The 144,179-nt window shown below is 32.8% G+C and overlaps 6 protein-coding genes and 1 long non-coding RNA gene across 8 annotated transcripts; 4 read left to right on the top strand and 3 right to left on the bottom strand.

Moving 5' to 3' along the window:
* The first annotated feature begins 9,395 nt into the window (after nt 1–9,395).
* On the top strand, nt 9,396–14,533 carry LOC133186094 (uncharacterized). The gene is made up of 5 exons (XM_061321373.1): nt 9,396–9,529; nt 10,352–10,399; nt 10,571–10,627; nt 11,968–12,034; nt 13,680–14,533. The coding sequence occupies exons 4-5, from the start codon at nt 12,030–12,032 to the stop codon at nt 14,050–14,052; spliced, it is 378 nt and encodes a 125-aa protein (XP_061177357.1). The 5' UTR covers nt 9,396–9,529; nt 10,352–10,399; nt 10,571–10,627; nt 11,968–12,029; the 3' UTR covers nt 14,053–14,533.
* A 23,071-nt stretch (nt 14,534–37,604) lies between these two features.
* LOC133185625 (uncharacterized) lies at nt 37,605–39,263 on the bottom strand. Its single transcript, XM_061320936.1, has 3 exons — nt 39,176–39,263; nt 38,909–39,024; nt 37,605–38,720 (listed from the first exon to the last, which is right to left on the bottom strand). Exons 1-3 carry the CDS (start codon nt 39,261–39,263, stop codon nt 37,605–37,607), a joined length of 1,320 nt encoding a protein of 439 aa, XP_061176920.1.
* A 5,759-nt stretch (nt 39,264–45,022) lies between these two features.
* Nucleotides 45,023–69,219, top strand: LOC133185513 (thymidine phosphorylase-like). Its single transcript, XM_061320791.1, has 8 exons — nt 45,023–45,233; nt 60,269–60,474; nt 60,684–60,912; nt 63,248–63,366; nt 65,672–65,834; nt 67,594–67,821; nt 67,930–68,070; nt 68,548–69,219. The coding sequence occupies exons 1-8, from the start codon at nt 45,116–45,118 to the stop codon at nt 68,682–68,684; spliced, it is 1,341 nt and encodes a 446-aa protein (XP_061176775.1). The 5' UTR covers nt 45,023–45,115; the 3' UTR covers nt 68,685–69,219.
* Nucleotides 69,220–76,029: 6,810 nt separating this feature from the next.
* On the bottom strand, nt 76,030–78,491 carry LOC133186093 (uncharacterized). The gene is made up of 6 exons (XM_061321372.1): nt 77,943–78,491; nt 77,361–77,766; nt 77,001–77,244; nt 76,655–76,826; nt 76,421–76,553; nt 76,030–76,284 (listed from the first exon to the last, which is right to left on the bottom strand). The coding sequence occupies exons 2-6, from the start codon at nt 77,394–77,396 to the stop codon at nt 76,273–76,275; spliced, it is 597 nt and encodes a 198-aa protein (XP_061177356.1). The 5' UTR covers nt 77,397–77,766; nt 77,943–78,491; the 3' UTR covers nt 76,030–76,272.
* Nucleotides 78,492–79,651: 1,160 nt separating this feature from the next.
* On the bottom strand, nt 79,652–83,316 carry LOC133186092 (THAP domain-containing protein 5-like). Its single transcript, XM_061321371.1, is given in 5 exon segments — nt 79,652–79,847; nt 79,973–80,119; nt 80,431–80,489; nt 80,492–80,759; nt 83,272–83,316. Coding segments are annotated over 5 exon segments (690 nt in total). The 3' UTR covers nt 79,652–79,676.
* A 16,137-nt stretch (nt 83,317–99,453) lies between these two features.
* LOC133186090 (uncharacterized) lies at nt 99,454–115,377 on the top strand. Of its 2 annotated transcripts, XR_009720998.1 has the most exons (4): nt 99,454–99,601; nt 100,131–100,204; nt 108,860–109,255; nt 114,867–115,377. It is a non-coding gene; the product is annotated as an uncharacterized LOC133186090 (long non-coding RNA). The 2 variants fall into 2 exon arrangements; XR_009720999.1 differs by lacking the exons at nt 99,454–99,601; nt 100,131–100,204 and adding an exon at nt 102,373–102,480.
* LOC133186089 (uncharacterized) lies at nt 104,957–106,147 on the top strand. Its single transcript, XM_061321370.1, has 2 exons — nt 104,957–105,278; nt 105,525–106,147. The coding sequence occupies exons 1-2, from the start codon at nt 105,211–105,213 to the stop codon at nt 105,940–105,942; spliced, it is 486 nt and encodes a 161-aa protein (XP_061177354.1). The 5' UTR covers nt 104,957–105,210; the 3' UTR covers nt 105,943–106,147.
* Nucleotides 115,378–144,179: the final 28,802 nt, after the last annotated feature.

Here is a 144,179-nt window from a genome sequence, read left to right as displayed (position 1 = left end):
GACATTTGCAGTATCTAAAACATACATTAAATCATTTCAGTTACTTTATCGATAAGCAATATTTATGAGAAGTTAGATATCAAAATAACGTAGTTTATCTCCTAAACCGGAAGTTAACGTTTTTGTTTGGTGGAATCTAACATATTTCAAAACAGCGAAAGAGATGCAATATTGTGATGCAAGTTTTAATTTAAAAAAGAAAAATTAATTTTTGATTTCTTTGATCACTTCCTGTGACAAGCGGAAGTGACAACTGACGCGTTGAACCCAAATGGTTTTGCCTACTCCTCAAGGTCAATTACTCATACAAGTTTTGGTGTTTTAATCTTTTCCATGTTTTTGAGATCTCTCTCAGACAACTTCTCATTTTGAGGACAGGAAAACACGCGACCGGAAGTCGATTTTTGAAAGATATTTAAGGATACTCTAGACATTTGCAGTCTGAATAACATATTTAAAATTCATTTCAAATACTTTATCTACAAAATATATTATTGGGAAAGATGAATACTCAAATTACGTTGTTTTTCTCTTATAACCGGAAGTTGACGTTTTTGTTTCCGGTGGGACCAACATCTTTCGAATCTGCGAAAAAGATGCAATAAAGTGATGCAATTTTTAATTAAAAAAAAGAAAATTGAAATTTTCGATTTCTTTGATGACTTCCGGTGACGACCGGAAGTGACGGCTGACGCTCTGAACCCAAATGGTTTTGCCTACATCTTAAGATCTGTTGCTCATACTGTATAAGTTTGGTGTCTTAATCTCTTACCGTTTGCAAGATCTTGCTCAGGCAACTTTTCATTTTGAGGACAGAAAAACACGCAACCGGAAGTGAATTTTACAAAGATTTTTGACGTTACTCTAGACATTTGCAGTCTGAATAACATATTTAAAATTCATTTCAAATACTTTATCTACAAAAGATATTAATGGGAAAGAAAAATACTCAAATTTTGTCGTTTTTCTCTTATAACCGGAAGTTGACGTTTTTGTTTCCGGTGGGACCAACATATTTCGAAACTAAAAAAGAAATGCAATAATGTGACATAAGTATTTGTTTTAAAAAAGAAAGTTGAAATTTAACGATTTCTTTGATCTCTTCCGTAAGCGACCGGAAGTGCCGACGACGAATGAAAAGTAGCGACCCGGCTAGTATCTATCACGAACTATAATCTCTGAAAGTTTGACATTGATATCTTTTGTCGTTCTTGAGATTATGCGCGGACAAAATGTCATTTTGAAATCAGAAAATGGTCTGTAACTTGGCACCGGAAGCGAATTTCCAAATTTTCTCTCAGATAGATCAAGTTCATTTTACAACACACAATTCCTGACATTTTCTTGTAAATCCATTCAACAGTCTTCGAGAAATCGCGTGCACAAAATTAGAAGTCAAAAAAATAAGAATAAGAATAATAATAATAACTAGAAACTCATTGCGAGCAATGAGAGGTCTTCCGTCCAATTCTTAAAATAAAAAAGAAAATTCAAGCTGAAAAAGTCATAAAAGAAATACAGACACTCTGGAGATTTAACCTGCTCATCAGCGTGAAAATCCAACGTGCTAACCATTAACCATTCTCTTTTTTACATCACTTTCTTTCACGACCGGAAGTAACGGCGATGCAAGATTTTCTCACGATTCAAATAAACTGATGACTGAATATTAGTCCTGAAAGTTTTAGTCCTCAGTCGTTTACTGTTGCCGAACAATATTGTGGAACTGAATTCTAATTTTGAGAACAGGTAAACACACAACCGGAAGTGAATTTTATAAAAAAAAAAACTCTGACTTTTCTCTAGACATTTGCAGTATCTACAACATACAAAAAATCATTTCAGGTACTTCATTGATAAGCGATATTTATGAGAAAGTTAAATATCAAAATAACGTAGTTTATCTCCTAAAACCGGAAGTTGACGTTTTTGTTTCCGGTGGAATCTAACATATTTCAAAACAGCAAAAGAGATGCAATAAAGTCATGCAAGTTTTAATTTATAAAAAGAAAGTTAAAATTTTTGATTTCTTTGATCACTTCCTGTGACAAGCGGAAGTGAGGACTGACGCGTTTAACCCAAATGATTTCACATACCCCTCAACGTTCATTACTCTTAAAATTTTGGTGTTTTAATCTTTCACCTGTTTTTGAGATCTCGCTCAGACAACTTCTCATTTTGAGAACAGGAAAACACGCGACCGGAAGTGAATTTTTGAAAAAAATATTTAAGGTTACTCTAGACATTTGCACTCTGAATAGCACATTTAAAATTCATTTCAAATATTTTATCTAAAAAGAATATTTACGGGAAATTAAAAAACTCAAATTATTTAGTTTTTCTCTTCTAACCGGATGTTGTCGTATTTGTTTCCGGTGGGACGAACATCTTTCGAATCTGCAAAAAAGATGCAATAAAGTGATGCAACTTTTAATTAAAAAAAGAAAAGTTGAAATTTTCGATTTCTTTGATCACTTCCTGTGACGACCGGAAGTGACGACTGACGCTCTTAACCCAAATGGTTTTGCCTACATCTTAAGGTCTGTTGCTCATGAAAGTTTGGTGTCATAATCTCTTACCGTTTCCGAGATCTTGCTCACACAACTTCTCATTTTGAGGACAGGAAAACACGCGACCGGAAGTGAATTTTACAAAGATTTTTGACGTTACTCTAGACATTTGCAGTCTGAATAACATATTTAAAATTCATTTCAAATACTTTATCTACAAAAGATATTAATGGGAAAGAAAAATACTCAAATTTTGTAGGTTTTCTCTTAGAACCGGAAGTTGACGCTTTTGTTTCCGGTGGGACCAACATATTTCGAAACTACAAAAGAGATCCAATAATGTGATGTAAGTATTGATTTAAAAAAGGAAAGTTGAAATTTTACGATTTCTTTGATCACTTCCGTAAGCGACCGGAAGTGCCGACGACGAACGAAAAGTAGCGACCCGGCTAGTACCTATCACGAACTATAGTCCCTAAAAGTTTGACATTGATATCTCTTGTCGTTCTTGAGATTATCCGCGGACAAAATGTCATTTTGAAATCAGAAAATGGTCTGTAACTTGGTACCGGAAGGGAATTTCCAGATTTTCTCTCAATTAGATCAAGTTCATGTGACAACACGCTTTTCCTGAAAATTTCATGTAAATCCATCAAATAGTCCTCGAGAAATCGCGTGCACAAAATTAGAAAGTCAAAAAAATTAGAATAATAATAATAATAATAATAAGAAACAGTAGAATCACTATAGGTCTTCCGTTGAAAACGGAAGACCTAATAAGAAACAGTAGAATCACTATAGGTCTTCCGTTGAAAACGGAAGACCTAATAATAATAAGAAACAGTAGAATCACTATAGGTCTTCCGTTGAAAACGGAAGACCTAATAAGAAACAGTAGAATCACTATAGGTCTTCCGTTGAAAACGGAAGACCTAATTATTTCAATCACTACTGAAATCCTTATTTCAATCACTATTGGAATCTTTATTGCATTCCAAACCTCTATTGAAATCTTTGTTTCAATAGTGATCGTTATTTCAATAGTGGTTGCAACCTATGTTTGGGTTTGAAATGCAATCTCAACCACTATTGAACTAATTATTTCAATAGTGAACGTTATTTCAATATTGGTTACAACCTGTGTTTGGTTTTGAAATGCACTCTCAACCACTATTGAAATAATTATTTCAAAAGTGAACGTTATTTCAATAGTGGTTGCAACACAGCTGCTTTTTCAATAAAAATGGGTCGCCCGCGTGGCGCAGTGGTTAGAGCGTCTGCTCTAGAGTCGCGGAGTAAGGAGTTGATCCTTACGTCGCTGGTTCGAATCCCACTGTGGGACGTGGAGACCGGTCCTTCGGATGAGACCGTATAAACCGAGGTCCCGTGTCGCAGTAGGTGCTGGCACGAATAAGATCCCTCACTGCTCAATGGCCGTAAGTGCCGGGTATAGGACAAAATTTGCAGCTCTCCACTGGCAAGTGGTGGCGTCTCCATATGAGTGAAAAATTCTCGAGAGGGACGTTAAACAACATACAAACAAACAAACAATAAAAATGGAACTCCTAGATTTTCATACTTATCATTAGTCTTCAGCAACGTTATTTTGTTAAAAAACATTCTGATTTTACATAAAAGTACTACAAAGTGAAAATTAAAACGATGCATAAGTTTCTTATTAATAATATCTATGTAGTTTTGGGAGATCAAGTCTTCCATCAATATTTTAGAATTTTCATGGTATTAATTGCCCACCGCCATTATCAGACCTGTTTTTGCATTCATATGAATCAGAATTTATTTTAAAACTTCTACATGAAAAGAAATCTCCTGCTGTGGCTTTCAATTCGACATTAAGATATATCTACATCGTATTATTAATTAACAATATTCATTGTCATATCTACGCTGATTAGATATACCCTTTTTTAAAGCAAAATAAAGGAAACACCACAGAGTCTGACATATTTCCTTATTTAGATATTTTACTACAGAGAGACATAAATGGCATACTGACAACTAAACTCTATGATTAACGTGATGACTTCAACTTTTCTGATACACATGGCAATATACCATTACCAGATAGATATGGAGTTTATGACTCCCAGTTGATTCGATTCCCAAAAGCATGTTATACGTACGAAAGATTTCTAAAGCGAGACACACTTTTAACAAATAATTTTATGAAATAAGGATATCAACAGTCTTGTTTAAGTCAACATTTCGCAAAATCTATGGTCGAAACAATGACCCTGTTAGCAATCTATCGTTAAGTCGAATGTGGACTGAAGTTTTTCATATACATTGTAGGACCATTATTTTCACACTGAATTGTCTGCAAATATTTCCGTCTACCCAATTATGACAAGGAGCACATATCGGGTGAAACCGTTCGAAAGGGGATTTCTTACTCCTCTAGGGCAACTGATTCCACCTCTTATGTTTTAAAAGTGCGTGTTTCCTCTACTCCCAACATGTATTGTTTAATTTGAATGGGCCTTTGAGCTTGATATCTATTTGTTATCTTCATATTTCATATAATACGAATAAAGAAGTAGCTTCAAAACTCCTATAATTGAAAAATTATTTGAATGCATTTCCCACAAACGCAATGAGTATTTATCAAGAAAGTTAAGTCTTTCTAATTTGTTATTAGAAATTGTCATTTGATTTGACAAAATATACAAGAATATTTTAATGATTGAATTTAATTACTTTCCAATGTGTGTTTTCAATCATTTTTGTATAAGTTACTGTTTTAGCGACAAAATCATCAATTTCAAGTTGTAAACTGTTTTTGAAATTATTATTAATCTTCCGATTTACAGAAACTCATTCCAAAAAACCTTTCAAAATGTGAATTAACTTAATCAGAACTTTCAATTTTAGACCGGTTAAGAATTTATCAATTGAAATACCAACCTAAAAAAGGTCCAGGGGCTACATCACTCTTACAGTTTTCCAGTGCGTATTTTTTTTCGAATTGACATATGTATGTCGAATATTTTAATATGTAGATAATAATATAACTATCGTGTCCACTTGGCTACCCCTGTTCAAAGTATCACTATTTTATGTTTATTTTTTTTTTTAGGTAAGAGTTATAATTACATACATCGGCCAATATACATTGTATATAATTAATGTTTGTATTTGAATGGTAATCCAAAAATTGAAGTGAATATTTCGTTCATTTCTAAAATGTTAAATCTTTTTACACATTAAATGCAAAAAAAAAAAAAAAAAAAAAAAAAAAAAAAAAAAAAAAAAAAAATAGTGGAGTACCGTTATGGAAGTTTAATTCTTAAGAGAGACAAATCAAGTTTGTTATGTCGAGAGAGTAAATTTCTTACAGATGTAATTATTTGACTGACAAGTAGGTTACGCTGTCGCTTTCACACTGTAGGTATGTTCCAGTTTATTGTCAGATCTGCATGGTTTGTGTTCAAATTAAAATAAAAACGTAACAGAAGCAAATTATTCTCTGCAAAATGAAATAATTCCTTGTTATACAGGATCCATACAGAGGTTTGTTTTCTTTAAATATAGGAAAAATCATCAAAATTCCGTGGAATTTATTCGCATAGCATATGCAAGTGAAATGTTCGTCTTGAAAGTTGTGAATGAGTGAAGTGACATGAAAATGTTTTTACACGTAATGTTCATGATAAAACTCAAACTGCATTTATTGATGTTGAGTTTTAGAATTGGAATTGATTGTTTAAATTATAGCTAATATGATGAACCGTCGTTGGTTCAAATATCGGTGTAACGAAGAATTTGACCTAGGATGAAAATTGGCTGGGGGGGGGGGGGGGTTCATATTTGAACATTTAATAATGAGACAAGCGGTGTAAAATTCAGACCCTTGCTTATTGAAAATAAGGCCACATCCATAAATTTCGATCATTAAACCGGGTCAAAATTCAATAACAAAAATTTTTATAATTTAAATAAACATGTTCATTTAAAGATATTCAATTAAATGGACAATTTGCACCAAACATGTAGCACTATAAAAAGGAAGATCTCGAATTTTCTAAGGACTGATCGCAAAAATACGCATTATTTTATTTCTAATATATACATGTACATGTATATCATATGCCCTTGGAGGAGCAATTTAAAGAAACACTAAACAAAAAGGGCTTCTTTTATTATTACCATTATAAGCAGACCTATTTTTTGCATTTTTATGAAGAGGAATTTATTCACAAAAACGATAAGAAGGAGTTACTCGCTGTGACCTTCAATTCAACATTTAGACATCGATGACTTATTATCAATTAACATAATTAATACAACTGATTTTCATTCATTGGTTCAAAATAGCTAATTGAACTCGAAATAAAAAGGACACCATTGGGTCTCACACACCTGTTTCATATCTGGATATTTTACTAGACAACGACATTAATAGCAAACTAACAGCTAATCTTTCTGACAAACATGAATTGACTTCAACTTTTCTTTTCTCAGCATGTCATATTTTTGTAGCAATATTCTATTATCACCTGCATGTGATGTTTTTCTCCCCTAATTGATTTGATACGTACGTGCATGTTCTTTATACAAAAATTTTCTCAAAAACGAGGCAGACTACTGACGAAAAAAAATATGATACAAGAGTATCTGCAATTTCATTTAAAGTAAATATTTTGCAAATTCTTGGTGGATACAATGACCTTGTTTACAAATACAACTTGTCGTTAGGTCAAATATTGATCGATGTTTTTCATTGAAATTGTCATGCCATTATTTTCATATTGATTTGACCACAGATTTCCCCTATTAAACCGATCATGACCACGGTCAATCAGTGACTGGTCGACAGGGGATTTTACGCCTCCATTAATATTGCACTTGATCTTACCTGAGAGGTTTTCAAAGTCTGTATTTCCTTTGTTCACAATTTGTATTTTTTTTAACTTATCAGTATGATTCAAGTTCGTTTTCTTCACATCTTGTGGAAAAATTGGTCATCACGTTTGTTGAATTCTTAGCTCGCCATCATCCTCTTTAGTCAGTAAAACATCCAAATATGAAACAGATGTGACAGACCTAGTAGTGTCTTTTATTTCGAGTTCATTGACGTTACTACGTATTCTTAATTAATAAATGAAATATGGAGATAATGAACAGTAATCAAGTTTCAGAGGTCCATTGAAACAATACAAATAGGGAGCAAAGCAAACCCGGATCTCTAAAACCATTAGAGGTGGGATCAGGTGTCATGGAGGAGGGGGCATCCCCTTTCAACCGGCTACACCCTCCCTGTGCTCCTTGTCATGATACGGCAAAAAAAATCCGTGAAAAATCAGTGTGTGAACATTGGACTAGCAATGATAGATTGTATTTGTTGACAAGGTCATTGTATCGACCATAGAATTTGCGAAATATTGACATTAAACAAGACTTGATATCCTTGTTTCATCGACTTGTTTTTCAAAAGCTTGCCTTGTTTTAGAAATAGTTTATACGTAGAGCATGCTCTTGAGTATCGATTCAACTGGCAGATATTAACCTCATATAGGGTAAGGTGATAAGGGTTTTGTTTGTTTGTTTGTATGTTGTTTAACGTCCCTCTCGAGAATTTTTCACTCATATGGAGACGCCACCACTTGCCGGTGGAGAGCTGCAAATTTTGTCCTATACTCGGCACTTAGGGCCATTGAGCAGTGAGGGATCTTTTTCGTGCGAGCACCTACTGCGACACGGGACCTCGGTTTATACAGTCTCATCCGACGGACCGGTCTCCACGTCCCACAGTGGGATCGAACCCGCGACGTAAGGATCAACTCCTTACTCCGTAACTCTAGAGCAGACGCTCTAACCACTGCGAAATGCGGGCGACAGGTGATTAGGGTATATTGTTACATATTTAAAGGATGTTAACGATAAAAAAAAAGTTGAAGTCATTACGTTTCTCTCAGAGTTTTGTTAGGTTATCATTAATGTTTTTTTTTCTAATAAAATATCCAAATATGAAACAGATGTGTCAGATTCCGTGGTATCTTTTATTTCAAGTTCACTGGGAAGTGCCATAAGTGTCGTAAAAAAGCTGTTAAAAAAACCCGGGTATAAATTTCACGACTTTTGGTCTCAATTTTCAAAAGCCACCCCCGACTCAATATTCATCGTTGAAAAATGAACCCCGAGTCAATTTTCAATCATGGTCAAAATTCTTGGAACACCGGCAAAGACTTACCAAAGTCGATAAAGATTAGGTAGTTACTATTCTTTCACCAAGCGCTCGGCACTTTGAAGTAAAGGTTATGGGTCTTTCGGATGAGACCTAAAAAACCGAAGTCCCGTGTCACGACAGGTGTTGGCACTATAAAGATCTCTCACTGCTCAATGGCCCTTAATGCTTTGTAAAGGTCTTAATTTGAAGCTTTTCATCGGTATATTGTGACGGCTCTATGTGAGTGAAAATTTCTGGAACGGACGTAAAACAACACACAATCAATTTATCCATAAAATAAAATTGTATTTGTTTACTTTTTTTTATTATTAATATTGATTTCATTAATGGATAATAAGATGACGAACTTTTGATTCTCTCTCTCTCTCTCTCTCTCTCTCTCTCTCTCTCTCTCCAACAGTTTTACAACTCTAAAAATTATTGCACATGTTCTATTTATCTTGTTCTATTTTTCATTTGAATTCTGTCTATGTCAAGTAGAGTGTATAGTATTCTATTTTCCTTGCTTGATGTGATTGAGTGTAACTCATACTGCACGTTTTAAATCAAATGAGATTTGTTTTTCTAAATTACTTCATAAAAGTGGGAGCAAAAGTAATCTTACTTATTTACAATTAAACTTTTTCCATACAACCCAGTATGTCATGTGTCTTTTTTCCTGCTTATAGAACTGTAGTAGGAATAATAAATTGTGTGCTAGCAACGGTAACTAATGACACAGACTCCACCTGTTTGACCAAAGACAAAATAAACATCGCAAATAGTTTTATAAACCTGGTTCCCAAACAGTTTTCATCCAGAATCAACTTTTGTAAGTAATTTTCTTTTCTCATTTCTTTAGAAAAGAATATGACGAAATATATTAGGCCCTATAAGTCTTTGTTTTTTAATCTAAATCGTTGGACCAGCTATTCCTTTATCGTTTTATAATAAAAATGATAACCATTACATGTTTAAGACACATAATGAGTATCTTCACAAATTAAAATAATGATTCTTGTATTCGAATGAATCAATCTCTGGTTATATAACATATTTTCTTCAACACGAACTGAAAGATAACTGAAGTTATTAAGACAACTATCTAATATTGTACTTGTTCACTACAAAGGAGACCCGTAGAGTATAATGGAAAATCACATTTTTCTTCGCAATGCATCGAAATATTTACAAATCGGTGGCACTTAAAATTTTATGGAAATATGAAAAGGAAGAAGAATGTGTAACAATTCATTGATGTATACATATTTCATGTTTTATTATGTTTTAAATAAATAATCACGCAAAGTTTGAACAAGGTGCGGCGAATGACGAGAAAAGAGCTGCAAGCCTTCTCTCTTTTTATGTATCAGTCGAAAACGATATATTTAAAAAAAGTTAATAGAAACAAATGGAGTACATTATCGATAGAATGTAGTACATATTAGAATACTAACATAGGAAAAAGGTGTATCGATTCCAGATTGAAAAAAAAATTAAAAAGGGGGGAGGGGGGAGTCCAGTCCCTATGTGCCTGTAACTGTAATATCTGGGAAGTGTTTTAATTATTGTACATTAATATTATATAATTTGATTATATACGGTATATGTTTTTATATACAAAACATTGTTTTGTTATCTTTTAATTTTTTAGGCATAAAGAATAACTTCTCCGAGTTTGTTTCACCAGGTACTGTAGTCGGTAGGCAATATAAATCATGTTCTGCATTTTTACACAAAATGATAAAAAGTATCAGTTTCGGAAAATGTACATTTACCGAAGTATTACGTAATATCTATGGTAATAATTTGTTGGATTACAAGTCTACATAATTATATGTAGAATTATTATGCGTTATATTTTCTCATTTAGATGGAAAAAACACAGTTCAAGACACAACGACGAATATAAATCAGAGTCTGCTTCTCTGTAAGTTTGTGAAAGTTTGGTGAATCTTAGTCCTACGAATAACAAATTTTCATTAAGATACGTTGTTTAGATATTACTTCATAAAAATAAATAAATATGCACCTTGCAAGATGTTTACATATTTTTTTAAGGAAAATGTATCATCTGATTAAGGAATTAGTATCATGCTTAGAACAATTAAAATACAGTTGTTTAATTCAAACAAAATCTTGTGCTTCGCACTCGTGAAAATATCAAAAATCCTGTCCCACTCGTGAAATAAATTCCATGTCCAGCTACAAAACATTGAATATCCTCTCTCTCTCTCTCTCTCTCTCTCTCTCTATATATATATATATATATATATAATTATATATATATATATATATATATATATATATATATATATATATATATATATATATATATATATATATATATATATATATATATATATATATATATATATATATATATATATATATATATATATTGCAGTCCTCCGTTTATTTCATTAATAAATAAATCGATACTTATTTTTTTCAGATGCACATGTCAATAACAGTGCTATAAGATTTGTATTGATTGTCGGATGTGTTTTATATTTTAATTTATTATACTTCTGTTAAAATATTCCTATATAAAGTTAAGAAGGTAAAATAACTATCTTTGATAGTCTGAAAATTTCCACACATAGCAAAGCTATACCCCGGGGTATAGTTTTTGCTATCCACCACTCGGAAAAATTTTCATGCAATTTCTGCCGCCAATTTTGATTTCCTATAATCAATCTATAGACTGATAATGTCATCCTGACTTCAGTAGCATTGTGACGTCATCAAGATTTCAGCGCATTCTTGCAGTGTTATCTTATTCCAAATACTTGTTCAAAACTATTATAATTATTCTTTTCATGTTTTGCCTATGAGACTGTAGTATCAGGTAATTCAACCCTCAGAAATTATGATATACATCAGTATAATAAAACACTTATCCAATGGCTGTGAGTGGGATAGCTCTTTCATCAAACCCTTGACAGGAACTATTCCCCTCGGGCAAGCCCTCGGGGAATAGTTCCTGTCGCGGGTTTGATATACGAGCTATCCCACTCACAGCCATTGGATAAGTGTATATTATTGCCCTTGTTAATCTTTAACCCTTATTTCTGTAGCTGTAGGATTTAGTATCCTTATATCTGAAGGTGATTTGTTTTACTGTTCAAAAGATATGTTTTGCTTGTTATTTTTACCTTTTACATTTTATGTCTTTTATGCCTGTTTGTTTAATTTCTTTTTAACAATCATAAGAATGCTTAGTTGTTTTTATTTGTGACGGTAGGATTTATATAATTTATGTTTCAGTGCTCGTGGGATTTGGGTTTTTTCTCTTTTTTGTCACCATCTTTGCAATCAGCTTATTGAAAATGAGGTATGTTTTCTCGATTCATATCATAACAATAAGCGTTAAGCAAGAAGACTTAAAAAGAGTTTTCTTGTTATTAATTAGAACTGAATAATTCAAAATGGCAGGTTCATTTAGTTTGACATCGCTAATTCTTATTAGCTTACAGCATTCATTGAAGTTTTCACTTTTATTGATCTCATCCTTTTCATCTCATACATAGAGCAAGCTCGTTTAAAGTCATCATTTCGTAAGTTCTATGGTTGATACAATGACCTTGTCAGCAAATACAATTAATCATTGAGTTAAATGCTGACTGACGTTTTTACACTTATTGGTTAGGCCATTATTTACACACTGAATTGTCGACGTATTTTCCGTTATTTCCCAATAATGACAAGGAGCACACGGCGGTTGTGACCGGTCGGCAGGGGATGCTCACTCCTCCATGGCACCTGATCCCACCTCTGGTGTTTTAGAGGTCCGTGTTTGCTCTGCTCCAAAATTTGTAATGTTTAATGGACTTTTGAGCTGTTTCTGTATTGAACAAAGAGAAGCTTGCAATTTCTATCATTGATTTACAATATTTACTTATAGAGGATTTTTAATGTTTTGTAAATGGATATGGAATTTATTTCACGAGTGTGACAGGATTTTTCTTAAATTTAAAGTATCAAAGTATGAAAGAAATTCCTTAATCAACTACAAAACTTTGAATTTTCTATTATTTCATTTTTTTTTTTTTTTTTTTTTTTTTTTTTTTTTTTTTGATTTTCCATTTGCCTCTGTCTTTTTATTACACAGTGTCATAGGTTGTAACGTCATAGTTGAGCGGTTAAAACGTCAAAGCTAAGTGATTGTGAGATTGAAAACATTATAAACATGGATTCTAACAGCATATTTGGAGAAACTTTGGCGGTTGTATGTTCTTTTAAGATGGTTTATTTACTCTCTTTATCATATAACAGCCAAGGGAGTATTTTTTTTTACAACATTCTTCGTGAAGGGAGAGAGTAAGGGAGATTTACCGCGCTTCTGATTTTCTGGCACACTGTGACAGAATACCACTTTGATATCCTTTCACACTGAGACAGAATATCACTTTTATTAAATAGATAAATTACTGTATTTCACTATAGAAAATGTATTAAATTTATTTATTACATGTTTACTCCTTTATACAGTGAATGTCGATATGATATCATTTTCAGATGTTTTACAATGTTTTCAGATATGGATTCGCTATGTTTGATAACATCGCTTTTACACCAAAAGCATAAATTTACTAGTATATAAATATACTAGTCTATATATATCAGATGCATTAATTCATTGCAGTGCACGAAGAGAACAATGCCAACTCTTTCATTTACATGGGCACATACTTCTATCTTCTTTTTCATGAAAAGCAGAAGTCTCTGTGATAGGGAATTCTCACTTTCATCCAATTCCATCTTGACTTTATTGTATTCAAAATTGCACATAAATGCTTTGAATTTGCCCATCTTCACCATTTCTTTTAACAATTTTGTTTCTGGGTTTGTATATTTATTTTTAATTGATAAGATTAAGAAATTTTAAAGTTTCAATGTCCAACGAGTTGCTATTTGTAGCCTTCAAAACACTTGAACAGAAATTGAAATTGGTTTTTGTGTTTTTCATTTCATCACAGAACAATGCTATTGAGGAAAAGAAGAAAAGACTTGATGCGCCTTCCTAGCATTCCAAAGACAAGAAGTTCTCATTACGAAGACACTTTTGTCGCATCAGATGGTCCGTACCTTGATCCTGATTATGACGTGATAGAAGAGATGGACAAGGATTATGAACGCTTACCCGAACTAAGAATAGAGAGCACAACACAGGCATCTTCAGAACAGAGAAATGTCAATACTGAGGGACCATATAGTGTACCTAACAATGCAGATGAATCTTACCTAGATGCAGTGTTGGTTCAGGAAAATATCATTGATTACATAAATATCCATCCTCATATAGAATTAGTGGATGTTTCAGTGGATCATACGTCTACCGTAGATGACTAGTTTTTCCAAGGCAGGAATGAAGAAAAACTCTGGGAAATCTGAAAACTATAACAGCATTGTGTGATAAGAAAACAGTAGCAAGCGATTCAAAAAATCATTTTATGAATATAATAGAAGAGATATTTTCCACTAAATATGCTTACCTACTGTCAACTTAATAACCATTTTATTAATCAATCAATAAGTAATTCAATAAAATATTGGAATCAAACATATTTAGGTGAACTTACAGATAACAAACTTTTGAAGAATATATCTTTTCTTTGAACTAAAAACATTCTCTAAGAGAGGGAACTGTCTCTCTCATTCTTTATGCTGAGAAAGAAAATATTGTTGAGTTGTAGACAAGATAAGCGTTGACTGGAGTGGCTATGATAATTAAATTGCATATGTACAGGTACTATATACTTGTACCTGTTTTCATGTTATAAATTTGTTTATCATTCTCTTTCTATGTATGTATCACAATTTTACTTGCACTATAGGTTATTAAATAATATACAATCAAAGTCGTTAACATTGAAATTTAGAGGACCTTGAGATTGATTTCAAATTAACAGAATTTCATTATAACCGTGTGCCATGAGTTACATGTAAAATGCGGATACGGTAAAAACAATATACGGGCAATAATTCATTTTTTTACATAACATTACGTGCAGTGTTTTAGAAACATATGTATCTTTATTTTTCAAAGAAGTCCCCTTTTCAACTGTTTTTGTTGATTCGTGTTAGAAAACTATCATGACTCAAAAGTTCGTCTTTACATTGCCGTATAGATACAATAATTTCCCAAGTTCACATCTGTAGAACAACCCTGTCCCGTCGCATTGAAAACATATGCTTCATATACTTCGATTCAAGTTAAGAAGTTTATTTTCCTATCAATTACTGTGAATTTATTTACTCCAGCACTTTCTCCGTACTTCAATTTACACACGACACCCCTCCGTATTTTAGCCATGTCGGTCCTTATGCCGTAGTTAGAAAATAAAAATGACGACTAATATGTTCTGGCGAGAAATGCTCAATTAATTGTTTTATTTATACAAGACATAATTCATTTTTTACAAGTCCATCGAGAGTAAACCACATGTGTGAAAAATTTACACGTGCTAGACTTCGTATATAATCAGTCACCTTTGTCCACGCGTCGCAATCGGCGATTTTAATGTAACCGTTATCAAAACTACAAGCTTTGTGTTCGACAGACCCAAAAATTATTTCAAAATAACCGATTGTTTCAATTAAACCGATTTCAATCTAAACGAGTATGCAAAATTATTTTGTTAAAAACATTCTGATTGTACACACAAGTACTCTGAAGTTGACATTAAATAGATACTTGAGTTTCTGATTGACAATATCTATGTGGTTTTTGGAGACCAGGTCTTCCAACAATCTATCGGAATTTCCATGGGTACCAATTGCGCCCCGTTATTAGCAGACCTTTTTTTATATTCATATGAAGCAGAATTTGTCCAAAATCTTATATGTGAAAAGAAAACACTTGCCATGGCCTTCAACTCGACATTAAGATATATCGACGACGTATTGTCAATTAACAATGGTTATTTCCATTCTTATGTCGGAGCTTGAGATAAAAGATACCACAGAGTCTGACACTTCTGTTTCATATTTGGATATTTTACTTGAAAAAGACGTTAATGGTTATCTAACATCCAAGCTTTATTATAAACGTGATGTCTTTAACTTTTCAATCGTCAACTTCCCTTACTTATGCAGCAATATACCTTCATCATCTGCATACGGGGTTTATATCTCTCAGTTGATTCGATACGCAAGAACTATGTTCTACGTATGTACAATATCTAAAACGAGGTAAATTATTGACAAACAAGTTGATGAAACAAGAATATCAGCAGTGTCATTTAAAGTCATCATTTCGTAAGTTCTATGGTCGATGCAATGACCTTGTCAGCAAATACAATTAATCATTGAGTCAAATGCTGACTGACGTTTTTCATACAAATTGTTAGGCCATTATTTACACACTGAATTGTCGACGGATTTTTGCTTTATTTCCCGATCATGACAAGTAGCGCACGGCGGTTGTGACCCGTTGGCAGGGGATGCTCACTCCTCCATGGCACCTGATGCCACCTCTGATGTTTTGGAGGTCCGTGTTTGCTCTGCGCCTATTTTGTAATGTTTAATGGACTTTTGAGCTTGAATACTATTCGTTATATATTTCATTTAAAAGAAAGAAACTGTACCAGATTTTTTAGGTGAAACTAAATTCATTTCAAAGTAACTGATTTTTCAAATAAAGAGAGTTCAATGTAAGTGAGTTCGAGTGTACTGATTTTCCAATTTTGAACAAACACAATATTCATGAAGTTTATTTGACAACCCTCTTGAAGTTGCTTGAGATAGACCTTGATTTGAACAAAATTTATTGCAAAAAATATATAAAATGAGAATGTGTAACGTAAAACGTTAAGTAATACTTAATGCAGTGTTTTAAAGAGTAAATTACAGTTATACATATTCATGCACAAACATGCATAATAGCATTTTTTACTGGAGGAAGATTTTTTTATTATTATTATTTTAAGGTGCAATGATAAACTGGAAGTCTGAACCTACATGTATATACATTTTTTTTTATCATTTTAGACCTCTTAATGCAGTCTTCTTTAGAAAATGGTATCCAAAACCTTGATTATCACTGAGACTAGGATCTTTGACATATTTTTGCAAATGTAACACATGTAATCGTTTTTATCATTACTTTCTTGTGAGTCCATGTACCCATGTACCTTATCTCCTACGTAGCGAATTTTAATCTATCATGATAGCCCACACACTATATGAATTATCGAAAGAGGGATTTTTTTTTTCAATTTCTGATCAAATGTTGAGGTCAGTATGATGCCTTTAAATTAACAAAAAAATCAAATTATTTAAGGTACCGAATGAATGAGAATTTCCACTATCAAAGACAATTGTTTAAAATTATGCGACTATTTTGAATTTTATATTTGACAGGACAGTGTATTCTCAGTATAGTGTTGTATTAACATTATACATTCTTGAAGGAGTATTCTCTCAAAACCCTCCCTATACCATTAGACTTACGATGAACCCGATTCAAATGCTACAAATTTCTGAATGTCGAGGAAATTGTGGGGACAGATTTTACATATGCGCAACAACAGTGTGTAAAGATGCTGATGATGAGTGTCATATCCGGTGTATTCTGGACTTCCGATCCTGTTACAATATGTGCGCCAAAATTCCACCGCCTAACTCGAAACTGATTACCCCACCCAGCTCCTTCTTACTTCAACACAGACCTATGATGTGATGTTTGATTTGATAAAAGAAAATAATGCAATATAAAATGTAAATCTAGAAATTATGGTTTTAATATATGTTTGCAGAAAAAAAAATAAGTGATATTATTTCACAAGAAGGGTTTATTATATTAATGTAATTCTTATGATTGATTCAATTATTATGTTAAGGTTATCGGAAAAAAGAGTTTTTTACTTTCGCTTTTACATGATCTATTTCTTTCACATTTTCCCTTGAATTATCTGTGAATGTTGCATTGTGATTTAAGGTTGTTCCATTTTCTTTATTCAAACGAAGAAGTTATGACAGATAAACGTTCTGAAATGAGAATCTTATCTGCCAGACATACTTTGTAACCCAACGCTTGTGATAAAGGCTATATGTAATTTGTATATGGGAATATGAGGTATGTCTTTATAATCCTTTTTTGAATGAAAAATGCAGCGGTTTCTGATTTTTTATTGGAATGTAGTTTCACATTAACACATCTTTATTTACAGATTACAAGAAGGGGCAATAATCTTTTTCATCTGTCTCTATAATGCTGCATTAATTCTTGCTCAGGACGCGAATGCATTTCCGATGTTTATGGTCAAAACGACACTAAGTCCAATCTTATTGGAAAAAATGGAAGTCTGTCGTCAAAACTGTGGGGACACATATTACACGTGTGCTTTAACTAAGTGTGATAATGAAGGGTGTGAAAACATGTGTCTTCTCATGTTTCGGTCTTGTTACAATGATTGTGATCAACAAAGACTTCCCAGTTTTGGACAATTTCGTGCAAATCCATCACCTGTAGATTCTTATGTTATTCGATTATAGAATTCAATTAATTAATTAGCATTCTATGATAATATTGTGAATAATGATTAACATAATGTGACCTTCAGAGCTCAGAAAATTTAGAGTGTACTCGACAAACATGTATTTCGTATTTCTCCATTGCATCAAAAATTACAATAAAATTAGAGAAATATTCGTCAAAATGTCTTCGGTATACTGTGAAGAAAGAAATAGTCCTGTAGAAGTTATTTCCTGTGTTGTTACCTTAAAATTTTGTTTTCAACACCCTTGAAAATTATAATTTACAATATGAAAGGGGAATATTAATTTTGTGTTTTCTGTAACGAATTTAAGACAATGTACTAATTTTGTGTCAAGTCTTAAACTGCTCTATGATCCTGGTCCATACCAATGAGCTTCATTATCACAGCGTTCTTGACATACTTTTAAACTTTTTTCGCAGGCACTTGTCTCTATGATGAATATTTTAAACCATAGTAGAATAATAATAGTATAACATAAGGTTGTACCACATCATGGTGAGAGACGAATTTTTCAAATGGCGAGCAGAATATCGACACTGTTTACGGAGTTAAAAGAAAATAAAGACAAGCATGATAAATGTGGTTTTGTAGATAGATTATGATGCCAGAGCATTTTCTTTGAGAGTGTAAATAACAGCGATTCTGTAGAAGAGGTGGGGGCCCATATAATTCGGAGTTAGAAACTTTGTGTTAGTGTTGTACTCCGGTTTAAAAAGTATTGCAGAAACAAGTGTCTGTGCTTTAGTTATATGGTGTTTGTGATGTATGTATTTCCCCAGTAGGAAAACGCAAAGATTTTCTATTTTTACTTCGAACAAAGTCAAGCTGATTTTTTTCTTTACGTGTAGATGTGAAGAACACTCATCCACGGCGATTGTTTTAAAATCTAAACCTTGTTATGCACCAGGAGGAGTACCTTAATTCAATAGATTAAGAAAAAAACAGAGAAAAAGCATTGAGCAGGTATAGGAGTATATATATATATATATATATATATATATATATATATATATATATATATATATATATATATATATATATATATATATATATATATATATATATATATAGTTTATCAAATGAAATAGATGAGAAATCCAATTTTGTGTGAATTTGATATTTTTATACTGAATAGAGGAAAAACAAGATGTGTTTGTGAAACACTATGCCCCAGATGGTAACACAATTCTGGAGTGGGACGTAGACTACAGTCCAATAGTTATGGCCAAAGTTAAACTTTTTCAAATGTAGGTCAAAGGTCACAGTTAAGGTCACATGATCAAAAATTTCTGTACCAATGGAAAGGTCTTGTCATAATGAACACTCATGTCAAATATTAAAGCCTTACCCTTGACAGCGCAATAGTTATGGGCTAGGTTAAAGTTGAGAACAGACAGACAGACAGAACAAAAACAATATTCCCCCGGGATCTTTCAATCCGGGGGCATAAATATATTAAGAAATATTTTATGCATGGCGTAGTATGGCAAAATTTATTGAACTGCCTAGTTCAGACACTTGAAAATTGTATTTAAATTTTAGCTTTGGATATGAACATACTTTTGTTATGTCACCTGTTGATCGACGTGAAAAGCTCTTGTTACACATATGAAGTTTATAATTATACGTCAATAAAGATATACACCAGAATCTATCATTAATATTTATTACTTTATTACAATTTTTAGTAACAATTCTTTTCTACATATGATCACGCATGCAGTTTGCTAGAGAAAATGTATCCACATGTATCCTATTTTGTTTTGTATAAATGTATTTAAGGCATGAAGCTTATGCCAAAGAGACATGATTTTCACAAATTAAAAAAAATATATGTGTTTCCTTGAATTGTGTAAACACTGTCTGCATTAGGTATTGAGGCGTAAGAGATTTGATGCAGTTTTTCTAACTTATCCCAATTCCATATAAGCCCTATCTCCCAGTCTAATGAATGAATCAAAGTGTTGCAGATTCTGTGATCTTTTCTTTCAAGCTCACTGGGATATATCGAGTCAACATATGCATGGAAGTATTATTGTTAATAGACCAGTACATTGAGATATCAAAATGTCGAATTGAAGGCCACAGCAAGTGTGTTCTTTTTCTGATGTATAAGATTTTGAATAAATTCTGCTTCATATGAATACAAAAATACGTCTGCTTATAACGGGGGCGGGGGGGGGGGGGATGGTACCCATGGGACTTCCTTCCGCCAGATTGTTGGTAGACCTGATCTCCAAAAACTAAATAGACATGATCAATCAGAAACCTAAGCAACTTTTAATATCTACGTCAGAGTATTTGTGCATACATTCAGAAAATTATTTTGCAAATGACCAATGATGAGATAGTACATTTACTAAGAAGAAGGTATGATTTTAGCTTTATTGTGCCCTAAAAATTTAATGTTTTCAAAAAGTTTTGAAACTGGCTTAAATATTAGTTGAGTATATGACTGTAATAAATCAGGAAAGAATATAGCATGATGGAGTACCATTCTGGATATATGACGTCGGTAATTTGATGCATTTCTCTATTTTAAACAGAAAAAGCCTCAAAATGACCCATTTCAAGGGTTATTTTCCTTAAGAAAATAGTGTCCACAGCCGTCGCCCACGTTAATTTTTAGATATGTTGTGTAAAATTCTTCGAAAAATCACATATCTCAAAATCTTTGTGGGCGATGCCTGTGGACAATATTATCTGAAAGAAAATTCCATTGAAAATTGATGTCTTCTGCAACTTTTTAAGAAAATACGGGAAAATGCACAAGTTTATGACGTCACAATTAGCATTTGGAAGGTCATGTGAGAAAAAAGATTTGTATGATCTTTCTGCATGGAATTTCAATAATTCAAAAAGCATGCGTTTTAATTTTTTACATCACTTTTATTTTTAAGAAAAACACAGGGCAAGATTTGTATTGAAACCGTACCTTGTTCTTCCATTTCCATTGAAAAAGTAGCTGTTTATGATGTAAAGAAGCCTGGACTTTAATTTATCGTTGGGAATGGTTGTATAAAGTGTTGAAAGGTCGTACGTTTTGATGTTATTGATATTGGTAAAAAATTGTGATTTCAATTTTTCTAAAAGTTCCTTGGAGTTTTTGAGCATTCACATCTGATTTACACCACTTCTCAAATACATTGTTGTACAGTACTCTTGAAGTTTCTCCATCCCAGACCTTGATATTTTAGTGAGAAGTAAAGAAAGAGGCTTGGTAGAATATTTACTGAAACCCGCTATGTATCTTTCTTTGTATGGATTTTTATGAAATGTAGGAATCTGGAGTATAGGTATGGTAATTCAAATTCATTTTGATTGTTGGGAAAATTAAAAATATTTAATACTGACAAATGATTTTGAAGAATTTCCGACTTAGAAAAGAAGTTATGGGTGTAAGATGGATTACCACTTGCAGAATTAAATCCCATTTCCTCTAATTTACGATTGAAATGATGAGCCTTACAAAGTCTATGTTGTTGGCTGCTTTGTCAGCTGGGACAAGTACACGCTGTTCTTGTTATCTCCCTAATTCCTTTTTTCACTTCTGAATTATTGAAGACAGAAGGATAGATGGTTTTAATATTGCCCCTCAATGGCTGAATGCAAAATTTCAGCATCCATCTGAGACTTTTAATCCGTTCTGACGAAGTGTCAAGGTCTTCTTTTTCATATTTGGCCCATCGTCTGGCGTAATCAATCACAGAATTCATAACATATGAATTTATGATGCCAGTTGAAATATTAAACAATGCCCCCCCCCCTCGAAAAAAAAATGACCCAAGGCGCCTATCACTAACTTTGTTTACGTCAGCAGCAACGTCGCGTCAAAATCCCAAAATATAAATGATATAACTAACTAGTCTGCTCAATTTATAACAGCATAAATGAAAAATATATCGATTAAATAAATTTTCAACATAAGATAAACCTAGCCACATCCTGGTGCTTAATTTCATTCAAAGGAAATTGTTTACGTTTAACTGAATTAAGAGAACGACCAGGTTGATAATTGTATTTGAACTTCTCAATGCATTTTGTTGCCATGTTGTTTATAGCTTTGTATGTATAAAGAAGAATTTTGTATCGGATGTGTTTCTCGAATGGAAGCAAATGCAGAGACATAACCCTAACGAAAAATACTATAGTTAACTATAGTTTACTATAGTTAACTACAGTTAACTATAGTAAATCAAAGTGTCAAAGTTATCACTATATTAAATCAGAGTTTTCAAAGTGATCACTTTAGTGTCATAGTGATCACTATAGTCAATCAATGTTTTCAAAGTTATCACTAGTAAATCAAAGTTTTCACCACTGTAAATCAAAGTTTTCATAGTGATCACTATAGTAAATCAAAGTGTCAAAGTTATCACTATCGTAAATCAAAGTTTTCATAGTGTCAAAGTTATCACTGTAGTTTTAACTATAGTTAACTATATTAACTATAGTTAACTATAGTATTTTTTGTTAGGGAAGGATCGAAGTTTTGTGCTCCCTTCTCTTGATACGGGGTAATTATTCGTGCTGTTGTATTCTGTATTCGTTCCAATTTTGCTAGATCAGTTGTGTTCATACCACAGAGTAGAATATTGGCATAGCTGAGCCTGGATGTCACATGAGCACAGACATAAGTCTTGCAGGCATCCTCAGTAATCATTGGCCGTATTCTTCCAATATTCCGAAATTGTAGTAGCATGCACAGATGATATTTGCTTTTGCATGCTGAGAGTCTTATCAAACAATACTGCAAGATTCTTTACACTGGTCACCTCACTAGTGTTGGTATCAAGTTCAGATGGTAAAATGGTGAATAAGACTTGTTGAGGGGCAAAGACTACAAGTTCTGTTTTTTCTTTATTAAGTTTTAGCATGTTAGTGTACATCCACTGCTTGATTATTTTTTTATCCCCCGGTCTAAAAAATACCCCAATGTCAAAAAACATTGTTTTGCTTGACAGCTACCCACAAGAAAAAATATATATGAATTTAAAAGATGTAATGCATTTTTAAAAAGGATTATCTTGCATTAGCCACATCCTGGAGCTGAATGTTAGTCCCATGAAACATAAATGTTAGGGATTTTAATTATCTCGTCTTCTCACCATCAAGTATAGTTTGCCTGCTATATTGCTATATATTATGGTAGTCTTAAGCTTTAAAAGAACTTTGTAAAACCCGGAGTTTGAATTCTAAACCAGAAAGACACGATTTTTGGCAATATTCTCTCTTAATCTTCATATAAATACTTTAAACAACTTGCCTGCTAAATTTATAAGAGAATAAAAGAAATATATATCAATGAAAGACATTTACAGCATAAAATGAACCTAGCCATTAACTGGGGCCTTAATTCATTTTTAGAGAGTGTTAATTAAGTATGACTCTTGACGTGTTTGGCACTTTAACTCTTTTGGTTTATCTATCAATTTATAAGCTTTTGAACCTTGGAAATATTTGGACTAATTTGGAACTCTGAACATATTTATAAGTAATTGTTCTTTTCTGAAAACGGTACAGGATTGCTATTATAAATCTATTCGATCACGATGAATTAATAAAATTTGAAGATGTAAAACATCTCTTTGTTGGCTTACAGGATTTTAATTATAGATTTTTCAACTCCAGTCTGCCTGAAAGTTGACGGATATTTTACATTATTTCTTTGTTTCTAATTACAACATACGGACAGCTACAATCAAATTTGTCTATTGAAACCTTACTAGTAAAACAAAAGGGGAAAACAAATTTCCTGTAGACATAATCGCTGTGTGTAGATCGTAAACATCATGCGTAGTGTCCTTTTGAATCCAAAAGATTCTAGAGACATGTTTTCTTTTGTGTGTTTGATCTTTACTTTTCACCATCGTACATAATCTTCTTTAGAGTGCCTGAGTTCCTGTAGACACGATCGCCGTGTGTGTGAGCTACACTAGACAAATTGCTGACGCACAACTCAGTATTTTTATCCGCAAAAATGACATCTCCCTAATCGAAATTAGTATATCTAAATTGCAGTCATACCTACTGCAGTCTAATTAGTCAATGTCTTTATTTCATCACAAAAACCTAAAATGAAGCCTCTGAGCCCAATTGCGCGTCTTTTTGTGATATTATACGGTTGGCGTTAACAATGGCGGTCAGAGAGGTTGCAACAGCGATAGTGATCATGTCTCTCAAACGATATCAAGCAAAATGTCAAAGCAAAAATCACTTACTAGTAAATATACATGTCTCGTGGCAGTTACATAGTGCTTTGTAATGCCACTATTTTAAGGCATAATCTTACAATAGTCGCGTGGTGTCTATTTAATATCGATATCGTGTTTATCCACAGCAGACATTTTTACATTCCATAATCTAGTCAAAGTAACAATTAAAAACAACAATTTTTGAGTTGTAATGACCATACCAACTACACCATCCCGCTTTTCAGTGGTAAAACGCTTTGTACTCAGTCATGTCTTTATCAGTTTTTAATGAATGCAAACAAAGGAACATAAATAGAAATTAATCCCTCTAAAACATGTGAGCACGATGTTCTTGCATTTCTTTGAAATAGTTACGCATCTGTTATCATTTATTTATTTACCTAATAAGGCACTTAAACATCTTACTTTTAATTATGGTTACATATTTATATATCAAATACGTCTTAAACAACTTTTAAAAAGATAAAACTATTTTTATGATGTGCATTAACTATATCCATTATATTGCATGGTGTCCTCTTGAAGGCTAGATTTTTTAAAATTTTATTTGAAGAACTATCCTCTAAAAGTGGTTGGGTAGGGAATGTTATTAAAATTTATTAAACACTGCATCAAAAAAAAAAGGTTAAATGTGCTACAAACGAATGTTAAATATGCTACAAAAGAAGCATACATGTCGAGCTTCTTATTTCATAGACTGTGTGTGTGCCTAGGCTTTTATAAGTTTAACAACTGATAGATCTAAATTTCATCTTACGATACAGACCTTTCCTTGGGCCAAGCGCAGAGACTCAGAATCTCCATTTTTGGTCATTAGGTATTTTTTTTTATACTAGTACGTGTTGACGCAACTAAGAAGGAATTTATTTTAATTTTAAAAAATGGGAGGGTACCTATCTTTGAAGAATTTAAGGATCGTTTTTGAGACTAAGTAGTATTCAATCATTCATTATTTTTCCGGAAAATAGCTGTTGGGTAAATCCAGTGTATATAAATAATCACGTGAGGAAAGCGAAACTGAAACTGATTTAATTAAATAAAACCCCTTCCCGTACCTCAACAAGTATTCATATAAATAGAGACTTGTAGAGGACGTAATTGATTAGAAGGAGCTTATCTGCAACCTTAGGACTAGGCAGTTGCGCATGCGCCAACTTTTTATAAACATCTTCTTCCAAAGCAAAGTAAGACTAGGCAGTTGCGCATGTGCGTACTTTGAACATACATCCTGTAACAGAGCTAAGTACTTTAACACCCAAATAAACATCACCTGCATAGCAAACATCTGTAAACCTACTATTTTTAGACATTAAAGTAACCAATAAAAGCTAAAGTACATATTAATTTTTACACGTATCTGTATTGTAGCCATGTTTATAGTTCGGGGGGGGGGGGGGGGGTAGGCATGGTCTTACATCGTCAAATAACTTAAATATTTATCCATATATGTATGAATAATTAATATATATAAATATATAGATATGTATATATGTTTGTTTTTTTTAATAATAGATCAAGAATTATATTCGTTAAATTCCAACATATATATGATCTATCTCTATATATACGGCACTGTAAATATTATACCTCGTGTATACCTTGTGTCAGTGTGTTGTGTATTAGACTGTGTTTTCTGACTTGCTCATTCAGCCAAACTGCAGGGCCACGTATACTTTCAGCTTATTGTAATGTGTCAGAATTACTAATTTCACTTTTAATATATTCTATTTCAACGCCATTCTCAACCCAAACCCGAATTTATGGTCTGAAAACGATAAAAATGAGGTTACCTAAAGTAGGTCCTTTGTTTCTTTTTTTAAAAAAAAAAACGTATCATTTCCAATCAAAGCATATTCTAAGGTCAAATTTTGATCCTCATATTAGTTGAAAGTTTAATTCTTTTCTCCACCTTTATCAAATTTGTAAAAAGAGGATTAAAAATAAAGGTTTTTAACTCGCATAAAGCACAAATTTTCTACCAGCTGCGTGTAAATTTCAACAACATCCGGGTCACAGTTCTCTTTGACGTCCGCGCTTTTCAGCTAGTATATAAACACCATCAGAACTTGTAAGCGTCATTACACAGCCAACACCATGAAGATTAAGGTTCTGGTGTGTGGGCACAGCTTTGTACGTAGGCTTGGAGACTGGATGAGGGCACACAGCAAGGACATGTCACTGTGGAATGCTGATGTCCATCTGCATGGAGTGGGAGGTAGAACTGTTCCGCAGGTTTATCACCTCGACATGGAGTTGGTGAGGAGCATTGGTCCTGGCGTTATTTTCCTTCAGCTGGGGGGGGGGGGGGGGGGAGGGGGAATGACATCAACGACCAGACCGGACCCACTGATGTCTTGGTGAAGCTGAAAAGGCTGATTTCCGTGTTGAGAGAGAACCACTCGGATTCCAACATCATTGTTGGCTCCATTTTCTTTTAAGCAGGGTAAGAAGGTTTTCTTCTTTACCCACAAATTCTTTAACAGAAATTTGTTTGACAAGGATGGAGTGCATCTGAATGATCATGGGAACAGGTGCTTCTATCACAGCATTCTATCAGTCCTTCGGCAAGTCCTGTGATGAACAGCCCATCTTCTCTTCATACAGTTGTACACAGCTTCCTGGTCTTGTCTGCTGTCTCATTCAGTCACAAACGGCCTTTTTCAAGGCCACGGCCTTTATCAAGGCTACAAAACTTTTTCGAAAAGATGCCTTAGATATAGCGTTGAAAGAAACTAATAGGGTTGCTAAATATTATTTATTTTGGTATTCATAACACTTATTTCTTTTCCTTTTAAATCATGTTCATTCAATTATAACTCTGTCCTTTACATGGTCCAGTTTCTGTCTTTTTTTTAAAATAAATTGAAAAAATTGAACCACTTATTGTCCCTTATTAGGTGGGAATATTTTGTAATAAATTTTTAATCTTATGCTGAAACCTTGAATTATGTTCGACTTTGTTGCCTCACTCCTTCAAGAGTCTTAATGAAAATTACACACACATTTTCATATATTTCACTAAATTTGTAATCCGATTTAAATGAAGTCATGTGAGAGAATTCCTTATTCTCATAGACCTATTAAGGGGCAATGATGCTAGTATTGATGAAACACTGTACGTAACTTGGACTTTGGGCCATTCCAAGTTTTTTCTATGTTTAGAGTCCATGGTCGGATTGGTTTTGAGATTTTGAAATTAAAAACAAACACAAATTAAAATCAACAAAAACAAATTTTTGAAATGCAATTTACTCTTTTGGGATGGACATTTCTCTCTCTTTTTTAGGTGACCAAATTTTTTTTGTTTCAATAAACTATTGGTTTAACTTAGTTACAATGTGAAGAAAATTCTCAAATGATGATGAAAAATTTTAGAATTGTGCTTAAAATGTGTTTTTCCCCCTTTGGTTTCTGTGTTTTACTGGGTAGAAAGATAGGTTTTCGAATTCAGTGTGGATCCTAAACAAAGAAAAAATGGAATGGTCTAATTTTAAAAATAAGACATTTTTAAACTTTTATTGAGATGTAAATACTTGGTCACACCAATCTGTATTTACATCATGATGAAAGTTAAAATAAAAATGAAGGCTTATTTTTATATTTTTGCTGATGGATATCAAATATTTGATCATGAGTACTATAGTTTTACACCCATGAAATAATTTAATTTTTCAAACTTCATTGGTATAAATTAAATGTGTTCAACATGTCACCCACTGATGTTTCATAGTTACATTCCAACAGTCGTTTATGGCTTCATATTTCCATTCACTAAATATTTTCTCCTTTAATTCTTAAGAAAACCATTGTCTTTTATCAATCAGTAAACACTACTTAGCATATCACCTGTATAAATTTCTTGAGCAGTGGCTCCTCCAACAATGAAATATAAAAAAAAAACCATATATATCAAAAATACAATTTTTAATCTGCTGAATCCTATTTTAGATGATTATTTGTACAGATATAAATATATATTTTCTGCAACAATAATGCTCATACCAACAACCAAAGAAATAATTTATTGTTTAAATAATTAATTTATGTTAATATGATGAACCCATTTATATACAGGTTTAAACATGCCTTGTTCAGAGTGTTATAAGAGGATGAACATTTGCAAATGTAGATATTTTGTTTTAATGTTAATCTCAATCATAATTGTAATCTTCTAAATTTCTTCTCCTTACAGGAAGTAGAATTCTTATGAAACTCAGGAAATATAACAAGATGCCCAAAGTCATGGTTTCAAAATATGATGGTTTAATAGACTTCGATACAAGTTATAATCTTCTTGTTAATGTCTTATAAATGATGAAATGGCACCAAAGAGCTACTACTGCTAATGAATTTAATTTAATGGGGCCTGTAACAGAAATAAAAACATATACACAAACATGTATATATAACATTGATAAACAAGAAGTCTGTGAGCGAATGCTCACTAGTAATACCCCCTTCTGATGTGAATATAACTATCATATTGACACCAAATTCATACAAAAATGAATCCCATCATATGGCATGCCTAAACAAAGAGTGTGCTAAAATTTCAAGCATCTGCCTTGATTAGTTGCTGAGAAAATTGACGAAATTTTTTTACGGACAGACAAACGGATACACGGACAGACACACACAAGGGTAAAACAGTATACCCCCCTCTCCTTCGGAGCTGAGATATAATAAATAACATTAACATTGCTCATATTTGCACATTTTAAATAAGAATTTAATATATATTGAATGAGGGAAATATTAAGATTTCTTCACCAATGAAAATTCATACTCTCTCTGTGCAATGCTTTGAAAAATGATTTTTATGGGAGAAAAAATTCATACTACCATTTCACATTTACTCTGAATTAATACCTTTTCATCTGCCAGAAGATTTAAGAAGGTTATTGCTTGGAAAACTGCTCGAGCTCCCAGGCTGGCATGCACTGCAGGTTTGTTTTCGTTTTCCATCTGTTTTCAGCATACATTGTGAATTGTGAAACATTGAAACTGATGAAAGTCAGGAAAAACTACGCTAAGTATGTGTTTTAGATAAGTAACTTGATAAATTGGGAATAATGTTCCATTTTTTTCTGTAAATGATCATGGATTAAACAAGACCAAGAAACACAATTCTAGGTCACAGTTTCAGAATGTTTAGCTGTTTACATTAGTGCTAGAAAAAAAATGTAGAAGCCAGGATAGGGGCAATGCTTTTAATAGAGGACAAGTTAGGTTATATTTTATAGATATTAATTTGCTTTCTAAATCATGTCCATTTTTCAAAAACAGGTACAGTGAAATCAATTATGCAGCTTCTTGAAGAAAGTCATGGATGACAACAATGTATGATTTACCAGACCAAGGGATCCCAATGTTTTTTTGACGGTACTTGTACGTATTAGTTTTAAAAAAATCAATAAATAGTGTCATAAAAATGTTACTTAAACAATTATTTACATTATCAAATGTGTTATTACTTTTTCCAGGCTCCAGCTACTCAGCTTACTGTGAGAGAGTTAACACCTTATTGACATATATTTCATGAAGAAGAAACACTTGAGAAGAGTTCAAGAGTTTAATTTTATAGATGGCAAGTGTTGCTTAGACCTAAAGTAATTTTTTAATTGTGAAGAAAACAAACATAAGGGTGTTCGGCAATTCATAACTATTAACTGTGATTGCATTGTGTATTTTTAAAATCATTCTTTGGTATGCTTCAAACTCAAAAAGTATTTATGAAAACATTGACTATATTTATTCAGATGTATGAAATGTTTATCAAAGTATAAATTCCATTTTAGCATGGTATCTTCAAAATGATCGACCTGTCAACTTTTACAATTCCAAGATCAGGAAATAATTCATGAGCAGCAACATGCTACTGGGAGAAAGGTACATATATCCTAAACCATAACTTGAATATCATACTATAGCTCTATAAGCAGCAACCATTGGTCTTTTTGTTACCTGATGACTAAGAAGGAAAATGGAGTTAATTATATGTGTTCAGTAATTATCCAAAGATACTGATGACAGTACTTTTTCACAAATTATCTTGCAAGTAAGACAAACATTTTCCAATTCTGCAAAAGTATCTTAGCTACAGAAGGTCACGAGAAATCTTAAATTACTCCTACATTAGTACATTTTGTGAATAATCCTTTCAAAAGAAAAATTAGGTAATGATAAACAAAGAAATTACAGAGTTATTAAATTTTAATCTTAGGGGTAAGATAAGGGCTAGTGGCCCAGTCCATTTATATCATAAAATAAGTTAATAGCAACATGTTCATCTGTTTGTATCTGTCTTATTTAATAAGATTAACATTGTCTTTTTTGGTAAAAATAAAGGCTGACTTTAATGGTTCAAAATATTTTCTTTTTGAGGTTAAAGGTCATGTATGAAATTTTTATCTACATGTATTAATATGGTTGCATCTTGTTTCAATTTTCATTAGTCATGATACTGTGAATACTGATATCACAGTTTATTTGAATTTATAACACAGATGCCTATGAAAATATTCATATTCATGTCACTTAATATATATATATATATATATTTCTTTTAAGGAATATGTGACAAAATATATATTTGGACAGTTGTTGATTTCCACAGAAACGCATGTCGAGTAACAAAAAAGTGGAGCACAGCTTCATGTCCATTCAAATCTTTAAATTCAAGGATGAACAATTGGTTCTTTATAAAACAAAATGACACGTTTGAAAAGGATTTTGGTGAAATGTACTCTGTCCTGGATACTTATTTATGTGTATGGGATTTGCAGGATAGACTATGAACAACAGATACTGTCAAGAAATTTGATGTTTTTGATTATATGTTTGTATAAAAACAATAGTAAATAATAAAAGTTTAAGTCAATCTGTTGTTATTTTGTATATTAAGTATGATGTCCAGACTTCTTTTGCAGTTTCAATTTGGAAGGAAAAGCTTATCTATCATATGCACAAGCTTTATTCAAAAGAATGGAAAACAGTAATTAATTTTTGTGGCTATTAAAGATGTTATTTAATATAATTTAATATCTGTAATTATCAGATTTAATGTACCCCAATTACTGTGTTTAATGTTTGTAAATATTAACTTTACTTTTTTGTAAAGTCAAGACAATGTGGGACATTACATCATATTTAAGTGCATGTAAAGTTAATGTAAAGGTTATCTTTTCCAACTTTGATTTTTTTTTTCAGAAAAGCCATTTAAGGACATACGCAACGTACCTTACCTACTGATAATTTTTCAAGATATTCTTAATTTAAATTTATAGTGCCATCAGATGTTCATAGACAAAAAATCAGCGTGCATTACCAGGGGTTTTGAAAATATATCAATTGATGAAAATTCTAGTATAATTCAAAGAAAAATACACAAAAATTACTAAACATATATTCTAGATGTTTTGTTTATCCAAACGTGTTTTAGAAGAAGTGTATAACAGCATTTATAGACATAAAGAAGTAACACATAATTCCTTTAAGAATTGGAACTCTTCAACTCCAGGGAAAAAGACAATAAAGTTTAAACAACGTTGCGTATGTCCTTAAAGGCATTGTAAATAATAAATTTACATTATCTTTACTTGTTTTGTAAAGCCAAATTTTCATGCAGTGATCGTGTTTATCCACAACAGACATTTTCACATTCCATAATCTAGTCAAAGTAACAATTAAAGTAACAATTAAAAACAACAATTCTTGAGTTGTAATGACCATACCAACTGGACTATCCCGCTTTTCAGTGGTAAAATGCTTTGTATTCAGTCATGTCTTTATCACTCTTTAATGAATGCAAACAAAGGAACATAAATAGAAATTAATCCCTCTAAAACATGTGAGCACAATGACCTTGTATTTCTATTCACCACTTGTACTAGGCGCGCGCGTCAAAAGGTCAATCTGAGGTCAGGGGTAAAACAATCATGGCGCTGCAATGTAAACAGTGTAAGATGGAAGGTACGTTTTCCCCGTAAATAAGCCTCATGAGACATAAGAAATGTTAATATATAATTTAGCCACATTGATTATTACAGAATTCACTTATTTTAGGAAGGAGAGATTCAATAATTAAGGTTTAAGGCAGGAAATACAGAATTATGTCCCGTTTCGAATTTGCTCAATGTTCTTTTTTTTTCTTTTAAACAAGGGGGTAAAAGCCAATTATATGATATGAAATTTCAATTCAGGATGAATATTCTGCAAGGAGATGAATGTTATTTACAAGTTCTTTTGATAGGGACATGTATTAGTTATATACTGTGAAGATTTATGATACTATACCATATGTTCTGATACTGTACACGTATAAAAATTTGGAACACCGAATAGAGGTGGGGAGGGGTGTAACTAAAATGATTAAACATAATTATGAAACATAGGCCTAAGCACTGCTCTAGTGTCCCCACCCCTCACACAAATTTAGAAATACACATTGTTTTAAGTCTGGTGATTATTTCATTTATTCTATATTTGTTCGACTCCTCAATGTTATGTAAAGTAACATGCATGATGTTTAAACATGTATTTTTACACATTCCACAAGTATTTTGCTTCTTAAGTATTTGGAAAGTTTCGGCATGCAATACACCATAGCATGGACAGCGAAGTCAAAAGATTGTAATGCTTCTTATTAATATTGAAGCCATGCAAGTGTAATGTCAAAAGTAAAAATCAAAACTTACACTCACATTGAACAGTTCAACCGAAGTAGGAAGTAGCTGTTGCACTGGCTCTTCCTTTCTTGGTAACTTACCCAAAGGATAATAAAGGGATTTTGAAATATAAATCACATTTGTAGACAAGGCAGAGAGTTTTAAAAAAGGTAAATATATAAGCATTAATCATAATTTTGTTGAAAGATGCAACTGCAAACAAATTTTCATAACTACTTCTTCTTCATATACTGTGCAAGGCCTTCTGGGCATCATCGCACTTGCTTCTGAGAGTTAGGAAATTTTTTTCCATGCACCATTTCAGTTATGAGACTACATCTTTCAAAAATTTTAATTCCGTGTGTAAATATATTTTTTCCAGATTTCTGCAATCAACTTAACTTGCTGTGATAGATTTCATCAATATGTCATCAACAAATACATGTACTGTAACAACAGTAAAATTGGAATCATTGAAAATATACAATGATGTGAAGGAACTAAAAATTAAAGAACTCAATAGGATTTTAAGGGAGAATGGTGTTAATATTAAATCCCTCTCAGTTGAATCAAAAAGATTAAAATTATGCAGTATTTTAAAAATTCCCATACAAGGAAATGATGCAAGTTCTGATATTGTTAGCATAATAAATAATGCCAAGTCTGGATGGACTAAAGATATTAGACAAATACCCTCTGTTACAATAGAAAACGTTAAAAAGTATTTAATACTCAGTGAACAGGGTGACATTGAACAAACAGAGGATGCATGCCTTCATGAAAAGTTCACAGACACCTTGATGTTGAGATATAAAACTTCCAGAAGCTATGACTTGTGGGCCTCCGGAAATATCCATTCCTTTGAGTACAATTCTTTGAAAGAACAAAGCAGTGTGTGTTTGTTAAGGTGCAAGTCTAATGCCTCGTGGACAACTGGTAAGGTTTATGAAACAAGTGTTGTGCTAGACAAAATGAGTGGAGATCCAGTCGGTGCATACTGTATCTGTGTTGGAGGGTAAGATGCATGGTCTAGAGAATTGAAAGTTAATTATATATATATATATATATATATATATATATATATATATATATATATATATATATATATATATATATATATATATTTATATATATATATAAACTTATATAATATACAAATTGAAAAAGGTTTAAATCATTGAAACACCTTTTTAGATATCCTTGTTAAATATCTAGATATATTGTATTATATCTTAAAATTTCAAGAATATTAAAAGAACTGTCTATTTATCCCTCTCTCTCTCTCTCTCTCTATATATATATATGTATATATATATATATATATATATATATATATATATATATATATATATATATATATATATATATATATATATATATATTTGTGTGTGTATCCAGTTGCCAGATAGCTCAGTTGGTAGAGCACCTGACTGGAGATTCAGGGGGTCGAGATTTTAATGCTGGTCAGGTAAAAAAAAAAAGTCACATTTTTCTCCTTTCCTGTTACATAACTTATATTAATGAATGCATTTTCAGTGCTGCGGCAGCTTGCAGTCACACAGCTGGAATGCTGTTTGGAGTATCTGAGTTCATATCCCATGGGTTTCAAGAACTACCTGATGGTCCAGCAACAACAGAAAAATTGGCATACTGGATTAATCCAAGGGGTAAATAAATAACATAGATTACCTGGACCATTATTGTTAATTTTTGTTGATATGTTTTAATTCATTATTTTCTTTTTCATTTTAAATGTTAACCAACAGTTAGTTTTTTTCAGCTGTGCTGAAATAACCAGACAACTTGTTTGAAAACATCATGGCTGTGCCATTTGAAGCAATCAGCAGGTCTGATAGCATGCAATATAATGGTATCAGTGTTTTGTCAATTCTTTGATTTATTTGTTTTGACATCATACTGCTGCTGTTAATTTGCTCAATTTCAATATTGTGAAAGGTATCAAATCCACTGTATGATTTGAATATTTATGTGAAAAAGCAAAGGTAAGTACACTTTAAATATGGACCTGATTAAATATGTATGTTGTGAAAAAATTATCAACATATAGATATTTGTCTCAACAACACATGAAAAGCATGCTGGTTCATGTTTTTCAATGAGTTCATATCTATTTTATCATAAACTTAAAATATGTGTAATAGAAACGCATGCATTTATAAGTAGTAATCATTTATTTGAGATTTACAGTATATAAGCACTCCTGGATAAAGTATGTGAGTTTTTAACTTGATTATTCTGCCTTTTCAGGATCATCATCCAAACCAAAACCATTTCATGACTTTGTGATTCACAAGAAGAAATTCAACAAGGCACCTAGAAAGAAGAAAATAAGAGCTTTTGAGCATGATCCTCGACATCCCAATGACACGAAAGTACAAGTTCAAGATTACCTACAATTGTTTTCTTCTTTAAGAGAGTGTAAACCAAATGCTCCAATTAACAAGTTATACCAACCCTCTAAATTTAGACCCCCAGAAGACAGTTTTTTTTACAAAGAACACTCAGTTCAGTCTCTTCCAGATATGTACATTGTGACAGAATTCAGTGATCCCATGGTTCCATCAAGAGAGGAAATAGCCACTGAAATGGATAATTTACCGGAACAACCATCACTACCTGGTACAGCCCTACACTTTAGTAAAAATACAGATAGCTTGAAAAATTTAACTGAACTTGTAAAGCGAACGCCAGAGGAAATCCGTGCCATTGAAGAAAGCACTAAAGGTCAGGCAAAAAATATTTTGTGGCATGACTACAGAAAAGGTATCATTACAGCCTCAAATGCTCACAATGTGAAAACTGCCATGGTAAGTCTAAAAGCTGGAAAAAGTCCAAATGTCAGCAGCCTACTCAAAACATTGTTGGGAAAATCATTCAAAGGAAACAAAGCTACTGAGTATGGCAACAAATTTGAACCAGTAGCACTGCGAAAATTTGAGGAAGACATGAAAAAGTGTCATGTAAACACAAAAGTGAGAGAATCAGGATTATATCTTCATTGTGTTGGCTATATTGGAGCCTCTCCGGATGGTGTACTTTGTTGTGATTGTTGCGGAAAATCTCTTATAGAAATTAAATGTCCATTTACATTGGCAGCAAGTAATCCCAAACATGACTTTGACAAAACTCTCTTTCTGAAAAGAGTGGGTGAGAAGATTACTCTTAACAGAAACCATAAGTATTACACTCAAGTTCAGGTACAGATGGGTGTGACTAATATCCAGAAAACTCACTTCATTGTATGGTCACCTGTTGATTATATACATGAAGTCATTGAATTTGACCAAATGCACTGGAATAGTGTATTTGAAAATATTTCTCTCTTTTTTGAGAAATTTCTAGGCCCATACCTTATCAAAATGAATGCTTGTCCGAATGAGTCAGAGTCAGCTGCTGTCTCAGACTTGTATGTCAAATGTGGGCAATGTTTAAGATCTTTAGGGGAGGAAAAGGATACAAGCATTTTATGTGAGTGTAATTGTGGATGTAGAAAATGGTATCATTGGTCATGTGTGTACTATGATCCAACTGAGTATGAAGATCTAGATTGTCTCTGGTATTGTCCCACTTGTGTAAGAAATTGTGACATAATATTTTAAAGGTCAGACGTTAATTCACAGGCTCCTTGAAAATCAATCATAATTAAGGGGTCCAAGCTGAAATTTTCTTGGTTCCTGAAGTTCTGAATTATGAAAATCTCATCAAACCTCATTAATTCCAAAAAATAGGTGTTATGGTTCTACTATTATTTATATATAAGTGAAGAAGTCCAAATTTCTTCATATTTCTTAATTATAGTGAATCCAACTTCAAGCATATATTAGTTCATGGAATGAGGCAATCTCATTGTCAATGATTTAAAACAAGTTTTTAATAATATGTATTTGATAATTTGAATAAATACAAAACAAAAATGTACATGTAATTCATTCATTTTCATAAAATTAATATATAATTGAAATTGAAACAATATGCCAGACAATTAGAACTTGATGGTGTGTATATTTAGTAGAATTTTTCAATTCCATCTTTTTGTATGTGACAATGACAGTTGTTATTTTATCATTAATAAAACAAGTTGTGACAAAATGATGTTAATTAACAAAAAATGTTTTACTCAACTTGGAAATTACAGAGAGGATATTCAATGTTTTGTAGTTGGATATGGAATTTATTTCCTGAGTGGGACAGGATAGTTTGATATTTCCAAGAGGTGCGAAGCACGAGTGAATACCATATATATATATAGGATAGGACTTTTCTGTAAATTACACAGTATAAATCAATTGTGTTTCAAAGATATAAAAAATTTAAAACAATAACCGATTTATTTACTAACTCCACAAAAATAATAGAGATCTTAAGTCAACTTAATTATAGAAACATGAGGGTATCTGAGTTTAAAATCATAGAAATTTTAATGCATTACATATATCATGTGTATCTACACTCAATTTCATATCAGTATTATTTTTAGTTCAGATACACCATATATACCCTTATTCATCTGACTTCAAATAGGGATTCTGAAAATTCACAAGGTAGGCACAGGTTTTGAATATTTGCTCGTAAACATCTACTTGCGATAGTTTATGTTCTTGTCTTAGGATGTTGAAAGACTTTATCCTACGCATACATCGTTCTACATGAACCCGTGCTCTGGAGATGACCTTCGACTTTGATAGTTCATTTGCAGTAAATTGTTGTCTGCTTGCACCCTTGAAAGAAGGAATTACTAATTTAACACCACAAGGTAGATCCTCTTCAATCGTAAAGCCCCTGTCCACCATGACTTTTTGTCCTGGTATAAGAGAGCCCAGAAGGTCCTGGCTTTCTTGTGTGATCTGTTTGTCTGATGACTTTCCAGGATAAGCTTTTGAGATATATGTAACAGCCCCTGAGGGATGGATTCCAACTAGAAATTTTATTGTTAAGTGATGTTTATAATTGCTGCGAGTCTGTTTATGGTACTCCACACTGGAAGGTGTTTCACTGAACAGTTCTGTACAGTCCAGAATTACTCTTAAGTTTGAAAATGGTTTGAAGCAACTTGCAAGTCCAACATCTTCTTCTGGCTCTGCATTTTTACATAAAAGTTCCAGTTCCACAGATAAGAGGTTGATCCAGGTTGTGAAATTTCTGGAGAACTGACTGGAGCTCACACCAAAACGAAGACTGCATTCTTCAAGTAAGTGTCCTGTTTGTAAACGATACAATACACTGAAGAATTCCTCTCGCAGACTGAGTTGTCTAGTGACACCAGGCTTTCTCTTCACACCGTAGCCGTCCAGATTAAATGGTTGGACATATGTTGTTCTTTCACCATGGAAGTACTGCATAGATGAAGCTTTTGGTTGTAGATATGTAAATAATGAGTTGAAAACATCAAGGTCCAAGCCCGTGTAAAAGTTAAATAACTGCTTATTTTGCTGTATGACTTCCATATTGAAGATCTGATTTTTTGAACACATTTCTTGGTAAATTTTTGAGTCTCTTTGAACAGACTGGAAAAAATCCCAGAAATCTGGGTCATTTGAAGTTAAATCACCAAAATGCTGGAAACTCTGCTTGTCAGAAAGTGTTCCTAAATAATCATGGCCATTTATCTCTGGTGCCTGTTAAATTAATAGAGTCAGTTATTAATCCTACATGCTACCCAGAAAATAACTCAAAAATATTTATGGTTACAGTAGAAAACAAAATGATACAAATTAATATATTCTGTCATATCTGTGCATATTCTATTTAAATGTAGTCTGTTATTTCAAAAATATAAATTTTAAGATTAGAAAAAAGTATATACTTTAACAGTTGTAGATGACTCTTGGACAGATTCATGCTGATCAGTTGCTGTTGTAGATGACTCTTGGATAGATTCATGCTGATTAATAGCTGTCTCTGATGCAGTGTTGACTGAAACTGAAAATATGCAAAGCATTTAATTTCTAATTCCCTGGAGTATATGTAGTATCTTTTATCATTGGCTCCTTAAATAATAAGTGATCTGAAAATGTGATAATAAGTATCTTTTAACTCACTCTTATTGCTGAATATACAAAACTGATTATACCTGTACTTTCAGAAAAGGAAGACGCAGTTGCTGATACTAGCTTATCGTGTGATCTAATATGTCTATTTGGGGGCCTTCTCTTGGGCATTTCCTAATATAGAAAAAAAAAAAGAATTAATAAAATAAAACAAACTTAGATTTAAATATTTAATTATTTTAAAGGTTTTAAGAATAATTGCATCACGGTGAGCTGCACTGATCATTAAACCATGCAGTGTATCAGTTCAGAAAAACTAATGATTTATTCAGTTTTTAATTAATATGAGAACTGTAGCACCACCTATGCCATTGGCTATGGCTTTATAAAAAATACATATGATACAGTTTTCATGGGTTATCCTTTAAAATGCATGTGACTAAAATTTTGTATACAGTGTATAGAGGTGCTAGATAAAGTTTATAAATCATGCATAGTTCTATATAATGTTTATGTTCCTTGATTTTACATGTATCGTGGAGGGTCCTAAATCAGTTGGGTACCTAAATTGGTGGCATCTCCTTTTAAGCTGGTGATTTTTATTATTCGAAAATAATAAATATTATTCTAAATCATTTGTTTGTTTGGTGCTGAACTTGTGAAGGTAGATACCTTTGAAAAGCATCATGCCACTGATTTAGGTACCTCATCTGTTTGAACATGCCCAAAACAGAATGTCATACATTTGGAGAAAAAATATCTATTCGTTAGTATTTTATTAAAATTTTGGATAAATTATAGGAACCTTTATAGCAAAACTGCATTAATTCCCTATTCAATTGTACTCGTTTGGGAAATTTTGTAAATTGAATACTTATTACTACCGAAATAGGTTCCTCGGGGATATATAAAACAATACACATACATTTAACATCTTGGTTCTATACGTAAATATATACATGTACATTACACGTTCTTGCCTTGTGTGAAAATATTGTAGGAATCTTGTTCTTGTTTCCCGGTTTTCTAGATTTGGGATCTGGACATTGGCCAGTCTCAAAATGACAGCTACAAAGTTTTTGATATTCAGACGGCGTCCATTTCATTCTCTTTCCACTTTGGAACACCACCTCACGTTTGCAAGCGTTTGTCCACCTCTGAAAATAATCTGGGTCTTCTGGAAATGTAAAAAATATACAAGTTGCCCCATAGGCCCGATGATGGTTGCAACCGTAGGCGACACAAAAGTCGTTTTTACCCATTTTGATATTCACGTGTAAACAGTCTCTAATGACGCTTTACCCCTGACCTCGCTTGACCCCAATATCCGCCGCAATGCATTATCGGAATGTACAAGTCGAGAATGAAATACCCAGGTAGCACAAAACGTTTTCATAACATTTTATTCCCGTTGTAATGATGTTATCTGAAAACGTTTTTAATAAAACGTTTATAAAATGTTTTTAAAACGTTTTGTTTTGGTTGTAAAGACGTTATTAGGAAATGTTCTTAACAATCATTTTAAAAATGTTTTTCATAACATTTTGTTCCTGTTGCAAGGAGGTTTTCAGAAAACATTTAGCATTTAACATTTCTATAATGATAAAGTATATATCGTGTAGCTATAAATTGAATAGCATGATTAAAAAAATTCATACCTTGTGTAATAATTATTATAATTTTCATGAAATACAAATGTTACCAGACAACATGAATACAACATTGTCTTAAAATGTTTGCAAAGCATTGTAAAAACGTTACAGACATACCAACTCCAAGCATCAGAAGTTTTTAATTATTTAGTGTAAGACGTTACATGTATATATATAAAACTTCTGTTTTCTTATAAATAGCTCCAAAGTTTGAGTTATGATTGATTTTGAGTTGTGATAATAAAATTTAGACCCCCAAAAATTAAAAAAAAAAGAAGAAAAAACAACAACACGGAAATGTGTTCATGTTTATCTTTTATACCATTGTAAAAAATATTTATATATAACAAGTAGAGTAAAAAAAAAAATTCTAAAAAATTATTTGTTCAACAAAGTTCCTGAATTAAATAATTCAGTGGAGTCATTTATTTGTGCTATGGGAATTAAGTTCCCCCTTCGATAATGTGTTTATCGAGAGTTAATTGAGTGACACAGCGGGAGGTGCCATGGCCAGGGCTGATGCAGCCGATCCTTGTTGCAAACTATTTCCATGTGATCTATATAGGTCAACAGAATCACAGTTTTGAAAAACCCGGCGGCATTCTTGTATAAGACAAAGAAAAAGAATAGGAGAATATCTTACAAATGTCAACGTATGGTATGTTAAATTTTAAATAGTATTCATTCTGTATTTGTTAGATTTTTCCGAATTTGTGTTATGTATAACAGAATACAATGCCACGTTAAACCTATTTTCTTTTGGAAGGGAAAGGAGAGGAATTAATTAATCAATCTCAGGCTTGATTATATATTTGCTAGCTATAGCAGTCAAAGATTTTGAAATCCTCATTCTTCATGATAAAATATAACACTCATTTTAGATGAATGCAATGGTTTCAATGCAGGGTGGAGATATATGAGGACAATGATACAAACAAATTGCATGGGTCAGTTCACTGAGACTGGACAGAAGGTTGAAAAGTGCACCCTTTTAAAGAATCATTAAGAGTAAGTTTTATCACCATTAATGCTAAGAAAATGCATTAAGATTCAGTTAACATATCAACTTATAAATCATTGGAAAATGTATACAGCAAAAGCAAAATGATCTAAATACTACATGTAGTAATGCTGTGCTGTTTTCATTTAACTATTAAACATAGGCGTCGGAACCGGGGGTCTAGGGGGTGCTTACCCCCCCCCCCCCCCCCCACACACACACACATTTTTTTTTTTGTAAAGATTGACATAACAGAGTTAGTGAAAATTCGGGCTTACTCCCCCCCCCCCCCCAATGTTTTTGTTGGTTACCCCCCCCCCCCTTTTAATTTGCTTCCGACGCCTTTGTTAAATATGTTTATACATTTACTTATTTACATTTCTTATAATGAATTTCACATTCCATTTTAATAGCTGCTGCTTACAAGGCTTACAAAGCATCAAAGACAACCTCTTACGATTTAATGGGAGGTGGGATGAAGAGGTTTGATCCATACCTTCCTGGAAATATGATAAGGTATGTTTAAAGTTGGTTGTCAAAATTATATAGATATATTTACACCTGTAATTTTTTGTTTATTAATACAACTGTATACCAAAACATACTTTCTTTGTGTTTATCAGATTTGTATATACTAGTATGTATACTTAGTTGTCAGATGCCCTAATACATGGATATGTTTAACTAAAAAGAAATGTACGAGTATGAATGGGTAATCATTTAGTCAAAGTTTTATGTCCAATTCTTTGTTTTTCAGAAGAAAATAGAGAAGTCCAAGTGTACAACAGATTAATTTCTAATGGAATAAGGATGCTGTGATCTTTTCGTATTTCAAACAGTACAAATTTCATTTGAAGGAAGACTGTAATTTTATTGTGCAAGTGATAAAAAAAGGGTTTAGACAAAATTAATGAATGGATTTAAATTTATTAAATTATAAGAAATATATTGTTTATTATGTTGTAAAATTGATTTTTTAAATGTTTTAAAAACGTTTTAAAAAATGTTCTCAAAACGTTTTTAAAAATGTTTTTAAAACATTAGAGTACAATGTTTATGCAAAACATTATAATAACGTTTAAAAAACCACACAATATAACGTTGTAATAACGTTTTAGAAAATGTTTTCATAACATTTTCATAACGTTTTTATAACGTTTTAATAACATTGTTGTGCTAACTGGGTAGTTACCAGTGTATATAAATAACAAGTTTGGCTTTCCAGAAAGCCATAAATGTCATCTCTTTGGCTTCATGAATGTCACAGAATAAACAGTGGAATGTTACATTATTTTTTCAGCTATTACATGCAGTAGTATCGCTTTTGAAAAAAAAGGGGGGGGGGAGAAAAAAATCGACGACTTATCTGAACAATCTTTGACAAGGGGAAAAAGGGACTGTCCAAACTCCACATTTTCATTTCTTGAAAGGGAGGATTAAAACTTTTCCAACAAACATATTTTATATTATAGTACATTCCCATGGGATGATTTGACGTACCATACTGCAACAAAAGATGGAAGATGGGACAAGGACGCGCCTTTGAATGAATATTTTTAATGTTTGGGGAAAACATGGAAGGGGGACGACCCTCCTGTTGCTACATGCCTATATTATTTTACTTGTTGTAAATATGCTTTATTCATTTTGAATATTTTTTGTACAATGTCTGTAAAAAAAAATCTAACCACTGAGAAATATTCGTAAAAATTAGATATAAAACAATTGTTCCGTATGAAGATGGATAAAACCTTAGCGTTTCTTTTGACTTTAGTTTGTAGTCGCCTACTACAACAGCAAAGCAGTTTTAAAGCGCTAACTTAAATTAATCCGAACCTCAATTATAATTTCCAAAGATTTTCCTTATTTTAAACGTATCCTCTGAAGTGACTTGGCTATCGAGCCACTGGGAATATCAAGGAAAACATTGAGACACTCCTGCATCATATCCTTCTGCTGCCAATATGCAGATTCATGTGTTAACGCTATATTATGTATATATAATATATGTACACGTATACGCTTGTGGGAAAATAGCATGCATAGAAAGGTTATAAAATTGAAAAGTTACCATTTAAAATTAAGTATTGGCACACTGAAAAGAACCTCAATCTACCAACATCGATTTTATACGCTGTTTCGCGAGACACACATTTTATAATTTTGGCTTTATTTCAAGAATACGAGGAGATATTTTTTTTTTTTTTTTTTTTTTTTTTTTTTTTTTTTTTACTTTTTTCCATTAACAAAAAAATGCAAATTAGAATTGCATAAAGAATTAAATTGATAAGTTGCTTTATTTATTAATCCTTAAAAACCTGAGCCAGGTCAAGAAAATTGTGTTTTTCCTAAAACTTTTCCGCAGGAGTAATTTTAAAGAAAAAAAGAATAGTGAAGACATCCGAGAAAATACTCATAATGATTCTTTACTATTTTTATTCCAATGCCTGCAGCACTGAGCTACTTAAATCAGAGACATTAATTTATGTTTCTGCTTAAATTGTGCTTTTAGGTAAAATTTCTTTTCTTCGAAATTTATTTTTTTGAATAAGTTCTGTTTTATTTTTCATATACGGCAGTAAGTACATATAAAAGTTAAGTTTTTGCCATTATATATACGCATTTAACGTGAATGTTTTCACTGTTTTCTTTCGTCAGTAAATCTTGGATCCACGCCTTGGCTGATACATTCAATATGCCATGTTTTGTGTATTTTGATCCCCGCGCGCTGACCATCGTTTCTGCTTCTGCCAAGTATTGCCCACAATCAACAAGCTGATTATTATGGCAAATTTGGTGCGCATGATATGACCAAAAATTAAAACTTTAAAAGGTTAATATTAATAATATTTCTTACTTATGGTTAGAAGATGATCACCTGAGACCTAAAGGTGTCAGGTGTATTCGCCGAGACTATCATTCCACTCTTTGATGGTCCAAGGGAAATAGGAAAACTTTTTACGCAATAACCTAGATACAATGTTTATGTGTATTTTGAAGACCACCACCCCAGCAATCCAACCTCTATTATCCGAATGAACCCTGTGTAGTTTTACTTTAAGATGGACCATTTTGTAATAATAAGGCAGAACGCTCAATTTTGTTTACATCTCTATATTTAGAAATCTTGTCATCGTCAGGTCATTTGCCAGACCACCAGCTTATCGATGGCAGCTTACACTAGGACTTCACTTCCGGAAAACGAACTTAATGTGTCATCTCCCGAGGGAGATGACAATCACGTGAGGAAAGCGAAACTGAAACTGATTTAATTAAATAAAACCCCTTCCCGTACCTCAACAAGTATTCATATAAAAATAGACGTGTAGAGGACGTGATTAATTTTTTAACTCGAGACGTGGCGACTAACGATGTTCCAAATCCCAGCTTTGATTGCTAAAAAGAGGGATGGGGGTCAACTTACCCCTGAAGAAATGAAATATTTTGTTAGGGAGGTGGTCAATGGAGGGGTGCAGGACTGTCAACTTGGTAAGAAAATAAATTTGTAATATGAGAGAAAGAGAGATCTGATAAAACTTTAAATTAACTGTGTTTAAGTCCATAAAAAATATCAAATAGCCGGTCATTTAACGTATTGTGGTACTTTAAGGTTCATTGATACTCTGATAAGAGAGATAACTCTTAATGACATAAATGTGTATTAATCCTATATAAAATTGACTAGTTGAAGTGTCTTTTTTGTCCAATTTTGCCCATGAGCACTGGAAGTTAATGTAATTATTGAGTATGTGCATGTATAAAAAAAGGAAGGGTAGGACACTCTTTTTGAGGCAAATTCGGGTTTGGAGTATTTGGATAGTTTTTTAAACGGCCTGACGCGATAAATAATCTATATATACTTTACTTACAATACATATCTTGCTTCGTTCCGCTCCAATGCATTTTACTTGAAGAAATAGACGTTTTTACACCTCCAAGTGCCTAAGAATTTTGCTAGACTGCTCTACTTCCGGTTACAATCACAAGTGAATTTAAAGCTAAGTTCTGATTGGTCAGTCAAACTGTAGAAAATTAAAATCAAAAGTAAAACATCGTCCAAAGATAATTTATCGACTTCTAAAACCAGTAGGAGATGGCTCAATTGACAAATTTTCCTAATTGCATTTTTGTATTTGAAGAATTATTTTTCACATATATGAAGTCCAATCAAAATTAAGCTTAAATTCGCCTATGATTGTAACCGGAAGTAAAGCAGTCTAGCAAAATTCTTTGGCACTTGGAGGTGTAAAAACGTCTATTTCTTCAAGTAAAATGCATTGGAGCGGAACGAAGCAAGATATATCTTGTAAGTAAAGTATATAAAGATCATTTATCGCGTCAGGCCGTTTAAAAAACTATCCAAATACCCCAAACCCTAATTTGCCTCAAAAAGAGTGTCCTACCCTTCCTTTTTTAAACATGCACATACTCAATATTTACATTAACTTCCAGTGCCCGTGATTTTGCCCCGCAATCTAAACTATAATTTTTTCTTTTTTTTTCTTTTTTTTTTTTTATAAAACACGTTTCTTTTGGCTGATCATAAAAGTTAAAGCAACATTTTTTTATGAGTGAGCATAGGGTTTTTGTATACGCGTATTTTGTTAGGGGCGAAACAGCTAAAGTCGGACAGCATCGAATGTCGGACAATTTTCTTTTTCAAAATAAAATCATAACTATTTTTAGTATCGCTTTTTATTTTCGGACGTACCTCTGTTGACAAGGTGTCATTGGTTGTTGCATGCAAGTGTAAGTCATGAAAACGTTTGAAATAACCTCTAAAATCCGGAAGAAACACACACATCTCGGGGATCCGGATAAAACTACCTTCGGCGGAAATTTCAAAGTCATATTTCGACACTCGGGGATCCCTGGCAAAACCTTCAGTTTGCTGTACGTATTCTGTGAAATCTGATATATTTTGTAATTGTAACATACTTTTACATGATAAATATCAATAGTTCCGATGAAAAAATTAATTTGGTGGATATTTATATATAAAAACTATTAAAAATGAACTGTCCGACTTTACATACTTGGTCATTTAAAGTCGGACAGGGGAGAATTTAAAGTCGGACAAAGCACAAAAAGTAATCTAAATTTTCTTAAGTACTAGAAAAATCAATATTAATGTATTTAAATATAATTAACCTGTAATTTAAGAATATTTTCGCTTTCCGCGTATCAAATTCTGCTGATTCGCTGTATATCTACAGTGTATATATATCTATAGACATTGTAATTAAAAATTTATTTCAGGAAAACGATGAAGAACGTTATCATCAAGGGTATTTATGCTGTTGGTATGCACCACTGGGGTTCCAGAAGTTTACCCATTGATGAAGTTTTGTACGTTAAAAATGAGCCGGAAAATCACTTCGATAAAAAGGCTGTAGCCATTTTCAGAGACAAAGAACTGTCCGATAGATGCGCTTATTTACAGAAGAAATATGCTGCTTTTATCTCTCCCCTATTTCAAGAAAAGTTGATACAGAATATGGTGTATTTAAAAGCAAAGGAAGACCCTTCCAAGTTTAACGTTTATACTGGTCCGAAGCAAAGGTGTAATCTTGGATTCAAGACAGAAAACGAGAACGTGTCACGAATAAGGCAATTATTGGAAGGCCATGCTGTTGAACTTATAATTTTTTGAATAACTTAATTAAAACAAATAAAACCATTCCATTCATTTAAATTGAATAAAATCATTTCAAAGTACAATAATTATTACTGGTTACTCTACACTCTATTATATAAACTAGGGATGTCAATTTTATTCGGGCAGCTTAGTCGAATAGTCGGAAGCTTTATTCGAACGATCGTTGAATATTCGTTGCAATTAAAATTAATTTTTCATGTCATTGTCTCTATTTGTCTTTTAGAGACTGCTTGTACAATATTTAATGTACGCAATCACCACGAATTTCTGAATAGTAACCATGTACGTAGTAATATAAAAATGTATCCAATGTACATGTACTTGATTTTAAATATATTTACTGCACATTTTCTCTAGTTACATGTATATACAAAATACAAGATATCAAACTCTTGAAATTTTCAACTTTTCATTTCCGACATTTTATAGTTTTCATTTCCGACATTTTAAAGTTTTTATCTCCGACATTTTTCAGGTAGTAATTTTCGGCAGGAAAGCAGGATTGGAGACTATACTATTAAAAATTTTAAAGAAAAACTCATGAATTATATTATAAACATATGTAAATTTAGTAACTCAGAAAATCCTTGCGGTGGGGGGGGGGGGTGACCCCCCCCCCCCTTCTTCCTTCAAAAATGCGTAAATAAATTGATAATTTGATATCCATAAAATATGCATGCACCGTCTGATTGAAATATTATTCTTTATATACGGAAGCGTATTGGCAGAATTTGATAAAAGCGGAGCATTTCATTCTGATAACTCATTTTTAAAAAAAATATTCTGACTTACAGACATACAATGACAAAAACAAAAGCAAAAAGTCCCGGCACAAGAAGAGGTAGGAAATTGCTCCAATATGACCATGCTGATCTTGTCAAAGCTGTGGAGGCAGTGCAGAGTAAACATATGTCTTTACGAAAAGCTGCAAAAACATTCAATGTCCCTAAATCGACAATTAATGACAAAATAATAGGTAGAAGTGAAATTGAATCAAACATAGGTAGACGACCAGCTCTCCCTGAAAAAATTGAAGGGAAAATTGTAGAAAATGTGGTAGAGGCATCAAAACGGGGGATGGGAATTTCACGCAAGCAGCTGTTCCAGAGAACAGCACTATTGTGTAAACGCATGAGGGTTTCTGCTTTTAAAAACGGAGCCCCTGGGAGAGGGTGGTGGAAGGGATTTAAAAAGAGGCACCCGGAGATAACAATCAGAAAGCCAGAGAAATTGGGAAATTCCCGGGCCAGAATGATGAACCAAACAGTTGTAAGGAAATATATGGCAGATCTGGGTAAAAAAATTGCTGAACTGAATCTTGAAAACAAACCTCACCTCATCTGGAATTGCGACGAGACAGGCAAACAATTCCAACATAACCCTGTTAAAGTCATTGCAGAAAAGGGGGCAAGAAATGTTGTAAGCAGGGTGTCGGAAAACCGCACCAATATTACCATCATGGCTTGTGTCAGTGGTGCGGGGGCAAAGATGGTGCCCATGATTATAGTAAAGGGAAAAACTTCAGCGTCCCTACATGGGTTAAATGTTACAGAGGCTCCAGCAGGTACCATTTTTGCCTATCAAGAGAATGGCTGGATTAACGAGGAGTTGGGGGAAAAATGGTTTAGAGAGGTGTTTTTGAAAAACTGTGGTTCAGAGCGCCCCCAGTTGTTGATACTAGACGGTCATTCCTCTCATGAGAGTCTGGGGTTGCTAGAATTAGCCATGAAAGAAAAAATTGAAATAATATGCTTACCACCACACACAACTCATGCTCTCCAGCCTCTTGATCGTTCCGTTTTTGGCCCGTTCAATACTGCCTATGACACCGCTTGCTCTGAATTTCTAAGTCAATCTCCCTATCATGTCATTAACAAACACACTTTTCCTGGACTATTTAATAAAGCTTGGGAAGCGGGTGTTAGTACAGATAATATTAAGAATGGCTTCAGGGCATGTGGCATTGTTCCATTTGATCCAAACGCACTGTCCTCTGAAGTATATGACCCCTCTGTTGCAACAGAAACGCCCTCACCTTCAGAAACTGTCTCCAAGCCCTCACCTTCAGAAACTGTCTCCAAGCCCTCACCTTTTGAAACTGTCTTCATGCCCTCCGTGGCAACAGTAGAAGCCCTACCCGAAACTACAGGGACCACTGTGCAAAGCTCACCTGAACAACTTACAACTGAGTTTTCGTCTCCCTCTGGCAGTCATGAAATAACATGCGAATTCCCTACATGCGGAGAAGCAGAGACCGTTCAGGAATCGTTGGCAATTCTTCCCCTTGAATCTGCAGCTACTTCTTTCACGCTAGATGATCCTGAACTGTTACTTTCCCTTTTAAACCAAGGGGAAATAGAAGTGGTGGCAAACTCAAGTCCGAGTAGTGCTGGAACATATGATCCTTTACCGTCATCGGTCTTACATGTATCACTCAGCCCACCAAACCCAAAAGAAACAAATGCTGTTGAGTCCATGTGGAACAATGCGGTTGAGAGCATTTTTCTCCCACCATTCCGTGCACCAGAGAAACCTACCAAAAAATCTAAAGCTAGAACATCTCACCGAATATTAACGGCAACAGATGTAATTGCGGAGAAAAGAGGATTGTTGGAAATGAGGAAAATAAAAGAAGAAAAGGTGGCGAGAAAATCTAAAAAAGAACAGAAATAATTTTTTTCTTCATGACTTAAGTTGAGTTTCATGTTTATAACTCGGTAGATCTACTCATTTTGTCGATCATTGTTCATTTTAAAAAAAAAGTTGTTTCCTTGTTGTAAAATAAATACGGACTACTGATTCCACTTTGAAGATCGGGGGATTACTAGTAATGTGTTATGGACTCTATTTCCGTCAATGTAATTACGAGTTTGAAAAGAATTTCTTTGCTTAACTAAAGAATAATTTTCCTCAATCTAAGTATAATTACATATATATAATATATACGTACCTTTCCTAATACTAAAAAACCTTCATTTACACTTACTTCTTTCTAGGCTTCTTCTCCGTCACGTCTCTTACTAAGAATGACGCAGAATTACAGCATCCCGGGTTTATAAATATACAGGATGTTCTAATTATAAGGGGTGTCAGGTCATTCCATTTTATGAGAACAAATAGTTTGATTGAATGAAAACATTGAAATAGTTTTTTCTCCTTTTTGGCTGTCTGTCTTATATTATTATCAAATGAGTTGAACTTTGAAAAAAAAAAAAATTAGGATAAAAAAATTTTACGAGTATTACTCGATAACACACAGGTTTATACATCACAAGGTATATGCTCATTTATATTTCTTGGTCTGAAACGGAAATTTTACCGAATGAATTCATGCATTGACTACTAAGTACAGTTTGTAATAATTACCTAAATGTTTATGAAGTGTCCTCAGTTACCTAGTTTAGTTTTTGAAAGTGTGGAGGTGGGGGACAGCCACAGAAAAAAAAACTTACCTGAAAAGAAAAAAAGGGGGTGTCTGTGTTGAGACTCGAAATTCGTGGGTTAGGTTCTAACTTCTTTCATAACCAAATTTTATTTGTATATTACCACATTACACCAATTTTACCATACCGCAGTGACTGCATCCATCTCCCTTCCCCATATACTACGATACGTGCCTGGAGAATGTTTTACAAAAGAACTTACGACTAAGACCCAAAACTTTTGTTGATAGTATAATCTTACAAAATAAATGATTCTGTTAAAAAATGCATGCATAGATACTTCCTTCTAAATTCTTTTTAAAAAGATTAAAACCATTTTCAAATTTATGTAAAAAAGAAATATTTATTTTTAAAATTACATTTCGAGTTCTTTTGCAAAATGTGGCCCTGCTCCCTGAGTATAATTAAGCCTTTAAATGAAAAAAAAGGACTTTAAATGTCGAAACTGGTATGTGTCCGACTTTAAATTCTACATGTCCGACTTTCGCTGTCTATGTCCGACTTTATCAGCTTCTGTCTTCCCGTGTTCGGTTTTGATTTATAGCATTATAAAGCTTTTAACCAATGAAAATTAAGCATAGAAAGAGGGTAAAAATATAATTTTATGTGACGTAAAAGTTTCTGTTTACAATGTTAAAAGCATGGAGCGTTTACTAAAGGTGCAGAGGAGGGGGTCCAAAAACTGTCCGACTTTCGCTGCCTCACCCCTATACGCTTGTTTTTTTTGTTTTTTTTTTACTCAGTCGACCTAATTTTGATTGTTTACTTCCTATCAAAACTGAAAGTAAGAAAACCTGGAATGGCTGTGGTGAATTTGGCCGAGATGATTATTTTTGACACTCATGACTAAACTTAAAAATATTGAAAGTTCTTTGATATCACAACCATCAATTTATTCCGAAAGATTTCAAACTTCTAAAGGTATGTTATTGTTCCCCAGCCTTTTAATTTTGTACTATCTACTTTTAATTGGGGGCGTTGAATTGAATCCAGGTCCCACGTTCAATGCATCATCAACTTATATAAAAATAGTACATGATAATGTTTGTAGTCTCCTGCCAATAGTTGATATTGTTTATAATGAACTTTCAGACTTTGATATCATTGGAATTACAGAAAGTCATCTTAATGGTACAATACCTACCGACGATATAGAATTTGAAGGATTTCAAACACCAATTAGGTTAGATCGTAACAGATATGGAGGGGTGTCGTTCTATATGTTAAAAACAATCTCAAATTTACTCAAAGATCTGATCTCTCTAACCCAAACATTGAAATGTTATGGGCTGAAATTCTAAATTCTACAAATAAATTTCTAGTAGGAGTATTATACAGACCACCAAACTCAAAGGCAGATTTTATTGACTATATCGCATCTTCCTTAGAAAAAGCCCTTAACACAAATTTGCCAGTATTTCTATTAGGCGACCTTAATATTGATATGATGTCTAAGGGAAATAATGCATTTAAAAGTTTACTAAATAAATTTTCCTTAACAAATTTAATAAACCAGTCAACTAACTTTACTTCACAAAGGGAACATGCATTGACCTTATACTTACAAACAATACTGATAAAGTTGAATCAGTGGTAGTGCTAACCCCATTTTGCAGCACACATACTCCAGTGGGTGTTGATGTAAAATTCAGAACATTTAAACAATGTGCATATAAAAGAGTAGTTAGAAATTACTCAAAGGCTGATTATAAATCACTTAATAAAAACCTCTCAGACGTGGATTGGGATGGAGAGGTTTTTAATACTCAAAACATTAATGAAGTCTATACCAATTTTACTAGAGTATATAATTACCATGTTTGTAATTCTCCCATCTGATAAACCTTTTATGACAAGTTCAATTAGACGTAAAATGAGACAAAGAAATAGGGTACATTATAAAGCAAAAAAGACGAATAGTGATTATCAGTGGAGTAAATATCGGAGTCTAAGGAACGAAGTTATAACTATGGTACGACAGGCTAAGGATACTTACAAACAAAAGATTACATCACAAATTTTAGACAAAACTATTCTTCCTGGTAAATAGCGGAGAATTGTGAAATCATTAACTAAATTTGCCAATAAAAACAAAGTACCCCCACCACTGAAATCTAATGGTAATATTTTCATCCATTCCATTGATAAGGCTACCCAACTGAATAAATATTTTGCAGAGATTTCTCATATTGAACATTATAGAGAACCCCAAATGCCCCCTCTAGGACCTGGTCCCCCGTATTCTATAGATTCCATAAGTATTTCAACTCAAGATGTTATTGATCAACTTGAAAATCAAAACCTCCTGGTCCTGATGGAATTGCACCACAAGTATTAAAAAATATCATTCCTACCATCAGCAGACCTCTCACTAAATTATTCAATATCTCCTTAAAAACTAATAAAATACCATATATTTGAAAGCAATCGGATATAACACCTGTATTCAAAAATAAAGGGAGCCCAGAAGATCCAGCAAACTACAGACCAATTTCAATTTCACTTACTAGTAGTCTGTGTAAAATCATGGAAAAAAATTGTATTAAAATATCTGTATAATTATATGTTTAATCACAATCTTCTTTCTCAGAACCAGCCAGGCTTCCAGCCAGGTGACTCCACTGTTAATCAACTTGTTGAAATTTATAACACAATTATATCAAATCATGACAAAAGGTAAAGATGTTAGATTTGTCTTTTGTGACATATCTAAGGTTTTGATAAAATATGGTATAAAGGACTGTTATATAAATCACAACAGTATGGTTTCACAGGTGATATCTTAAGTTGGATTGAGAATTTTCTCTGTGATAGAGTCCAAAAGGTAGTGTAAGAAGGATACTCCTCTGGATTAGAAAGCGTTAATGCTGGAGTCCCACAAGAGTCAGTTTTAGGCCCATTTCTTTTTCTTATCTATATCAATGATATACCTGAAAACATACAAAATCAAATAAGACTGTTTGCAAATGACACATCCTTGTTTTTAATGTAGATGCTGACACAGTCAGCCCAGCAGTATCTCTTACTGATGATCTTGAAAAAATAAGGCATTGGTCTCATCAATGACTAGTTGAATTTAACCCTACTAAGACAGTAAATGTTAATTTTACTAGAACTCAACAAGTGCACCCAAATATCTCATTTGGGAACACAATGAATAGTATTTCTCAGAATCAAAGTCACTGTCATCTAGGGTTGACATTACAGTCTAATGGGGGGTGGTACGAACATATTACAACAATTTATGAGAAAGCTTGCTTACGACTAAATATATTGCGTACACTTAAATATAAATTAAAAAGGGACTTGTTAATCAAAATATATCTATTATTTGTTCGACCAGTTGTAGAATATGGGGATGTGGTATGGGATAATTGCACTGAAGGACAATCCAAATTACTGGAAAGTGTTCAGGTGGAAGCTGCAAGAATAATTACAGGCATAAGGTGCAATTCATCCAAAACTATCCTATATAATGAGTTGGGATGGGAAACCTAAAGTCAAGAAGGGAAAAGCATAAGCTAACACTGATGTATAAAATTCTTAATAACCTTACCCTTGATTACATGTATAATATGCTCGAAGGATGTATGCCAACTCAGCTTCATTTATCTCATCTTTGCTTATCTTTATAAAAAGCGATTGATGTTATATATATACATGTATCAGAGAGAGAGAGAGAGATGTTTGTTCATGTTATGCCTACTGACATTATGAATGTGATATTTTTACTCTATATTTTATTAGCTGACGAAATCAAAAATTTAATTACTACGTTTAGACTTAAAAGTTCAATGCGATGTAGATTGATGGTTCCATCTACTTTCAAATCATTTCACATGCAGTTATTCAAATTCTATACAAAATATTCATGAGGTGTCTGTTAAACATCATGCTTGTGAGATTCATTATCTAGATATATATACATCATAATTAGAGATTTTGTAAGGCACATAAAATTTTTAGTATTTTAAGAAATTAAAGATCAATTAAATTCAAGTTCTGGAGTCCCTCTATTTAAATATTTGTTCTTCAGGTCTGACTACATAACTAAAACTATATCTATTTTAAGGAAGGTACTTCAATATTATTAAACCTATAAGTGTATTACAGGACGGAAATCTGGAAGCAAAAACACGTTAATTTTTTTTTGAAAAATAATGTTTTTAGTTTTTGTTAATTATTTGTTTTGATCTCTCATGATCATATTATATAAAGGGGATATCTGGGAGTTGTCTTTTTGTGGATAATTACACAAACTACTCTTATTTTTTCCTAATTTTTGAAAACCTATATTCGTGTCATTATTTTCATAGCAATGTTTACATTCCAAAAATAAGCCCTTTTTGAGGAACTTGGTGAGTCTTAGAATTTTATTGCTCTTTTGAAAAATGTATAGTACCTTATTTAAAGATACTTTGTTTCAATGTATTCTGCTTGTCTTTGCTAATAAACATTTTTGTGGACATGCGTGGTTTTTATGAAATCAACCCATATATCTCATTTCAACCTTGTAAAAGATGTTGGGCTTCAATATTTCAAATATTTAATTTTATTTTCCTTGGTCGGTGCAAAAGTTAAGACATTTAAGTTGTTTACAGGCAATTGCAAATAAACAGAGAGATAAATCAAAGCTACCCTAACTTCAGATCTGAAGGGGAGTGGTGGTAGATTAAAAAAAACATGATAAATCTATAAATACTGTACTGGAACTCAAAGTATATCTCTACATCTGTATTATCTGTAACGTAAGATTCATCCAATTATAATGTGAGAGGTCACATAATTCATAATTAAACCTTAATATAATTGAAGAAAAAACAACAGTACTCTTGTTCTTCAAATGAAAAAGAATTTTCAATAACCAATTCGAGCAAAATATAAGCATAATGATATTTTTTGAGTAGTTCTGAATCCAAAAGAAAGAAAACCTAAAAGATTTATGAATGTATATACACATGTATATCCTTATAATGTAAATGATTGTTCATTTTGGTTGTTGGGAATATTAAAAATATTCAAAACTGACATACGATTTTGAAGAATTTCCTCCTTAGAAAGGGAGCTATGAGTATAAGTTGGATTACCACTTGTAGAATTAAATCCTAGTTCCTCTAAAATACAATTTATATAATGAGCCTTACAAACAAATACAATGTTGTTACCTGCTTTGTCAGCAGGGACCAGTACATACTGCTCGTGTAATCTATCTAATTTTTTTTCACTTCTGAATTATTGAATACAGACGGATGGATGGTTTTCATACTGCCCCTCAATCGTTTAATGCGAGATTTTAACGTATATATGATATATTTAATCCATTGTTACAAAGTGTCAAGGTCTTCTTTTTCATGTCTGACCCTGTAAGACCAATGCCCATGACTACGCTTACGTCACTATGTATGGTTAATCAGTCCCATCACATTAACATTGTTACACTGTGGACTGGAACGATTCCCAACCAGGAATGGGGTAATGGTAATGTGTAATGGTAATTGACAGTAATTAATTACAAATTACGATGTAATTGAAAGTAATGTATAATTGGCCCAATTTTCAATTACCTGTAATTGTAATTTAATTAAAAACTTTTGAGAAAAGCATGTAGTTCACAATTACTTTTCAATTACATTCAATTACACTGGGCGTAATAAAAGAGAAATAGCCCCCCATTCCACCCCCCACCCCCTCTTTTTCAAATCCCATACACTTTATTCAAGAAAGGATAACTGATTCTTAGGACAAAATGTTCTATAATAATTTTTTTTTAAATTACATATTTACTTTATTTGGTGAATTGCTGTTTCCTCTTTAAAATGCATTTTCTTCAAAACTTTTTTAAATTTTATTTATCTCCTTGTTATTAATTTACAAATAAAATTCATAATTTCGATTAACTTGTTTACAAATTGACACTTAAAATATCTAGTCTAATGGCTTCTAATCCTTTGTTTGCCATACCTACAGCTTGTGTTGAAGTGATTAACAGGTGCTAATTAGTGTCCTAGGGTCATGTACATATTGACACTGAACTTAAATAGAGATTTTACACTCATTTTGACTTTACCTAATGGTAGTTTTGTCCTCGCACATTGACTATGACTTCCCACAAATCTTTTTTTTTTTGATATATAACACTAATTTTTCTATTTTAATAAAAAAAAATGTGGGAATTAAGACAGTAGTTTGACACACAATATGTCAAATACTATAACATTTTGAGATGTATGCTTAGGATGATGAAAAAAGCAGGAAACAAGGCAAAACGCATCCATTGTTTTGCATAAATATATCAGAGAGCTTAAAAACGGACTCATGAATTAAGGTAAAACAGCATCCAGGTTCTGTAAGAGGACCGTGTCCCAGTTGAAAATTGGCTCTTTTTTCCTTAAAATCCAGCTAACAATTCCCAACTGATGACCAAATTCAATTTTGTGATTCTGTTTATATATAGAAATTACATATTTTGAAATTTTAATCATTTTTAAAGATATATATCATGTGTATTTTGGGAACAAGTCCAACTCTTTAATCAACAAATAGATATAAGTCAACAACATTTCCTAATTTTGCCACTTCTTGGATGAAAAATTCACAATTAAAAGGGTACAGGACCCTGTACCAAAAAGGGTCAATTAAGCCCTGGAACTTGCTATTAGTCAGTATTTATGTATTCCTGTCACAAATGCCCCAGTGTAAAATACCAATGTGGCAGAAAAATCTTTAAACCTGATAGATAGGGGACACAATATTTAAAATATAGTTAGGGGACACAATATTTAAAATTTTCATTAACATCTAAACAATATTTACTTAATGTAAAAAATAGTAACTGAATCTATATGAATATAAATGAACGTTCATGACTATTTATCATTGTTTATTTTTATATGTTTTTTCTTAATGTAATTTGTAATTTAATTAATTGCATTCGCAAAGTAATTGTAATTTAATTAATTACATTTCAAAATCCTTGTAATGGTAATGGTAATTTAATTGAAGGTTTTGGGCAAGTAATTGTTATTTAATTAATTACTTTCCTATGTAATTGACCCCATCCCTGTTCCCAACACTATCGACATTGTCTTTGCATCCATAGGGAAAGGCTCTGCCTAGTTTTCTTATCCAATATTCTTCTCATTGTCTACGAAAAGGTTTACTCAGTGATGGACTGTTTGTATGATGGTAAATCTTTTATGTTACCATAGTTAACATAAGTTAACTTTAGTACCTTTCGCAAGTGTAAGTATAATTTATGTACAGATGGACAAGCGGTCAACTTCATAATGATGTAAGCATACATGCAGTAAGGATTCCATCTTAATTGTAGAATGAACAGCTTTTAGTAGGAGTAAATTTAAGTAAATTCGAGAATGGTAAGGAATCAGTCTAAATGATATGTGTACACTTAAAAGTCAAAGCATTATCTCTTGTCCCTAATTCCTCTTGAATTCTTCAGATTTTTTTTTTAATTCCTGTGTATAACATATGTGTTTTATGTGTTTTATGGGGGTGTTACAAGAAAGAGGTTCGATAGAATGACGGCTTAAGTTGAAAGTACGGTCTTTGAAGCCCTACGAATTTTCTCAATAGTGCAATAAAAGTCCCAATTTCTGTTGAGGAATCTGATGATAAAATATTACTTTTTAAATTACTTTTAGCAGACCTATATTTATATTCATATGAAGCAAAATTTATAAAAACTTATACACGAAAAGAAGAAACCACTTGCTCTGGCCTTCAATTCGAAATTTAGATATATCAATGACGTATTATCAATACCAATAGTAACTTCCATTCATATGTCGACTCGATATATCCCAGCGACCTTGAAATAAAAGATACAACAGAGTCTGAAACACCTGTTTCATATTTAGATATTTTACTAGAAAAAAACGCTAATGGTAACCTAACAACAAAACTTAATGATAAACGTGATTACTTCAGTTTTTCTAATACTGAATGTTAGGCCATTATTTAAACACTGAAATTTCTGTTTTCTGTTTACCCGATCATTAAAAGGAGCACACGGCGGGTGTGACCGGTCGACAAGGGATGCTTACGCCTCCATGGCACCTGATCCCGCCTCTGATGTTTTTGGAGGTCTGTTTGCTCTGCTCCCGATTTTCATTGTTTGAATGAACTATGACCTTGAAAACTGTCTCAAAATTTCATCGACAACTTTCCTTATTCATGTAGTGATAACCCTTATCACCTGCGTATAAGGTTTATATCTCCCAGTTAATTCGATACGCAAGAGAATGCTCCACGTACGATAAATTTCTAAAACGAGTTGATGAAACAAGGATATCGACAGTTTCGTCTAAAGTCATCATTTCGCAAATTCTATGGTCGATACAATTACTTGTCAGCATCAACAAATCTAACATTTTGTCAAACGCTGACTGAAGTTTTCCATACTAATTGTTAAGCCAATATTTAAACTCTGAATTGTCTACGGATTTTTTTCCCGTTTGTCCAATTATGACTATAAGCACAAGGCGGGTGTGACCAGGGGATGCTTACTCCTCAATGGTACTAGATCCCAACTCTGCTATTTTTTAGAGGTCCGTTTTTGCTCTGCTCCCGATTTGTATTGTTTCAATGGACTTTTGAGCTTGATTACTGTTTTTTTATCTCTACATTTCATTTTTACGTTTCTATTGTATTTATTTTATATTAACGTGCAGCACAAAGTTTATCCCTGTAATTTCATCACCCTCACATGACGAAGAGATTAATGTCCAAACAAAGTTTATTTTGAAGAACCTGTTACAGATTAAATGGCTTTGATTTTGATCAAGTTTTATTTGTGGTCAAAATTCTACCCAGTAGTGTAAGGTTACAACTTTTTAAGCAGTCACACTTTTGGGGAAACAAGATATACAAATTAAACATTAATGAACTGTTTATAAAACTGTTGAAAACATGTACATTAAGGACGGACAGATGATACAAACTTTTGTAAAAAAAAAAAAAAAAAAAAAAAAAAAAATCTCGAAAATAACAACTAAGGTCATGTTTATATATTAAGTAAAATTAATCAATTTAACCGCATAGATTTTGATTTTTCATTCAAATTTTAACTATATGGATTTAAAGTGACAACAAATTATATAGATTATTAAGGATGGTTTACAGAAAGGTAGAATATTGAACATCGTAGAAAGTTTACAATTTCTTAATATTTTAAAAATTCATTATTTGCATCATTTACAACCAAAATAGACCCAAAAATATATACTAATCATGGCATCCTTTTTTTAATTATCTGTCCTTAAGTTTAAAACCATTGCAGGAAATTTGATATTTACATCTGTTAGGATGCAAGTATTGTTGATGGCCAGTTCTTAACTGAGAGGTTTTTCCTAATCAATCTGAATTTGTAAAGAAATCTTAATAAGAAAGTCAATTTGTTGCAGGGGCTATGTTGATGGCGATATATTTTAAGGATCTCAGTGACGATGAGACAAATTGCCTTACAAAGGCAATGAGGGATTCAGGAGACGTGCTGGGTCCCTGGCCAGTGGAGTGGGAGGGGAAAATAGTAGATAAGCACAGCACAGGTGGCGTGGGTGACAAGATCAGCCTCATTTTGGCACCAGCTCTAGCTGCGTGTGGAATGAAGGTAAAGATAATGAAAATGTTTGCAAGAAAAATAAAATCATTACTGGCGTCAAAGAATTCCTGTTATGCTAGCTTGAGTAATTTTGTATACCTTTGGTTATAGCTTTGAGATTATAATATTACATAATATGATGTTGCATACAAATTGTGCTAACACCATCAATCAAAAGATGAAACCGTAAAAATAGTAGCTTTGTTTATATAATGCAGGTCCCTATGATCTCGGGGCGTAGTCTCGGTCACACTGGTGGAACCCTAGATAAGTTAGAGTCCATTGAGGGTCTGTTCGTCTCGGCGTCTAAAGATAAAATGTTGCAGATACTAAAAAATGTTGGCTGCTGCATTGTGGGTCAAACAGACAATATTGTTCCCGCCGACAGAAGAATGTACGCCGTTCGTGACGTCACTGGAACAGTTGATAACGATGGACTCATAGCAGGTATTTACTATTTACTGCAAAATGTATCCAGTGCCGCAGAATCGTCAGTATAGTTTTACTTTTATCTTTAACTCTTAACCTTATTGGAAGTTATTATTCACAGAACCAGATAATTTCAAAAGACAAAAAAGCATCCGTTAAAGTTAAATTTGGGAAAATAAGCCTTTTTGCCTTATGGCAATAGTCAAACATTGCTCAGCAAATTCTTAGAAAAAGTATACTAAAATGTAAAGAGTGGTACATTGTATATGTAGTAAGTAATGAAGAACTTTGACAGCTTATTGAAACAAGAGGCCTATGGGCCACAACGCTCACCTGAGTCGATATGGCCCTGCTGTTCTTCATCAGCAAATTTCTTCTCCTATGTATTCATATGTAAAGCTTTGATCGCCTGTTCTAGGCATACCCTACCCCCTGGTGCCATGTTTTGAATGAAATTGAATCTAAACTTTCTGAGGATGCTTCAATATTCATATAACTAATCATGCATGGCTTTGCTGTTCTTAAAAACAGAATTATTAAGATGTCTGCCACCCTACCCGGGTGGGGGGGGGGGGGGGGGGGGAGGTGTCATGATTTGAACAAATTTGAATCTACACTACCTGAGGATGCTTCCATGTCAATATGACTAATCATGGCTTTGTTGTTCTTGAGATTAAGATTTTTAAAGATTTTCCTATACATGTATATGTTCTTTTGTAAAACTTTGATCCCCCATTATGGCCCCACCCTACTACTGGAGGATGCCTTGATCAAACTTGAATCTACACTACCTGAGGATGATTCATTATCATTATGACAAATTGTGGCTTTGTTGTTCTTGAGAAGAAGATTTTTAAAGATTTTTACTATATATTCCTATGTAAACTTTTATCCCCCATTGTGGCCGCGCCCTACCCCCGGGGGGTCATGATTTGAACAAAGAACAAGGTACGGTTTCAATACAAATCTTGCCCTGTGTTTTTCTTAAAAATGACAGTGATGTAAAAAAAATTAAAACTCATGCTTTCTGAATCATTGAAATTCCATGCAGAAAGGTCTTGCAAATCATTTTTCTCACATGACTTTCTAAATGCTAATTGTGACGTCATAAACATGTGCATTTTCCCGTATTTTCTTAAAAAGTTGCAGAAGACACCAATTATCCATGGAAATTTCTTTCAGATAATATTGTCCATAGGCATCGCCCAGACAGATTTTGAGATATGTGATTTTTCAAAGAAATTTACACAACATATCTGAAAATTATAGTGGGCGATGGCTGTGGACATTATTTTCTTAAGGAAGGCTTTTTCTGATTAGAATAGAGAATGCATCAAATTAATGACGTCATATTTCCATGTGGTACTCTTTCATGCCATATTCTTTCCTGATTTATCACATTCATATACTCTATTAATATTTAAGCCAATTTCAAAACATTTTGAAGACATTAAATTTTTAGGGCAGAATAAAGTCAAAAGTGTACCTTCTTCTTTGAATCTACACTACCTGAGGATGATTCCACATCAATATGACGAATTGTGGCTTTGTTGTTCTTGAGAAGAAGATTTTTATAGATTTTTTACTATATATTCCTATGTAAAACTTTGACCCCCTATTGTGGCCGCGCCCTTCCCCCGGGGGTCATGATTTGAACAAATTTGAATCTACACTACCTGAGGATGATTCCACACCAATATGACGAATTGTGGCTTTGTTGTTCTTGAGAAGAAGATTTTTATAGATTTTTTCTATACATTCCTATGTAAAACTTTGATCCCCCATTGTGGCCCCACCCTACCCCCGGGGGTCATGATTTGAACAAATTTGAATCTACACTACCTGAGGATGATTCCACATCAATATAACTAATTGTGGCTTTGTTGTTTTTGAGAAGAAGATTTTTAAAGATTTTTCCTATATATTCCTATGTAAATCTTTGATCCACCATTGTGGCCCCACCCTATCTCCGGGGATCATGATTTGAACAAATTTGAATCTACACTATGTAATAAAGGTTTCACGTAAGTTTCAACCTTTTCAGCCAAGTGGTTCTTGAGAAGAAGATTTTTAAGTGATACCACTAAATTTTCACGAATTCTTAATTATCTCCCCTTGAAAGAGGGCGTGGCCCTTCATTTGAACAAACTTGAATCACCTTTACCCAAGGATGTTCTGTGGCAAGTTTGGTTGAAATTGGCCCAGTGGTTCTGGAGAAGAAGTCGAAAATGTTTACAGACGGACGGACAGACAGACAGACGGACGACGAACAAAATTTGATTCAGAAAAACTCACTTGAGCTTTCAGCTCAGGTGAGCTAAGAAATGTTGGTATAAATAAGTAAATATTTTAGGTTCAATAATATCAAAGAAAGCCGTGGAACAGCCGAACGCCCTTCTGTTGGATGTCAAATTTGGTGTAGGGACTTTTAAGAAAGATAAAAATAGTGCAAGAAAACTGGCACAAAAACTGGTAAGACATGCAATTTATTATCATAAAATCTCAGTAATTCATTGATTTTAGATGAGTCAGAGCCTAAAACTCGTCACAAAAATTTTAATGTGCACAGGATTAACCTGCACCTTTCAGTCAACTGAATGGTTACTGAAAATGGTCTGGAAAGGTCACTTAATGGCAGAGCTCTGCCATTCAATCACCTTTCAGTAAACTTTCAGTCACCTTTCAGTTAACTGAATTGCAGAGTTCCATCCTGTGGTGGCATTTGTTTGTTTTGTTTTTCATATGAATAATATTTCATGCTTCAAACTAAGCAAAAAAGAAATAAAAAAAAAAATACAAAACAAAAACATAGAAAACAAACAAAAAAACAAAACAAAACAAAACAAAAAAACCACATAATTAACTACGAAATTCTGAAGAAACATCACATGTTAAAATTTCACTGTCAATATCTGAACATGTTTTGACTAATCATGCAGGGGCAATTTCCTCCTAAATTATCATGAAATCATAAATCTTCTGAAAAGCGATTTATCTTACAGTAGCACTTTTGAGAATTAAAGAATTTAATATGAAGATAACGAACAGTCATCAAACTCAAAAGTCCATTTAAACAATACACGGACCTTATATACAAGGACGGGAACCGCTCTCCGCACCCGAGTTCGAATCCACAGACAGTAGCCTGAATATAGATGACCACATGGATCTTTGCGGTAATGGACATGTCATGGTTCCCTTTTACAAACTATTTACAGACAGCACGTTAGAAAGAAGAGAAGAGGATAATCAATTTATGAAATCTTTAAACCAAATTTAAACAGTCTAGTATAAAATAATTGATATTTCTTTAACTCTTTTTGTTTTTTAACAATTATGCTTCTGCTTCTTTGCTCAATATACATTATGACGTCATTAAATTGTTTACAACGTCCTTTCCATAAAAAATTAATGTCAAATGTTTAAATAAAACGTTTACAACAGTGTTGTCGTTTTCCTTTTTTGATATATAAACCAACAACACTGTATATCCTATGTGTCGGATCTATTAGATAGAGATACAACGATTTATTAATTGTGGCAACTCATCAGTAAAATAATATATATATATAAGAAATGAATTTAATTTTTGAAAAATCATGAGGTACATGAACAACAACGCTTCACGCCGGCATATTTATCATGAAGCGCTAACGGGTCATAAGTTTCAAGACTATCTTTTATATAAAGAACCACCAATTTCTCCCACATTCATAATCTTGTTCCGTTTTTTTTAATCACAAAACTCCATACGCACACAGCATTTTATTCAAAACGTGCTTTAATTTTTTTTTATAAAAGTACAATCATTCACCAGTATAATTCAATAAGTCCTTTATTTTTACAGCTAAACATTTCAAATTGATTTATATTAATCATTTTATTAAATAACTCAAAATTAATGAGAATTTTTCAGCATTCAAATATCCAAATTTAAACTGTCCAATATCAGCGTCTTTCCTGTAAATGTCGAATATCACATCATTCCAATGACACTACTCAGCATTATGATTACTTATTGAGGTTTTTTTATTCAGGCAAGTAGGTACTAAATCATTAATTAATAATTTCAATTTTGTGTGAAAATAGACACATCTTTCCAAGTTGCAACTATATATTCGTCATAAATATTGCCGTTGAGCGGTTGGCCAGACGACACGGGGCGTTCAATATTGAACGGAAAGGTATTCGGAATGTTTCGGGACATACTTGTATTCGAAAGTATTTGGCCCCAGTTTTTGGCAACCCCTTTTTTAGCTCTTTGAATGTATTTTAAATTTAAATATTTCGGATTTCCAACGTTTCGGCATGAGCGTCATTGAAGAGACATAATTTGTTGAAATGCGCATCTGGTGCATCAAAATTGGTACCGTATAAGATTTTACATTATGACCCCTCGGTCGAGGCCTCTGCTGGTGGACTGTTAGTCCAAAAAGGTCTCTACAGCCCAGTAGCTAAGTACTTCGGTACTACATGTAACTTGAAAATACGGATGTATATGTAATTGCTGTGGAAAAAATTAGAAATTTATTTCAAAATCCAGGATTATCTCCCTCATGCATAGCTCTGATCCTTCGAAAGTATTTGTCTCCAGTTTTTGGCACCCGCCTTTTTCAGCTCTTTAATTTATTTATTTTTTGTTAAATATTTCGGATTTCCAACGTTTCGGCATGAGCATCACTGAAGAGAACTCTTCGTTCAATAAAACGCCAAGACACTGAATGCTAAAATTCTCTAGATTTTTTAATTCAAGTTTGAATATTAATCCTGTGCACAGGTTAACAGTGGCAACAGTCTAGGCATAAAGACAGTGGCCTTCCTGACCGACATGAATAATCCAATAGGAAAAATGATTGGGAACGCACTAGAAGTTGCAGAATCCGTGAATTGTCTCAATGGAAATGGACCAAGCGAATTGGAGGATCTTGTAGTTAAACAAGGTAATAATGTATGATACAGTTAAAGTTTGAAAGAGTTACTTTAACAAAAGAATAAAAAGATATTAAAAAAAGAGTCATTTTTGCTTCGCCTGAAGAGCAGAGCGACACGAAAGGATCACCTTGCCCGGCGTCTGTCTGTCCTTTCGTCCGCCTGTCACAATCTATATCTTGAGAACTGTAATTTGTACATGTATAGCTTGGTACTATGGCTGTAATTTGTAAAATACCAAGCTTACGCCTATGAACTTGACCTACTTTTAGAAATAGTCATAGAGCCGATATACAGCTTATTTTTGACAATTAAGAGTTGAGCTGTGCTATTTAGCATGTGCACTGATTGACATTAGATATCCTAACAAGATGTGTTTGTGAAACACTGATGCCCCGTATGGCAGCTTATGGCGAAGGTAAAAGTTTCTCAAATGCAAGTCAAAATCCAGGCCAAAAGATAAAAAAATGTTGGTACCAAAAGAAAGGTCTTGTCTGAAGGTTTAAGTTTTTTTAAAAGTAAGTAAAACCGACAATTGATGGCAACATCAGTGTTTTCTTGTTCCTTATAGTTAGGAGGTGTTTGAAATCATGTCTTTATTCAAATGTCACACTTTATATAATGATTTCTATTCTATCGAAGTCTTTTCTATATCCATGGTATTTTATGCAGGCAGATGCATGAACTATAATTAGACAAATTTGGCTTTCCAGAAAGCCTGAAATGTCATCTCTTTGGCTTCATTAATGTCACAGAATAAACAGTGGAATGAAACATATTTTCTCTTCTACTACAGGCAGAAGAATCGTATTTTAAAGGGGGGACAACTTAACTGAACAATCTTTGACTAGAAAAAGGGGGGTATCCAAACTTGAAAATCAAATTTTGTGGATGGGGAGGGAAGATTTAAACTTTATTTTTTTCGAAAAACACATTTATTTAGAGAGGATATGATTATTCTGCAACAAAAATTTGGGTAAAGGGTGGAACAAGCGGCCATTTAGTGAACATTTGCGACAATAAAAGGTTACGTTTAAATAAGTTGGGAGGGGGTGACCCTCCTGATGACACGTGCCTGTAATATTTAATCTATGGGAAAATATATTTTGTTCATCAATTTTATTTTTATTGTACATTGTGTTTAAAAAAAAAATGAAAACACTAAGCAATGTTGATAAAATTTGTAAACAATTGTTAAAGAAGAAGACGGGTAAAACTTTGACTTTAATTCACAGCCGCTTACTCTGACAGCAGCCAAGAAGTTTTAAAGCGCTAACTTAAATTAGTCACGCCCTCAATTGATTTCCAAAGATTTTCCTTAATCTTATTCTCCAAAGTGACCTGACCATCGAGCCACAGGGGATATAAAGGGGAAAATGAAGTACTCTTACATAAACCCTTCTACTGTCCAGATTCAACTTCTAACGCTTTATATAATATAAGTACATGCAAACGCTACTGACAAAATATAGCATAGAAGAGTTCGTTCTTTGTTTGGAACACTCTAGTCTATAATTGTATGTCTTCAACGAGTGTGTGCTGTTTTAGTATTCCGTTGTTGTATCAGCTGTCAATTCACAAAATATCACAGTGTATTTTGAATTTATTTTCCACTTTCAATTTTTCAGAGTCTTAATTTCATTTTGATGATAGCAGATATTGTATTGATAATAGTTGGCATCATATTATTTTTTATTTTCATAATAAAAGTCAATGATTAAAGTTTTTTCCTAATTTCATTCTGACAATTTTCTGTTTATTTTGTTTAAGGTGGACAGTTGTTGTTCCTTAGTGGTAATGCTAGTTCTACAGACGAGGGACAAAGGAAACTCAAAGAAACTCTGACTAATGGAGAAGCAGCAAGGAAGTTTAAGGAAATGATAATTGCACAGGGAGCAAATCCAGAAAAAGCCGAGGTCTTGTGCACAAAGGGAGCTAATGTATGGAGTGTACTCCCAAAAGCCAAGTTTGTTACTCCCATCAAGAGCAAATGTTCAGGTAAAATTTAAGTTTAATTTTTTATTTATGTATTCATTTATTTTTAGTGTTTCAAAATACTTCTCTTTTTCATACATTGATTTATCCGAAAAGTTCTTGTTTTGATAGGTTTCGTCTATGCTATAAATTCACAAAAATGCGGAGTTTGCTCTAAAATGCTTGGTGCTGGGCGCCAAGCCAGTACTGACCAAATCGATCCTTCTGTTGGCTTAGAATTGTGCGTGGACATTGGGGCCAGTATTTCAGAGGGTAAGTCAATCAATACTGAATGCCTGTTTAAGGTAGAATCAGTAACGTCGGGTATAGAATTGAATATTATGTTCCTAATCTTCACCTTCTTCATTCTTTATCATTTTGTTTCATTTTGAAACATTTTAACGTAACATTTATCAAGTTTTTTTTTTCTTAGTCATAAGTAAATGTTCGACATTTTAGGGGGATGAGGGTGGGTGGACGATAAATTGAAAAGGCTGTATTTACTCCTCCTAGACACCTGATCCTACATCTGGAATTTCCGGGGGTCCTTGTTTTACGCCCTGTTCACAGATTCGTATTGTTTGTAGATTTTTTTTTAGATCGGTCACTGTTCGTTATCTTCATCTTTTTAACTTTTTCTTGAACAATTCAGTTCAGATGTGACACCTGATGTTTTTAACATTACTCATATCTAAAATTTTTACAGATAACAAAGACATGCTTGTTCTCACAAAATTGGTAATTTTTCAGGTGACATTTGGATAAAAATTCATCATGATCGTGAGGTCATACCTGATGACATAATGACACTCCTAGAAGAGGCCATTGATGTTCAGTCATCACCACCAGAAATCTTGCTCACTCGTGTCACAGAAACCATAAAATAAAAATTAAAGAAAATATACATGTACAATGGTTTCAACTTTCCCGATGTTATAGTTGATTCTTCATTACGCCTTTAGAAATTTGAATTTGGAATTCAAGTTTTCAACTGTGTTCTTTATATTTATTAATTTCTTTTGCAGCCAACTTTACACCAAGGTGATTAGGATTATCAGATTGCCATTTCCTAGAAAATTAATATCATTTCAGTGCTTTTACGAATTCCATTTTTGCACGTATCTTATCTATCTACATATATATGACTCAAAGGCAGAATGAATACAATTTGGTTAATTTGAAATTTTTTAAAAAATCAAATTATCAGTTCTTATCTTGAATATAGACTTTAAAGTAATTTTTTCTTGCGTTTTTGTGTGTGTGTTTTCAGCTAATTTTTTACAATATTATTATCAGATAAAAATTTTACTTCAGATTTATAGCTCAATATGTACATTTGTGTGTTTTATAATAAACGAATGAATTGTAAATGAGACACTTTATTATGATATGTGATTAATTTTGGGAAATACGTTTTAAAACAACATTTAATTATTACAGTTTTAAAAATATTTTCTTCGTTGTATTTTATACTATAAAACTATTTTTTTTATAATTGTAAAGAAGAGAAAATTCTAAAATATTTAAAGTTTCAGTTTGTGTACTTTTTACAATCGCTACACTGATATCTTATTATTTACAAGTATTAAAATTATATGATAATTTCTAATGTTATAATTTTCTGAATGTTAAATGACATGTTACTTCAATTTTAAAACAATCATTAATTGATGGTTTTAATTTCATAATTAAAGTCCACATCCTGTGACTTAACATCTTTTACAATACTGATGTTATTATATCTCGCAACTTTGGAAGAAAATTCCTCTAAGTATTATTTTTAGTTATAAAATGTCAATTTCTTCAAACAATAAAAGTGTTTTTCAAAAATAAAATTGTTTATTGTTTAGATCAGAAAATTTTTTTTTAATTTGTAGTGTATTACTTGCCTAATTTTTTTTATTGTTCAACATCAATAGCTACAATAACTTCAGACCTGAATGGCATCTATGACAGTGTTCCTGTGTGATAAGTTGCCACAAAATCTGGATCAATACTTTTCATACTATATCAAATTGTTATCATTCCTTTGATTTTAAATTAAAGTTAATTCTCGAGATATAAGAAATATAGTGTCGATGATCTCATCTTTATAATACATTTGTCAAAACTCTTCAGATTATGTGTCTGAGAACAATTAGATGACATGTTTCAAGCTCGACAAATAGTATAAAACTGATCGTCAGACAAATGATTTGCTACTCTGAATACCTTTATTAATTACACCTGGCATTGCTCATTAATAAATTAAGGAAAGAAAATGGCGTTGCCTGAGTGATTTTTTTAAGCGATATAAGTTATTCATGTACAGAATAATATTGAATCGAATTTTTTATACAAATTATTTGGCTATAATTATACTTTTCCTGATGATTTTTCAACGGATAACGTGTACTCTGTTTAGTCGATCAAGAAGTAAAAGATAAAGATAACAAACATTGAACAATCTGGAAAAAAAAATCCATAAACAATACAAAAAATATGAAGAGGGCATAAACACGGACCCCTGGAAATTTCAGAGGTTGTATCAGAGGTCAGAGGTGGGATCAGGTGCCTAAGAGGAGTACGCATCCCCTGTTTAACGGTCACACCCGCCGTGAGCCCTATGTATTGATCAGGTAGACGGAACTATCTGTAGTCAACTCAGTACAAAAACAACGGCCTAACAATCGGTATGAAACAAGTCAGCCAAAATACGATCCAATGATAGGCTATATTTGTTAAGAAGGTCACTTTTACGAAATCTTGACTTTAAACGAGGCTGTTGAAGTCCCTGGTACATAAACTCATCAATGAGTAGCCTGCCTCGCTTTAAAAATTGATCGTACTCAGAGCAAGCTCTTGAGTAGCGAATAAGTTGGGAGACATAAACACCATAAGCAGGTGATAGTGGAATATTACTACATAAATAAGGAAACTTGACGATGGGAAAGCTAAATCATTTCGGTTGTCACACAATTAACATGTTAATTTGCCTTTGTCGTCTATAGTCAGTAAACATCTAAATATAATTCCAATCTCATTAGCATATTCAGCAATCAAGCCTTCTGATTGGTTTATAAGCCACAAACACAATTTTTTACACTTCGATAAAAAAATCGAAAGCCGGAACTACTTTTCTGACCCATATCCAATGTAAACAATATGGCCGACAATATGTTGTCGTAATTTGTTGGGGAAAATTAATTGTTGACAATAAAGGAATTTTTAAAGTTTTTTTTTTTTAATAAATCAATTTTGAATTCAAAAGTTTTAACTTTTCTAATCATGTGTAACTTAAATTAAATTTATTATATCTGTAAATATAACGTCTGCTTGGAATACCCATCAAGGGGGTCCACGCAGTACAGTTAAGGTGACAAATGGAAATATCGGCGAATTTTTTTCATATAGAAAATACATTCTTTATAAGGATGGGCGATTCTTTTTAGGACTTTACTATTATCGGACAATGTAATGTGGTTGAAAACTACATGTTGGGGACGATTAGATTTCTTATCCAGACTTGTGACGTAATGTGGCAGTCACGTGATTTTAGCAAATATACCTGCAGTATTGAGGTCATCTGTCAATTCCAATATTGCATATCTAAGTTTAAAGGTCAACTGAAAAGGTTCTCAAAGTCTGTTTAAACAATTTATTTAGGAAGTTGATACCTAAGAAAGAATTGTCCAATGATTATTATTTTTTTACCTCGTTGAAACACAGGTAAAAATTTCTCAAATCCGAAGCTCAGGTAAAACGGTCCGATATGAGTTATCTGCCCTTTAGTGGAACATGGCGTCGCCCATAATGTACGAATCTAACGAAGTGACACGGACGAAAGTATACCTGAAATAGACTTAACCTTTAACGAGGTTGGATCCTGATATTTAAAGTCTTAAACTTTTTTGTCAAGTATATTTTTAGTTTCTTCACACATAACTTAATTAAAAATCAAAACAAAAAATGGGGATCAATACGCTTTTTTGGTGCTACAGTTCTTTTAATATGACCTTTTTGCACTGAAATTTGTGTCATAATCAAAAATCACATCTTCGACGTTTTCCCTCCAATGTTTTTATCCAAATAAATCATGGGACAAAATAAACTACTAGTCTATTAAAAAAAGAAAGACACATTAAAATTTTGCCTGAGAAAAAGTTTCAAATTGCTTCGCATTATCAATTTTTGGACCTTTCTGCACTCACAAAATGTGATTTTTCTGACATTAAAAATTTAACTAGCAAGAAAATTATTTTAAAGTCTTAAACTTTTGCTGAATTTAAGCAGATTGATCAAAGTCATCTTATATATTCAGAAAAAAAAAAACAAAAGTGGGGGTCTATGATGTAAATTTTTTGATATTAATAAAAAAGTGTTAATTTTAGGTTAAAATTTGCTCACTTTTTTTCCTGGACTTACAGAATGCATTTACTATATTTGTCACTATATAATGAAATAATTCATAAGAAATAATTTAATAGATATTTCAGAACCAGTATAAAACATTTCACTGCAAAAAAACTGCTCTGTGTGCAACTAGCATGGAAAAATAGGAATCTAAACTTAACAGTACTGTATATATTTCAAAAAGGAAAAAATTGATCATTTTCTTCTAAGAAAACCTTCCGCCGCAAAATATAGTTCCTGACTTAATCCTATTTCGATGGAATTTAATTGTGGTTTTTTCATTGGATATAGTTTAGTTTGCATTGTAGAATCGAGATTTAATGTTAGAACTTAAAAATGATGCAGAATTTTAGAAATGAAGGTCCTGACCAAAATCTGCTCAAAGGCACAGGATCGAACCTCCTTAAAGTGACTTGCAGCCGTATCAATACGAGCCAGTTAAAAGACAAGAAACAACAAGACAGCCGTTTGACGATGAAAGTGTCTCCGGGCAGTCGGCACAAAGCAGAGTCCATAGTGATGATGAAATCTCTGAACAACTGCCGTCAGACATGCATTTTAAGTATTAACTAAAAGTATATGAAATGATCAGCATAAAAAAGTTTCAGAACCTTGTATTTAGAGGTAGATTTTAAGTATGTTGATTCTAGGATTACCCTTACCAAACTGTTATGTTTGCAGCAGACCTGCAGCAAGTCTGCTGCAAGTTTGCAGCAAACAAAATTGTTCGCAGGAAGAAAATTTTCTTGTTCGCAGATGATTGCCGCTAGCTGCGATCTTGCGGCAAACATTGCAGCAATTGCTGTAAGCTTGCAGCAAATTCGCAGGAACTCAACATGTTTGCAGGAACATTGCAAGAAACATACACGCCAATCTGTTGTTCACAGCAAGTTCGCAGGAAACATTTAACAAATTGAATGTTTGCAGGAAGTTCGCAAGAACAGTAAACAAGCCAAATCAGCCAATGAAATGCAGATTATACTGGGATCAACACAGAATTTGCCAGTTTGAAATGTTTGAATTGAAGTTGTAGATGTTTCAGTATTTTGTTAGGAATATATACCATTTTAAATGATTACAAAAGCATAATTCTGGATGTAGCTGTACATTGGCATACACAACATCTGATTGGTAAGATCTGATTTTGTTTTATTTTGATATGAAACAATTATCTCTTTAAAGCATGTTTAAGTAACTGATGTACTTGCTTAGGTCAAATCTTAATCTATTTATGAATTTTAATCTTTATTTTGATATTACATTTGTATGTTTCTTTAAATATATTAAAAGTTCCAAATCAACTATAATAAATGTTTATATGTTTTCAAATGAATTGGTATTAACCGTAAAATTTCATTGTTAAAGTAATGTGCAAAGGTTTTTAATTTTCTGTACATATCCAAAAAAATATATTTTTATTAAGAATACTAGTAGTATGTGAATATGTGAACATTGTCGAAGGAACATAGAGAGAGACTATCAACACTTCAGAAACTAGCTTGCATCATTTCAGAACACGTGGTGGATTTTCTCTATAATTAATAGATTAAGGTCAGGACTGTCTGCGAACTTGCTGCTTGTACGCAGGAATGTGCCAAAAACAATAATTATATTCCTTGCCGCAAGTTAGCAGCAATGTTTGCCGCAAGCTTGCAGCAATGTTTGCCGCAAGCTTGCAGCAACGTTTGCCGCAAGCTTGCAGCAAGGTTTCCATATTTGGAAAATCCAGTGTTTGCTGCAGACTTGCAGCAAACCTCATTTGCATGGTAAAATGTTTGCTGCAAGCTTGCCGCATACTTGCCGCAAACTTGCTGCAAACACAAAGTCTTTGTATAGGCTGTCATGGTTTCTTTAGCTTCATTGCAGCAAGCTTGCAGCAATGTCTGCAGCAAGTTTGCAGCAATGTTTGCTGCAGACTTGCAGCAAATGTTTGCAGGAAGGCAATATTTTTGGAAAGGGTAGTACTTCATGTACATATTGGTATACTGATCCTACACTATTCTCTTTAGAGAAGTGGACGGGCTTTCGCCTACATCCAGGCGAAAGTCTGTCCACTTCTCTAAAGAGAATAATCCTACACGTAAACACAATAGGACAGCTGTTGAAGGACGAGAATAAATTTTAAAAATATTTTAAGGTTTCAAATCCTATGGAGATATAAAAGACAGTATGAATTTAAAGAAATTTAATTGTTGTATGGACAGTTTCAATCGGATTACATTTACTACTGGACTTTTGCGAGAAGCGCTGACTTTTTCAGTTGACGGCTTACTTTGGCATTTAAACCTGTGTTATGTATGGAGGTACGGAATTGATCATAGATAATGAAACTTTATTAGTGAGTATTGGTATGGTATTAGGAGTGCTTACATGATTTACCGGTATACAATTAACACAAGAGATGATGTGAGACAGAATAACAACTTAAAATACTTATTTCGTGAGAAATAGTATCTACTTTCAATCTCATTTTCTCAAGGAATCAAATAAGGAAGAAAAACATTCCGGAAGGAAAATTAGGCAGGAATTGGTTAAGGTTGGAAGGGAGATGGTTGCGGATATTGAGGTTGCCGTTCACTTCCTAGAAAACTTTATATGCTCTTTGTTATGGCATATAATAACCTTTTATTTAACTTTTAATCTAAATATTTATATTGCGAAAGAGCTTCCATATATGGTCCTGGTGTAAAAGTTAACCGTCGACTGTAAAAGTCAGTGCTTCTCGCAAAAGTCCAATATGGGCAGTTTAAATCGGATTACATTTGCTACTAAGTATTTTACATGAATTATGATTTATATAGTTATATTCATGAAAAGTATACTTTATTTACAAAATTGCAAATATGGGTGGTAACATTATTTTGGGGTACAGGTGTTCCTGTAAAAATTCCATTACTATGCCAACTGCAGAAGAATGTAAATGACTTTAATGTTGCCGTTTTTTTGCTGCTATTGAGTCAAGGTTGGAAGAGAGAGGAGAGACCTGCATTACAGAACATGAGGGTTTTGCAGCAAACTGTCTCAACAGATGGGTTTTAGAGACATCCTTTTATGAATATCTAGAAGAACATGGACCACTTGAAGAAAATGAATCAGTGCACAGGTAGCTTAGGTTTTTTTTTGTAAAAATGTAAAATGTAATCTTGATAATACAAAAAAGAAGTATTTATATACATGCATGTACATGTAAATACCTCTGGTCATTCTGATTGAAAGGAATATTTAATACTGTCCGAACTAATGAAGCACCAAAAAACAGATATACTTTACAATTCTAGAAAATATTTTAATTGCCATCTTTTTAATGATCATGATTTTATGTCAAAGGATTTGGAATAAAATTAAGCAATAGTTTCAATTGTTTACATATAAGCATGAATGTTTAGGGGGGGGGGGGGGGGGTTGTACCTTGTAATGCAACTGTAAAGACATGTATTATAGATTATACATTTCAAATAATAGCTTATTTAAAAAAAATCACTGAATCTAACTGCAAGTGTCGTTAGTTCTGATTATTTTTAAAAAGTTTGTCTGTTCTTAGTGTTTACAGGCATCTAGCATATCGACGATTTGTGCGATGGATATGGCAATGTTTGGGGAAAAACAACAGGAAGATCTTGCCATCATGTGTAGTAACAAAGATTAGAACTGCATTTCCATCTCAGCAATACTGTGGGTTTAGGTATCCAACAGGAATGTCCTAGGTACACATATTTGGGGAAAGAAAACAATGGAATCTTTTTAAAGGATTGTAATATAAACAAGCAACTTCATTATCCCTGTATTCATGACTCAAAAGACATAATTTTATTTTTACAAGCTTAGAAAATTATTGATGTTTACAAGCTTAGAAAGTTATTGACGTTTGAACACAATTCATTTTGTTTGTTCATTATTGTATGGTAAACTAACATTTTTTATTAAACCGACAGATATGGCGCTCCACAAGTTCTGATTTTGGGACATGTTGGTACGAGGATGCAATTGGAGCAGGACAGTTCACCATGGCAGCCTCACGGCTCTTTCTGGACTCACTGTACGAACCAAACTCCAGTCTCACTTTGATCACTTCTTGCATCAAAATCATTGTATAATCTTTAAACAAACAGAGAAATTAATTTTAAAGAGATATATGTTAATATGAATAAAATTAAGACACACTATTACATACTAAATGTATTACGTTATAGGAAAAGTTTTAGACTTTTTACTTATTGTATGTTTGCTTTACTTTGACTTCCTTTGGAATGCCAGCTCCATTTCTGCCTTTTGGATATGATACAGAATATATTAGCTCTCCACTTTTGTTTACAGCTTGATCCCGGCTTGAGTTTTCATTGAAGTGCAGGGCTGCAATGTATAGTCTGGAAAAAAAGAAGAACAGTGGAATTCATGAATTATGATTAAAATCTTTTAAAAGAAATATCTCAGCATTTGAGTTTTGAATAAAAGAAAAAATACTTACCTGGCCTTCATTGTAGCATAAAAGAAATGCAAAGATTTGGCTGCAAAATGACACACTACATTGTGGTAGGCTTCAAGTGCTGAAGTTTGCTCTGCAGGGGAGAGTTTCTTAATGTCTTGCACCAACAGTCTGCCCTTAACAACTTTTTCCATCTCCTGGAAAGCTAGGCTCCCTGAAATAAGGATACATTTTTTTATAGTTTACATCAATATTGCTTCATAACAATGTACAGACTTTCATATATTTATGTATTGTAGAATATATATGTCACATAATTATACTGTATATCTGCAAAGTAGAGGCTCAAAAATGTTTTTTTTTTTTAAGCCCATGCTTACATAGTTACCTTTCTTAATCCAATCTCTGTCCTCCATGTCACCATGTAAGCACTTGGGGAATCGCTTTCCATGACCCTCACGAACATCAGTGATGTGGTTGAGGATAGACAGCCATTTCTCAGACACCAATTCACCATCTCCTTCCCTAGATGCCGCACACCAGTATAGGTGGTTTGAAACTGACTGGGCCCAATCACCCACTTGCTTGTTCTTCTTTTTCTTCCCAATAGCCTCCATCTTTTTAAAACACCCCTACAAAACGCAAATAATTTTTAAATGTTAAGTATATATAGCTATTCAGGTAAATAACTTTAATGAGGAATACCTAATGCATTAATGAATTGTATGAAACTGTAAAGTGAGTTTACCTTTGGCCATATGCCACACATCAAACCAAAGGCCATTATTTACACACTGAATTGTCGACGGATTTTTCCGTTATTTCCCGATCATGACAAGGAGCACACGGCGGGTGTGACCGGTCGGCAGGGGATGCTCACTCCTCCACGGCACCTGATCCCGCCTCTGATGTTTGGAGGTCCGTGTTTGCCCTGCTCCTATTTTGTATTGTATGATGGACTTTTGAGCTTGAATGCTGTTCGTTATCTCCATATGTTTCATTGATGTCACTTCTTCTTTTTTCATGTAAGCTTTAATCTGGGGATGTCTGTCAGTAACAAGGTCACTAATATCTACTCCCTCCTCTTCCACTCTCTTAAGGCACCTCGTCAAACCCTCCATTTCCATCCAATATGAACCTTTGACTTCATTGCTCTTAAAAAGTTAAGCATATATTGTTTTGAGAACTTAAACTCATTTTAAACATGGCATACTATTCAGTATTCAGTGCTGAATGTTGATGTCAATATTTCCACTTTTGGGCAAGTAATATATGCATGCAAGTGTAGTAAGGTAAAAAATATCAATAAGAGGTATTGCACTCTTCTTACCTGAACTAGTTGAACATCAAGTATCTGTCTCAGCTCCAGATCCATCAAACTATATGATCCATATTTAGCTGTGTGTCCTGGTGAACAACATCTAGCATCTCCCCCAACAACTACAGCTACATTTTGTTGTCTTATTACATCAAATATTGCATCTTGATGTGCTTTCCAAACCCTTTCAACAGCTGGTACAAGATAATGCTGTTGGATGTTGTGATAGGTTCTCTCTGAGAAACAGGATATATTAGCATGTTGAAACATGGTCAAACTTTGATTTATGCTACTGCCACTAATCAAAATTGCTGCTGACAAGACCAAGTTTCCAGTAGGAATTGATCCAGTGAAGGGTTGTGATCCCCATTTGAAAGTCTCCCCACAGACACATACCCTGGACACAAACAACAGAGTTCCAACTATGGTTTTCTTAATGTCACACTGCTGTCCACATATTGTACAAATCTGGAGAAGCTGGTCTAAACATTGAATTGAGCATATTTTATTGCAATATATATACAATGGGAATGGGCACAAGTTCTTAAAACTTATTTTGCCCTCTCCCTACATGAGAAGTTTATAAAGTTTGAGTAACATGTGTTATACAGTTTTAGAAATAAATTTGATAAACTCATAACATGAATTTATAAACTGCAAGAAGATTTGTGATATACAAATGCAATACATAAACAATTACAATAAATTATTTAAATCTGCCAGAGTGCTGAATATATGAATGCAAAATGGAAAAAAAGATATTCATTTTCAGCAACACTTAGTGAAGTATCCCCCCACAGTAAAGTATGGGTGTCAACAGTATGAACCTTATCAAATCTCAAAAACTTATCGAAAAAATCTTTCCTGGCCTTAGTATAATTATAACAAGAGAAAACATAATGATGTGTGTCTTCTACTTTTCCACAAGAACATAATGGACTTGATCTAATGTTACACCTATAGAGATCAATATAAAATACACAGTTATGTCGAAGTCTGGTGTGCAGTGCATTATTACGCCTTTTTCCAAAACTGAAATAAGGTGGAGTTACTGCTATTTTTTGCGAAATCGTTCTTTTAAAGACAGAAAGTGAGCTCGAGATTCTAGTTTCTAGCGATAAGGAGTTCCATTCATTAATTACAGTTGGAACAAATAATGATTTATAAGTGTGCAGTCTACACATGGGTATGTTATAATTTTGAGAGTTTCTTGATGTATAAGTGGAAGCGTTATATCGTATGTCAGGTATGATATCACAGAGATAATCAGGAACTAAATTATTATGAATCCTATACATAGTATTTAATCTGTGTAGCTTGCGTCTATCACAAAGCGGCTCCCAGCCAGTTTCGAAATACAAAGACTCTCTAGAAGCTAATAAAGTCCGACTAGTAACAATACGGGCTGCTTGTAGTTGTAATTTCTCCAATTTTTCAGAATCTGTATTTGAACAACCACCCCATACTACTGACGCATATTCAAGTTGAGGGCGGATAAATGAGTGAAAGAGTTTTCCGATTTATTTTAAATTTTCAATTTTATTTTCAATAGACCCAACTTCTTGTATGCATTTAATAGTAAGATTTCAAGATGGGATGACCAACTTAAGTTATATGAAAACGTTATTCCTAAATGCTTGTGGGTTTGACCATATTCTAATTGGTTATCTTGAAAACATTCTTCAAATACAATAAATTTTCTGCTACAGTGACTTGGAGGAATATCATGAGGAATATCATGATGATCTATGTTGTTGTTTTCATCCATTCTGAAGCTGCAGAATCTGTGCTGGCCAGTGACTCGAAGCTCTCGTCAAGGTCCTCAGGTGCATCCAATGAAAACAGTGTTTCTGTTTGGGTACCAGTGGATATTGTACTGGGCCGAATCTCTGTCTGTATGGAGACATGCCTGCGTTTCTAAAAATCATGAAGTAAAATTAAAATGAGACATATCAAATTATTTAATTAAAATATTATCTCTATAATAAATTGATAAATTCAAAATGCTCTGCTTCTATCAATACAAATGAAACAAAACTTACCATCAACCCATAAGTAGTCTGTGTAGACATTTCAAAAGTCATTGTGTGTGCTCCACTTTGACAGCTTGGTTCTGTGTTTAGAGTCTCTGGGCTGTCCTGAAACTGGCTCGGAGGAGGAAGAATAATCTCTGCATCTTCATTAAGGTTCTGATTAAGATTACAAATATTATTGAAGTTTACCATATAGTGATTAACTTTTCAGTACAGGTAACGTTATATAGGCCTATATATTTTTAAATTTAATTTGTTTATTTCCCAAGGCCCCATAGGGCTAAAGGAAAGTTCATTGTAAACACCTGTATGTTTTCATTATACATATAATTCATGAAGGTATTGTAATGAAATTCGTTATTTAAAGTACAATGTATGTGGACAACTCTACACCACAATTAATTAAAGAAATATGGATACATTAAAATTTCGTAAATCCATTTCAAAACTTAAAAAAAAAAACTTACTGCGAGTGCACGTCTTTTCTCCAGAACTTTCGATGTCCGACTTGTTTTGGTATAACATCTACATCTGCCGTTTTCCTTTTATGGCCTTTAATGGCTTTAGTTTTCAATGGAGTATAGTCAAACATGCTAGGTATGGCATCTTTTTTTAACTGGAGTCGATTATACCTCATGCATCGCGCTCTGGAAGGCTCAATTATAAAACAGTCTGGGGTAAAATGCTTCTCGCAAAGCTTTGAATGTTTGGATGGCCAATAATTAATGGTTTTCAGCTTTCTTACCCAAATTTGGCATAATTTTGGATCCTCGGGGAAAGCAAACATAGACACACCGGGTGCACGATGTTTCGGGACCACGACGTTTCGGGACCAGACTAATACGACGTTTCGGGACTAGCAACAAGACGATTCGGGACTTGAGTTAATTTTTTTCGGGATCTAAACAAATTATTTTATTATGGTGATATAGCATATTATTCTAATTACACATAGTACGTAATATTTCAAGCTAAATCCGAATTTTAATTTTTATGTAAATATGTGATAAAAATTGTCATAAAGATATACTTTGATGGGTTTTTTTTTTTATAACAGACGAAGAAGAATAAATCTTTACAATATTCATTTTTATTTCTTTTTAATTTTTTATCATTTTTTTATTAGTTATTTTTTCTTGTGTGTGTGGTGATGGGGGGGGGGGGGAGGGGGTCCAAAATTTAATCTTCTCAGGTTGATGATAGATATTTTAAAATATTCAAGTGATCTCCAGCTACCGTCGAATATATCTTTAAAAAACATGTCAGTAAATTGTTAAAACAACAACTGGGATCAGGTACACATATCCCAACTGATACTCTATACATAGGGAGGTGTTACGTACATGTATAAAGACGCCGCCGGTAATGGGAACTAAAAAGATTGTGTGGTTTCTTTTGAAATTATTTTAAGAAAATAAAAATCTAAAAATATGGAAAAAATATCGTTTGTTTATTGGTAAATGAAATAATTCAGAATCAAACAATAGTTCAACAAAATATAAAGGTTTTCAAAATGATTTGATCTTGATTTTGTCTACCTTTTCCCAAACGGTTTCAAATATTTTTTTTCCAAAAAGTTTTGGCATAGTATCTGTAAGATTCTTCCCTGGAAATGTTACGAAAACATTTTTAAAGTTTCCAAAACATTGTAAATAAACATATTTTACAAATGTTGCGAGAACATTGGCCCTAAATTTAAAAAAAATACCATACTTTAAAAAAAGCATTAAATGGTATAAACAACATGATTTCATTTGATATCGTTTCAAATAATGTCTTTAAAAACATTTTAAATTTCATCATAGCTTTATCTATGTAATGGCAAGGTGGAAATTTGAAATTTAAGTTGACCTGTTAACGTAGTCAATGTGGAATGTCTTTTAAACACTTTTACAACGTACATGTAGCATGAAAAATTTAATATTTGCAAATTAAATAATATTTAGTATTTATTTACAGTATTATTTAAAGTTTGTCATGTACCTAACTATGTAACACCACATATAATATTACGCACTGGTCGGGTATATAAGAAGATCGATAATTGAGTTTCATTGAGATTTGTAGTCTGTGTATACACAGTAAACATAAATTCAGACATCCATATCATTGTAGACAAATTAACAGTTTTGATAGTACAATAATATATAGCGAGAATATTTGGGACTTTCGTGGGAATAATTTTTTTCTAATTAAAATAAATGAATAAAATCGATTACTTTCATCATTTTTCTTAAGCCATCGAGTACATGTACTTTGCATAGACGAAGAAATTGTCTAACTTCGAAACGTTAAGATGAAAAATAAGTTAAACGTGTTTATATTTTGAAAATTAGTAAGTTTGGTTAATTTCCAAATGTTGCATACATGGTATATATATACACATCATACTTTCAGTAAAATTTACTTTACAAGCTGTTGACTTTATATATATTTGAAATGTCAAATACATGCTGATTTTCTTACCCATTTCGTTTTTTTTCCTTCTCTGCTTAACGTATACATGGATGTGTAGGAAGTTTATAGCTTAAGTTATAACATTTCTCTTACCCGTAACATTTTGTATAAATTTGCTTTTATGATTTTGTTGCATATATACATGTAACCTGAAATAATAATTATAAATTTTATACATTGATGTTTAAAAAGTTGAAGATGGAATATTTCAGATTCTGATTCAAAACAACTACCCAAAAACGTAAAGTTTTTACTGCACATGTGCTAGCTTGGGCCTTTGTAAATTTTGTAAACAAATATGAAATCAAATACCTAAAATTATTATTAAAAAGGAGAGAAAGAAAAACACGTCCGTGGTCTTCACACAGCAGTTACGATTGTCTCCCAGCTTTAATTCTACAAACTCTCTTATCAAACACTATAAATAAATCAAATACATATTTAAAAAAAAAAAAATGAATTAAATTTTGGTCAAATGTTAACCAAATACTTTATAAAGGTAATATGTCAAATACTGTAATAAGAAATTAAAGAGACAAAACCGCGGGCGTTTGATTTTCTCGGCAGGCGTGCTCCATGCCGCAGGCAAACTTTAAAACTAATAAAAACTCCAATCAGTGCTTCTTAAATTATAAATTGTGTATCAAACTGAGAAATTATACATGTATAAGCATAAAAACACAAGTAAACAAGTTTTATTTCATTTCCTTTACAAAATATTTAGAAGTCCCGAAACGTGTTAGCCCAAGTCCCGAAACGTGTTAACCCAAGTCCCGAAACGTGTTGTCAGGTCCCGAAACGTCGGGGTCCCGAAACATCGCGGTCCCGAAACATCCATAATTCGACACACCCTGTCCGTATCGGATATTACAGTTTGGTGCAGCACACAGCACCATACTTTACTTTTCAATCCCCTATCGTCTGAAGCATGCCGTTTCAGCGTCTGTAGTTTCAATGAATGTCAGACAGCTCGGCCCAACGACACCTCGGCCCAACGACATCTCGGCCCATTGACACCTCGGCCCCGACGGGTCGGGCCAAGATTTGAGACACCTCGGCACAAACAAAAAATGTATTATTTTGAATATATTTATTCAATATATTCTGAAGTATTTTATTATGATAGGGACTATACGAGGATTATGCGACGGATTATATTGTTATATATCCATGAAGCGAGAAAGAAAATAAATGAATAATCTTCCGAGATTAAATTGACGGTAATTAAAAAAAGACAATCCATTTCAAAGTGCTAATCGTTAAAAAAACAAGAAGACGTGGTGCATCCTTTAGAGTCATATGGGGTGGTGACAATGAGGAGTTAATTACGAGCAGGATTAAAGCTCCAGATAATAAGCACCGCCTTCAGATTTACCTGGTCTGTGTACCCCCGTCAAGTGAACTTAGGTCCATCATTGGGTGCTTGATATTTTTAATAGAAATACATATGTCAACAACTAATACAGATTTCGTTTTAAATTGTTTTAATCATATTTTAAATTTATAAATGCATGTATAGGGATTAGTTTAATGAAATATTAAAAAAAAAATTGAAAACCAGTTAGTCTTTTTAAAGACCCTCAGAAAATTTTTAAGTGAAAATAGATGTTAGATTATATGCAATTTTTAACATATCCTAACCAAAAAAAGAACTCTTAACATCATGAAATGAATAAAGTTGCATTGTAATAAGCAACAAAATGAATAAATAAATAGGCCTCCTACCTCCCACTCAATATATATAGATACTAGCTGACATCTATGCTGTCGTTCGTTCAAAAATTCTGAAATTATCTGCTCCTATTTATCGTTTACATATCGTCATTATACATACATACATTTATATTACCATAGTGAATACAGATACTAATTCTGAAAATAAAAAAAATCCTTGGGCCGAGGTGTCTTCAGTATGGGCCGAGGTGTCAATAATTTTGGGCCGACCTGTCAGGGCCGTGGTGTCAAACGTGACGGGCTGAGGTGTCGTTGGGCCGAGGTGTCTGTCTACCGTTTCAATATGGCGGGTTCGTGTCAAGGGGAATAACTCGCACCAAATTTTAGGTCAGATTTCAGATGTGACAACTTTTACCGTAAATATCTCGGAAATACATTCAAATATAACCGAATAACTAATATACTTTAAATTCTATGATTTACTCGAAGATAATAAGGGGTAAATTGAATGAAAGTGAAAAATCTTTTCAGTTGACCTTTAATTCATAATTATTTTCAACATTCTTTGTAGTTTGTGAAAAGTGCTACGAACCTATATAGATTCTACTATATACGAGGGGTTATCAAAAAGTTCGTGGACTGACGCGATAAAATTAATATGTAGTCTTTGCTTACAAAATTTAAGCGGGACATAAAACAACAAAAGTTTAAGAAATGTTGAAAATTTTAGCTTGATACGTTGATGATTGGCCAAATTATTCTAAAATTAAAAAGACTTTATGTGATCACCCGGCGCTGTCGCCGTTAAGTGTCATGACGTCCGCTTAACGTCATTGTTTTTTAATGTCCGCTCTCTCTTCCTCATACACTGATCTTGATGAGATTACCTGGAGTTAAGTAAGGACTTAAACCCGTCTTATTTATATGAATTTACAATGTCACGAGCAGCTGTTTTCAATGCATATAATATTGTAAATGGATCTTTATATGGGGAATTAAGATCCTTACTTGATTATGCCAGAATACTTAGCTTGTAGGAGTTCAATTTCTTCCACACATGAGCAACGTCACTTTTCGACGTGACTGACTTTTGACACCCTGACTACAAATCGACACTAACTGTGCATATTTCATCTCTCTGAATCTTTTTGGGCATTAAAAAACAAGTACTCTGGATGCATTTTATTTTTCTGTAGCCAGTTTAAACATTCCCTAGGTCAATACCAGTTTTTCCAGGAGCGAAACTCTATAGAGTGTTTGAAAAAGAAACCCCTCCCCCTTTTTGACGTTATTTTCAAGCCCATAATTGTTTGGACACTCCATATAAAATTTACGATAAAATTTCATAGAAATTACAGAATGGGGTAAAAATTGCAAATTTTACTGAACAAATGTGTCGTACTACATGCCTGAATTAACGAGGTTTTTTGATGACAAATACTCATATCTAAAGAGTTTTTCTCAGTTACACTCATGTAGAAAAAAACGTCATATTAGAGGTTGCGCCGCCTGGACATACTTTTGCTTACAAAAACACTAACAATTTATTAAAAAATAAAAATTATGATTTATGGTTTAGTCTATAGATAGAAAAGATGATGCTAACTAAATGTGTAAAAATTCATTGATGTACCTAAAGCGGTTTTAATTTTATGACGCTAGTCCACGAACTTTTTGATAACCCCTCGTAATTGCTAAAATTACATTTGTTAGATTGTATGTTGAATATTTTGCTGGTCAAGTACATTAAATATAGATATAATTAATTCATTTACAAGATTTCATCAGGTTCGCAGCACTTTTCAAATATCTTCATACCTCTCGAGTTTATGTGTAAAAGCTTGTCATAATTTATTGAGGGTATGTCCTTGCAATATATAGATTTATTACGACCCTTCTATTACCCTTCAATGTATCTGCATACAAATATTCGGCAGTATCGCTTGATTAGGAAATGTACGGGAAGTATATAAATAAAATCATAAAATAAACATCGCATCCAAGTTAATTGCATTTTATATATCTGCAAATATATTTTATTTTATTACAAAATACATTTTTCATTGTATAAAATATAACTTGGTCTGCCTCTCACTGCATACAAACTGCGTCAAATTTTACGATATGACGTCACATTGACAAGTGCATTGCGATCAATGAATTGTTTATATGTTGCTGTGTAGGATTTAACCAACGACAAAAATAACGTTTAAAATAGCAAATCATTTCATTTTGTGGTAATTTGAAGACCATCTAATTTTGTGTGATGTTATAGTAAGTATTTCCCGTAAAAATTAGACCCCGCCTCTTTATTGCAGCCTTAACTGTGCTGCGTAGGCTTTGGCACTGGCAGTTGAATCTAAAGCTGTGGCATCTTCAGATGCTGAAGAAACCTTTGAAAGACCTTTGGTAAACTGTGAATTATCTATACCACCGGAAATAAATTATGAATCGGAGGTTTTAACACTTCTGGAGGTCCTAAAAGAAGATGTTGAGGGTTTTGATGACATGCTCCTGAAGGCATTACAGCAACAGAACCAGACAGAAGAGCACTGTGAAACAAATGCCACAATGGCACAACCAGAACCCATTCAAAATCCTGTTTTATGTAAAGAGACCCCAAAATAAGAAAAATCTAGCTTCAAATGCCTTTCAGAGAAAGATTTACAAGAAATAGAGAGAAACCAGTACTCAGATGCCACCAAAAGGAACACAAAATGGGGAATTGGTGTCTTTAATGGTAATACTTACTTTGATACTTCTTTAAAATCACTGTAATGTTCATTCAGCAGCAATATCACATATCTACCCATAGCAATGGTCAGTTTTGACATTTTGAATAAAATCAAAACATGATCATGCCAAAAATAGGTATAGAATGAATCATTAACATGTAAAGTTATTTTGAAAATTAAACAAAATTCATAAAAACAGGATAAAATTGTTAATTTAAAATATGTGAAAATATAAAATAAATATCAAAATGTAGTTCTAATATTTTTATACAAACATGCATGAATGACAAAATATTAAAAATACTTAAATCGTGTATTGTACTTGTAAATTAAAGTATCAGTGTATAAAAATAATCTAAAAATTATAATTTTCCAGCTTGGTGTCTGGAGCGACTAAATGAAACACATGTCCTTGAGGTTGTTGATGCAAGCATCCTTAATGAAAGCTTAAGGAAATTTTACGCAGAGGCCCAGCCAAAAAATCTCATAAATTGATCAAAAACAATTAGTGAGGAACAGGCACAAGAATTTCACAAAAATTCAATAAAAAAATGTGCGAGCTGCAATAAATAGACACTTAAAAGATATAGGAAGAGAAATTGACGTAGTAAGAGACAAGGAGTTCAAAACTGCTAATGCGATGCTTAGTTCAAAACTCAAATTTAACTTGCGTCAAGGCCTGTCAAGATCAACCAAGCATCATCCCATTATACCAAATGAAGATCTTGTAAAAATCAACCAGTATATAATTTCTAATGATAACCCTGTCGCCCTCAGATTTCGCATCTGGTATTTACTGGCAATGCATTTTGTAAGCAGGGGCTGCGGGTTTCATCACCAGCTAACTATGGAATCCCTGAAGTTTGCGAAAGATGAAAATGGGTTTGAGTATGTAACCATAAACCATGAAACGCTACAGAAATACTACCAGGGTGGGCTAGATGACAAGTGCGAGGAGGCCCAGGACAAGAGAATGTACGCTTCAGGAACATCAACATGTCCAGTAGAATCTCTCAGAAAGTTCATAAAAAAAACTGACCCAGCAGCTGTGTCACTCTTTAATGAATGTGCACGAGATGCTTTACGTGGAGAATCACCTGAATCCTTTTCAGTGTGATATACAGTCACCCGAGTTAAGCCCAAGAAATTCACCACATTCATGCCAGATATCTGCAAGAACTCTGGGACCACCAGGTTCACTGCACATTCTCTCCGTTCAACTTCGATCACAGCAATGAGCGATGCTGCTCTAACCGACAGGCATATAATGTTTATGTCTGATCACAAGAGGAAGGAATCACTGAAGTCCTACTGCCATCGACCGAGCACAGAACAGAAACATGACATCAGCTCTGTTCTTAGTAATGTTGCAAGCGGAGAAAAAAACCAAACATGCTTACCTCCAAGTATGATATCGTCCACTCAAACACAGTCAATCAATAATCAAAGCCTGCAAATAAGCAGGAAATCCATTAACTTGTCAGGATTTGGAACACGCTCTGTCTTCAAAGACTGCCACTTTCACTTTAACTAAGCGTCATACGTCATAGTATAAAACTTTGTTCAAACGCAAAAAACACACATTTTGGTGAATTACTTGTTTATTGCATAAATTATACAGTTAAAATTAAAATAATATGTTTTGTTACAGTGCGATTATTAAATTTCTGTTAAAGTTCCAGCATTTAGGAATTATTTTTTCATATGATGTATTCCTACGCGTTCAGCAATTCCAGTTATTAAAAAAAAGAAAGAGGCCTCGCATAGGGTGTTTCGCACTTTTATTTAGTTTGTGAGTAAAATGTCAAGATTTTAAACATCGATAAAATTTTCAAAAACAACGTTTAATCCTATAATGAAACAGACGGCGGTTTGATCTGTTGACAAAGGCTACGTACCCTTCAATGATGCCTGATTTAAACCTCTGATATTTTCAGGGGGTCCAAGTTTGCTCTGCTCTTAATTTGCATTGTTTATGGCACGCCAAATTCACAAAAATGAGCTAATCATAGTTTCACAGTTGATAAACTAGGTTTATCGATTGTAAACTATAGTTTACAGACCGTAAACTATAGTTAACGATGATAATCTATATTTCACATATGTGAACTATAGTTTACACGATAATCTATGTTTCACAAGCGTAAACTATAATTAACACGGAAAACAATCATTTGCTACTGCAAAATATAGTTTATCTGATAAATATAGTTTCGCGATTTGTAAACTATGATTTACAACTCTAAACTATACTTAACAAATGTAAATTATAGTTTAGGCTTTGTAAAGTATACTTTACAGACATACAAAGCGCCAAATTCACAAAAATGCGATAAACATAGTTTTACACTTGAGAAACACAGTTTAGGAACAGAATCTCTTATTTTGTATCGGAGATGCACAATTTTCTGTGAAACTAGATTTCACGACTCTAAACCATAGTTTACGATCAAAACCATAGTTAACAATAGTTTGTTTTTTGTTTTTTTTTTTTGTAAATTATAGATCGGCTAATCCTAGTTACAGCATTATAAGATTTTGCTATGTTACGACAATTGTTGTTAAATATATATGCATGTATATTTCTAATTGGCGTTATATAAGTAAATGTTCTATTATTTTAAAGCAAATCTAGTTGGAAATAAAAAGAAAAATGACTGGAAAATTATTGATTAAAAATTTTTTTTTTTTTATTTAAAAGAGAAAAATAGAGACCGAAATGCGTGATCTGTCATTAATAAAATACATGTATATCTTATATTCCTCTGTAAATAAAGACATAACACAGTACATGTAACATTGCAGGCGCGGAATTTATTTTTCAACAACCGAATTTTCTTCATACATAAATAAAAGTAGCCTTTCACGGAACAAACACAACAAATATTTGGGACTTCTCTCTCATTCTCTCTCTCTTAAATTCAAAGGAGGACGTTGAAACCCCCACAACCCTATCTATATCCGCCACTGCATTTCCTCTCTTTCAGTTTCTTTGTTTTGGTGATGTGGCGGGAAAATGCTGGGCACATTGTAAAACGCGCTTCACCCTCCTCTGCTTGAGCAAAAATCTCGTAATATTCTGTCTTTTAAAAAATTAAAATTTTATCATATTTCTAAAAATTTCCCCATGGGAAATGTATATATACACGACATTTTATAACAAATACAATTAATCCTGTTTAAATAGAGAAAGTAATATTGATTATATATAACTCGATCTTTGCTTTAGATAATGCCCAACACGTGTCCTTAATATCCATTATTGCTTCTCGCGATTGGTGCCGCGAAATTTCGAATTGAAAACTATCGTTAACAGGTGTTTAGATTCATAAACTATATTTAACAACTCTTAACTATAGTTTACGAGTGTGAATTATAGTTTATTACGATAAACTATGATTGGCAAATGTGAATCATAGTTTAGCTCTCAAAACTATAGTTTACGATCGATAAGTATAGTTTACGTCTGTTAAATATAGTTTGTGAGTATAAATGACAGTTAACTATAGTTTACAACCGAAATCTATGGTTAACGAATGTAAAACATAGTTTATCTGATAAATATAGTTTCACGATTTGTGAAACTATGATTAACAACTCTTAACTATAGTTCACGATTGTAAATTATAGTTTACAGATGTGAATCTATGTTTATCAACAAAATCTATTGTTAACGTTTAATTACAGACAGATAAACTTAGATTAGCATTCGTAAGCTATAGTTAACAACCGTTAAATATAGTTTTACAGATGAAAACTATAGTTAACGAATCGTTAACTATAGTTCACGGTTTGTAAACTATAGTTTACAGTCGATAAACCTAGTTTATCAACTGTGAAACTAAGTTTCGCTAATTTTTGTGAAATTGGCGTGCCATAATTGTTTGATTGGATTTTTGAGTCTAACTGTTTCTTATCTTTATATTTCATAAATCTACCTTGGACTGTCCACTTAACTGTATCATATGGTACACAACGCATGTTTAAACGTGAGGGAATCAGTCTGGATTAAAATTTACGTTGAACCGTCAATTCTGAATACAATATCACGTGACACAATGCACTTCATGTAAGTTTTCATAAAGAGGACAAAATATCATTGGTATTTTTCGGAAATGTTCAATCGGAAATTTGATGGGAGTTTTACGAGAATTTCGTGGTCAAAAAAATCGTATATTTTCTTTTATTTATATGTTGTAATTTAAGTTAAATTAAGTTTAAGTTAAATTCTCATTTCCAACCTTCATATTTTTTTTAAATCTTTACGCAATACATGGAAACAGTGATGTTCTAGAATTTAAAAAGATGATAAAATAAAGGATGAAAAAAATCAGTTCTTAAAAGATCTTTCCTTGATTCCTTTCCCGATCTTGAAACAAAAAAAGACTAGCCAATAAAAGAAAAAAACCCAACTGCTATTGATTTTTGAAAACAAGTTTTTGTGATTTTAAATTTTCTAAATTTATTTTCTTTTTTAGATTTAAAAAAAAAACCGATTTATACCATTTTTGAATATGTTGTAGCACAGAACATCTAAAGTTTATCTTTTACAACAGAAAATATTCTGTGATTCTGTGAAAGAGTAAAAAAAGTAAGAAATGTGCTTGGTTGAACAGTTACTTGACCCTGCAATATATCTTTGTTTGTTAAGAATTTAATGGAGTTTCGGAATCCAATATAGGTAAGGTAAAATAAACTCACTTCCATTGACTGGAATATTAAAAGTATATAAAAACTGAAAGGTGATTCTGAAGAATTTCTTTTGAAAGGGAACATTAACAGTTGTGGAATTAAAATCGAGCTTAATAAAATGCAGTTATAATAATGAGCCTTACAAACAAAAACTATATTGAAACAAGCTTTGTCAGCTTTATCACTTCTGATCTACGGAAAACGGAAGGATAGATAGTTCGCATACTACTCGACAAAATTCATAATAGAAACTTTATATCTGACTTTCTAAAAGTATACGCTATAGATTCGTTTCCAAATGCATTTTAACAGAAAGCTCCTATTCTCTAGACGCATATGTACTAAATTTAAAAAAAAAAAAGAAAAAGAAATACAGTAAAATTTTGTTATAGCGAAGTCCTATGAGCCTGTGAATTTACATCGCTATATCGATGGTTTGTTATATCCATATTCATTAAATATATTTTACAAATTCGCAATATACATGTAATCCTTCAACTATGACTATCGAATATTTCAGGGAAGTACTTTATACAAAAGTTATCTTGGAGTACGAAAGTTTTCACATTTATGGAATTTTTAATTAAAAATACAAACAAAAAATAATGTGAATTTATTTAAAATGTCGATATTTGTTAAAAGTTAAAAACTTGTTTTAAAATATGTAAATGCTCTTATTTTGAACCTGTATGAGACACAAAATCTGTTCGCTATATTAGATTCGGTATGCCAGAGTTCGTTAAGACCGTAAAATTTCGATGAATAAATAAAGAATTGTTAAGAATAAGGATCTCAAAATACTCCTCTATATCCGTTAATTCTCTATAACCGTTTTCGCACTAAGCAAGATTTACTGTATTTTGTACCTTGTGACATTCCCATTAAACTGTTGAAGCCTTTTTATGTGTCTTCTCCGAAAGGACGTGATGGCATTTTATATATTTTTCATAGGAATTGTTAATTATTCTCAAACAGGTAAATCATATACTGTATTAGCAAATATTATGTTAAAGCTTATCTCAGAATTGCTTTGTCCCTTAATTCGGGACAAAGAATGAACAATGTTCTTGTTTCCTTGTTATTGTCATTATTGAAATATTGCAAACTGCTTGAAAATGCTTGTGAAAATTTAGATAAAATTGATGCATGACATATCCTCAATGATTCAAATAATTACCATTGTAGAAGAAAAATATTGGATAAAATAACCCTACAGTTTCCCCTTGTCATCTAGCAAGTCTAACCGTCAAGTTTATTGATTGATTGTTGTTTAACTTCCTATTCGAGAATTTTTCATTCATATAGAGATGTCACCGTATGCCGTTGAAGGGCTTCAAACTAAGACCTTTACACGGCGCTTGGGACCATTGAGCAGTGAGGGTTCTTTAGCGTACCAACACCTACCAGGACCTCGGTTTAAGGTATCATCCGAAAGATCTGTGATTATCACCTCTAGTGCAGGGTGCGTGGCGAAGGAACAGTCATTACCTATGTTTACGTCTTAGGTTTGACGCGGTGCGGCGACCGAGAATCGAACCCTTCTGATTAGAAGCGAGCTCCCTACCTAGGCCTCCTTCAAGTTTAACACGTTTATAGCATTGTATTATCTTTCAGTGAAGAACAAACCTCACGAAGTTCCAGAGAGATCTTTTGAAAATACATTCGCCTTTGAGACTAAAAAATATGCAAACTGCTTTTAAAACACAGGAATTGAAATGTTTTACTATTGAAATACAGTTTATATATAGAAACAGTCTTTAACAAAGATTTTGTATATATTTTTTTTTCTGTAATTGTTCGCGCTGATTCTTATCAAGTATAAAAGAGCCGAGCTTGAACTATTTTTTAAATATTTACTGCATGTACACATATCATGACATATACAATATTGTTCATTCTCCTGAGTCATGATTTTTGCATTTATTGAACATTCACGGATTGATTCCTTCTGGTCTTCCATTCATGATTATTCTTTGAAATATAACAAAAAAGAAGTGTTAAATATGTACGATATGTTCGTATATTGCAATTTTCAATATTTTTATGATATTTCTAAATGTAGGTCCATATTTTCCAATCAGTATATTGATCTATTGGTAAGTTAAGGTTTATTATTTAATTATGATTTCTCTAAAAAAAAAAAAAAAAAAAAAAGGAAGTAAGAATTATAAATTACTCTTCATACTCCTTTAATGAATTTCACCTGAAAGCACAGACACGTTTTTTTTCTTTTATTGAAAAAGTAAAGATAACGAACAGTCCAGATAACTGTATCTCCATTCTCAATGAAAGTGTAGTGTAGGGCGGCACTGCTTGAATTCCATTGGCATCGAATTTTTTTTTGAATTGCCTAGATGGCCGAGTGGTCTAGTGCGCGCTGTTCCTGTACTGCTAGATTTCTTAGGTCGAGAGTTCAACCGAGGCTGGGGCGGAAGTGGGTATCCTTATAAAAGTGAATTTCTTTGTGATATATATATATATATATATATATATATATATATATATATATATATATATATATATATATATATATATATATATATATATATATATATATATATATATATATCGCAAATGCATTCGTAAAAATATGTGAGGTGCATTTTATTTTTACAATAATATGTTTCAGTTTATTTATGCATTACCTGATTTTTCTTGATCAATTTTTGTAAATAAATATTGCTTTAAATGATTTTGCAGATATAACAGAAACTCCAACGAATTTAAATAGTACTAACACAATCTTAGACAGGAATATTAACACGGATGTTTTTGATACAACAGGTATAAAGTATATAATTCAAAAAATAAAAACAAATAATCCTTGATTTTTGAAATTTATTTGTAAAATATATCATTCATAACATTTTATTTTATATATATATATATATATATATATATATATATCGCAAATGCATTCGTAAAAATATGTGAGGTGCATTTTATTTTTACAATAATATGTTTCAGTTTATTTATGCATTACCTGATTTTTCTTGATCAATTTTTGTAAATAAATATTGCTTTAAATGATTTTGCAGATATAACAAAAACTCCAACGAATTTAAATAGTACTAACACAATCTTAGACAGGAATATTAACACGGATGTTTTTGATACAACAGGTATAAAGTATATAATTCAAAAAATAAAAACAAATAATCCTTGATTTTTGAAATTTATTTGTAAAATATATCATTCATAACATTTTATAATCTAACAACTATTTAAAGGTGACTTAAGTTCAACAGCCGACTCCCAAGTAATGGAGGATATCGCTACCCTTAGTGCAGTAAATCCCCTAAGCACAGAGACTACATTTACCAGAGGTATTTGCTGTAGATATTCAAAAGTGGCTGACTCTGAAGTAAAAGCTACATTTTGTTGATTCAATCAGTTTAAATAGCATGAACGAAAAGGAACTTAAAAAGAGTTGATCATACATCTTTTTTCTTCATACATAAAGTTAATTTTACCGGTAATACAAAAATTTCGTACTTAATATCTTTGAATTAATTGATGCCTAAAAGAAGTAAAATTAGGCGGCACCAGGAACTTCCTTCTATGGCATTTCTTATTTAATACACAGGTATGTAAATTTTGTCCGATAAAACAAAACATAAGATTTGTGACTGTCTACAGAAAATTCAATATGATAAAATTAAGGCGTTACTGATAGTTATTCCTATATTTATTCAAAGAGAAACCAGTCTCACCCAATTGCCGATTTCCGGGAGTATTGTATAGAGGAACCAAAAACGTAACTTTAACCGGACGGGTGTGTCAGACTTGGGCTAAGCAGAGTCCACATAAACACAACTATGATGCATTCAGTCTTGCTCAAGAGAACTACTGCCGAAATTTTGATCGAGAGGAGCCATGGTGCTACACCAATGACCCGGATGTACGATGGGAGCTCTGTGGTGTAAATTTTTGTGGTTAGTTTTGAAATTCATAAAATTCATTTGCTGTCGTTGCACTTAAAATCTACGGTAGAAAAGAATATTTATTTTTTGTGAATTTCAGGTCAAAACTATAAAAGACCTTTCCTTATCGTTTCAGTGACTCCTTGTCTTTACCACTCATTTTATAGCAGTGATGATATGAACCAATGTTACTCGGACCATATTCAACAGGTGGACTGTACGTAAGTGACTCTGCCCTTAACTGAGAAAAAGAATAATCAATATTTTTAACTGTAAATAATAATATTGATAAAACCAAAGCCTCTTCATAAAATATATTGAATTCAACTAGTTTCTTTTTCTTTAATCTACCAAACAAAAGACATTGGCTATACGCACCGAATTATGTCTCCTATAGGTCAATAAAGAAAGTGAAATATTTAAACTCAACTATTATATGATTTCTTTGGAATAACCAGTAAAATCAATGAAAGTAGTAAATTTCGTAATATTAATAACGCTATATGCTACAATCTAAATTTTATTGAATGTAGCAAATCTGAAAAAAGAAGAGTACACACTCAAAAGAAGTCACATCTGAACTATTCATGATCTAAAACATCTTTTTATTTAAAGTGGAACTAGCTCCATTTAAGATTTATTTTTAAAATTTGTGCGATCTTTAGTATAACGAAATCATGAAGCGAGCAATAAAGGTACAATTTTATGGTAAGGCATTCGTACATTTGCTGAAAATATATCACGTTTTTCAAGGGACAATTCAAACACAAGATGAAAAATGTCTATATTTTCCAAGCGCTGCATGGCTAAGAAAATATTATCAACTGAATTCAGTCCCCATTGATTTACATGTATTTTTCTTCCCGTTTACCATAAAGTATTTTTGTCGGAAGAGTTTTGTAACAGTTTCATACCGTATTAATTGAGCAAAAAGTGGCATTAATTAGACATTTAGCTGAGAATTTAAATCAAAATCTGAGTTGAGTAAAAAAACAAAAAGGTTTTGTTATTTACAAATTATTTATCATGTTTATTTTTCATATAAACATTAATTATACTAAAAGCCATCTGTTTTGGTAAAATTGTTTAAAATACAGCTTAAAAACATTTTAACTCAACATCTTTTTGTGAACTAATTAATTAAAATGTATATTTTTGAAATAAAGATATTGCAACTAAAGAAAGTTGTAAGCGAAAAAAAAATATAAAGAAGAAGATGGGTGAACAAGGCGTGCAGAATGCCTATAGCTTCAGATATCAAAAAAATCATATTCAAATTTGTGAATTAAGTATTTAAAGTAAAGTTCTCAGTATTGAAATTTATGAAATTATGATCAACAAAACTTTTCTGAGAGAAAAAGATCTCGGAAAAAATTCTTTTATTAAAAAAATAAAATGGTATTTGTGGAATTCGAACCCTTAACAATAAAAATCCGGGGTATCTTATTGCTTTGAGACTAACACGCTAACCACTACACTACACAGCTCCTGATGAATAGTGGCATTTAAATCATGTTTGTGATATGACCCTTGACTTAATGGACTTTCCGAGAAGTATTTCTCGGAAAGATGCGAATGCATTGTCATAAAAGTGTACTTTTAAGATTTAGTGGGTCTTTGCTCCATGTTTTTGTAAACCAAAAAATGTATATTTTTATGCAAACTTTAAGGATTAAATTTCAAAAAAAATGGAGCGAAGACCCACTCATATCGAAAAATTTTGTTAAAGTGTGAGAAAATGATCCTTTTTGTCCTCTTTAGTGTGTGTAAGCTATTTCGTAGGCAAATAATTTCAGCCTTTGTGAGATTTTTGTAAATTGTAGAGATTTTACATTAAGTATACTTTAATGTAAGATGAAATATCAAAGAAAATTTTGATATAATTGAGATTTTATTTTTCACTTCATGTTTGTTTCACTATAGGCACTTCGCCCGCCTTGTTCACCCATCTTCTTTGCAATTTTATTTAATTTTTATACTCATAACTCATAACTTACTTTCACTTATAAACTTGCTCCTCTTTTTGAACAAATAACAAAGTTAATGCGATTAGGCATGTATGAATTAAGTCTTCCCACTATATTTTTATGGAATTGAGACTGTTCTCGCTAGGGTACTTTCCACATATCTTTTAATTTTTAAGTTCTTTGCACGTTTTAGGTAAGTTCCGGTCTTCTTTATTTGACACTAAATGATTCATTTGGGTTTGAATCAGGGCTGTTCCAGGACAACAAAAGTATAGAAAGTACATTTCGTTTGAGAAACTCTCCTGTGCTTTCTTGCTTATGGCTACGTCATATATGCAAACCGTTTTTGAGGAATACTTCAGAATTAGCACACGGTCAGTATTTTCTGATAAACAAGAGAGTTCCTCAAACACATTGCATTTTCTACATTATCGCGGCTGGGAATCAATCTTGATTGAAATTCATACTAAAGCGATTCAAGGAAAATTTTGTGTGGAATACGAGTAATCTGGTAACAGCTAAACAACATGTGAAAGATACTTCCGCTTGAATGGTACTCTTTTAAAAAGCGTTCTAAAAATCTAGTTCTTAACATGCCTAATTGCATTTGAGATGTTATTCGTGCAAAGAGGGGGAGGGGGGGGGGGCAACTAACTGCTACAAAGTAAAATTTAAATTACTAGTATGAATATCAAAACTATAATAAAATTATTCAATTCATTATATGTTTTCTTAATGCCTGTGCTTAGTACCAATTTATTTATTTCCAATCTGTGCATTTAACAAGTTCACTAGAGCCTGTTAGGTTAAAAAAAATGAGCCGTATGAAGTCAAATTCATTGGAATTACAGTGTATAAAAGTACAGAAGAAAACTACTCCTATTAATGAGTCTCCGTTTTAATAGTATTTTGAAGAATGCATAAATTTATAAAACAGTCAATTTTCCAGATTAATTTCAAAATTTGGCCTCTGCTTGAAGAGTCAAGTCGAAATTTCCTCTGGTACCAACTGTTCCGAGATAAAGTTAAGATCTGTTCTTCTGAAAATGCAAAGCAAAATAGAGATGTTAACAAGAGCGTCTATCTCCGAGTGTAAGTATTAAAATTTAACTAAGAAAATCAGAATATATATATATATATATATATATATATATATATATATATATATATATATATATATATATATATATATATATATATATATATATATATATATATATATATATGTGTGTGTGTGTGTGTGTGTGTGTGTGTGTGTGTGTGTGTGTGTGTGTTTGTAAACCCTGTCAATTGGACACGTGCTTTAGACGGCACACGTTTAAATGAACACGGAAAAATCCAAATGAACACGAAATGGTGGTGTTCAGTTGGATTTTGTCATAAATCAACTAGAAAATGTCCTTGGATGCATCCCATTTCAAAAAAATGAAGTGTTAATTTGACCGGATGCATGAGATCTGTGTAATGAGTGTGTATAAGATGACCACCGATCCATCATTTTTTCTTCTCGGCGAGACTTACACACATTACGAGTGCGCATGCTCGTTACATCAAATGACGTCGTAAATGACATCATAATACAGTACCCGTTTCACACTTAGTCATGTACATGAGGACGAAGTAAACTTTGTAAAAGGTAAGTACAAAATCTGTAAATAAATAAATTTTATGTACATGTATTAAATATGGCCTATGAATAAATGAGTAAAGATATGTGTCCATTATGACATTACGGCATTATTGTTTACTCAATAATTTTCCTACGATATGTATACATGTATATGCTGTAAAGTTGCAATGTGCATCGTTGCATGATTGCAGTATAAATGGTTAAAACCATTAAACTAAAAGTTATTATTATTAATGTTAGTGAAAACATAAAGAAATCTTCTCTATATCTATGTCTCTGGGAAGGGAGACACATTCCGTATTGGCATATGTTGTACTCGCGGAGAGAAACTATTTCTGCACGTACGTGCATCTAATATTTCGATTTTATTGAATCAACGTTGATCTTTTGAAATGTGTAGCAAAATATATTGTCAGAAATTTTAAATGTTTTCTTGCGTTTCGCGTCTTGTTTATGTGTCATGTCAAGTTCGAAGGTTTCATATTAAAAACGAAAGTAGAGTCGGTCACAACATGTGTTACGGGCCGGGGAAACGTTCAGTCTGCCTGGGTTATATATAGGTACGTGGGCTGCTAAATTCATTGTTAATATTGTGTACATATTAAGCTGTCAACTAAAAAAACACATGTACAACTGAGGCGTAAATATTAGAAATAATTTAAATGATGAAAGGGGGGGGGGTAGCTGTTTGCTTCTCCCAGGGACATAGATATAATTGTTAAGCATGTTTAGGTCCCTGCTTCAACGTGGTCTTCTAGCCCTGGCAACCTGAGGGTATAGTGCAGCTATATAAGTTGATATTAATGTCAAAGACATGCTACATACATTTAGACAGTGCCATGCCCTAATTTTAAAGTACAAAGTTTTCGAAGTATGTGAATTTAAAGATTGATACTTGTCATTTTATTGTTATGCACTCATTATTGCATTGGGACAGTTTTGAGAGAAATATGTATATATAGCTGTGATGATTCATGAAAATGATGCGACTTCTACTAAGTTACAGGAATTAAAGAATATATTTTCCTATTTAATTATTTATCATGAAATTTATGTTTTAAAACTGCATAATATTATAACACATTTCAGGTAGATTCATTGGTTTCGGATCAGAAATTATCAATGTTCATGGATTCTCAGAACACAGCAGAGAGAAGTTTATGGTATGAATGCAATTATATAATATTCATTTAATAGTGAAAAGCTACATGTCAGGAAAAAAACAAAACTACATGAAGTTCTGATGATCGGAGTTCATGATGATGTGTTTGTGTATCAACATGATCTGTATATGTTTTCCTGCATTATTTCAATATACTACAGTCGTGAATCAGTGTTTTACATATTTATTTACCTTAATGACAGTCTGTTGGCCCAAGACCGGCAAATATTTGGGAGGATCAATAAATTTAAAATTAAGTCCGTATGTTATCAGCTAATTGTGCCAGTATAAAAAAAAATTAAAGGTTCAGTTTAAAAGACAAAGAACTTATGATACATGTACATGTAGTCCAGATAAAAAGTAAAATAAAATTATTTAAATGGGATTAAAAAAAAAGATGTTTGCAACTGACAGTCATACTGATAATTTTCATTATTTAGCTATTTTCCATAATAAACAGGACAGATAATTAATACTACACCATTGGTCATTGTTGTCATCAGGGCATTCCATATGTAATGTGTTAATATATTAGACAAATACAAACTACTATAAATTCTCTTTTATGGTGTACACACTTCTATTTTCAGAAAAAAACAAAAAACAAAGAAGGAGGGGTACACACTATACATGTATTTATTGGGGTATAATGCAACCACTGAAATTCAAAATGAAGAGATTTTTTTTTTCCATTGAGGAATTTAAAAAGAAAAATTAATGAAAAGATTTTCCAACTGCAGAGAATACAATTATGTTATTATACAGTTAAAGTATATCATTGAGGGAGGGAGCAAGATTCCAGTTCCCCAAGGCCAGGGCTATACAGTGTATATATATACACACAATATATGCGTTTAAAGCAGAAATATTCCTTTATTTTGTCATTTGTTCGTTGTTAATCCCACATGAAATTTTACATTTCAATATAATGAGTAGGGTTACATTCATAACAATGATATTTAATGCCTACAAAACCTTCTCAGATAACATAACAAATAACAAAATTTTATCCCCACGAAAATTTGTGCTTCTACAGTACATGTATATAATCAACACCTTAATGCGAGTAAAACTTACAGTAGATGCAAAAATAGTATTTTTAAGTGCAGTGACTGGAAAAGCACAGTAAATTCAGACCAAACTCAAGTTAAATCATTATTTAGTGTCTAAGGAACAAGTTGTTTGTAAGTGTATTAAAAATACTAAATAAGACAATAAAAGACATTTTGACAGTACAACAAAAAATATAAGGGGCCTCATAATCTTTTAGAGGCCGGACTCTATTAATTAATGTTTGATATCGATTGACTGGCAGACGCTGTAAACCTGAGTGATCAATTATGTTAAGAGAAGTTTGTTAATAAAGAGTATCTGTTACAATGTACCACTTAACCAGATTATTAAAATTTAATTTAAAAGGAAAACATTTTGTTGATAGTGAACAAGTCGGTGTGCCAAGAATATTACAAATGTATATGTAATTTCAAATGAGCAAGAAATGTTATAATCTGTGTATTATAATTACTTAGATTGCATAAATTAAGCTCTCTGTATATATTTTTTGATGGAATTAGAAGAAATCTGAAAGATTGTAACCCCCCCCCTTCTCAATTTTTTACCCTCCATGATTATTTTAATTTCAGTTTTCTCATACAAATCAATTACACTCTAGTATATACTGCACACCAAAGAGCTCTGATTTTATGGTATTTTTATGGAGATAGAGACTAATTCGCCCTGGGGTCTAAATCAAATTTAATAAATTGAAAACCTAGCAGTCTGTTACTGAATTTTAGTTAATACAAGCATTCTTAACAATTGAATGAGAAAATCATATTGTATAAAGGTATAAATAATGAGCTTATCAGATCTACTTCATTTTCTTGAATTTCAACATGTTCAACATAGGGTACATGGCATATTTACACCCTAAGAAAAATATTCTCAGACATTAAAGTATTGATGAACAGAAATCTCTACACATTGTTTACTTGAGTGAGAAAACACATGCAAATAAAGTGTTCAATTTATTTATCTTGGACTAAAAACATTTTTGATTTAGTGTATAGAGGGTCCTTAACAGTCCTTTAATTGTCTTTATTCTAATCGGGATCGGTATTCAACTTAACGTTCACTTTCATTTTAATCATGCGAATGTGATTTTGACAGCTGACAAGAATATGTATTATCTGGTTGTGAAGCTTTGATGAGGGTGTACAGTATGAGATATGTACATTTAATGTCGTCTTCACAAGGAGGGTTTAATTCGAATTAAACGTAAGCTAATACAGATTAAATTTGAACCACATTCACATGGACAATTTAATGTGAATAAGTTAATTCAAATTAATTTACTACGCATCAAATTTCTTTGCATTAAGGCCATGTGAACACTAAGGAAAGCTATAATTAGAAATAAATTTTGATGCATGCGTAATAGCACAATTAAGCCACATGCCATATGTTGCTCAGGTCAGATACATTATTTACATGATTAAATACAATGAAACTCCTCAATGTTTGGAAATATATGATTTTTTTTAATATGATGACCTAGCTGAAGTTGAAAATACAGTGCTACCTTGGTATATTGCCCTCTGTTATATTGCCACCCTCGCTTATTGCCAAGAATTCTCGAAGAACGGATTTCCCCCTTTTGTTAATACACCCGTTATATTGCCACCCCCGCTTATTGCCATCCGCCACTGGTTTTGGGAACAAAAGGTCAAATTATATAAGGAAAACCCTTGAGAACAATGCCAATTACCTAGAGTGGGTCGGTAATTTGGACAACACACCCGTACTTTGACAGTGGTTACGGTGAAGCGGAACGGGCTGGACAAGGAATTCAGCTAAATTAAAAATAATTGGTGAATAAAACTCAAAATTAGCAATGTCTTTGGCGTGTTTTTATAAGATAGAAGAATTATTTCATCACAGTAATGGAAACGTCAGGCAAGAGAAAGCGTACAAATTTGGATTACGAGAAAAAAAAATTGATTGATCAACATTCGATCTATTTGATTGCAAATCGCCGATTATTGCTTATCATGGATAATGCACCAAACCATAATAAATGCAAATATTCATTTGTGTCCCCTTAGATTAAGAAGCCATTCTATTGATCAAAAGGAAATCCCACCTCTATTTTTAGACTACTATAATTCCGCACGTGAAAATATTAAGGATTCTGTTACCCCTGAATTTTTCATAAATTGTTGGGCACAGATTGGGTTGATTGATAAATATCAAAACAGAATCGGAAGAGAAGTACACAGGTACCAGCAAACATAAGAATGCATGTTTATTACAACAGGTTGACGTACTCTGACGCGTGACTTGCCATTCGTCATGACACTTTACCAACCGAACTTTTTAACTGATTCAGAAATTCTTGAGACGGTGAAAAAAATCTACTTTCGATTCAGATGAGATTAATAATAATTCTCAAAACTTTTTTAATACCGAGAGGCTATAACGGCTACTGACATCTTTGTTATCAGGTTATTAAATTCTTAGAGCATGGCGAAAGAGCAGGGAATTGACAGGTGTTCAATATTCTGACATTTTGTTTCTTTTCAGTAAAAATATTGTAAACCAAAAAAATAATGACTTCTTTTTCAAAAAGAAACGAGAGCTTCCTTTATACTTATGTGCACGTATGACAGCATGACATTAACAGACTGTAACTGAAATGAATTACGTAAACTATTTATTTTGCTTTGATTACCCACTGAATTGTAATTTATGGCAGAATTCGTTATATTGCCGCCCTCGCTATAATGCCAAAATCTGCCTTGGACAAAAGCTGGCAATATACCGAGGTAGCACTGTACACTGTTTTATAAATAACTATATTTTGTATTTCCTGTCCTATATATACTAACGGTACATGATTAGATATATCATGTATAATGACATATTGATGATGCTTTATCAATGGACAGTAATTATTCATTTTTATTCCTACATTAACTTATTCAGGTGTAACCGGTCAACAGAGGATGCTTACTCCTCCTAGACACCTGATCCCACCTCTGGGATTTGCAGGGGGTCCTTGCTTTTGCCAGGCACTTCACAGATTTGTAATGTTTATAAATTTTTTGAGATTGATCACTATTCATTATATTTAATTTTTTTTTCATTCACATGTAATTATGTTTTTGAACTCAAAATTAAAGACACCACAGAGGCATATACATCTGTTTCATATTTGAATAATTTACTAGACAAAGACATTAATGGCAAGGTAACAATTAAATTTTATGATAAACACGTAACTTTAATTTTTCTATTATTAACTTCCCTTACTTATGTAGCATTATCACCTTCATATGGAGTTTATGACTCCCATTTGATTCAAAGGACAAGAGCATGTGTACCTAGTACAAACAATTACTAAAATGAGGCAAGCTATTGGCAAATAAGTTGATGATACAGGTTGAACATTTTGCAAATACGCGACTTCCGAGATACGTTTCCGACCCGATTTTTACATCACGCAAAAGTGAAATGTAGGGCATGTTTACTTCCGTTTTCATCGTAAACGATGGCGTCATTAGATACAGACTGCGATTACGACTATAATTTCAATTCTTGGCAAGTGCCTATGCTGAAAGACCTTTTATCCTTTAAAGGAATAGCTTTTTCAATATATTAAAATCATCATTTGATAAGACTTTGTGAACTGGGAGTTGAAATTCAGAAGTGGCAGATGATTAGGCCTACAGGGTGGTGATGTCAAACTTTGGAGATAAAGTTTTCCGAAATATAACAAGTGTTGATAGGTGGTCTGAAGATCTCATAAAACTGCCGAACATTGAGATTTCCGATGTTTTCATAAAACTTTTGAACGATGGCTGGAGTACGTTATTCTCGGTTGAAAACATAGACAGAGACAAGACAATGGATACAGACTAAAACAACCACGTTGATAAAGTGAAAGTGTCCCCCCTGTCTGATGATTTTCAGTACATCAAGTGTGACACAGTTCCTGAGACTAGCCAGATGCAGATCCGTACAAGACCTGGATATTTGTTGAGGGCAATGAACAGATTCACTCAGGTGGATGTAGTGTAAATATTCTGGTTTTCACATTATGACTACAGATTCTCCAGTAGAATTTAAAGCAATAATTATCAAAAATGTTATTTCATAAAGATATACTAATGCTTTTTGTTCATAAAAAAACATACACAGAGGGAGCCCTGTCTCAGCCTACAAGCATTTATGATTATGTAAATTGCTCAATACACTTCTCATGTCATGGAATTTCATATTCAATACTTCATCACTTTGAACAAAAGTTCTCTTGATTTTAGAGATGATGGGTCGTGTAAGCACTGTACAGCTTCGATATTTGCTGTGGCTTCATTCTGTGAGAGGCACAAAGACTGTCACACTCAAGTCGGAACAGATATTCCATGTGTTTGGGACAATTTTTTAAGCCTCGTGTCATCTCATCTTGTATTGGCCAATTACATAAAACTACAGGACTATACAGGAGAAGAACCTGAAGTTAGCGCTCACCATTCAATAAACAACCCATGCAAGTCCTTGAACAACAACCCTATTAAAGAAATTGAAGAAAAAAAATTGTTTCAACTCCTGTGTTTTTACACAAAATGTGGATTTTTCTGTGAGCAAATACATTATGATCCTTTGAAATTTGAGGAAATAGTACAAAAATGTGAATATCTCTTCGACAAACATTTGAAAGTTGCAATTATGTCTCTCTAAGTATAGCAGAGCAACAAATTTGTAAATGAGATAAGCATGTAATGCATAATAATTTATGGCATTCTTGATTATAACAGTGAGGAAAAACTTAAAACACTTTTGGTCTAAGGTACAGGATTCATTAATATTCATAATTTATTGATGGCAGAATACCTGAACTGATAAATATAAATTAGGAACAAACAATAAAATATTTCAATCATCATGATCATATGATTAAATTCTTTCATAAATAAATACAATATTTACATTACAGTTTGTATCAGACCTGGGGTAATGGTAATGCATTGTAATCATTACATTTTTTCAAAGTAATTGGATGTAATGTGTAATGGACTCATCTTTCAATTACAATTGTAATGTTTATGCATTAATTAAAAAAAAAATGTCAGTAATGACCATTGCCTTTCAATTACATTTTGGTTTTAAATCTCTCTTCATTATTGAATCTGAAACAAATAAAGGTCACTGAGAGGTTATTTTTTTTTTTATTTATAATGTTAAAGTCTTAAAATTAAAATCCTATATCTTACTTTAAAAAAAAAAAATGTTTATTCAGTGGTGATTGACAGACATACTACATGTAAATAATTGTTTTAATGGAAAACTTCTTGACAAGACAGTTATAAAATCAATTGAAGAAAGCCAGAATTGTTTTGAAAAAAAAAGAAGAAATCATTGGGTTTCAAAGAAGCCACAAAACAAGTGACATTAATACATTTATTTAAAAAAAAAACGGAGGAACTAACATCAGAGACTGAACAAAACTGCAACATTAAAAGTGTTCCGATCCACTTTCTTTGTCAACTGTAGATCATGGTAGATTGGTAAACTACATGGACATGATAAATGAATACAAAATCCAAATACCACTCTGACTTACAGACATGAGGGAAAGCATATCAACCAAGCACAAAGTGTGAAAAGTATAGATATAAATTGTGTGGTCATAAAATTTGTGTTTTTCTCTTATAAAATGTAATGTGTAATGTAATTCATTACTTAAACAAAGTAATTGTAATTTAATTAATTACTTTTCTAAATGAGGGTAATGGTAATTGTAATGGTAAAAATTTCGAAGTAATTGTAATTTAATGCATTACATTTAAAGTAATTGACCCCAGGTCTGGTATGTTTTAGATGCCTTTATGGAATGAACATTCAGATACATAAAAAAGATCTTATTCTTTTGATTTAATTTACATGTAAGCACTTGTTTCAGATGTCATATTATGTGCATAGCTACTATTCATGATCATAGAGCATTCATGAACACATCTTTGGATAGTACAATTACATGCATCATATATAGATCATTATTCGTTCGTCAAGTGGTGATACAAGAGGGAGTGATTCCAACAAGGCACTTTAATGTGTTATGGCTCTTATAGTTATTGTATGTTTGATGCTGTGCTCTAGGGGTACGTGGCCGCTGAACAAACATCTCTGTTCAGTCGACTACTCTGAACTCTTGTCCAAGGAAAAGCATTCTTGAATGAGTGTGGTATGAATTTCCTTATACTTGTGCTCTTGAAGGCCATTTAATTTGAGGTCCAAATACCTATATAAAATACAGTTACTTAGTAATACTTTTCAAAGTCAAAATACTAATATTCTGTGTGAATTATATTATTTGTGAATCTAAATAAATAAATATATATATATAATATATTTACCAATTACCAGTAATTAATTTATTTAAGGAAATAAACCATTTGTAATATAATAAAAAATTAAGATATATTCATAAAATATTAACAATATTTAGATTTTTATTTGAAACTTAGACAAATTAGTGAACTTGCAGTTTGAATCTAATATTTCTTAGTAACACACCCTATATATGAGATTAATCCATGTGCTAAATATTTGGTATACCTGACTCTCGGCTACCCCAAACAAGTTAGCAAGTAAAGAGGTGTTGACACCAAGTCAAATTCTAAGGAGTGTGATCAAGAATTCTTCGAATCTAGTCAGCTTCCTGGATGGCCCTGTTTTTTTTTTTACATTGACCCTTTTCACACTTCTTCTCTGTTGATGTAGAGGTATACATGTATATTCATAGCGGTTGTACTCGCATATGCATGCTGAGGTTTTTCAATGGAGGTGGTTTCTATTTTGGAATCTTGAAATTGTAGCGACTAAATAGGGTAGGGATAGGATTGTTTTCAGTGGGACAGCCATCTACAAAATGTAGGGAACAAACGGAGTGGTATCGTCTAGGGGAAAACTCCTCATCTCGAAAGACCTGCTGAGGCCGCTGCCTTCGTAATTTGAGTTTCCTCTTAAAATTGGACGCCTTGCATCCAAGGATAAGTGGCTCAACTGGCCTCCCGTCTGCTGCACACCCTGACAAAGAACACCAGTAGTGGCTGGGAGTATCTGTGTTCTTCCTTTTTTTCAGACGTCGAATAATTTCGTCTGCTCAATATTTCGTTGCGATGTAAACATTCGCCATTACAATGCCCTACATTTCCTTATTATCACGTGACTGCTGTGTGTAAAAGTCAGCCGTAAACCACGATTCCGGCGTATCTCGAAAGTTCCGTATTCTGTGTTTGATACAATGACCTTGTTAACAAATACAGTCTACTGTACAGATAAGTCAAATGTTTACTGATCGATGTTTTTCATACAGAAATTGTTAGGCCATTATTTTCATACTGAATTGTCTACAGATTAATCCATTTCACCCTATTATGACAAGGAGCGCACAGCAGGTGTAACTAGTTGACAGGGGATGCTTATTCCTCCATGACAACTCATCCCACCTCTGATGTTTTAGAGATCTATGTTTGCAATGCTCACAATTAGTAATGTTTCAATGCACCTTTGAGCTTAAATACTGTTTGTAATCTTGATATTTCATTAAAGGTCTGCAACATTCTAATAGATGGGAATCACTTTATCTTTTTAGTTATGAACATTTCTTATCAACAAACCCTGTAAGAAGAAGGACGTCTGTTCTACAGTTTGTGGTGGATCATAGAACACATGATATCAACCAAGTTTAAAGGAAGCATGTATAGCCACAATAGAAAAATTTAAGGATTGTGAGAAACCAAATATGACAAATCAGAATAAATTCCATGGGAGTGTGGAAAAAAAGAATAGTAGAGTGTAATCCTCAGGACTTTTTTCAGACTTCCATTAAGTCAGGAAATACTGTTGAACTGACAAAATTAACAAAAATCATGATTCTCAAAAATTCAAGGAAGATGTGCGAGTTAAGATGAAGACGGATTTTAGGAGTTTTGATGACAAAGAATCAACCATTGGAAATATGGCTCTTTGAACTTGGATCTCATTATTGGTTAGTGAATTAAACATTTATATCAATTATCTTGATTGTTAATGACCTAGCAATTTTAATTACTACCATTTAATTTTAACTAATTTTTACATGTACAGGGTTTTAAACTAACTCGTAATCCTTGATAGCCATGTGGGCTACTGAACCTCAATTCTGGGGCCCACATCAAAATTTATTCGCCCACAGATTATCACACCTTCTAATGAATATAAAAACAATAACCCCATTTTTCTTTTCTTTTTTATCATGTGTTTTGTGTTTCTTTTCTATCCATTGTAACATTATGCACAACTTATCTAAATTTGAAGTGGAACTCTTCTGTTTATGAAGATTGATATGATCATTCAATATCATATATAGAGCACATGGCACGTTTTCGTTCACAAATAACAACAGAACTCTATGGTTTCTTGGGCTTATTGACCCGTCGATGCCACATTGTGCCCGACACAATCACTTAGACGCTTTATGTATAAGTACTTCTTATGGGTAATCATAAAGCACTTTACTGATTATGAAATTTTTCAAGAGAAAAATACAAAACATTCGGACAAAATTGAAAAACAAATATTTATTATCGTAAATTTTCTAATCGCCATGTGGGCAACTTGAACATAATTTTAAGTCGCCCATATGGAACATTAGTCGCAAATTGCGAGTGGGTGACTGTTAATTTCAAACCCTGATGTAGCTTCTCACATTGATTTTTTTAAAAATACATGTACATATATTTTTAATTTTCGTGAAAGCTAATGGACAAGGTGCATGTATGACTTAACACCCCCTTCCCACCCTTTTTCCAGTTTTAGCTCACCTGATCTGAAAGTTCAAGTTAGATCACATATTGTCCAGTGTCTGTCCGTCCATCTGTAAACTTTTCACATATTTTCAACTTCTTCTCAAAAAGCACTGGGCCAATATTAAGCAAAGTTGGTACAAAGCATTCCTGGGTAAAGGGGATTCTAAATTTTAAAATGAAGGGCCAAGTTTCCTTCCAAGGGGAGATAATCAAGAAATGCAAAAATAGGGTGGGGCCATTGAAACATATTCTTTCAAGAAGCAATGAGCCAGAAAAGCTGAAACTTATATGTAAGCTTCCTGAGGTAGTGTAGATTGTAAATTATTCAAATCTTGCCCCCACGAGCTTGATGGGGCCACAAATTAGGGGATGAAAATTTTACAATGAAATATATAGGAAAAATCTTCAGATATCTTCTTCTCAAGAACCACTGTGGCAGAAAAGCTGATACTCATATAAATGCTTCCTAAGGAATATTAGATTATAAATTGTTTAGATCATGGTCCCCGGGAGTAGGGTGGGGCCACAATAGGGAATGGATGTTTTACATTGAAAATATTGTAGGAAAAACATCTTTAAAAATCTTCTTCTCAAGACCACTGGACTAGTAAAGATGAAATTTAGTTGAAAGCTTCCTGATCAAGGTAGTGTAGATTGTAAATTGTTCAAAACATGTCCCCTGGGGGTAGGGTAGGGCCACAATAGGGAATCAAAACTTTACATTGAAATATATAGGAAAAATTTTAAATATCTTCTTCTCAAGAAATACTGGACTAGAAAAGATGAAAATTAGGTGAAAGCTTTCTTAGGTAGTGTAGGTTTTAAATTTTTCAGATCATGGCCCCTGGGGGTAGGGTGGGGCCACAATAGGGATTACATTGGATAAATCTTTAAAATGCTTAATTCTTCTCAAGAACATTAAAGCCACGATGAAACATAATAATGTAAGAAGCATCCTCTGGTAGCGTAGATTCATTTTTTATTAAATGATGGCCCCTATATATAGGGTTGGGCCACAAAAGACGATCAAAATTTTACGTAGCCATTAGGAATACATGTATATTGGGGGGGAAATCTGTGGCAGAACAGCAGGGCCAAAGTGACTGATAGGTGAGTGTTGTTGCCCATGGGCCTCTTGTTTTGTTGTTAGCCCACTAGCTTTGCTTTGAGTCTAATCTCATAAATGCTTTCTCATTCAAAACTTACACAAAGTGTAGAGTAAATATTCATTTAATTAAAAGTAGGGATAAGTTTAAAAAGGCCAAAAAATTTAATCATGACTGTCACAATATTTTGACTTGTGTTTTATGATATATATTGATGCATATCACTTAATTTTTTTTTACTTTTGTTCCACGTGTTCTATAGAATATTAAAAAAAAATTCCTTGAAGTTTCCACTGTAAAATTGTTATTAATAAGAATAAATGTATTCTTCAATCATTATGATAAGGTTTGTTTATAAATATAATTTATCATGTTTATAGAATCAGTAATCATGGTAATTCAAAATTCTATATCTCAAAAAAAAAAAATTTACATTTTGTAAAGTACATTGAAGTCGTACTTAAATTAAGATGACTTGAATTCTTTTCTGATTTTTAAATTGACAACCAAAAAAGTAAAGATAATTAAGATTGCCTTTAACTGGTAACCAACTTCAGTTGAAAGTTATCTCCATATACTGGTCCATGTATAACAAACACCCCTAATTAAGAGACTATGTGCGACAAATAAGGACATATAAATTTTATGAATTTATAATTGCAATAAAATCATGAGATATTTTTAGATTATGATAAAATCTGTTGAAAGCAAATGTGTCAGTTAACATGGTTAATCATGTTAATTATGTAAGTTTAACTGATAAGAGGGATAAGTTGAAGACACTAAGTCATGTAAGTTGACAACATATTTATTAAAAAATGGTGAATGAATTTTAGCAATGGACAGGCTTTCTACAGCACAGTGTGTATATACCGTATATACTCGCCTATAAGTCGGTTTTTTGGGAGTTGTAATTTGGACCAAAACTCTTTGTCCGACTTATAGGCGAGTTATAAAAAGACTGATATTTTAGATGGTCAACATGGTCAATCCCTCTAATAAAAGCTTAAAAAATACAACCGACTTATACATGTTATATGCAAACCGACTTATAGGCGAGTATATACGGTAATATATATATATTTATTTATTATATGATTGAATAATTCCCATCTCTCTGATTGGCTGAGATCCAACAATGTTAGAAAAATACACATGTACTATGTTATATTGACCTGCACGTGACCTTTCAGGTCAATATAAGGAATTATTTATTCTACATTTGACCAAAAATAGATAGGGAAATTCCAAATTGATGCAAATAGTTTTGGAAAGTTATTTCACTTGTTCCTGACTTCCACTCATATGAACATAACATTAAAGGCACATAGATTCTTGGGTGAGGGGTGGGAGTGGGGGGTTGCAGGAGGACTGCCCCTCTCTCCCCACCTTTTGAGAATGTAAAGTTTTATTTTAAATTTTAAGTATAAAAAATTTCAATGAAAGCCCCACTCCCCTCGTTTATGGATCTTTATATCCCACTAAATAAAATTTTGAGTTGGGAGAATTCTTTTCCTTTTTTTTTTTTTGGGGGGGGGGGGGGGCTAGTCAAAAGTTTGTTTTCAGGTAAGTTGTCATTTTTTTTTTCCCTTCTAATGCCCCCATTTTCAAAATCAATCCTATATATGTGCCTGACATTTATTTCCTCTACATTGACCCTAAACTAGAATTAAAAATTCCAAAATACATGTGATAAAACTGGTTGTTTTTTAACCCTGTTTCTCTCATTATGTTCGGCTAGTACTTCAATAGATGTGAACAAGTAAGATGGCATGGATTGCTTAATGAGTGTGTGTCATTTAATCATATAATAAAACAATTATTGCTGTTTTTTCGGTCAATACGATGATTTAGCCACCTTCGAAGTACAATATTCACCTCGCCCTTCGGGCTCGGTGAATACTGTACTCTTCAGGTGTCTAAATCATCGTATTGACCTCAAAAACCAGCAATAATTGTATAATATTTAATGTATATATGTACAGCTAATATTTGTATGTTAAGACTTCCTATACACAATATTTTTTTAATTCAAAAGCCCCTGCAACCTACACATCGAATAATTATTTTCTTCAAATTTAATCTGCCATAGCAAGAATGATTCGAGTGATGAAAAATATTTGCTAAAATGGATAGATTAAAATTTCTTATGTTTAAAAAATGTTTTCTCTACTCATTATTCATTAAAATTTTATGTAAATCTAGTTTTAAATTTTATAATTCTGTTTGGATCACCAAATGAAAGAATATCACTTTTTAAAAAAAAAAAAAAAAATCTCAATCCAAAAAAGAAGGGTCTTTTAATATGTTTAACATTTGAGAGGGTGTAAACTTCTTATTTTAATAGTCCCATGTCGTTGAAACTGGAGAGGACTATAGATTTTCTCCTTGACTGTCTGTCAGCCTGTCCCATTTGGTTTTCCACACTTTTTGTTTTATTAAAACCGTGCTCTGAAAAGTGGGATTTTCCTTTTAATTTATTTAGTTAGCATGTTCTATTATGACACATCAGTCTGTCTGTCAGTCTTTATCACTTGGTTTTCTGGATTTTTTTTTCTAAACTATGGGCATTGGTGGCATATTTCTGCCCCCTACATGCAAGATAAATTATGTTTACATGCAACATAATTATGTAGATATGCGACTTATTTATGCCAACATGCAAAATAATTATGTTACATGCGAGTTACCAACTTCTCAAGAGAATCTAATTTTAAACTTTACTTATGCACGCCATTATATGACATCATACAAGCAAGATGTAACAGAATTATGTTGACATGCGACTTATTTATGTTAACATGCAAGATAATTATGTAGACATGCAACTTATTTATGTCAACATGCAAGATAATTAATGTTAACATGCAACTTATTTATGTAAACATGATAACAAGATACAAGATAATTATGTTGACATGCGAGTTAATTTATTATTTCAATATGTGAGATATGTTTGTTGACATGCAACTTATTATCTTGCATGCATATGTTGACATAATTATTTTGCATGTTTAAATATAACTTGCATGTTGACATAAATAAGTTGCATGTTGACATGAATAAGTCACATGTTGACATAAATAAGTTGCATGTTAACATAATCATCTTGCATGTAAAAAATAACTCGCATGTTGACATAAATAAGTCGCATGTTGAAAAATATAAGCTGCATGTTAACATTATTATCTTGCATGTTGAGATAAATAAGTTGCATATCTACATAATTATCTTGAATGTTGACATAAATAAGTCGCATGTCTACATATTTATCTCGCATGTTAAAATAATTATTTTGCATGTTGACATAGATAAATCGCATGTCTACATAATTATGTTTCATGTTAACATAATTTATCTTGCATGTAGGGGGCAGAAATATGCCACCATACTAAACACTCGCAGATACAGTGTACATGTGTATTTAGCTGATTTTTAGTACATGTGTGTGTACCTTGATAATTAAGTTACAGATCAAGTTTGCATTTCATTCCACTTTGTTGATTTTTGACAGAATTATAGCCTTTCTTATTTTTAAGGGGAACCAGATTACATGTACACTTGCGAATACAGTGTAATTCCAAATTCAAATAATACTCTGTTTTATATATATATATATATATATGCAGGAAGGATTTGATGATTTGAAGTGTTTTTTTTTAAACATGCATGATTAAATGATCATTTAAATTTAATTTCAATATAGATGCATGCATGATGGTGGGCTGAAGAAGAAAACCAGGACAAAAGAAAATTCCTAGTGTTCATCAGAAAAAATAATCTTGCAGCCATTTTGAGTGCTTGAATGTCCAACTGAGAGAGCCAGCCAGTTCGAAAAATATTTCTTGGAAGTTAAACAAATTCTGCTGTGACAATTGAAGTACATTTAAAAACATTCTGATTCATCTATAAGTGAGACTAGATTGCCTTTGACAGTTGCCAGTGGAATTCAGATCTTCTAAATTGTACCAGTATTAATAAATTGAAGTGAATTGCCTTAAAAATAACATTTGTATATGGTGTACATTACTTTAAGAAGATATAGCACACCTGTTTAAACAGTGAGGTCCATAGCTAAACATGGATATGGAATTTAGCTCACCTGATCCAAAGGCTCAATTGCACAATTCTGATAAAAAGAAGTCTCTGGTATCCAACAATGCAACATTTATGTTTGACTGTTTGTCCTCCATTAACTTTTAACATTTTCTTTTTTTTTAACATTTGGTCAATGTAAACCACATTTGGTACAATGTATCTCTGCTTAAAAGGAATAAAGCTTATTCAAATAAAGGTGCTGCATCCTTTTTCAAGGGGAGATAATGAAGAAATATGAAAAATGGAATAATGTCATTAAAAATCTTTCATTTTAAGGTATTCAATGTATAATGAAGGAATATTGAGCAATCTTGAATTATTTTAAATAGTTAAATATGTATTGCTAGATATTAATGATGAAAGTAAAATGAACCAAATTCACATGACTGATAACATATTAAAAACTGCATGACCATTTTGCACCGTAAACATTTTCAAGAGTTATCTGCACCCTTGATGCAAAGAAGAAAATTTAAATTTTGTCAATATATCTGTGGTAGATGACTTATTTTATTTCATATTTCAATAAAGAGAGAGTTTATGCATATTTTCACAAGAGATTTGTATGAGGTTCAAATTACCTTTTTGAATATCTAAACAAAACATGCGCTGCCCATAGACTTCAATATAATATTCAAGGTGCAATTAATTGGACAATAATCAAAATTTTGTAAATTCCTTTGGTGGTGTACTTTTATTTGATAACATCTTCAAAATGATAATTTGATTAAAAACACTGGACCATTCATTTATTAGGTACAGAATATGGTCATTATACATTGAATACCTTAAGAACAACTTGATCATATAAGACAATTGTTATCCAAGAGTTTTCTTAATGAGCATAGATTCAAGTTTTTTTCATTGCCCATAAGGCAAGGATAGAGCTGCAGAGGGGTTAAAAGTTTTGCATGAAAATATGTATAAGTGAAAATTAGCAGGGTGACATAAAGCAAATTCATATGCCAACATTACAACATCATATAGATTTATTTTTTTCAAATTATAAACATTGGGGTTAGGAAAGGGCTAAAAGTAGGGTTTTCATTTTGCATGTATCTAAGTGTCAATATTTAATTTTGTTTAAATTATGGACATTTGGATTAGAAAAGGACTTAAAAATTAGGGGTTAAATTTTACATGTATACAGGTGTCAACATTTTTCATGGGAATATGGAGGGGAAAAATCTTTAAAAATAATCTCTTTAAGAGCAATAGACACAAAATGACTCAGGCAAGCATTTTGGCTTTGGCATCTTCAGGGTATTGGATTTCATTCTTATAATTTTAGGAACATAAAAGTACACCCTATTCTGAAGAAACACAGCGAGTTTGATTTTTTTAAAATAATAAATGATTTTAATGGAAAAAGATGAATTAAGCCTATAGTCATAAAGGTCCAGTTTTCCCTTTGAAGTTTTTATAAGGGGTTTTACCTATTTGATAAGTAATTTGAATTTGTACTTGGTTGTACATGACACACATCTCTATCTATGTAACAGTATATTATATGCAAATATTGTTCAGAATTAGTTGCCTTATTAATGAAATTATTTGTTAAGATTAAAGTGGGCCTTCTGGTCAGGTGGTTTTAGATTTTGCAATCACTTTTTCATCTTTTTTTTTTTAAATCAAATTTGAAAATATGTAAAGAGATAATGGCTTTATTCACTATTTATATTTCAAATCTCAGTCTATTGTATTATTTGATCCACTAGCCTAGCCCGTATTCTTTAATGTGTTAAAATATTCTCATTACATAAATGAATTAATTAAGTAAATTCGTATTCATTTTATCAAATATATATGTATGTTTGATTGTGTCGGTCAAAAGTTTTTTAGAACTTGTAACCAAGCTTAAAAAATTCTTTGTTTGCATATGCAATATCCGGTAACAATATCCGGTAACATGCCTCAAATTTTGACCAAAATTAGCCACACTCTCCCTGCTACCGTCCTACGTTCAACAAAGGAATAAGTGAAAATGTTATGCACCCCCTCCCCGCTCCACGTTTCGGGTACTTATATGAGAATCCTCCCCCTTTTTCATAATTCCCGTTTTGCATGATATTGATGGAAGGGGTTAAGAAAAATAATATATTATTTAATAAGGTTGGATACAGGTGTGATTGAATCAGGGCTTTGGAGTACACCCCATTAAAGAAATTTTGGAAATACTTAAGAAACCAATTCTTCTTGATTATTTCTTTCTTCTGTGGAGAGCACATTGCGGAGTTCATAAATCCACAAAACCTCTTTTCACTAAATTCAATTTTTATGCTACATGCAGGAGTTGAAGTGTCTTGATTTTATTCCCTATTAATAATTCATTATTTATTTATTCAAAATGAAAATTAAAAATTAAGCGCGAGTTTCAGTGCCACCCCCTCCCCCCCCCCCCCGCCCCCTCAAAAAAAAAAAAAAAAAAAAAAAAAAAAACATAAAGTTCAACGAATGAACGCATTATCTGAAGACTGGGTATTAAATTGTTGTCCTTCCTCTTTGACAATGTGTTCTATAGAATGCATTCATCAAGATCATAACCCAGTGGTATCTAAGAAATTTTATCGATGTAGATAACCACTACAACGTTGAGTAGTGCAGTTTTAATGTGTACAAGTAATAGCTTTTCAAAAAGCTTGCCTGACTAATCAATCAATATCTATGGAACGTATATGCAAGATTTTTCCGTCATCAAGGAGTGACATAGTTGCGATACTTCATTACACAAGATGTACAACTGACTTTCTCAAATGTCATAACCAAATACTACAGATTAACGAATATCTAAGACATGCCACTATTTGGTCATTTATTAGTTAGTCCACGGGCTGACTATAGTTACGTTGGGATGAATCTGCAAGTGCGCTAGCGTAGATTATAATCAAAGGCGGATCCAGCGCCGGCGCGCCTGGCGTGCACCCTCCCCCCCCCCCCAACGCCCGTTTGAATTTTTTGTATGTAGAACTTATATGTTCATTATGCTAAAATCAAGGAAAAAACACCTCTTATTTGTAAGAATTCGTCAGCTTCCGGGAGCTTCGCCCCCGAACCCCCATCAGGGCTTTGCCCTGGACCCACTGGGGTTTCAATACAGCCCCCAGACCCCCTGTCTTCTACTGCGCCCTCCCGTTATGAAATTCCTGGATCCGCCACTGATAATTCTGCGAAAAATAGATGATTCTTAAGAAATTCATATTACATGTACTCTCTTACTAGAAGTAAATTATGAACAGTTTTAACTGGGAAAGTTGTCTTGAAGTGTTTGAGACAAACATGCTTCAATGCTGCTCTAGAAATCAAACTAAATGACCTGTACACTTTATAGCTAGCACAAAACAAGATACTAATAACACCCCCCCCCCCCCCGGACAAAACTCAGGCGATGATGGTCTTACCATATACGTGTACATGTATTATAAATGAGTTTTTCTTTTCAACCGATTTCAGGACCTTTCTCATAATTATAATAACCTGCTTTTTATGAAATGAAAACCAGTGCAGATCATGATGTCGTGGAGTGAAGCCCATTCCTCTAAGGGCACTGACCTACACTCTTGTCACTGTATTAAAAGGAAATCCTTGTTCATCACAAAGCATGAAATAATATGCTACTCGCTGACTTTCTAAGCTTTCTTAAAAACCTAACCTTGTAACGTACATTATTAATAAATGATATACTTAAAAGAAAGGCTAGGTGGAAAACAGACTGAATCAAGAAGGGATGTCCCATTTACTAGGTGGAGGGAGTTTGTTTATGATTAGACTAGTCCACTTAAAGGATAAATAGTAAGAATAATCAGCAAATCCATTGCTTTAGTGTTGCCTGTCCATATACAATGTGTTCTCTTAAAAACATGAGATAAAATTTACTGTTAATAAAAAATTTGGAGCTTAAGAATCGTGTTAAAAGAATGAACATTACTTATTTCCATAGAAGTTATCACACCCATTCAATAGAACAACCCAAGAAAAAGGTGCGAAGATAATTTACGTGACATTTGGCGCGAAATGATTGTGTCACCCCTTTCGTAGATGGCAAACGGACTGATCCAGTAGTTTAGAAACGCAGAAAAAATGTTATACGGACATGTCCGTACAAAGAAACGCAAAGAATAAACATGTGCATGCAAAAAACTGAAGGGTTTAAACACATCATTATTTTGCATCAGTTATATGATTCTTTCTCCTGCAAACTGTAATTGTTTAAATGCAGGTAACAAATTCCGATGTAAATCAGCTTGCACAAAATCTAGTTCATTAAGAATGATCGCTTAGTTTCGGATCCCTGAAATATTAATCCTTATACTGCCTGATGCACGTGGCGTCGGGCAATCATGGTGTTATACCTATAATATATGTATCAGAATCGTATTGCATTTTTGAACTTCACAGGAATTCTGTTTTTTTTTGTGAGCATGGCAACACCATTCACTGAAATAAAAAAGTGAAACAAAGAACTGAGTGTATCTTAGCGTACTCTACTTGTATTCCAAGTTTTATTTAAATCGGGCAAAACTGTAAGAGGAGAAGCAATTTGAAAAAATACAAGTAGATCAGACAGTGGAAAGTCCAGACTTACAAATGACGGACACTACCATTGCATAAGATCTTTCTATCACATAAAATCGAAAAGTAGAGCTTAAAACTAATTAATGCATCCTTTGTTTTGATAGCATCAGTCACTTCTCTTTAAAGGAAGTATTACTTCTCAATTTATTTGTATTTCTGGGAAGTTCTGTTTTCAGTTTTACTGGATTTTAATATTCAGGAAAAAACTGCTCGCCCGGAGACGTAAAACAAAGCATTAATTTACTGTGGCCTTATGAAGTGAGCTTGTTAGTCCAGTAGCGTTGTCCTATATAATTACTATAGATTTTAGCAAGAGTGAGTATTTGAGGGCCCTGAAATACAACATCGTTACTTTGGTGTATTATACTTTCATGTAAATTACTGGAATTTGATTCGTGGAGAAACATTTGTTAAAAAACACCGTTATCCTCTGAATGATGAAACTGCGCCTTCCAGATAGAATTTAACAACAATCTAATTGCTTGAGGACAGAAGATATCATCCCCCCCCCCCCCCCCCACACACACACACACAAAGACCGCCAGGAATCTATGCGCGAGCGCTTCATCTTTATTTGTATTTGTATAAAACATTCAGAATAATATAATATAGAATGATATAATAAATACTTCATGTAGTAGAGGGTAACATTTATATAACTTTATACATGCAGTATTTATATAATATGATGTCCATGGATACTAAAATCAAAGACGTCACTTTTTTCGTTTATGCGGTATAATGACGGATCAAAATTGTTCGTCCCTGGCACCTGTTTTACTTTGTATCCGGAGTGTACTGTATCTGTTAACAATAGTCTCAAGAAGTTCTTCAAAAGTGCGTGTAGCACGTCAATACGACAAGTTATGTGAATTGCTGTTTAATTTTAATAATTTTCGATACATGTATATTTAATACCTTTGATCAACGAAATTCAAAGAAAATGACGAGATTTCCAGACAGCAGTAGGCCTACGTCAAGCAAATGGCCTTCAAAGATCTATCAATTCTGTGAAGACTGTGTGTTTTATCCGTGAACAATTTCTCTGTTTTAATATTTTCTAAAATGTTTTATTACATAAAATAGATTTTATATAAAAAAGTGAAAAAAAAATCTGCTCAAAGTCTAATATTCACTTCCCTAGTGGTGAGCAGAAAAAAAGGTCTTATACACGTGTTTGTTGTACTTTTAATCAATATGTACATAAAAAAAAACGCTGGCTAATGAACGAGGCAATGTAGAGGTAATGTAGCGGTAATGTTATCTTTTTTGTAGTGGTAATGAGTATGCAGCAGTAATGAAAATTTTGAAAATGTAGCGGTAATGATACGCACCCTCCAAAACATATGACTCGATATACACCCCCCCCCACCCCCACCCACTCCACCCTCAGCCATTTGGCCGACCTATTTCAATACAACCTCCCTTTGATATTTTTTTATTTATAACAACTTTAGTTTTAAAACTTTTTAATTTTATCTTATTATTTAAAGATTGGAGTTATTATTTACGGATTTGAATTTAATATTACACCAAATTTGTCTTCTTAAAAAAAATTATCCCAGGAACGTGTGTCGGTAGTAGTCGATGTTAGGGCCGGTACACACGGTAAGGCTTGTCTTATAAGTATAAAATCTTACATTTTGCAGGACGGACGTAGCGTCCACACGCTAAGGCATGACTTACAAGATTATAAACAGCATTTCCATAAATTCCACGTGTTTTTGAGGCGTAAACAGTGGACATCATTAAAATAGAAGTATAGATTACTTGCTAGGGCTTTGAAATAATTTTACAGACTAGTGCAATCACACTTCTTGAAAAAGAGGAGGTTGAACAAAAGCATTTGCGGATATTTTCATTATCTTATTCGAATATACTTAATGTTCCCTTTAATCTACCCACGTGTTTGATAAAAAATAGATTGAAATTTGTGTGAGTGGATTTCATTATTATAAGGCAAGTCTTACCGTGTGTACCGGTCCTTAATGATAATGAAAACTATTACATGTACATGTATGACGATAATAAGTAGATATACATGTAAAAGGCTATTCGAATTGAACAGTCTCGTATTTTTTTTTTTATACCTAACAATCAATCATTTAAGACGACAATACATGTACTCCTAAGAGCAAGCCTATTTCCCGAGGCGAAGTCAGCAAGATTTCAGTTCCCCAAGAGCATTTTTTACAGATTCCATTCTGTATTCATAATGTGTACATTTTAATTTAAAATTTCCAGTAAATTTACATTTCAAATATAACTCGTTTCATTCATCTTTGATTTTCTCTGTAACAGAGATTTTTTTAGCAAGACAATTGCATCATAAATAAATTATAAAGTAATCACGCTATAAAGAGAGAGACCTCCCCCCCCCTCCCCCGGTGTTTTAAGGGGGCCGACTGGGGTTTTCATTGCGCAATACTTCGCGCAGCATAGTTTAATAAGGCGTATTTCTTTATAAAATAGATGCTCTTGAAATTTTAAACATAGTAAATTGAGAATCTCACAATCATTTTTATTATTTTTTATGTAAATCAGTGGTATCTGTCATGTTTTAATGTACTCCAGAAAAACAGGAAAATATCATGAATTTTGAGATGCCCCCCTCTGGAAACCAGATGGTAGAATTTTGTGTTTCTTGCATAAAATGTACAATATAGTATTACCCATCAAATAATATAATTTGGCAAAAAGTCTATAGTAGCATTTGTATAATTTGCTCCGAAGTGCGAAAAAATTGTATTTCTCTATATAATCCAATAGTAAATGTACCTGTATTTTGAGATGGTCCCTACAAAATTACCAGACGGTAGATTTTCACTAAACTTGGCATGTATACTGAAGTCAATGTAAGGTTCATATGGAATAAAATTAAAGAGTTTCTCTATAATAGTTTTTTTCACACAATAAACCCCCAGTCGGCTCCCTTAAATAATTAAAATACGAAAGAAAAAATACACAAAAATGCAATGTGCAGAAAATAACACTTATTATAGTACACTATTTTATAGTAAAGGTTAGCCAGACAAGGTGGTTCGACTCTTCGTTGACAAATTCCTGCTTGCAGCTTGTTGTAGAGTGCACTGGATGTGACAACATTTTAGCACTGAGTTTTTCAAACTCGATCTCCTCCCCTTCAGGACAGGATAAGTGTTGGTCGTCCAAGACGTATGTTCATCTTCTTGTATAGACCAAATGTAGGTAGTTCAGCTTCCAGGTGAACATTGAATGAGTATGATAAAGAGTTCCACCATATGTTTTGCTGATTCACTAGGAACGAACAAAATACTGTTGCATGTGAAAAAAAAACCATTTGTAGTGGAGGGTTTTGACACAATAAGTTGCAAATGAATATAAGGTTATGACCTGAATTTCGTTAATAAAACTTAGTTCATCTCGAACACACGCTAATCTAAGACGCTCCGTCTTATTCAAATAAAACAATGACCTACATAGCCGTAATTGCGTAGCCCATGCTTAGAGCTATTAACTAATGTAAGCGGGCGAAATCGAAATGTTATGAAGGTTCATCCTTTAAAGTGACATAGTGTCGTTCATTGGCACATATTGTCGTTGACATAATGTGCCGATATAATAGTTATGCCTTATTTTTCTTCTGCTGAACGAGTGACATTGTGAGTAGTTACAATTTTGCACAATGACGCAGCAGGCTACGATGTGTGCCATGATGTGTGCCTTAAATTATCAATTAATTGATAAATAGTAAAAATAATTTAATTGCAATCAGCGATTATCATCATGTAAACTCTGATGTTGAGGACGGCAATATGTGTCACAAGGTTCTGCACACTTTGTCGCCTTCGACAGTGTGTGCAGGTATATTTTATCCCTGGGCGACAATTTGTACCGGTGGGCGAAAATATGTGCCAAAGCTCAATTCTTTATATAATGTCGCCAGCGACAATATATGCAAAGGCAACAATATGTGCCGCTACAGGTCTCTCTTGGCCCATTTAAATCTTATAGGTTATAACCAGTTTCCAAAAACATTCTTCAGAAAACTGCTATATGGTCTTTTACTTGTAATTTATAATGCTTATTTCCTTGAAACTACGTATGTAAGTATTTCTAAAAAGTTTTAAAAAAATTAAAATAAATAAATAAATAAAAAAGCATTATGATAGATAATTGAAAGTGAATACAATTACTGATTAGGGGCCCGTTTCATCAAAAGTCGTAAATTTAAGGCTTAAGTTAGGTGTACTTCTGGGGTTTACGCCAAAATTTAGTCGGACGTAATTTGCGTTTCACGAAGTGGCGTAAGTCTAGTCGTAAACGATACGCTTAGCCTTTACAACGCTGCATTGCACATGCGCAAAAAACATACATGCGTATTGTGTACAATGTCTGTAGAACAACACACATATACATTATCTTAAATTTAAACTTACATGAATTTTTAGGGACCTTCTAGAAAACATGCAACTTATATCTAATTATTATAAAATATTAACTACCTACAACATACCATCTGATTAAACTCCAAAATTAAAGGTCCGAAAAAAGAAATAAATGTTCTTGCAAATGTATTAATTTTGGAATATATACATATAAATTTTGGAGTATCTACATTAACCCGCCCCCCCCCCCCTGGATTTTGATAAAGGAAGAGAGAAAAAGACAGAGATCTAGAGAGCGTAGGGGCGGGGGGGAATAATCCGTTACAATTTTATGTACTTGTGTACATATGTAACTGGGCATATGATGGACTACTAAATAGTTAAGAATCGATAAAATATTACAAAATATGCATTATTATGAAAAAATAAAGATTTTTCCCCATTTCTTCTATGACAGTACCTTGTACGCCATTCCGTTTGTTCCTAAAAAAGTTGTAGTATTTATTTTTTTTTTTAATGCGGATTCTTTTTAATTTTCCCGATAAAGAAAGGCAAGTACCATCGATATTTTTGAAAATTTCAGAAATCTATCATACATTGTTTAAACACTAATATATTGTCATACATGGGCGTAATAATTGTAAAATTACAGTCATTTCCGAGTCAAGTTTCTCTTACAGCTGATTTTCAGAAGCTTTCGAGTGACTTTGTTGCCCCTAGTCCCTATGGTAAAATCCTCTTTAATTTGTATACAATATCAGGATATATTGACTTTCAATTATATTAAAGAAATCACCCGGAATCTTTTAGTCTTTTGAACGTTAACAACTTTTTTCTGGACGTAGGCGGGTCCGTGATTTTTTTTTCAAGGGGGGGGGGGGGTTAGGTCACCAGTAAACAAAAATTCCATCCGAGAAACTTGTTGACAAGCTAAATATCGTAATTTTCTTTCCCAAAACTGAAAATCTTATTTCGGGGGGGGGGGGTCCCTTCGTCCTTCCCTTCAATTCTTAAACTTGATAAATATGGCTCTTCTTACCAACCTACTAACTTAACTTATTAACAGGGGTCCAAGGTCATTTTCATTTTTTTACTTTCTTTAGTCTCAGATTTGTATACCTGAATAACTCCGCAAATTGCGGCGAAGAGGACTGGACCCTCTCCATAACCCCCCTAGATCCACGCATGTGGACGGAGAGTAAATAAGAAATGGTGTTTTCGAGCACGATAAAGTTTTTAAAAAGCCTACTTGCATGGTTTTACGATGAGTTAAAAAATATTTTTTTAAATATAGGCATTAACCAAACTTAAAGAAGATAACTGTGCTTCTTTTTCTTTTTTTTTTTTTAAAAAAAATGTTGGGGGAAATAGCTTTTTTTTTTTTTGCAAAATAAACATTTTAATAGGTTTCTTTTCAGTGAATGACACAAAAATGTATATACAATACCTCGTACTCAAAATACAACAATCAAATGTGTATAAATGCAGGATGATCAAAACTTAAGAGATGGTGTAAAAATGAATCCCTGTTAATAAGACAATCTTTTACGAAGAAAGAGCCGTAGCTGCCTCTTCGACGACACAACCGCACGGCCAGGAACACGTTAAGTTCCTAGACAGTACCGTTGTCAGAAACCTTTAAAGTAAAACACTGAAACTGGTTCGTTGTCATGAACATACAGGTGAGGTTATGGTAAAATCTGTCCGGTGTCATAATTTGAGAAGGCAGACTTTGAGAAGTTTTTTCATTTTTCAAGTTAAATTATCTATAACAGTGTCTGAATTTACAATGGGAAACAGGGCTGACACCCTTTTTGGTGTTGTATGAATTTCAGCCGTTAAAAAGAAGTAATAAAAGAAGAGTTTGCGTTGGCGACATTAACCCAGTTGAAATCACTTGTGGATTTGATTTATTTTCCTACTGAGATGTTATATTTTTCGTATATAGAATATATAATATACACACCAATTGGTGCAGACAGTATCAAGACATGTTGTAAGCCTTTACAGAAAAATGAGAACAAATTAAAACTGAAAATTTTGATTTATTTCATTTTTTGTCCGTTGTCATGACAAGATACGAAAATTCAGTCCGTTGTCACTACTGTTCTTTATACACTACGAAGGACGATCTTATGTTGTTTTAGGTATTGTTAAGCATGCCATCAAAAAGAGAAGTGTGACGGTACATATTGTCGTTTTATACATATTGTCGTCGGCGACGAAATGTACCTACCCTGACTGCACTTATTGTCGTCCATCAGTACATATTGTCGCCGGCGACAATTTGTACCGAGACGAGCCTTTTTTTCCTCCTACGTAATGAAATACAAAATGTACAGTCAAGCATGGGCACGTTTTGTCGTCGGCGACAATATGTACTGTGAACATTTGCACATTTTGTCGCCGATATATTGTGTTGAATATTTACTAAGGCTGGCTGAAATTAATTCTACGTTTAACGTCACCTATAAACTTCAAAACCTACGAGGGCGGAAGGAAAAAATTAAACAAACAGAATTTTCAAACAAATGAGTCGTTACTCATCTACATGAATTAAAATACTGTAAGTATTTGTAATCATGTACAGACTCTTGGTTAAATAATCATTTCAGTAAACCTGTATCTTTAAATGATAGACCTCATAGAGGGCCCAAGTATTGTCTATCTCTATGGAATGTAGTTTTTAGGTGCTAAAAGTAAGAGCAAACTCGAACAGAAACATTAAAAAATGTGGATTTGTTTGTTTTTTCAAAGGTGCCAATTTCTCTGAAACCTACGCGCGCGGGTGACGTTAAACATAGAATTAACTTTGGACAGCCTAAGGTCGTGAAGAGAGAGAGAGAGAGAGAGATTGACACACAGAGAAAGAGACAGACAGACAGCTAGACAGACAGAAGAATAGACAAAGTGTTTGGCTGATAAATAAGTAAACAAGTTGTATTTATTTAGCATTACTCGCAATACTGTAGGGAGAAATGGTGTTGCTCAGAAAATTGTGTCCAGCATTGGTTTACATGACTATGATATGCTAAAATACCGTAAATCCTGAGATATCTGAAAAATCAGTCTATTCCTTTTTCTCGTTATATATACATGGATATGAGATTGAAAGTTATTTGTTCAGTAGTAATGTTATCTGGAATTCATTTTTTTTTTTTGCTTAATTCCCATACGAGTGCCGATATAATTGGTGTAGGGGTTGACTTTTTAGCTCACCTGAGCTGATAGCTGTAGTGAGCTTTTCTGATCACATTTCTTGTGTCGTCCGTCTGTTTGTCGGTAAACTTTTCACATTCTCAGCTTCTTCTCAGGAACTACTGGCCAATTTCAACCAAACTTGCTAGAAAGCAAACGTGGATAGAGGGAGTCACGTTTGTTCCAATTTATGGTCATGCCCTCTTTCAAGGAAGTATAGTTAAGAATTAATGTAAATTTAGTGACATCTTTAAATAATATTCTCAAATATCCTTGTGTCAGAAAAGTTGAAACTTATGTGAAAGCTTTATTATAAAGTGCAGATTCATTTTTATTCAGAACATATCTGGAGAGGGTGGGGCTGCAATAGGTGATCAAAGTTTAAATAGAATATTTAAGAATAACTCTTTCAAAATTTTCTTCTCAAGAACTTCTGGATCAGAAGAAATGATACTTATGTGAAAGTACACAGTGTACTTTTAACTTTGTAGATTCTGGCACGAAAAAGATCCCACACTTCTCAATGGCCCTGAGTTCCGAAAATAGGTCTAAATTTTTGGCCCTCCACTGGCAAGTGGTGATGTCTCCTTATGAGTGAAAAATTTCCTAGAGGGATATTAAAACAACAAACAAACAAACAAAAACAAATTCAATTTTGTTCAAATCATGACCCCCATGGGTAGGGTGGGGGCATAATTGATGATAAAAGTTTAACATTTGGAATATACGGTATACAGAAATTCTTTAAAAATCTGCTCAATAACCAAAGGCGGATCTAGCACCGGGCATACTAGCTAGGATGCAGGTTTCTTAAGAGAAAATGAATTGAAAATAAAAAATCGCAGAATAGTTAGCACGTTCGTGAAAGCTGCTTTAATACGACCCCTAGATCCAATATTATCTGTAATATGATTTGTATTCTTTTAAATTAAGCATATATTTGATCATTTCTGTTGCATTGTATTGATTTACTTGCATGTTAAGAAAAATGACACCGGACCAAATAAACTTAACATGTACTGACGACGGACTTTTTGCTTATAAATTGCGATTTCTTAAAACATGTTAGCTACAAAAGGCTGTCAGTTGCCTAATACATTTAAAATGAAGTTTCTCTTCATATTTTAAAATAAAAGTACCATTTCGATGAATTAAATATAAGAAATATATAATTTTCCAGCTCACGACCATGCCCTTACACATGGGCATGTGATCGCCAACCAAAACTCCTCAAAATGTATTAAGGATATCAAATACATAAATCTTTGCATGGAATATTTAATTTTGTATCTGTTTCCCAAAATTAAAATTTATTCTAAGAATTTGTCCAAAACGTTAAATTTTAGGCATTATGTATAAATTCTTGTATCTTTAGCATGACACCGGACGTGTTCCTGGCCGTAAACCGACTCAAGAATTTAAAAGGAAGTCACCTGTTTCTATTTATAGATATACCTTTTCAATTCAAGATCAAAAGTTCTATGTAATATGGTTTGAGGACGAGTATTATATTTTCATAGTTGCGAGTATGTCAAATGACATTCATTTAATTTGTTCAATACTCTAATTCTGAGACAAAAGATTTAGAAAATCAATAAAAATAAAACAAGTAGCTATGAATTTACAAAATTTAAAGCTATATATGGCGTATCTAAGCTAAAAAAAAAAAAATAAAATAAAAATACGAGATTGAGTGAAAATAAACGTAATATGTTTTTTACGTTCAAACAAAAATTTTCACCGATTTTCAACTTGAATAACCTAATGTTTCCATAGTTAAATTGATTTTAAACTGTGTCTGTTAAATCAATGCGGAGTCGTTAAATAAATCGGATATTGTATTAGATTTCTAATATCTTTGAAACGTGATTGATTTTTTGTGTAATTTACAGGAAAGACCTATCTTAATATAAAGTGATAAAACAAATAGAAAGATCTTTTTAATTTTAGTTAAATACGCCATATATGACTTTAATAAAATAGTTTAGGACTGTCTTTTCCCTAGATACTTTCAAAGTGTAATGTGTATATTATAACTTTCTGAAATTATGCATATTATAAAACGTAATAAAGAAAGACGTAGAAAAGATACACAAAGAAAATTTTTTTAAAAAAAAGCATAAATGGAAAAATTGGGGGGGGGGGGGCTCGAACTCGCAATTACCATATTTACATTCCAGCAATCATACCACTGCGCCAACGAAGTCAATGACGTCGAATCGATATAAATTTAAGACAGGTTGCTAAATCTTACGATTATATGAGAAGAAAATTTGAATATATATTTTTATCATTTTCAATACCAAGACCACCTTTAACCAAAATTATCTAAATGTAATGAAGTGCAGTCATATTCAAATAAAATTATTCAGAAGTTGTTTTTCTGGTTAAGGGTGGTCTTTGGCAACAGTTTGTCATCTTTAGGTGGATATCTCAATATTTACTATACACTCCATACAAACTGGATAATTTTCATATTTATCATATGAAGGAACTATTAATATTGAAATATCATTATTGTGTGGTTTGGTTTTACGTATGTATAAACTAACATTGTATGGAAAAAATTTTGGTTAAACAATGAATTTAAGAAATCACTAGAAGAGTAAGCGAAAATGCCTATCAAATGCGCTATGGCTCTTTATTAAAGTTATGTAAATACTGCATGTCAACTACTTCCTCAAATGGGTGCCCCCCCCATTTCCGCTCCCCCAAATATTCATAGTTTGTGAAGTTAAATAATGCATCGTTTGTATTAAAAAGACTTCTTAGAATTTACTGTAATTCTTTTTAAGGAATGGCTAAATTGTTTTCAGATCAGTAAAGTCGCTTTATTTTATGTTTACGCCCGAACTTACACCTACCCATGAGTAGACGTAAAAATTTGGCCTAACTTTAGTCCGGTGTTGGATACGCTGTTCAATGAATTGCAAATCTTTGTACTAGTCCCGACTTTACGCCGGCGTAGCGCTAGGACTTGGCTTACGATCTTTGATGAAACGGGCCCCTGGGACATAAAGAACTGATTGAAGAAGTTTGCATGAGTACTCCAGAAAGATGCTCAGGTGATTTTGCAAAATGGTGAAAACTGAAACGAAATAATCTCCTGTTTACAAGTCATAACATGCTAGTCATTAAACATTACTCTCTAGCTACATGTTTACGGTACTTCCGTGAATAATTTATCTAATCGACTTATTTAATCTATCTAATTGGTAGTCTCGTTGTAGTCTTGCCAGAGTGACATGTACTAATGATTCCTCGTGTATTATAATTTACTGAACATCGAAATATAGAAGGTTCCAAGCACGTTTGCAGGGATGAAATATGGAGCTCATTGAAGATATTGTACATGTTGTAACAGAACGATTTGTGTCTCCACTTGGGATTGGACCCAGAATTAATCTGTAACATGCTAGTCCAATACTCTATCAATCGAGCCAAGGAATTAAGCCACTAGCCCAAGGAATCAGTGTATCACACAATACAAAACTGTACCCATCCAGAGATAGATGTGTCCTCATTTCTTAAGAAGTGCTAAAACATGTAGGGTAGTTCCGGAGCCGGGGCTGGGGGGGGGGGGGGGCAATCACATTCACCCGATAAAGAATACCCAATCACAACGTTGGGCATCAAATGTAACAGAAATCCGTTTGTGCTTGGGATTGAACCTGGGATGTCTTGTCTGTTCAGGCCTCCACTAATCGAGCTATAATGCGTTAACCGTACAAACCCTTATAACCGTCTCTGTCGCAATATTACATAAATATTGCATGTAGCTGAGGGCAACATTGAAAATTTTCACCCCCAAAGAAAACCTCTGTCAACCGAGGCGCAATCGAGGTTGAACTTGGGGGGGGGGGGTGAAAATTTTCAATGTCACCCTTCAACTACATACAATATTTATTATATTATACTAAATATTTTATACAAATACATCTAACGGTGAACGATTAACGGTGAACCTTACGCGTAGTAATTCCACGCATTTCAATATTTCAATATTTTTTTTTTATAAAATCACCCGTTGTCAAGTAACAGGCACGTAGCATGCATGGGGGGGGGGGGGCTATTTTTAACTGCTAATATAATATGAAAAAAGTACATCGACTTAGCGGCCCACTCCCCACATTTTGTTGCAAATCCTCCGATGCGAATGTTATTTAAAAGAAAATTCTTGGAAACTACCCCCTAATCCCCCCCCCCCCCCACCACCACACCACCATCAGCGCGAAAGATGATATCGAGTTTGGACAAGTTTCCTTTTTTTGGTCAAAGATTTTCAGGTAAGTTGTCATTTTTTCTCCGGCTGTCCCCCAGTTTCAAAGATGATGCTACGTGCATAACTAATGGTGACTGTTGCTGTTCTACACCATGCTGGGGGCCTGGTTTCGTGATTCAGATGGTAATTCTGTTGTGTTTTTCAACAAATGTAACTCAACAAATCAAATTCAACTAATTAACCTAATTTACATGAAAATATGATACATAAGAATTATTTCAAGATATCAATTTAATTATTGCAAAAATATTTTCATTCTTGCAATCGAAAATCAAATTTAATTAACTTTTGCTCTCGTTAACTTATTTGATGCGCACATCAGTTTAACAGTTCAATGGTTGATCTCAACAATGCACATGATGGAATTATTGTTCGCCAAAAATATTTAAAAAAAAAAAAAAAAAAAAAAATCAGAATTTGTAATTAATGATATTATTTTTAATTCAGACAATTCTGCCCCAGAAAAACCCATTCTAAGCTCAAACCAGTTACCAACTTGCGTAATCTCCGTCGAGGCCTTATATCCATAAAGAGCTCTAACAGAACATGTATACCTACCTTTTTTGGACATTCAAATTTAGTGTTTTCATTATAGACGTTATTCCTCACTTGATTAGAAATATATTAGGGTTATTATAAAAGTTTGCGGACAGGTTCTATTAATTGTGAGCTCGCTATTTGCATGCATGAAAACAGTAAAACTCTGCAGATAAAAACTATTTCGTATATTCCAATAAATATGCAAAGATTATGTTTTCGAATGATCCTTAAAAATATACAGCTATAATATTTAGATAAAACATACTTTACGGAGAATGTCACTTTTTCGCCATCTTCGCTAGCCAAGGGTTTTCGATCCGAAATCTACTCCGGTGGAGCGAATCGTAAACCCTTGGATAGCGAAGATGGTTTTTCACACGTTTACAGTACATAGTCATTTTTTTAAATTAAAATTTCACTGTTGTACATTTGTAGCGCATAAAGATTTATGATATTTCACCTGTCGATACATGAAACGTCACTGGGGAAATTTTAAATTAAATTGGAGGGGTTATGACTGTTTTATCGGTAATTATAATTAGGCCATTCCAAGTTTTTTCTATGTTTAGCGTCCGCGTGCGCCTTGGTTTCTGATACCCCATATCAGAAAAACAAACAAAATCAGGGGTCCTAAAATTGATTATTCATGTCGTATTAGGTATATTTTAAGCAATTTATACCTTAGTTTTGCAAAAGAATAAATCTTTTACAAGAAAAAAAATCTTAATGAAATTATATCCTTCGACAATGTAATTTGTATGACTTTAAAGTATGTGTTTTTATTTTTTGGCTTGTGTGTTTTTTGCGAATAGGTAGGTAGGTTTTTGAAATATGGGTGGACGTTAAAACTTGGGAGAAAAAACTTGGAATGGCCTTATTACGAGAAAATGATCCCTTTTGCCCTCTTCATTGTTTGTACATGTATGCTATTCCATGGGCAAATGATTTCACTCTTTGTTAGATTTTTGCAAATTGTTGAGATTTTATATTATAAGTATACTTTTATGTCAGATGAAATATCAAAGAAAATTTTGTTATAATTGAGGTTTAATTTTTCACCTTTATATTTGTTTCACTAAAAGAATATCGCTCGCCTTATTAGCCCATCTTCTTTAAAACTTACAGTTAATGGTTGAATAATTCCATCACATCCTTTCATAAGAAGGATAAATACGCATTTAGGCAATAATTTAATCACTCGCATATCAAAGTTTGCCACTTAGATAAAACAATTAAACATGTAGTTTTACACCCCCGCTTGAAGGGCAGAGTTTATAGTGATTGGGGTGTATTATTTTATGTCAGTATCAGTTGGGGGCTCCCATCTCTTTTCTGTAACTCCTCATATACCACTGAATAAAATTTATGAGACTTTCACAGAATCTTTTTTATTACACTGTACCATTGTGCATCTCCTATTTCATATTCTGATTGACAGATATTTGGGGTTTCTCTCAGCTAAAAAAGGACTTTGCTATTATATATGCTAGGCTTGGTCGCGAGGGAGGCGGGGGGTGTTATAATTTTGTGAGCTCAGTTCCCACAGTACCTCTAGTGTATATGTCGTCCTCTAAACTGGGATAGAAGTTTTTGGACATAACTCACATGGTCAATTGACAATAGGCGAACTTCAAATATTATTAGTAGGTGACTTGAATGTACATGTAGATCTTCTTAATGCTCCACAAACGAACATAATTCATGAAATTGTTTCAACACATAAACTTGTTAACAATATCATTGAATTCGAACCGACTATAACTTCACACACGTCGAGCACGCTTCTTAACCCAATTCTTACATCTGTTGACATTCAAGTATGCGAATCAGAACACTCCAACAATAGGCGCTTCTATCGGTGACTATAGAGCAACTTATATTTCGCTTTCTTTCAGTATAAATTATAATCGTTCGTACAAGCATAAAGTGTGGGCTTATAACAATTCAGATTTCAAAAAGTAAATTCTCTTATTAATCGGAAATTGTGATTGGACAAAAAGTAGCAACGAAAATGAAACAATAAACCTTGCAGCTGAACATTTTACATTGGAATACCTTTTCTGTGTTCATGAATATATACATGAACAAACTGTAACCATTCGTCCTCGTGAAAAACCATGGTTTGATTCAGTGCTACGTGAAACAATAAGAATTGGAAACCGTCTTCGTAACAAAGCACTATAAACTAAAAAAGATTCCGATTGGTCCGCATATAGAAAGGTCCGAAATTTAGTCAACAATATGAAAAAGAATACGATATCAAATTGTTACGACAAAATAGAACCTACTTGGAAGATTCAAGTAATATAACAATAAGTTATATTGGAAGTTTCACTTATATCAATTGATTTATTTTTCTTAATTTGCATGACATACTGTATTGTAATATATAAGGAGAGGGACTAGTAAGTTATAAGAACTTGTTTTCTATCCTTTTGATATATTCAATAAAATATGTTCAAAACAGTGCTTTGTGAACAGTTAACGCGAGCGGATGGTAAACGCTGAACACAAAACTGTGAATATTAAGCGCATGATGATCTCATGGTGAGCGGACGTTGAACACAAGGTGATCGAATAGTGGGCTAACGGAAAAATGGGAAAAAAGAACGTTTCCTAATACATCTATTATATGTGTTTAGATGACAGTGTGTGTCAGACGTGCTCAGTTGATCGTGTGTATCAGCAGTGATAAGTTGACTGTGTGTGTGCTAAATGAGCTTAGTTGACTGTGTGTATTGTACGTGTTTAAAAGACAGTGTGTGTCAGACGTGCTTAGTTGATCGTGTGTATCAGTAGTGTTCAGTTGACTGTGTGTGTGCTAAATGTGCCCAGTTGACTGTGTGTATTATACGTGTTTAGATAACAGTGTGTGTCAGACGTGCTCAGTTGACTGTGTACGTTAGAAATGTTCATGTGAAAGTGTTCAATTGGTTGTGTATCAGTAAACTGTACATATTAGGTCTGATATTATGTTTATTGGTGTTGTAACGGTATGCAGTGCTAATTTAAAAAAATGGCCCCTAAAAAATTGAAGTTCAAAATGGATAGGAAAATCTTACCAAATTGTATTTAAATTTATCAGACCTATGCTTGAATGTACTTCAGTTGTTCGGGATGGCTACTCTAAACCTTGAAAAAGTACAACTTTCCACCGCTAGAATTGTAACAGGACTACCTATTTTTGTGTCTAGAGAAGCACTTTATTCTGAAAATGGTTGGGAAACTTTAAAAATGACTACTTTGTTCAAAATTCACAGGGGAAGAGTACCTGAATATTTGCATAATAGTGTTCCCAAAAAGCGTGATAATGTATCCATATACAATACTCGTGACAAACAAGATTATTTAATTCCAAGATGTAGATTAGAATTATTTAGAAATTCCGTCGTACCTAATGTTGCAAAACAATGGTATTTATTAAAAACAGAGGTCAGAAAAGCCATCTCAACATACATTTAGAGAAAAAAAAACTTGATAACAAAAAATTAAAAATCCACCATCTTACTTTTCTTTCGGTAAAGCGATATACCAATATCATTCATACTAAGCTACGACATTACTGTATACTAAACTATGATCCATATAAAGGAAATTATTAATAGTCCTTTATGTTCAAAAACATGAAGATGTGTAACATTTCTTTTTTGCATACAAAAATTGTTCTAATGCAAGAAGTAATCTTTTCAATCCCTTGTTCATGCTTGAATTGGTCACTATTGATATAAATCTATTATTAATGATGCTAATTTGCCGTTACAGATAAATAGCAGTATATTTGCTGCTGTTAACGTTCATATATTTATTGACGAAACATATAGATTCTCTAGTTGATATGTTATTTAATAGCATTTTCACTTGTATCAATTGTATTATTTTTCTTTAATTTGCATGAAATATTGTAATATATAAGGAAAAGAACTAGTTAGTTATAAGAACTTGTTTCCTATCCTTTTGATGTACTCAATAAAATATATATTCAAAACAATGCTTTGTGAACAGTTAACGCGAGCGGTTGGTAAACGCTGAACGCAAAACTGTGAACAATGAGCGCATTATGAGCTCATGGTGAACAGACGTTGAACGCACGATGAATGAAAGGTGGGCAAACGGAAAAATTGGAAAGTAGAATGTTCCTAATATATCTGTATACTTAAAATATTTCAAAATATGTTTATTTACATTTCTTGGCTGTGCTAAAATTCAGAAAAAAATAAATTAATGGACTTTTTCAAAGTAAATTCTCAAAAAAGATTCATTTCTATTGATATCATTGTGCTTCAATTGACAAAATTAAACGTTTTCCACTGTAAGTGTTCTCACCATGAGAAACCAAAATACATGAGTGGGCACTTTTTTGTACGATTCGGTTGATCGGTGATCATGAATTCCAAGATGTGTTAAATCTTGTCCATAAAGAATATGTATACCTGACTATGTTTACGAGGTAGATCGACGTAATATTTCTATCTTGTTAAATTGTTTTATCTGGAGATGGTTTGTTTGTTTGTATGTTGTTTAACGTCTCTCTCGAGATTTTTTCACTCATATGGAGACGCCACCACTTGCCGGTGGAGAGCTGCAAATTTTGTCCTGTACTTGATACTTACGGTCATTGAGCAGTGAGGGATCTTTTCGTGCCAGCACCTACTGCGATACGGGACCTCGGTTTATACGGTCTCATCCGAAGATCCGATCTCCACGTCCCACAGTGGGATTAGAACCCGCGACGTAAGGATCAACTCCTTACTTCGCGACTCTAGAGCAGACGCTCTAACCACTGCGCCGGGCGACTCTGGAGATGGTATTGTTAATAGTATACTTAAGATATTTTTAATTACTTGACTGCGTGTATCAGATATGGTTATTTGATTGTGTGTGTCAGATGTGGTTAGTTGACGGTGTGTTGGAGGTGCACAGCTAACCATGCATGTCTTTAAGAAGTGCTTAGTTGGCTGTGTGTGTTGAACGTGTTTAGTTGACTGTGTGTATTATATGTGTTTAGATGACAGTGTGTCTCAGACGTGCTCAGTTGATCGTGTGTATCAGTGGTGATAAGTTGACTGTGTGTGTGCTAAATGTGCTTAGTTGGCTGTGTGTATCATACGTGTTTAGATGACAGTGTGTGTCAGACGTGCTCAGTTGACTGTGTGCTTTAGAAGTGTTCAGTTGATAGTGTGTAAATGAAAGTGTTCAATTGGTTGTGTATCAGTTAAGTGTTCATTTGGTATGTGAAAAATCAAGGAATGAAATAAACCTTTTTCGATACATATTAGGTCTGATTCTATGTTTAGTTGTTATTTTTAGTCAAACATATAACATTTCTTCCCTCTAACTCCCTTTTACAAGAAGTGTCCATTTGCATGTGGGAAGTTAAGGTGTTCAGTCGGCACGTCATACACGTATATGTGTGTGAGGGTGTGTGTGTGTGTGAGGGTGTGTGTGTGTGTGAGGGAGTGTGTGTGTGTGTGTGTGTGTGTGTGTGTCTTCTAATGCTAGGCAAGCTCACCGCAGCTATTTTTTACTAAATTTACAAATCAAACAAAACACATTCATAGAGATGAATAATGTCATTTATTTAAATGACGGTATAAATGTAAACAATTTAACATACAAGAAGGGGATCAGACTCACAAGCTCTGATTGTAAGTTACGTAAAATATGATGTCTGATCCCCCGAAAAACGACTAGAAAAAAGTACATATAAAACAAGACAAACAAAACATCACAAGAAAAAAATTAGCAAAATGATGGCACATCAAAACAAAATGGGCATATAAAACAAGACAATCAAAACATCACACAACAAGGTTAGCAAAAATGGTATATTACAACAAAATAGGCGGGGATCAGACTCACAAGCTATGATTGTAAGTTACATAAAATCTAAAAACGAGTAAAGTACCTATAAAGAAGACAATCAAAACATCGTAGGAAAAAAAAGTTAGCAATAAGATGGCACATTAAAAACAAAATGGCACAATATAGTATATTAATTATTAAAAGAGGGATAGGATCGAATTGGTGGTGGTGGGTCTTCAAATTAGACGTGCCCCGTGTAAACGATGGTCAGCCTGCGGGTATCAAAATACAACTGACTCGCTAAGCTGACCATGTGACGTTATACCATCCTTGGCTAGGCGAAATTAATAAGTACATGTACATTGGCCAAGGCGTGGATCTATAATATTTTACAATAAAGAAAATTTACAAGTATTTAATCCTTATGGAATCATCTACATAAATACCCGCATTAAATACATAAATACAATTATTATTCTAATAATTGTTGTTTTATGTCTTCTTACTTATTGCAGACTGTAACTGATAGTCTGTCAATCATACAAATGAAATAAAAATAAGCAAGCATATCATACCTGACCACATTTTGATTTACTGCAAATTATCAATAAACCATTTCGTATTCTTCAATACACACTATCAGACTGCAACGCGGGTATGTTAAGGCTACACCCAGAGATATCCTACTTGCCTTCACAATATGACGTCATAGTAAGCTGTATGACGTGAACTATAGAAATAATGATTTCTTAATATCTATCTTTAAAGTTTAATTTCAGGTCCAAGAAAAAAATGGAATTATTCAAAACATAACATAAACTAAATCTTGTCGTTTTTGGGTGGTATAAATAGCTAATTATTTAGCACGGGGGTTAAATACCAAACCCATGACGTCATAAATATTGATCAAATATTTGCCGAGTGAAATGAGAATTCATGTAAACAAATATATGAAATGGGAGTTTTAAGGCATATACCATGAATGTTATGTGTGATTCATAAGGAATTAAAGATTAAGAATCAGGTACGCTGATACATTCTTATCATGTTTTCTTATAATGAACATAGTCAGTGCTTTGAAATCCCGATCAGCCGTTCCTCTGTCGTTCTGTAACAACAAAGATGCAAAAGTTCAACACTACGCCGAATACTTTGAAATATAATTTTTGTTTGTATCGAAAGCTTGTATTCTATAGTACTTGGAAAGTGCTGCTAGAATCGTGTGGTTAACATGAACTGATAAAAATTCCTTGATCGTATGTATAAAATGTAAAAAATTTGGTAAGGTTTCATGCGAAACTTTGGAATATTTTTTTCTGTGTCAGGAGAGTAGGATTCTAGCAGCACTTTTCATGGCCCAGTGATGTTTTTACATAATTATTTTCACTAAAAGAAATGAATTATCTCCGGGGTAGTGTTGAACTTTTCACTTTTTCATTAAGGCAATTTTTCTATTTATAGACGTCACGTGATGATGTCGTAGTGGAGTGCTTCTTTTAGCCTAAGACTCAATGACGTCTATACAACGGATAATAATAGTAAATGTTTTATCTATGGTTTTTCCGATTTATCAATGTTACATTTTACGAAAAAAGTCTAAATTCGCCGAAATATGATCTGGGTACTGCCTTAACATACCTGCGAAAATTTGTATAACATGATTATCAAAGCAACTAGGTGAAAAAGTATATTCACATGAGTTGTATAGGTTGTTACAGAGGATGTTAAAAAAAATAATAAACACTATATAAAAAGTTATATATGATCAATAAAGTTAATCCTTACACACTTATCCTTACAGGGAAAAAAATTCCAATCACACATTAGGGTATAGTCGGGTTTGAAAATTTGATATTAATTCTTAATTTTCTGTAAGCTAATCAAAAGAAAGGATTTTATCATGTTATTAAAAGTGGAGTTCGAATGAAAGATTTCACTATCAAATGCATGTTTTCAGTTTGATTTTTTTCAAATGCATTTTTTTTAAATATATGATATAATAACTTTATTTAAGCCTATTCTTTTAATGATTGTTTTCACAGGTGTAAAGTCCCCGTGTACTGATCCTGCTGACGCCGATGCCATCAAATTGGTTAAATATGCAGGTCTTTGTTTAGAAAAATTTCCCATTAATAATTTGTCTTCTGAAACACCAATGGATGCCATCTGCCGGTACGTACAGGTACTCTTTATATCACGAGAGAAAAATGGGGAAGAAAACTTATTATTTCATGTGCATTTTAATCTGTTTTGATAACATTTTATCATAAAGTTAACAATTTTTTTTCCAGCATTTTGTACAACCCTCTCAAAAATACTTGTACATGGCTTATTGATCTTGCTCCATTTAGGAATTACAAATTTTCTCTACAAGATAAAGAGTAGCTAATTTTGCATGTACATGTTGTACATGAGATATGACTTGAATTTCTAAATTATTTCATAAAGGTCCAAGCAAAATAATTTTATTTAAGGTAAAGCTTTTCCAATACAAACAAATATGTCTAATACTTTTTTCTACCTCTAGAACTGCAATAAGCATAGGTAATTGTGTGCTATCAACTATAACTAACAAAACAGACTCAACATGTTTAACAAGAGACAAATTAACGATCGCCAATAATTATATAAACCTGATTCCTGAACCATTTCGGACCAGAATCAAATTCTGTAAGCACTTATATTTCATTTTTTTTCTCATTATCCAAGCACTTGCGTACAAAATTTCTTCGTTGTAGCAGTAGATATGTATTAATGACAATTATTTTTTAGTAATATTATTTTTAAAAATAATGTTCAAAGACGTACCAATTTGTACCAATTGGGTAAATACTAATATACCAATACATATAATCTTTAACAATTCAGTTTACCATTATATTCTCATCATTATTTCTGAATAATTGTTTAAGAAGTATAAAAGCTTCTATTGTACCTAATTCGTAATATTTATGATATAATTTGATAGTGTATCTGCTTTTTATATAATTATAATATATTTTTTAGGCATAAAGAATAACTTATCTGAGTTTCTTTCACCAGGTATTGTAATCAATTAAGGAATCACTGTCTACTTTGGAGGGTATGCCAGGGCATTAACCACAAACGTAACATACTTGGCATATCGGGCGAAGCATGTTCAGAAAGATCCTACCTTTCCAATCTATCAATTATGTCCCTGGTATACCCAACAATCTAGATAGTGATTCTTTATATTTACAGATATCAAATTTACTCTCTGTATGTTTCAATCTGATCCCATTCTTTTTAAAAAGGAAATTTCTGTATAACTTGTGATCAATTTTTTAAAGTCATTAATGGGGTCATAATTTTAACATTTCAAAAAATTCAAATTAATCTCTTTAAATATAGCGTTGCAATGGAAATAAGCGCATGAAATGCTGAAAAATATTTTGTTTCCTTGGATACGTACCCTTTTATGTAGATTCCCAAAACTTTTATGATCATTAAAAATGTACAACTACCCTGACTTTCAATTTTGACTACCATATGACATCTAACTGGATGCAAGAAGCTGTCACATAGGGCTTAGTATTGCTTAAAAAAATTAAGGAAATCGAACATTTTCCCTTCTTGGTAACCATAGCAACAGTGTTTTTTTTAAACAAACCCTATCACAATATAATGTTCAACTTAATTTCTAATCAGATAAGTGTACTATTCAAGGTCAGTCGAATAATATGTTTCTTGATTAAAAGGTAATTATATTACTAAAGTAGGAAAAAATATCTCTTTAAACCACTAGTGCATTATTTCCATGGTCACACCACATGTACAAGATTGCAATTAATCTCAATTTTTCTAATGTTATCTATATAACTACTAATATTACTTATATATCTACCTAATAATACTTATTTGCCAGTCTGTAATTTCCATGTTTTTTTTTTTCACAAGAAAATAGAGTAAACCAAAACAAATTGTATGGCTACACTGTGTTACCATATTTTAAGAATTATATTGCCAATACCTAATTACTTTTGGTCAAACATTTTTATTGAATTTTTAAGTCTTCGATTAAGTTCTAAATATGTAACACCTATCATTAGTGAATTCTGGGCGTCTTTTTTTAGCATTTTCACAATTATAATATATTTCTAATGTATCTATAGTGCCACTTACTTTGAGATATATTCTAAAAAAATTAACAGCATAAGTGGGAACAAGGTGTCATGTTTTTGTAAGAATAGTCTTTATTTAGTCTCAGTAAAGAATCAAGTATCTGAAAATCTCAAATTTTGGAAATTTTCTGGCTGTTACCATGGCAACCAACACATATAGAAACCAAATCTCATTTAATATATGTTTCGGGTGTTGAGTTGTAATAAATGACTAAGTTTCAAAATCGGTGACAATGCATGGCAAGAACGTTTTTAGAAAAGTGGTTACTGAGAATAGCTCTCAATAAAATGTTCAAAGCTAAATCTGAAAATTGGATCCAAACATACAATATAGGCTAATAAAAGCATTGAAATTGTACACAGCATTATAAGAAAAATTAGCTACGAAGGACATATTGGCCTATATAAGAATTCGTAGTCTTTACTAAGGCTCAATAAAGATCAAAGTATCTTAAAATCTCAAATTTTCTAAATTTTCTGGCTGTTACCATTGCAACCAATACATATAGCTACCAAATTTTATTTAATACTTCTTTCTGGTGTTAGATTGTAATAAATGGCAAATAAAAGCATTGAAATTACACACAGCATTATAAGAAAAATTAGCTTTCAAGGGCGTAAGTACCTACACTGTACATTAAGATTGGTGAAAGAGGTACTAAATTTTCGCGAAGAAATATTCTTATTTCTAAAATGAGTTCATAGTTTTGCACGGAATATGTATGCTATTCAATCAATCTGTTCAAATTCTTAAGTTTAAACTTTTTGAAAATGGGCAATATATAACCGATTTCTTTCTCTTGAAAGGGTTAAAAAAAAAATGAAATGAAGCATTTACAAATGAATTACATAATATTGAAGGTAATTACTAGATTAAGTACACAGTTCTTCCTACATGTAAAATCATTAAACATTATATTTTTCCCATTTTCAGACGTAGAAAACGCAAGTCAAGGCTCAGCGACTAATATAAGTCAAACTCTGCTATTCTGTAAGTTGGTACGATGCCATTTCAATTCTGCAGAAAAAAATAAAATCGTTTGAACGATTTGAAAAATCGTTGGTATGATTTTAAAAAAATGGATTGTACTATCTACAAAATCGCTTGAACGATTTAAAAATTGTTGTGCGATTCAGAAATTCGTAAGTATATTTTTTAAATCATTTGATCGATTAAAAAATCGTTTATTTGATTCAGAAATTCGTTTGCACGATTTAGAAATTCGTATATTCAATTATCTTAATCGTATGTACGACTTGAAAATTCATTTGCACGATTTAAAAATTGGTTTTTAATATTATTTTATATAATTTGAACGAATTTAAAAAAGCGTTTGTACGATTGAGAAAATCTTTTGAACGATTAAGAAATCCGTTTGTATAATTTTCAAAATCGTTTGTATAATTTTCAAAACCGTTTTTTTTTTTAATTTTCAAAACCGTTTGTATAATTTACAAAATCGTATTGTTTGCATTATTTTGAATCGTTTGAACGATTAAGAAATTCGTTTGAACTATTTTAAACGTCGTTTATACGATTTAGAAATTAATTTGTACGATTTAAAAGTCGTTTGTTCGATTTTTTAAAAATCGTTTGAACGATTTAAAAAACAATTTGTACGATTTAAAAATTCTTTTAAACGATTATGAAAATTGTTTTACGATTAAGAAAATCAATGAGTTATCAGTAAATAGAAACAATGTAAGAAAACATAATTGAAATTATAATTAAACCTCTTTGATTTTTTTCACCTTCATCAAATACTCCAGAGCTCACTGTCAAAAAAGTTTTGAAAGCCCACTATATATATATCTAATATAGTCCTCTCGTAATGCTCGAAGAGTTCCTGTAGCCATGGACCATGAATATCATAACCATGTGGAAGACTTGCCCTCCCATCTTTAGGTTGTCTCATATACATCATATATGCTAGCTACATTGTGCTTGAGATTAATATTTTACTATGTTCTAAAAAAGCTCTGCCCTAAGGTCTGCAAATGGAGTGCGTGGTGAAATT

Source organism: Saccostrea echinata, unplaced genomic scaffold (genome assembly GCF_033153115.1).
Source record: "Saccostrea echinata isolate AGI-Se365-2 ecotype Australia unplaced genomic scaffold, CSIRO_AGI_Sech_v1 ptg000012l, whole genome shotgun sequence".
NCBI classification, from domain to species: domain Eukaryota; kingdom Metazoa; phylum Mollusca; class Bivalvia; order Ostreida; family Ostreidae; genus Saccostrea; species Saccostrea echinata.
Note: the sequence above shows the minus strand (reverse complement) of the source record. Positions and strands in the feature narration are given on the sequence as shown.

Excerpts from the sequence above, each read along its gene's own strand:
- LOC133185625 (XM_061320936.1), bottom strand. The coding sequence starts at position 39,263 with ATGCCCAAGAGAAGGCCCCCAAATAGACATATTAGATCACACGATAAG. Across the intron at positions 39,025-39,175 it reads TTCCTTTTCTGAAAGTACAG|TTTCAGTCAACACTGCATCA; the intron begins GTATAATCAGTT and ends GCATATTTTCAG. Across the intron at positions 38,721-38,908 it reads AGTCATCTACAACTGTTAAA|GCACCAGAGATAAATGGCCA; the intron begins GTATATACTTTT and ends TTAATTTAACAG.
- LOC133185513 (XM_061320791.1), top strand. The coding sequence starts at position 45,116 with ATGTTCCAAATCCCAGCTTTGATTGCTAAAAAGAGGGATGGGGGTCAA. Across the intron at positions 45,234-60,268 it reads GGTGCAGGACTGTCAACTTG|GGGCTATGTTGATGGCGATA; the intron begins GTAAGAAAATAA and ends AATTTGTTGCAG. Across the intron at positions 60,913-63,247 it reads TAACGATGGACTCATAGCAG|GTTCAATAATATCAAAGAAA; the intron begins GTATTTACTATT and ends TAAATATTTTAG.
- LOC133186093 (XM_061321372.1), bottom strand. The coding sequence starts at position 77,396 with ATGGCCTTTGGTTTGATGTGTGGCATATGGCCAAAG. Across the intron at positions 77,245-77,360 it reads TGTGTGGCATATGGCCAAAG|GGGTGTTTTAAAAAGATGGA; the intron begins GTAAACTCACTT and ends TGCGTTTTGTAG. Across the intron at positions 76,827-77,000 it reads CAGAGATTGGATTAAGAAAG|GGAGCCTAGCTTTCCAGGAG; the intron begins GTAACTATGTAA and ends TCCTTATTTCAG.
- LOC133186089 (XM_061321370.1), top strand. The coding sequence starts at position 105,211 with ATGCAGATCCGTACAAGACCTGGATATTTGTTGAGGGCAATGAACAGA. Across the intron at positions 105,279-105,524 it reads TTCACTCAGGTGGATGTAGT|AGATGATGGGTCGTGTAAGC; the intron begins GTAAATATTCTG and ends TCTTGATTTTAG.